The sequence below is a fragment of the Rhinopithecus roxellana genome, chromosome 1, assembly GCF_007565055.1.
Source record: "Rhinopithecus roxellana isolate Shanxi Qingling chromosome 1, ASM756505v1, whole genome shotgun sequence".
NCBI classification, from domain to species: Eukaryota; Metazoa; Chordata; class Mammalia; order Primates; family Cercopithecidae; genus Rhinopithecus; species Rhinopithecus roxellana.
This window is the reverse complement of record NC_044549.1, coordinates 56962410-57072374: the sequence shown is the minus strand read 5'-3', so window position 1 is coordinate 57072374 and position 109965 is coordinate 56962410. Positions and strand designations below refer to the sequence as shown.

The window sequence follows — 109965 nt, the reverse complement described above, 5'->3', positions numbered from 1 at the left end:
AAAAATTAAAAAAAATTAGCCGGGCGAGGTGGCGGGTGCCTGTAGTCCCAGCTACTCGGGAGGCTGAGGCAGGAGAATGGCTGGCGTAAACCCGGGAGGCGGAGCTTACACTGAGCCGAGATCTGGCCACTGCACTCCAGCCTGGGCGACAGAGCGAGACTCCGTCTCAAAAAAAAAAAAAAAAAAAAAAAAGTCTCGACTGGGCATGGTGGCCCACGCCTGTAATCCCAGCACTTTGGGATGCCAAGGCAGGTGGATCACTTGAGGCCGGGAATTCAAGACCAGCCTGGCCAACATAGAGAAACCCTGTCTCTACTAAAAATACAAAAAATTAGCCAGGCGTGGTGGTGGGTGCCTGTAGTCCCAGCTACTTGGGAGGCTGAGGCAGGAGAATCGCTTGAACCTGGGAGGCGGAGCTTGCAGTGAGCTGAGATCGCACCACTGCACTCCATCCAGCCTGAGGGACAGAACGAGACTCTGCCTCAAAAAAAAAAAAAAAAAAAAAAAAAAAATTATCCAGGTGTGGTGGTATTTGCTTGTAAATCCCAGCTACTTGGGAAGGCTGAGACATGAGAATCGATTGAACCTGGGAGGTGGAGGCTGCAGTGTGCCGTGATCATGCCACTAAACTCTAACCTGGGCAATGTAGTGAGGCCGGACACGGTGGCTCACTCCTGTAATCCCAGCACTTTGGCAGGCCGAGACGGGCGGATCACGAGGTCAGGAGATCGAGACCATCCTGGCTAACACGGTGAAACCCCGTCTCTACTAAAAACTACAAAATATATATATATATATATATGTGTGTGTGTGTGTGTGTTATTTTTTCCCTACGAAATCTTTGACATTGGTGTATATTTTATACTTACAGCACATCTCAATTTGAACTAGCCACATTTCTTTCTTTCTTTATTTTTTTAGATGGAATCTTGCTCTGTCGCCCAGGCTGGAGTGCAGTGGCAGGATCTCGGCTCACTGCAACCTCTGCCTTCTGGGTTCAAGTGATTCTCCAGCTTAGCCTCCCAAGTAGCTGGGACTACGGGCGCACGCGGCCATGGCCGGCGAATTTTTTGTATTTTAGTAGAGAGGGGGTTTCACCGTGTTGCCCAGGCTGGTCGCGAACTCCTGGGCTCAGGCAATCAGCCCGCCTTGGCCTCACAAAGTGCTGGGATTACAGGCGTGAGCCAACGCGCCCGCCCCCCCGCCTTTTTTTTTTTTTTTTTGAGACGGAGTCTGGCTCTGTCTCCCAGGCTGGAGTGCAGCGGCATCTCGGCTCACGGCAACCTCTGCCTCCCAGGTTCAAGCGATTCGCCTGCCTCCGCCTCCTGAGTAGCTGGGATTACAGGCACCCACCACCATGCCCGGCTACTTTTTGTATTTTTAGTAGAGACGGGGGTTTCACCATGTTGGTCAGGCTGGTCTTGAACTCCTGACCTCGTATTCGGCCCACCTTGGCCTCCCAAAATGCTGGGATTACAGGCATGAGCCACCGCGCCCCGCGGACTAGCCACATTTCAAGTGCTCTGTAGCCATGTGTAAGCTGGTGACTATCGTATTTGACAACCCATCTCTAAAATGCACCCCTTGTAAAAGTAGGACTTTGTCTTGTTCATGGCCAAATTCTCAGCGCCTAGAATAGGCCTTGGCACATAGGCGTTTAGTTGGTGTTTGTTTAATTAGTGAATGAACGACCTTCCGTTCCTTGGCACCATTTCCTGCGACCAGTCCCTATCTCAGGTCTCTGAGAACAGGCTAAGCTGGCAGCCCTCACATATAATAAGGACAGTTAGCGCCATCTGCTGGAAGATGGAGCATCACCTGCCTCTGAGAATCAAGCTCCTGTATCCAAGGCTGATGGGGCCTGGAATGATACTCCTTACCTTAGCCTTGAATCCCCAACTTTCCAAAGATTTTTCTCAGCTCTTATGTCCTAGTATTATCAAGGCAATGAAAAACAACAACACTGTGCCAGGTTTCCATTTGTATGGTCCACACCTGAATTCTGGAAATGGCTGGCTGAAAGAGTATTTTGCAAGCCCATTGATTCTCTGCCCAGCTTTTTTTCTCTCTCTCTCTCTTTCTTTCTTTCTTTCTCTCTCTCTCTCTCTCTTTCTTTCTTTCCTTCTTTCTCTCTCTCTCTCTTCCTTTCTTCCCTCCTTCTCTCTTTCTCTCCTTCCCTCTCTCCCTCCCTCCCTCTCTTCCTTCCTTCATTCCTTCCTTCTTTCCTTCCTTCCTTCTTTCCTTCCTTCCGTCCTTCTCTCTCTTTCTTTCCAGAGACCCATAAAGACTACCCACAGCCTTCAAGGTAAGAACTCCTGCCCTCAGAGGAAGTATGCATAAACTTGTAGTAAAAGGGCCAGGCGTGGCAGCTTACATTTGTTTTTTTTTTTTTTTTTTGTTTGTTTTGTTTTTTTTTTTTTTTTTTTTTTTTTTTTTTTGAGACGGAGTCTGGCTCTGTTGCCCAGGCTGGAGTGCAGTGGCCAGATCTCAGCTTACTGCAAGCTTCGCCTCCCGGGTTCACGCCATTCTCCTGCCTCAGCCTCCCAAGTAGCTGGGACGACAGGCGCCTGCCACCACGCCCGGCTAATTTTTTGTATTTTTAGTAGAGACGGGGTTTCACCATGTTGGCCAGGATGGTCTCGATCTCCTGACCTCGTGATCCACCCGTCTCGGCCTTCCAAAGTGCTGGGATTACAGGCGTGAGCCACCGCGCCCGGCCCAGCAGCTTACACTTGTAATCCCAGGACTTTGGGAGGCCGAGGCAGGCAGACCACAAGGTCAGGAGTTCAAGACCAGCCTGGCCAACATGGTTAAACCCTGTCTCTTTTATTTATTTATTTATTTTTGAGACGGAGTCTTGCTTTGTTGCCAGGCTGCAGCACAGTGATGCGATCTCGGCTCACTGCAAACTTCACTCCTAGGTTCAAGCGATTCTCTTGTCTTAGCCTCCTGAGTAGCTGGGATTACAGTTGCCTGCCACCACACTCAGCTAATTTTTATATTTTTAGTAGAGAAGGGGTTTCACCATGTTGGCCAGGATGGTCTCGATCTCTTGACGTCATGATCTACCCGCCTTGGCCTCCCAAAGTGCTGGGATTACAGGCACGAGCCACCGCGCCCAGCCAGGTGAAACCCTGTCTCTACTAAAAATACAAAAAGTAGCCGGGCGTAGTGGTGTGCGCTATAATCCCAGCTTCTCAGGAGGCTGAGGCAGGAGAATCCCTTGAACCCAGGAGGTGGAGGTTGCAGTGAGCCAAGATCGTGCACTCCAGCCTGGGCGACAAGAGCAAGACTCCGTCTCAAAAAAAAAAAAAAAATACAAAAATTAGCTGGGTGTGGTGGTGCATGCCTGTAATCCCAGCTACTCGGGAGGCTGAGGTGGGATAATTACTTGAACCCAGGAAGCGGAGGTTGCAGCGAGCTGAGATTGCGCCACGAGGCTACATCCTGGGCAATAGAGTGAGACTCCGTCTCAAAGAAAAACCAAACAACAACAAAAAAAAATTAGCTGGATGTGGTGGCTTCTACCTGTAATCTCAGCTACTAGGGAGGCTGAGGCAGGAGAGTCACTTGAAACCAGGAGGCGGAGGTTGCAGTGAGCTGAAATCACGCCACTGCACTGCAGTCCAGATGACAGAGTGAGATTCTGTCTCAAAAAAAGTATATATATATACACACACACACATATATACATACACACATACACATATACAAACAAACATACACACACACACACATATACAAATGTGGTCAGTGGCTGATACTGCCAATAAATAAAAGGAAAAACAGAAGGGTTGGTGATGGGTGTGTGTGTTTGTGGATGAGAGCTCAGAGCCTCAAAAGCCTCCAGGAGTCCATAAGCTGAACAGCCAGACCTATCTGGATGGGTAGAAGGTAAGGAAGCAATGTTGACGGTCTGGGCAAATCTGTTGTGCACGGACAGCTCTGTACTCACAAGTCCAGGCCTAGCTTCTCAACTGAGTTTGGAACTACCCTTTCTTTTTCTTTTTTCTTTTTCTTTTCTTTCTTTCTTTTTTTTTTTTTTTAAAGAAACAGGGTTGGCCAGGCACGGTGGCTCACGGCTGTAATCCCAGCATTTTGGGAGGCCAAGGCAGGTGGATTACCTGAGGTTAGGAGTTCGAGACTGTCCTGGCCAACATGGAGAAACCCCGTCCCTACTAAAAATACAGAAATTAACTGGGCACGGTATGGGGGTGTGGCGCCTGTAATCCCAGCTACTGGGGAGGCTGAGGTGGGAGAATTGCTTGAAGTCAGGACACGGAGGTTGCGGTGAGCCGAGATCATGCCATTGCACTCCAGCCTGGGTGACAAGAGCAAGACTCCGTCTCAAAAAAAAAAAAAGAAAAAAAAGAAAGAACTGGGTGTGGTGGCTCATGCCTGTAATCCCAGCACTTTGGGAGGCTGAGGCGGGTGGATCTCAAGGTCAGGAGTTCAAGATCAGCCTGGCCAAGATGGTGAAACCCTCTTTCTACTAAAAATACCAAAAAATTAGCCTGGCACAGTGGCAGGAGCCTGTAATACCAGCTACTCAGGAGGCTGAAGCAGGAGAATCGCTTGAACCTGGTGGGGCGGAGGTTGCAGTGAGCCAAGATCGCACCACTGCACTCCAGCCTGGGCAATAGAATGAGACTCCATCTCGAAAAAAAGAAGGAAAGAAAGAAAGAAAGGAAGGAAGAAAGGAAGAAAGGAAGAAATAGAGTCTTGGCCAGGCGAGATGACTCACGCATGAAATCTCAACACTTTGGGAGGCCAAGGCGGGCAGATTGCCTGAGCTCAGGAGTTAGAAACCAGCCTGGGCAACATAGCAAAACCCTATCTCTATAAAAATTACAAAAATTAGCAAGGGGAGTTTCGGAGTCTACTCTGGCTCAGAAGACTGCCTGTAAAAAAACAAAACAAACAAACAAAAAAATTAGCCGAGCGTGGTGGCATGTGCCTATAGTTCTAGCTGCTTGGGAGGGTAAGGTGGGAGGATTGCATAAGCCTGGGAGGTTGAGGCTACAGTGAGCCGTGATTGAGCCACTGCACTTCAGCCTAGGTGACAGAGTGACACTCTGTCTCAAAAATAAATAAATACATAAATAAGAAACTCAGTCTCTGTCACCCAGGCTTGAGTGCAGTGGCATGTTCACAGCTCACAGCAGCCTTGACCTCTTGGGCTCAAAGGGTCCTCTCAGCTAACCCTCTTGAGTAGCTGGGACTACAAATGCATGCCACCATATCTGGCTAATTTTTTTTCTTTCTTTCTTTCTTTCTTTCTTTTTTTTTTTTTTTTTTTTAGAGATAAGGTCTTGCTATGTTGCCCTGGCTGGTCCTGAACTCCTGGCTTCAAGCAAAGCAATTCTCCCGCCTAGATCTCCCCAAGCGCTGGAATTACTGGTGCAAGGCACCACACCCATCCAAAAGCTGCCATTTCTTTTCCACTGTCTTTTGTAGGATGATTTGAAGTAGCTCTAAGTAGGTGGCAGAGCAGGTGAGTCTCTCAAGGCTTTCCTAGCCCAACCCCTCAGGCTCTAGAGGGCAGTGCAAGTCAGAGTGGCCAAAGGTGGGCCCAGGGCTCACAGCCAGTTGAGACAGAACCACACTGAAATTTCTCTGACCTTAAGCACCCTGCAGGGGCTCCTAGTACTGCAGAACTTTCAGGGACTCTTTTAAATTACAAGATTGTGTGTGTAGAGGGTGTGTTTCTGGAAAAATTGTCTATAGCTTTTTCAGATAATGGAGATAAGGAAGGTTAGAGACCCTACCATAAGGTATGAAATCCAAGGTATCCCCTTCCCAGGCTTCGTTTCAAGACCAGGCTCCGCACTGCCTTCCTAAATGCAGTCTGGCAGCCCATGATCTCCCTGGGGCATGCCATGGAGTACTCAGCTGCCCCCATCCAGGACTCTGTGTGTCCAATTGGGGGGATGGCAGGAAACAAGATTTTCTCTGATCATTGGGGGCTGCTGGGGGAGCTGGCAGCTTGGAGCAGCTTCCTGCAGCTGTTGGGAACAGGGAGCCAAGGAATGCTTGTGCTTCCCTGGATTTCCTGGGACCCATCTCTTGCTGCTGAAGTCACTAGGCCCCACCAGGTCCTACCATGTCCTACCATGGGCCTCACTATGGGCACATTTTATTCCATTATGAAAGGAATCAGGAATGAGATGACTTTTGTGTGGGGCAATGCAAGGCCCAGCAGGAGGCTGCCCAGCTGCCTCTCTTGTCAGTTCCCCTATCTTGCTCCCTGGGCTACCCCTGCTTGACCCCTACTCCAGATAATTCTGCTCAGAGTCAGGCAAGTTCCAGCAAAGTCTAGGATGCTTGGTCAAGGCCTGCTGGGGCAATCACCTCTGTACCGTTCTTGTCCATCTGGCCAGGCTTGGACATGTCCTGCTACTGCTGAACTCTTCCTGGAAGTTAACCAAGCTAGCAGGAAATTCAGCTGCTCCCCTCTCCAAAAACTCCACTACAGTGACTCCTCCTCCATGTGGCCTTCTCAGACCAGGCCCTCACACCTCCTTGTTTGCTGGGTGCAGTTTTTGCTACCCAAGAGCAGAAACACATGCTTCTCAGCTGCCCTGCCTATGACTTCTATTTCTCTGCTTTTTGCCTTCTTGAATGTTTAGTAATGGAGTAGGTGCCCAGTAAAGGGCTTTATGATTTAATTTGGCTACTTCCCTGCCCTCCTCCCAATTCCTTACCCTGATTACAAATAACGACAGAAGTAGGCTTAGATTAAACCCCAGAATTGCAGAAGACCCTATAATCAGGCCACCCTGAGAATATCTTTGTTCATCCAATGACCTTTAGGCCTTTTTGCTGTTTTTTCTTTTTTTTTTCTTTTTTTTTTTGAGAGGAAGTCTCACCCTGTTTGTTGCCCAGGCTGGAATGCAGTGGTGCTATTTTGGCTCACTGCAACCTCCACCTCCCAGGTTCAAGCGATTCTCCTGTCTCATCCTCCCGAGTAGCTGGGATCACAGGTGCACGCCACCACGCCTGGCTAATTTTTGTATTTTTAGTAGAGACGGGGTTTCACCATGTTGTCCAGGCTGGTCTTGAATTCCTAACCTCAGGTGATCCAGCTGCCTCGGCATCCCAAAGTGCTGGGATTACAGGCATCAGCCACTGCACCCAGCCTTTTTGCTGCTTTTCTAAGGGGGTGAGCCAACCTGGAGGCCTCTGCCTTTTCTTCCTTACTGAGGTTGCCCTGCAGCCTCTTATCTCTGTCTCTGGATCCTGACTACTATCACAATTCTACAGTGTCAAGACTCCACCAAGGTAAATTCAAAGTAGCTGCTGGCCATGTGCCCAAGGTGGGAGAGGGACAGAAACCTAGCTTTGTTCTTCCAGGACTGGCCTGAAAGCCCCTTATATGGCTTCAAGGCCTCTGTGTTCTGGGCCCCAGGGTTGAATAGGTCCTGGTACCTGCAGTTTTGATGGAATTGTATCCATTCATTGACTCATTCAGCAAGCATTAGTGGAATTCCTATTCTGAGCCAGGCCCAGTAAAGGTTACAAAGATAAGCACAGATCCATAGCTTGGTCACTTACTGGCTATGCGACTTTTAGTAAGTGATTTAACCTTTGGGCCTCAGTTTTCTCATCTGTAATTTGGGGCCAATAATAACTGTGACAGAGGGTTGTTGGAAGTCATGGTGAGATATTGTGTGCCAAGGATATAGGACAGCTCTCAGTGATGGTAACTTATTATCAAGGGCAATCGTTGCCCTCTAGAAGCTTGAGGTTTCCTAGACAATGAGGAGTCAGATGTCAGGAAGGCTTGGGGGTATTGTTCTTGAGTGGAGTGGGCAAAACTTGGGTAGGTGGAAGAAGAGGAACCCTCACAAGTGAGAGTATCTACAGGGGGTCGAGGAGAGAGCAGGAGACTGGTAAGTCTTGACCAGCTCCTCCTCCATGTGGCATTCTCACATGGAGGTCCCTGTTGTTCAGGGTAGGGTGAGAGTGGGGCTTAATTTATTCTGCAGGTGGCTGGGCATCCTTGAACGTCCTTGAAAGTGTGTGGGTTTGTGGAATTTGGGCTCAAAAATGCCAATGTGGAAGATCTCTCCAGAAGGCTACAGGTCTCCAGCACAGACTAAAAGATCCAAGAGGCCTATTTTTCTTCTTCTTCTTCTTTTTTTTTTTGAGACAGAGTTTCGCTCTTATTGCCTAGCCTGGAGTGCAATGGCGCAATCTCAGCTCACTGCAACCTCCATCCCCCGGCCTCAAGCAATCCTATTCCCTCAGCCTACGGAGTAGCTGGGATTACAGGCACGTGCCACCATGCCTGGCTGATGTTTTGTATTTTTAATTAATTATTTGTTTTTTGAGACAAAGTTTCGCTCTTGTTGCCCAGGCTGGAGTGCAATGGTGAGATCGCAGCTCACTGCAACCTCCGCCTCCCGGATTCAAGCGATTCTTCTGCCTTAGCCTCCCGAGTAGCTGGGATTACAGACATGTGCTACCACGCCCGGGTAATTTTGTATTTTTCAGTAGAGACAAGGTTTCTCCATGTTGGTCACGCTGGTCTCGAACTCCCAACCTCAGGTGATCCACTAGCCTTGGCTTCCCAAGGTGCTGGGATTACAAGTGTGAGCCACCACACTTGGCCAATTTTTTGTATTTTTAGTAGATATGGGGCTTCACCATGTTGGCCAGGCTGGTGTCGAACTCCTGACCTCAGGTGATCCACCCGCCTCAGCCTCCCAAAGTGTTTGGGTTGCAGGGATGAGCCACCATGCCCGGCAATAGGCCTAATATTCTTTTTTTCTTTTCTTTTCTTTTTTTTTTTTTTTTTTTTGAGGCAGAGTCTCACTTTGTCACCTAGGCTGGAGTGCAGTGGTGTGATCTCAGCTCACTGCAACATCCACCTCCCAGGTTCAAGTGATTCTCCTGCCTCAGCCTCCTGAGTAGCTGGGACTACAGGCGCCCATCACCACACCCGGCTAATTTTTGCATTTTTAGTAGAGATGGGGTTTCACCTTGTTGGTCAGGCTGGTCTCAAACTACTGACCTCAGGTGACCCATCCACTGGGGCCTCCCAAAGTGCTGGGATTACAGGTTTAAGCCGCCGCGACTGGCTAGAGGCCTAATTTTCAATCAGAATTTCATTCATGGCCGGGCGCAGTGGCTCACGCCTGTAATCCCAGCACTTTGGGAGGCCGAGGCGGGCTGATCACAAGGTCAGAAGTTTGAGACCAGCCTGGCCAATATGATGAAACCCCGTCTCTACTAAAAATACAAAAATTAGCTGGGCGTGGTGGCAGGCGCCTATAGTCCCAGCTACGTGGGAAGCTGAGGCGGAGAACTGCTTGAACCTGGGAGGCGGATGCAGTTAGCCAAGATCGTGTCACTGCACTCCAGCCTGGGCGACATGGCGAGACTCCGTTTCAAAAAGAAAAAAAAAAAAGAAGGATGTGGAAGTGGAGAGGCATGGGGAGAAGTGGAGTGTGAAGAAGCAGGGAGAGGTGAGGTAAAGTGGAGAGGATAGGACCAGGAGGCTGGTCAGGGGGAAGTGAGGGATCCTTGTCCTCCAGCAGCTGGAAGATGGGAAGAATGCTAAGCAGGGCAGGATCACAGGTAGATCACAGGCTGCTGCCACAGTGGACTGGATTAGCAGTGTGCTGCACGCAGTCTCCAGCTGAGGACAGGGCCCTCTAGCCCCTCCTTCTGCAGGCTATTGTTCTTAGGAGGGAGAAGATATTCAGATGACCAAGGCCCAAGAAGATGAGATGGGTGCAGGGTAGAGGCTGGCACCTCAGGCCTATAGGAGGCAGGGGGACCTTGGCCCTAGAAGAGCCTGGGAACGGCAGCAGCTGCTGCTGCTGGCAAGGCAAGCGGGTAGGCAGCCCACTGCCTGTGGTGGCCAGTGGGTGCCAGGGTCTCCAGGATTTGAGGCCAAGGACATCTGAAAGGGTGGTCAGCAAAGCCATCAAAACAGGGGAGGAGGAGGTCCTGGCAGGTCAGCCAGGGACAGTGTCCCACCCTCATCCAGCTGTCTGGGAACAGCTGCAGGAAGAGGGAGGGAGGAGGCTTGGCAGTAGCAGGTGAGGAAGCTCTCTAGTTGCCTGGGCATGGGAAAGGAGAGCTGGTGCGGGTGGGAGGGAATTGAGGGAGGGTACCCAGGAAACGGGGACGGAAGCCTGTCCATGCCAAAGGGACTGCCTGGTTCTCATGCATGCAAATGCGGCTGGAATTCTTCAGGGAAAGAATGTGTGGGGGTGGGGGATTGGGAGTAGGGAGGGAACCAAGTGCTCTCCTCTTCCTTCCAGAGGTTCCCCCAAAGGCTATCCTCCTAGGCTGCTCTGTCCCACCTCAGAACTCCTCCCCTCTCCTCACTACTTGGTTGAATTTTCCTCTTTCCTCACCCTCCTCTTTCCTTATCCACTCCTGTGGCTTGATCCTATCCCTAGGATGAAAAGCAAACAGAAGGCCAGACACAGTGGCTCACGCCTGTAATCCCAGCACTTTGGGAGGCCGAGTTAGGCAGATCACCTGAGGTCAGGAGTTCGAGACCATCCTGTCCAACATGGCGAAAACCTTGTCCCTACACACCTGTAATCCCAGATGCTCGGGAGGCTGAGGGAGGAGAACTGCTTGAACCCAGGAGGTGGAGTTTGCAGTGAGCTGAGATTGCGCCGTTGCACTCCAACCTGGGCGACAGAGAGAGACTCCATCTAAAAAAAAGCAAACAGAACCTAGAATTCCTAAGGGCCCTTTGGAAAGCTCTGGTCCACAAGAGTCAGAAGGGGAAAGGATACAGAGAGAAGTCTTTGCCCAAGGCCCCAGTCAGTCAGAGGCAGGGACCAGGGCACCTGCTTGTGCATACCCAGCTCTTGGGGCCTTGACCCTGGGTAAGACCTTGACTGTGACAGCAAGTGGGCCTGGGCACCTCTGAGCTCTGCCTCCTGTGAGCTGAGGGGGGCTTACTAGAAACAAGTCTGTTCCCAGTGGTTGTAGGTGTCCTCAGGAGGCCTGAGATTTCCCACTTCTCTACTGGCCAGGGCCTCAGTGCTGCTGACCTTGAGCAAATCGCTGAGAGCCCCAGGCAGCAGGGTGAGTATAGGAGGGTTTTAGGCAGAGGGAGAGTAGGGGGTCAGCTGAGGCCAGGCTTTCTCCCTGGGATTTCCCCAAGGTAGGAGGAGCAGCTGCTGGACCTTGGAGCAACCTTCCTCACACCTACATGTCCTCACCTTTATATTGTATTAGCTGCTACGTTCTTTTAAGTATCCAGGAGTACAGAGATGATGAAATATTTCTTTTAACCTTTTATAGAAAAACCCTCCACACACCATGAATGGGTTTTTGTATGGCATTCGGGACATGTCACTGCCTCTGCAGACAGCCATGCTATAGCCAGTCATGCCCACCCCTGAAGGCCCACAGCCTGGACTTCAAGCTGGGGTCTCTTTCTTACCTTAGAGGCCAGTTCTGAGCTCCGCCCCTAATACTTCCCACTCCAGGCCTTCCTAGTCCCTGGGGTCCCCTGCCAGGTCCAGCACAGTTAACTCATCTGATGGGCATAGACCTTTTCCTGAGGGTCACACATATTCGTGGGCAACCCCAGCCAGGACTTCTGTCCAGCTTGGTTAAGTGACAGCTGCTGGGAGGGACATTTGAGGGTCACTGGCCCAGAGCATCCCAGAGATGGATGGGACAGCTGGCCGGGGCTTTGTGCCTACCAGGTGACCCTGCACCTGTCCTGAGGGCCTCCAGCATGCTTGTGTCAAGCAGTATCTCTGGGAGAGGTCGATGGGGGATTGCCCTGGAATCCATCTTAAGGCAGGACCTTCCCCAAGTGCTCCCTGCTCACTAGCTGCCCTCTCCTCTCCACTCTCTCCTTTCTCCCACATCTGCCATTGGCCCAGTCCATGGGTTTCCTTTCCCCAGGCAGTTGACGCTGGGCCCTCTCTGATGGGCCATGCTGGGTCTCCTCTGAAGTCCTTACATACAGAGTATAACAGGAGTTATCCAGCCCCAAGGTAGCCTTTCCTCCACCATGTCCCTTCCCCTTCCACCTTTCTCTCCTGGGGCTGGAAGGAGGGAAGTGGCCTCTCTGCATTCCAGGGAAGGTGGAGGCAGGAAAAGTGAGAAATTTTCTCTCTAAATGCTTGTTCTGACTTGACTTCCCCAGTGCCTGTTGCCCCTCCTCCACATGACCCTCATCTCTGCCTCCACTCTGCCTGCTCTCTCCTCCCCAACCCCTCCTCTGTGCTCCCACTTTTCTTTCCCCACCTAAAGGGGAAGGAAGGGCTGCAGGCCTGGAGCTCAGCTGCTGTCCCCTCACCCCTCACCCAACTGCATTCCTTCCCGGAGGCCTGAGGGCACTGCCTGCCCTGGCCCTCCCACCCTCCTTCTCCTCCTCCTCCTCCTTGCTCCCATCTTTCAGATTCCATGCCCCTTGCTCTTGGGATCCTACCTTTCTGGCAAAGTCCAGCCTGGTTAAATCTAGCGGTGATGTCTGCTCTCCCATCTGTTGCTTTCTCTCCTTTATCACCACTTCATTCGCTGCTCAGGCCTTGGGGATTTCCAAGGTCTTTCAGGCCTGCCCTGCCCAGTTTCTCCTAAGCCTTCACTGTGGCCCTTCTCTATGCTTATTCCATTCATTCTCTAGAAAACCGCAGGCTTTCCTCCTTCACCTCCTACAGGCTCTGCCTTCAAAGAGTGGATTTCCCTGACGTTCTGTACCACACAGTACACCCCGGTTCCCCGCTTCCCTCTCATCCCCTATCTGATAATTACATTTGTATCTACTTATTTTATTTACTGTCTTGTTTGTCTGGAATTTGGGCTCCACAAGGGAAGGCCTTATCCCTTTTATTTCTTGCAGTATTCCTAGCATACAATAGACTCAGTAAATCTATCTGTGGATTCAACAAGGCATGGATGGATATTTCATCCCTGGCCCTGACTCAGTCACATAATCTGGTCATCTGTCACATTTAGTGAGCAGACAGGGCCACAGCCCACATATGAAGTCACTTGATGAAGAGGTGACGAAGGGGCTTAGAGAGGGCAAGCAGCTTCGCAAAGTCATACAGTGAACTCGGCTCTGAGTCTCAGCAGGGGCTTATTCTTTATTCTTTTTTTTTTTTTTTTTTTTTTGAGGCGGAGTCTCGCTCTGTCGCCCGGACTGGAGTGCAGTGGCCGGATCTCAGCTCACTGCAAGCTCCGCCTCCCGGGTTTACGCCATTCTCCTGCCTCAGCCTCCCGAGTAGCTGGGACTACAGGCGCCCGCCACCTCGCCTGGCTAGTTTTTTTGTATTTTTAGTAGAGAGGGGGTTTCACTGTGTTAGCCAGGATGGTCTCGATCTCCTGACCTTGTGATCCGCCCGTCTCGGCCTCCCAAAGTGCTGGGATTACAGGCTTGAGCCACCGCGCCCGGCCTTTTTTTTTTTTTTTTGAGATGAAGTTTCACTTTTGTTGCCCAGGCTGGAGTGCAGTGGCGCGAACTCGATTCACTGAAACCCCTGCCTCCTGGGTTCAAGCGATTCTCCTGCCTCAGTCATCCAAGTAGCTGGGATTACAGGGATAGGCCACCACTCCCGGCTAATTTTGTATTTTTAGTAGAAATGGGGTTTCTCCATGTTGGTCAGGCTGGTGTCGAACTCCTGACCTCAGGTGATCAGCCCGCCTCGGCCTCCCAAAGTTCTGGATTACAGGCATGAGTCACCACACCCAGCCAAGAAACACCTTCCCTGTGGGTGGACATACATGTCCAATGCCCCTTCCCTTAGCTGCATTCCGCTCCCTGCTGGCTTTGGGATAAGATAGTCCCCCAAGGCTGACTTTGCATGCCTATTCCCAAAACACTGTGTCTGTGGCCTTGAGCACTGGACTAAACACTAGATTAGGTTTAGTCTAGCCAGGCAGTCAGTGGAAGTAAGCAAAACTGGGGTGTCTATTTGTTCATTCTCTTCAGTTACTGACCAGCTAGCCCCTAAATCCAGAGTCCTGGGGGACACCACCCATATTTGTCCAGTTTAGCAGAATTGTTCTGTTCTCCATCACATGTCAGTCCAAATCTGGCTCAGGGGTCAGCCAGGGCTTTTCTACGGCAGAAACACCTCTTCCTTTCAGAGCTGGCCAGATGTTATTTGGGCCTATCCTTCTCATTGGCCTGGGCACCCCTCAGTGGCCCTTTAGTCAGAGACATTGATGGGCCACCAAGCAAACACTGACTCTGACCCTGCTGTCATGGCTGATAAGTATGCCCCGGAAACACTGGAAAGTGTTGGATCCAGGTGAAAAGATAGCTTTTGCTTCTAAGCTGAGTGCTGACAGAGACAGGAAACGCCTCTGAGAGCCCTACCTCTAATGTAGGGAATCTTCGACATTTCTGGGATGAGAGTGGTCCTGTGGCCATCTTGAGGTGAACTAATAAAAGAATAAAAGGTGAATGTTAGCTAATCAGTCACGTTTCCCAGTGTGTCCATGTAAAGAATAAGCCCCTGCTGAGGCCAGGTGCAGTGGCTCACGCCTGTAATCCCAGCACTTTGGGAGGCCAAGGTGGACGGATCACTTGAGGTCAGGAGTTCAAGACCAGCCTGGCCAACACAGTGAAACCCCATCTCTAGTAACAATACAAAAATTAGAAGCTGGGCGCAGTGGATTATGCCTGTAATCCCAGCACTTTGGGAGGCCGAGACGGGCAGATCACAAGGTCAGGAGATTGAGACCATCCTGGCTAACATGGTGAAACCCTGTCTCTACTAAAAATACAAAAAAAAAAAAAAGAAAAATTAGCCAGGCGTAGTGGCAGGCGCCTATAGTTCCAGCTACTCAGGAGGCTGAGGCAGGAGAATGGCGTGAACCTGGGAGACGGAGCTTGCAGTGAGCCGAGATCACACCACTGCACTCCAGTCTGGGTGACTGAGCGAGACTCCGTCTCCAAAAAACAAAACAAAAATAAAAATAAAAATAAAATTAAAGGCCGGGCGCGGTGGCTCAAGCCTGTAATCCCAGCACTTTGGGAGGCCGAGACGGGCGGATCACAAGGTCAGGAGATCAAGACCATCCTGGCTAACACGGTGAAACCCCATCTCTACTAAAAAATACGAAAAAAAAAACTAGCTGGGCGAGGTGGCGGGCGCCTGTAGTCCCAGCTAATGTAGTCCCAGCTACTCGGGAGGCTGAGGCAGAAGAATGGCGTAAACCCGGGAGGCGGAGCTTGCAGTGAGCTGAGATACGGCCACTGCACTCCAGCCTGGGCAACAGAGCGAGACTCCGTCTCAAAAAAAAAAAAATAAATAAATAAATAAAAAATAAAAAATAAAAAATAAAAAAAATAAAAATAAAAATTAGCTGGGAGTGGTGGTGGGCGCCTGTAATCTCAGCTACTCAGGAGGCTGAGGCAGGAGAATTGCTTGAGCCTGGGAGGTGGAGGTTGCAGTGAACAGAGATGGAGCCACTGAACTCCAGCCTGGATGACAGAGTGAGATTTCGTCTTAAAAAAAAAAAAAAGATGGCCAGGCGTGGTGGCAGGCGCCGCGCCCTGTATTCCCAGCTATTCAGGAGGCTGAGGCAGGAGAATCACTTGAGCCCAGGAGGCAGAAGTTGCAGTGAGCCAAGATTGCACCACTGCATTCCAGCCTGGGTGACAGAGGGAGACTCTGTCTTAAAAAAACAAAAAAAAAGAATAAGGCCAGGCGTGGTGGCTCACACGTATAATCCCAGCACTTTGGGAGGCCGAGGCGGGTGGATCACCTGAGGTCAGGAGTTTGAGACCAGCCTGACCAACATGGTGAAACCCCATCCCAACTAAAAATACAAAAATTAGCTGGGCGTGGTGGCAGGCGCCTGTAATCCTAGCTACTCTGGGGGCCGAGGCAGGAGAATCGCTTGAACCCGGGAGGCGGAGGTTGCAGTGAGCCAAGATAGCACCATTACAAACCAGCCTGGGGGACAAGAGCGAGACTTCGTCTCAAAAACAAACAAACAAACAAACAAACAAAAAAAAAACAATAGGCCAGGCGCGGTGGCTCACACCTGCAATCCCAGCATTTTGGGAGGCTGAGGTGGGCGGATCACCCGAGGTTGAGAGTTTACAACAACAGCGAAACTCCATAAATAAAGTGTCTTTTATTTATTCAACCAACACTCCCTCTTGCTATGGGGTTCCTGCCCCATAGGACTCTTATGTTTCTAGAAAGACAGGTGTGGAAGCTGTGGCCCAGTTGACTGGAGGAATGCTCTTTGCCAGTCATATGTGGAGGGGTTTGGTGGAAGTGCTGGAGTGAAGGGCCCTGAAAGGGGAGAAACTGGCTTCTGGGAAGACTGGTGGTGACCCACAAACACGCCTACTGGCAGTTTCTCTCAGATGAACTTATCAGTCCTTTCTTTCTGCCAGAGCTGCCAAACAATCTGCCTTCTGTTAAATCCAGACAAAAGGGACTCCTCCCTTGCCCTGATTTGGCTGGCCCTGCTAGCTAGCCCTCTGCCTCAGGCAGCCCTGTGGGCCTGGCTTTTGGGTCAGGAGCCTCCACCCTTGACCAGCACCAGCCCCTGCCCCTTTCTGTCAGGCCTGGAGAGGAATCAGCAGCAAAGGCCTCCCTCCCCTGGGAAAAATTTGAGGATGAGCACTGGTCCTTGACCCTCAGCTTCTCAGAAACATGCCAGGGTAAAAAGCCCTGGAATCCTAGGACCATAGGAAAGTTTGGTCCAGGTAATGTCCCTTGGATTTGTTCTAACTAGAATCGAGGTCTTAATTTAAGTCACATGAGCCCCAAGCAAATACTAGGACATTTGCCTTGGGCCTTGCACAGGGCATGGATCCTTGGAGATAACTGTTGACCAGGAGGTTAAGCAGGTAGCAACTTGCTTCCTTCCTTCCCAGACCAAAATTGAGCCTCTGCTATATGCCACTTGCTGTTAAGTGGTGGTTGCTATGTGGGGCCAAGCAAATTGGTCTCTGGCATCAAGGGCTCATACTTCAGTGGAGGAGACAAACCTTAATCAGATAATATTCCTGAATCCTCAGGCTGAGGGTCTATGTGGAGGAAACACTGGGGGCTGAAGGCCCAAGAGAGTTGGGAACTGACAGTCAGGCCCGAAGATCCTCATTCTTTGCCTCCCGATCAGTCCTCCCCAGTCCATACCACATGGGTCCTTTGAGTAGCTGCTCCTGGGAGTAAACCAGACCTCATTTTTTTTTTCTTTCTGTCTTTTTTTTTTTTTTTTGAGATGGATTCTTACTCTGTCGCCTAGACTGGAGTGAAGTGGCGCGATCTTGGCTCACTACAACCTCTGCCTCCTGGGTTCAAGTGATTCTCCTGCCTCAGCTTCCTGAGTAGCTGGGATTACAGGTGTGCACCACCATGCCTGGCTAATTTTTGTATTTTTAGTAGAGACAGGATTTCACCATATTGCTCAGGCTGGTCTGGAACTCCTGACCTCATGATCCACCCGCCTCGGCTTCCCAAAGTGTTCGGATTACAGGCGTGAACCACCACGCCCAACCTTTTTTTTTTTTTTTTTTTTTTTTTTTGAGATAGAGTCTTGCTCTGTCACCCAGCTGGAGTGCTGGAGCTGGAGTGAGCTGATTGCAGCTCACTGCAACCTCCACCTCCCAGGCTCAAGTGATCCACCTCAGCCTCCTGAGTATCTGGGACCACAGGTGGGTGCCATCATGCCTCGCTAAGCTTTTACTTTTTTGTAGAGATGGGGGTCTTGCCAACATGTTGCCCAGTCTGGTTTCAAACTTCTCCCATCCAAGTACTAACCAGGCCCAACCCTGCTTAGCTTCTGAGATCAGACGAGCTTGGGTATATTCAGGGTGGTATGGCCATGGACAGCTCTTGAACTTCCGAGCTCAAACGATCCACCTGCCTTGGTCTCCCAAAGTGCTGGGATTACAGGTATGAGCCACCGAGCCTGGCCCAGACCTCACTTTTGGTTCTGCCCTCCAACTGATTGTGAGCACCAAGCCTGGCCTGGAGTGGCCTAGGCTGTGTTGAGGTTTGGAAGATGAGTTACTGAGGACCTTGTGCTGAGCTCTAGAGTGGGCTGTGCAGTTCCCACTGAGGGTAAAGGCTTTGACTCTTAGAACTAAAGGGAGTAACGAGGCCTTAACTTTACAGCCCCAAGCCAGTCTAGGGGACCATGAAGACAGCTATTTCTGTGTCAGCTTTGGTATTGACTCCAGTAGGGGCGGGTTTGGTTCTGGTGGGGGGTGGTTAGGCCCCCTAAGTGGCTTGTTCAGGTCTGGTCAGCCAAGCCTCCTGACTTTTTTTGGGGGGGACAGAGTTTCCCTCTTGTTGCCCAGGCTGGAGTGCAGTGGTATGACCTCGGCTCACTGCAACCTCTGCCTCCCTGGTTCAAGTGATTCTTCCGCCTCAGCCTCCCGAGTAGCTGGGATTACAGGTATATGACACAATGCCCTGACTAATTTTGTATTTTTAGTAGAGACAGGGTTTCTCCATGTTGGTCAGGCTGGTCTCGAACTTCCGACCTCAGGTGATCCGCCCTCCTCGTCCTCCCAAAGTGCTGGGATTACAGGCGTGAGCCATCACGCTCAGCCTAAGCCTCCTGACTTTTAAGGCCTAAAGAAAGAGTGGGTTGGGGGAACGCTTACTCCGAACAAACAGGAAGAAAGGGCACGGTGGCTCACGCCTGTAGTCCCAGCACCTTGCGAGGCTGAGGCAGGCGGATCACAAGGTCAAAAGATCAAAACCATCCTGGCTCACACGGTGAAGCCCTGTCTCTACTAAAAATACAAAAAAATTGACCGGTGGTGGCTCACGCCTGTAATCCCAGCACTTTGGGAGGCCGAGGCGGGCGGATCACGAGGTCAGGAGATCGAGACCATCCTAGCTAACATAGTGAAACCCCGTCTCTACTAAAAATACAAAAAATTGGCCAGGTGTGGTGGCGGGCTCCTGTAGTCCCAGCTACTCGGGAGGCTGAGGCAGGAGAATGGCGTGAACCCGGGAGGCGGAGCTTGCAGTGAGCCGAGATTGCGCCACTGTACTCCAGCCTGGGCAACAGAACGAGACTCTGTCTCGAAAAAAAGGAAGAAAGACAGCAATGAGGCCCAGAGTTTTGGCTATTCTGGCCTGGGATCTGCCAAGGTTAGACGGCTGGAGAAGAGGGAGGAGGAAAGCATTTCAGTCAGCCTGGGGCCTCAGCACCTTTAATTGAACCCCAAACCTGGGAAGGCAAGGACTGGAAAGGATTTGGCTATGAGGGCTTTAGGCAAGCTCTGGTTCTTTCTCTCTGTCCATAGTACTAGCAAGGGCCTATCCTATCCTTGAGCGCCAGATAATTAAAGTAGAGCCCCTCTCTCCAGTGGAGCTCTGGGGGTGGTTGGGCATGGGTGCTGGGACCCCATAGGCCACCATAATCAGTCCTTATATTTCATAGCAAGAGCAACCCCCAAAAAAGGAAGATGGGGAGATGGGGAGCTACTCTGGCATCTGTGAATGGTCAGTGAGGTCTGAAGAGTGATGCTGCTTCTTTGTTTTTTTTTTTTTTTTTTTTTTGAGACGCATTCTCGCTCTGTTGTTGCCCAGCCTGGAGTGCAGTGGCTTGATCTCGGCTCACTGTAAGCTCTGCCTCCCGGGTTCACGCCATTCTCCTGCCTCAGCCTCCTGAGTAGCTGGGACTACAGGCGCCCGCCACCACTCCCGGCTAATTTTTTTTTTTTTTGGTATTTTTAGTAGAGACGGGGTTTCACCGTGTTAGCCAGGATGGTCTCGATTTTCTGACCTTGTGATCCGCCCGCCTTGGCCTCCCAAAGTGCTGGGATTATAGGCGTGAACCACCGCGCCCAGCCTGTTTCTTTCTTTTTTTTTTTTGGAGACAGGGTCTCAGTCTGTTGCCTACGCTGGAGTGCAGTGGTGTGATCATGGCTCACTGTAGTCTTAACCTTCAAAGCTCAAGCACCTGGCTAATTTTTAAAATTTTTTTTGGAGAGATGGTTTCTCACTATACAGTCTAGACTGGTCTTGAATCATGGGCTCAAGAGATCCACCCACCTTAGCCTCCCAAAGTGCTGGAATTACAGGCCTGAGATATATAACTATATAGTCAGACACTAAAATATGCAGCAGAACGTATGGCTGCAAAGCAGTGCACGGTGGTGGGGTGGGTGGTACACTCTCTGAGCCAAAGGAGTGAATGAGAGAATAGAATACATTTTGCTTAGAAACCCAAATAAATAATTTTCTGCATAGTTAGCCCCCCACTTTTTTTCGGAGACAGGGTCTCCCTCTACTGCAAAGGCTGGAGTGCAGTGGTGTGAACACCCGCTCACTGCAGCCTCAACCTCCTGAGCTCAAGTAATCCTCCCACCTCAGCCTCCCAGGTAGCTGGGAGCACAGATCATGTGCCACCCCACTTGGGTAATTTAATTTTTAATTTTAATTTTTTGAGACAGAGGCTTGCTCTGTTGCCCAGGTGAAGTTCAGTGGCAAGATCTCAGCTCACTGCAACGTCTGCCTCCCGGTTTAAGTGATTCGCCTGTCTCAGCCTCCTGAGTAGCTGGGACTACAGGCGTCTGCCACTATGCCTGGCTAATTTTTGTATTTTTAGTAGAGACAGGGACGGAGTTTCACCTTGTTGGTCAGGCTTGTTTCAAACTCCTGACCTCAGGTGATCCACCCGCCTTGGCCTCCCAAAGTGCTGGCATTACAGGTGTGAGCCACCGCGGCTGGTCAAATTCCTTTTTCTTTTTCTTTTTTTTTTTGTATTTTTTGTAGAGGTGGAGTTTCGCCACGTTGCCCAGGCTGGTCTTGAACTCCTGAGCATAAGCTATCCATTCACCTGCCTCGGCCTCCCATAGTGCTGGGACTACAGGCGGGAGCACAGCACCTAGCCCCTTCCTTTTCTTGTCTCTGAATGAAGTTTGGAGCCTAGACACTGAAGTATAGAGAATTGCAAAAAGGTATGTTTTTGGGAGATGGGGCATTCCTTTCTTCTCTCTGTAACTTACTTCTTCCAGACACTCCTGAGGAGGGAGCGAAAGCAAGGGAGCCCCAGAGCTCTCTGGGATCCAGAGAGGAACCCATGGCTAGTGGCAGCCAGTTCTGCGTTCAGTATGTGCTTGCTGCCAAGAGTGCAGGCCTGGAATTCCAGGCTGGCCACAGGCCAAGGAGGTAATGGACCCATCCTGCCCATGGTGTGGGGATGAGAAGAAGCAGAGCCCACCACAGGTCTCATTCCCAGACCCATCCGGTAACTGTCAGGTTCAGTAACTGTAAAGTCTGGGGTTTGGGGGGCGGGGGGCTGCAGGTAAGTCCTGGGGAGAGCGAAAGCTACTTTAGGACCCTCCCCTTGAATGTTCCAGGCAGCAACCCCCGTCTCTTATTTCTTCCTCCACCCAAAGAATGCCGGCCACTAAGAGTGAGTGACCAGCGCCTGCGGGTTAGAGCTATTTTGGGCAGGAGAGCAGGCGTCGGATTCCAGCGTTCCAGGCAGGGGGAGGGGACGAGGGTTAGGCCTGAGGCGCTTTCCGACTCCCTAGCCTGCTGTGGGCGAGGCTTTAGGAGGTGAGCTAGCTTCCCGCTCCTCCCGTCCCTGGCCTCAGTCTCCCATCCGTGTAAGGGTCGGGCAGCAAGGCTTTCATCTTTTGCAAATGAGAGAACTGAGAGAACGCTTCCTGATTGTTCTCATGGCTTAGAAATACCCCTTGATTTGCATTCGAAGGAAATTAGGAGGGCTGAACGCAGTCGACGGGTGGCCAGTTGTCGGGCCAGTTCGCAGTCCTAACTATCTCCTGACTAGTCTTAGAGGACCAAAGGCCTGATGTTGGGCGGGGCGCCCCTCCCCCATAATCCTAGTCTTGAAGGCTCCGGACCACCCGGACTGGCCGCCGGGGTGTGTCCTGGGACGGGCTTGCCGGGCCGTGGGGGCGAGGCTTCCATGATGGGGCGTGACTTTTAGGGTGGGGGCGTGGTTAGCCAATGAGCAGAGAGGTGAGGGCCGGGGCGGGGCTTGCGCGCGGGTGCGGCGCGCTGCGGCGCCGCCGACGCAGGCAGAAGCGGGCGGTGCGCGGAGCTGGCCGCTGGATTGGCTGCAACACTCGCGTGTCAGGCGGTTGCTAGGCTCCGGCCGTGCGCCCCGCCCTCGCGCTCAGCGCCCTCTCACCGCCCGGTACGTGCTCGCGCGGAGGCTGCGGCGCGGCGCGGCGCTCTCGCTCCTTAGGCTTGGAGGCGGCGGCGGCGGCAGAGGCGGCAGCTTCGCGCCGAGTCCCCGGGGAGCGGCGGTGGCGGCGTCCTGGGGCCGGGAGGAGCGAACACCTGCCGCGGTCCTCCCGCCGGCGCTGGGTGAGTGCACCGCCCGCCCCAAACCGCTGTGCTTGACTGCTTGGTCCCCCATCCCTGCTGCTGGCTGAGCCTTCCGCGGAACACCTGCTGCTGCTCGCTGTTCGGCCCGGGGCGGGGACACGGCCGCGGACGTCCTTGTGGGTGAGGAGGCGGAGCCGCCCCTTTGCTCTCTGTCCCGCAGGCAAAGGCTCGGAGCGTTCGGCTGCGAGGCCCGGGCCGCGCGCCGCGGCGATGGGCCAGGCCTTAGCTCGGACCGCGCTCCCGGGAACGCGGAGCCTGCGCTTTGGCCGCGGTCGTGAGCCTCCTGCGGGCCGCCTCCCGGGCTTCCAGTAGGGGTTGTGGCCCAGTTGGGCCGGATTCCGACTGTGGGCGTCGAGCCCCGCCAGAGGCAGGGAAGGGCACCGCTGCCGGCACTGCTCGGTCAGAGCTGCTCAGAGCCTTGGTGGGTTCCCTCATCCTTACTTGAGCTCCTTTGGAAGCCTACTTACTTACTACCTTTTCATTTTGTATTTGGCAGACCAGGTTCACCTGCGAGTGTATTTGGATAGTGTCTCCGTAGCAAATGTCATCTCAGCTTGGAATCTTTTTGCCATAAATTCCAAGTTAATTTCCTACAGACTCAACTGGTAACTTAAAATGCATCCTTTAATCTCTATAACTTGAAAAGTTCTTATTTTTGTAAATCGAGTTACTTCAGAATTAGTTTTAATGGTGACGATGAAGTTTTGACTGGTTGGGGCAAGAGCCTGGGACAGCACCTTCGTAGCGCAGAGTTCTAACTTAAGATTCCATCCTGCTGCTTCCCTAAATAAGCGAGTAGAGGTGACTCCTGGCATAGGAGCCAGACTTCGTGAAGGGAGGGTGGTGTTTATAGGACATAATTCCAGATAAAGAATTGGATGTGCTTTCAGGTGTTTTGGAAAGTCTGGTCTAGATCGAGTATTGTAATTTTACCTGGTTCTATGCTTGGTATTCAGAGACATTTTGGAATGTTCCTGTTCTAAAAAAGAATTTCACCTTACTACATTTTGGAGGCATAAAAATCCATAGTTTGAGTATGGAGAAGTTTAATTGAACTTTTGTGCGTTTTTTTTTAGCTGTGAACTAAGAACTGTGTGCTTCAAAGAGGCTGAGGAGCCGTATTTTGGAGAAATCAGTTTCAGTAGGGAGTTGGATCCATCATGTAAAGATCCTATGGGATATAAAAACTTGTGTTGATATGTGCTTTTGGTAAAAGAAGCACAGTGCAAATCGTCACTGTTCTTAAAAATTGATTTGGCAAAAGCATTTATTCATTTTAACAAGTATTTTGATTCACTACCTGCCAAATTCTGTGGTAGATCCTAGGGACCCATGTAAAAGAGTCTGCTTCTGCCCTTAAGGAATTCAGTTTAGGGGGCAGTGGGGACCGGGGAAACCCATGATTCATAGTGTCTGCCCACTAAGCGTGCTCGCATAGTGGCCTGAGTGGAGAGGGAATTCCTGAGCTGTGGCTTTCAGGGCCAGCAGGAATTAGTGGGGGACATCAAGGCCTGGACACAGGGAGCCACATGTACATGAGCACCTAAAATAGTGCTTGGGAGTCCTCCAGCTTGGCAGGTGGGAGCTCTAGGCCTGCCTTGTTTACAGGAGTTCCAACTTTGTATGCGGGGTGCAGGAGTCTGGGGAGCCTTTTAATTAGTAGAGTGGTGTGACCCAGACCTGTGTTTAGAAAGATATTGCTGGTGGAGTGTCAGGGAGAGGGAGGGGGCCAGGACCTCTGGCAGTTAAGTCAGCCATCAGAGGAGAGATGGGGAGGGAGAAGGGGCCATCAGAAAAGAGAGACTGAAAAGATAGTACAGAGGGGATGTCCTGCCATGATGGGGGAGGAGGTACTTTCTGGAATGCCTGGGCCAGAAGACCAAGCATAACCAAGGATTTAAATTCCTTCTTGACTACCTGGTGTAGTGGCCCACAGAGTTGCTTGTGTCTGGTTACTGTTGAGGATGGTGGGATTTGGAGGGACCACTTAGACTGCAGTCGATTCATGGGAAAGGAGGCCTGGCATTTGATCATTAAAAACTTAATTAGTTTTTAATTAGTTTTAACTGGGTACGGTGGCTCACGCCTGTAATCCCAGCACTCTGGGAGGCCGAGGTGGGCGGATCACAAGGTCAGGAGACTATCCTGGCTGACACAGTGAAACCCCGTCTCTACTAAAAATACAAAAAATTAGCCGGGTGTGATGGTGGGCGCCTGTAGTCCCAGCTACTCGGGAGGCTGAGCCTGAGAGTGGCGTGAACCCGGGAGGCGGAACTTGCAGCGAGCTGAGATTGCGCCGCTGCACTCCGGCCTGGGTGACAGAGCAAGACTCCTTGTCTCAAAAAAAAAAAAAAAGCAGAAAACTTTATCTCCAGACCGGGCGTGGTGGCTCATGCCTGTAATCCCAGCACTTTGGGAGTCCGAGGCAGGTGGATTACCTGAGGTAAGGCGTTCAGGACCAGCCTGGCCAACATGGTGAAACCCCATCTCTACTAAAAAATATAAAAATTAGCCAGGCATGGTGGCGGACTCCTGTAATCGCAGCTACTTGGGAGGCTGAGACAGGAGAATCGCTTGAACCCGGCAGGCGGAGGTTGCAGTGAGCCGAAAGCCTGAGTGACGAGAGCGAAACTCAGTCTCAAGAAATAAAAATTTAAAAAAACCCAACTTTATCTCCTACTTGAACCTGGGGTATTGCATTTCCTCTTGGGCATAGCAGGCATCTTAACCCATGAGAGTCAATGTGTGTTCATCCTTGTGGAGGCAGATGAGAGCGTACTTGATTTCTTTTCTTTTTTTCTTTCTTCTTTTTTGATATGGAGTCTTGCTCTGTTGTCCAGGCTGGAGTACAGTGGTGTGATCTCAGCTCACTGCAACCTCTGCCCCCTGGGTTCAAGTGATTCTCCTGCCTCAGCCTCCCAAGTAGCTGGGATTACAGGCATATACCACCAGGCCTGACTAATTTTTGTATTTTTAGTAGAGAGGGGGTTTCGCCATGTTGGCCAGGCTGGTTTCAAACTCTTGACCTCAGGTGATCCACTCTCCTCGGCCTCCCAAAATGCTAGGATTACAGGCATGAGCCATTGCTCCCCGCCCCAATTTTTGTATTTTTTGTAGAGATGGGGTTGAACTTCTGAGCTCAAGTGATCTACCTTCCTCAGCCTCCGAAAGTGCTGTGATTACAAGCGTGAGCCACCATGCCGGGCCTTTTTATTTATTTATTTATTTAATTTTTTTTTTTTTTCGAGACGGAGAGTCTCGCTCCGTCGCCCAGGCTGGATGGAGTGCAGTGGTGCCATCTCAGCTCACTGTAAGCTCCGCCTCCTGGGTTCATGCCATTTTCCTGCCTCAACCTCCCGAGTAGCTGGGACTGCAGGCGCCCGCCACAACGCCCAATTTTTTTATATTTTTAGTACCGGCGGGGTTTCACCGTGTTAACCAAGATGGTCTTAATCTCCTGACCTTGTGATCTACCCGCCTCGGCCTCCCAAAGTGCTGGTATTAAACGCGTGAGCCACCGCGTCTGGCTTTTCTTTTTTTTTTTAGGATGGAGTTTCGCTCTTGTTGCCCAGATTGGCATGCAATGGTGCGATATTGGTTCACCGCAACCTCCGCCTCCCACGTTCAAGCGATTCTCCTGCCTCAGCCTCCCGAGTAGCTGGGATTACAGACATGCATCACCACGCCTGGTTAATTTTGTATTTTTAGTAGAGATAGGGTTTCTTTCTCCATGTTGGTCAAGCTGGTCTCAAACTCCCAACCTCAGGTGATCTGCCTACCTCGGCCTTCCAAAGTGCTGGGATTACAGGCGTGAGCCACCTTGCCCAGCCAGCTACCTTTTTTTTTTTTGAGATGGAGTCTCGCTCTTTCGCCCAGGCTGGAGTACAGTGGCGCAATCTTGGCTCACTGCAACCTCCACCTCCCGGGTTCAAGCGATTCTCCTGCTTCAGCCTCCCAAGTAGCTAGGATTACAGACATGTGCCACCACACCCAGCTAATTTTTGTATTTTTAGTAGAGGCGGAGTTTTACCATGTTGGTCAGGCTGGTCTTGAACTCTTGACTTTGTGATCTGCCTGCCTCAGCCTCCCAAAGTGTTGGGATTACAGGCGTGAGCCACCTCACCCAGCCAGCAATTTCTATATATAGGAATTTAGAGTAGCTTACAAAATTATACCAGCCAGAAGGCTTAATTTAGCCTTAATGAATAGGGTTCTCTATCTTCCAATTTTTTAGGTTTGATAGCTAAGCATTTTTTTTTTCTCCTTTTTTTTTTTTTTTGAGACAGAGTCTCGCTCAGTCACCCAGGCTGGAGTGCAGTGGTGCAGTCTCGGCTCACTGCAAGCTCTGCCTCCCGGTTCATACCATTCTCCTGCTTCAGGCTCCTGAGTAGCTGGGACTACAGGCGCCCACCACCATGCCTGGCTAATTTTTTTGTGTGTGTATTTAGTAGAGATGGGGTTTCACCATGTTAGGATGGTCTTGATCTCCTGACCTCATGATCTGCCCACCTCGGCCTCCCAAAGTGCTGGGATTACAGGTGTGAGCCACTGCGCCTAGCCATAGCTGAGCATTTTCTTAGTTTTACGGAGAATCTAGGGTAGAAAGGTGGATGAGATGCATTAGTAGAAGATCATAAACCGAGGGTGTCAAAGTTGGTGAAGCTGGTCTGTGTTCTGTGTTGGAGTGATTAAATCTGAACATACTTTAGCAGTATGTTGACTTAATTTATATTTATGTTTTAAAAGCAGGATTCTACTGGGAACAATCAGCTGCATATTTAAAAAATTACTTTTATAACCAAATGTCTTTATCTTGCTTGTCATGAGATACAGTTAATGGTGTTGAGGTTTTGGGCCTGGTGCAGTGGCTCACACCTGTAATCCCAGCACTTTGGGAGCTCAGGAGTTCGAGACCAACCTGTCCGACATGGTGAAACCCCTTCTCTACTAAAAAATACAAAAATTAGCTGGGCGTGGTGGCAGCGCACCTGTAATCCCAGCTGCTTGGTAGGCTGAGGCAAGAAAATAGCCTGAACCCAGCAGGTGGAGGTTGCAGTGAGCCAAGTTTGAGGTTTTGCAGTGTTGAGGTTTTGCTTCTTAGTTATACCTTTTTGAGCTAATCGTTTAAAAAAAAAACCGCTGTCTAAAATACACTGAAATTAATTTTATTATGTATAATTTTTGTTTCTGGATTGACTGTACAGAAAATGTTTCATTTTGTTACTGTGACCTTTGACAAAGAAGGGTGACTAATTGGTGGTGTGGGCAGGAGACTCAGTGACATTCCCCACTTCCTCTGGAGTTGGTCGGTGTGGTATAATTCTATTTCAGTTGTGGGCATTCACCAATATTGTTTCCTCCTTTTCCTGCAGGGCCTCTGCTCTCCAGGAAGATAAGGCTTTTAAAGCAGCCTAGCACTAGAAGGTGAGGTAAGGTACTTGAAAAGAGACATTTCTGCAAAAGAAAGTTGAGGGATAATCACATACTGGCCAAAATGATAACCACAGAATTATATTTATTTATATTTATTTGTTTTTTTGAGACAGAGTCTCGCTCTGTTGCCCAGGCTGGAGTGCAGTGGCGTGATCTTGTCTCACTGCATCCTCTGCCTCCTGGGTTCAAGCAATTCTCCTGCCTCAGCCTCCCAAGTAGCTGGGATTACAGGCATGCGCCATCACACCCAACTAATTTTGTATTTTTAGTAGAGATGGGGTTTCTCCATGTTGGTCAGGCTGGTTTTGAACTGCTGACCTCAGGTGATCCGCCCGCCTTGGCCTCCCAGAGTGCTGGGATTACAGGCATGAGACACTGTGCCCAGCTTATTTATTTGTTTTTGAGACAGGATCTCCGTCTGTCACCCATGCTGGAGTCCAGTGGCATGATTACAGCTCACTGCAGACCTTGACTTCCTAGGCTCAAGCTATCCTCCCACCTTGGCCTCTCAAGTAGCTGGGACTACGGGGGCGTGTCACCATGCCCGGCTAATTTTTTTAACTTTTTGTGGAGATGGGATCTCACTTTATTGTCCAGGCTGATCTCAAACCCCTGGGCTCAAACGATCCTCCCACCTCAGCCTCTCAAAGTGCTGGGATTAATAGACATGAGCCACGGCACCTTAGAATTTTAAAACATTAATAGCGGTGGAAACGCTCTATAATATATATAATTATAAAATATATAATACATATATTTAAGTAGTGTGGAAGATAAAAGTGGAAAGAGGCCGGGTGCGGTGGCTCATGCCTATAATCCCAGCACTTTGGGAGGCAGATGTGCACGGATCAACTGAGGTCAGGAGTTTTAGACCAGCCTGGCCAACACGGTGAAACCCTGTCTCTACTAAAAATACAAAAATTAGCTGGGCGTGGTGACAGGTACCTGTAATCCCAGCTACTTGGGAGGCTGAGAAAGGAGAGCCTCTTGAACATGGCAGGTGGAGGTTGCAGTGAGCCGAGATCCTACCATCCCACTACAGCCTGGGCAACAAGAGTGAAACACCATCTCAAAAAAAAAGTGGAAAGAAAAGGGCTGAGCGCAGTGGCTCACACCTGTACTCCCAGCACTTTGGGAGGCCGAGGCGGGTACATCATTTGAGGTCAGGAGTTCGAGACCAGCCTGGCCAACGTGGTAAAACCCTGTCTCTACTAAAAATACAAAAAGTAGCCAGGTGTGGTAGTGTGCACCTGTAATCCCAGCTACTTGGGAGGCTGAGGCAGGAGAATTGCTTGAATCTTGAATCTGGGAGGCAGAGGTTGCAGTGAGCCAAGATTGTGGTGCTGCGCTCCATCCTGGGCGATGGAGTGAGACTCTGTCTCAAAAAAAAAAAAAAGTGGAAAGAAAAAAGAAAAGGAGGCCGATCTCATGCCTATAATCCCAGCACTTTGGGAGGCCAAGGTGGGAGGATTACTTGAAGTCAGGAGTTTGAGACCAACTTGGGCAACAAAGAGAGACCCTGTCTCTACAAAAAATAAAATTAAAATTAGTTGAGTGTGGTGGCACACGCCTGTAGTCCTAGCTACTTGGGAAGCTGAGGTGGGGGGATCTTTTGAGCCCAAGAGTTTTTATTTTTATTTTTATTATTTTTTAAAATTTTTTGTAGAGACAGGATTTTGCCATGTTGCCCAGGCTGATCCGGAACTGCTGAGCTTAAGCGATCCACCTACCTCAGCCTCAAACTGCTGGATTACAGATGTGAGCCACTGGGCCTTAACCTAGGAGTTTGAGGCTGCAGTGAGCTTTTGTCACAGCAAATCATGCCACTGCACTCCAGCATCGGTGACAAAGTGAGACCCTGGCTCAAAAAGAAAAAAAAAAAGAAAAAGGAAAAATCCCTTGTTCCCCTTCCCTTTTTTTTTTTTTGAAATGGAATCTCGCACTGTTGCCTAGGCTGGAGTGCAGTGGCGTAATCTCAGCTCATTGCAACCTCTGCCTCCTGGGTTCAAGCGATTCTCCTGCATCAGCCTGTTTGAGTAGCTGGGATTACAGGTGCCCGCCACCACGCTGAGCTAAGTTTTTTTTTTTTTTTTTTTGAGACGGCAGTGTCGCTCTGTCGCCCAGGCTGGAGTGCAGTGGCCGGATCTCAGCTCACTGCAAGCTCCGCCTCCCGGGTTTACGCCATTCTCTTGCCTCAGCCTCCCGAGTAGCTGGGACTACAGGCGCCCGCCATCTCGCCCGGCTAATTTTTTGTATATTTTTTTTTAGTAGAGACGGGGTTTCACCGTGTTAGCCAGGATGGTCTCCATCTCCTGACCTCGTGATCCGCCCGTCTCGGCCTCCCAAAGTGCTGGGATTACAGGCTTGAGCCACTGCGCCCGGCCGGGCTAAGTTTTTGTGTTTTCAGTAGAGATGGGGTTTCGCTGTGTTAGCCAGGCTGATCTCCTGACCTCGTGGTCCTCCCACCTTGGCCTCCCAAAGTGCTGGGATTACAGGTGTGAGGCACTGCGCCCAGCCCCCATCCCGTTTTATTTTTTCTGTAAATAGGGAATACAACACATAGTACAAACTTAATTAAAAGTTCAAAAGGATTATACAAAGGAGGGAAAGAAACCTTCTTTCCATCTATCCCCTTAGCCTGTGGTTCGCCTTTCCAGAGGCATTTGTGATTCCCCCGATTCCTGGGTCTCCTCCAAAGATGGCCCTTGGCAATGTTTTTACCAAGGTTGAGTATAAATTTTTTTTTTTTTTTTTTTTGAGACAGAGTCTCTCTTGCCCAGACTGGAGTGCAGTAGCTTGATCTCTGCTCACTGCAACCTTCACCTCCTGGATTCAAGTGATTCTCCTATCTCAGCCTCCTGAGTAGCTGGAACTACAAGCACGTGCCGCCACACCCAGCTAATTTTTTTATGTTCAGTAGAGACTGGGTTTCACCATGTTGGCCAGGCTGGCCTCGAACTCCTAAACTCAGGTGATCCCACCCGTCTTGGTCTCCCAAAGTGCTGGGATTACAGGCGTGAGCCCCTGTGCTGGCCTGAATATAACATTTCTTTTTCTTTTTTTTTTTGAGATGGAGTTTTGCTCTTGTTGCCCAGGCTGGAGTGCAATGGTGCAATCTCAGCTCACTGCAACCTCTGCCTCCTGGGTTCAAGTGATTCTCCTGCCTTAGCCTCCCGAGTAGCTGGGATTACAGGCGTGTGCCACCACACCTGGCTAATTTTGTATTTTTAGTAGAGATGGGGTTTCTCCATGTTAGTCAGGCTGGTCTCGAACTCCCGACTTCAAGTGATCTGCCCACCTCAGCCTCCCAAAGTGCTGGGATTACAAGCGTGAGCCACCACGCCAAGCCCTGAATATAACATTTTTTTCTTTTTTTTTTTTTTTTGAGACGGAGTCTCGCTCTGTCGCCCAGGCCAGAGTACAGTCGCGTGATCTCGGCTCACTGCAAGCTCCACCTCCCGGGTTCATGCTATTCTCTTGCCTCAGCCTCCTGAGTAGCTAGGACTACAGGCGCCCACCACCACGTCAGGCTAATTTTTCGTATTTTTAGTAGAGATGGGGTTTCACCATGTAAGCCAGGATGGTCTCGATCTCCTGACCTTGTGGTCCGTCTGCCTTGGCCTCCCAAAGTGCTGGGGTTACAGGCGTGAGCCACCGTGCCCAGTGAATATAACATTTCTTTTTTTTTTTTTTTTTTTTGAGACGGAGTCTCGCTCTGTCGCCCGGGCTGGAGTGCAGTGGCCGGATCTCAGCTCACTGCAAGCTCCGCCTCCCGGGTTTACGCCATTCTCCTGCCTCAGCCTCCGAGTAGCTGGGACTACAGGTGCCCGCCACCTCACCCTGGCTAGTTTTTTGTATTTTTTAGTAGAGACAGGGGTTTCGCCGTGTTAGCCAGGATGGTCTCGATCTCCTGACCTCGCGATCCACCCGTCTCGGCCTCCCAAAGTGCTGGGATTACAGGCTTGAGCCACCGCGCCCGGCCCCGGCCAACATTTCTAATGGTTAATCTGTCCCTAGTTCTTAGACAGTTTGGTTATTTTTTTGTTATTTTTTTGTTATTATTTGTTTTAGCTATCTCCTACAGGAAGGAGGTTATTTCTTTCTTTGGTTGTAATAGATAATGTTGCAATTAACATCTCTGCATAAAGTTTTTTAAAAGAGGTTTTATTTTTATTTTTATTTTTTTTATTTTTTATTTTTTTTGAGACGGAGTCTGGCTCTGTCGCCCAGGCTGGAGTGCAATGGCCGGATCTCAGCTCACTGCAAGCTCCGCCTCCCGGGTTCACGCCGTTCTCCTGCCTCAACCTCCCGAGTAGCTGGGACTACAGGCGCCTGCCACCTTGCCCGGCTAGTTTTTTGTATTTTTTTTTAGTAGAGACAGGGTTTCACCATGTTAGCCAAGATGGTCTCGATCTCCTGACCTCGTATCCGCCCGTCTCGGCCTCCCAAAGTGCTGGGATTACAGGCTTGAGCCACCGCGCCCGGCCAAGAGGTTTTAGTATCATAAGAAGTGACTTGTGATTTACAATTTTGTAGAAACACATTTATCAATGTCAAGGACAGATTTGTAATGATTTTTATTTTTAAGTATTGTGCACTTTTTCTATAGTTCTTTTTCTGTGACTTGCATGGATTTGCGATATTTATAGCCACGTAGAGACCTAGTCTCAGTGTTCCCTGCCCTTGGGGGCGTGAGCAGCCACAGATTCATTCTTGCTGAGGCAGTCACGGCCCTAGGATACCCTAAGTATAGGGAAGTGTGCCAGTTGTGGGGAGCTCAAGGATGAATGAAGCACTTGGAAGGATATGTCGTATTCAGGGAAACAGTAGCCAGTGCCCAGCTTGGTTCCCTGTTTTGGCATTTAGTCTTCATTTCTGTGGATGTTGTTTTTGTATATTAAGTATGAGAATCTACAAACAAGCACCTCTTACAGAGTTCTTTCTCCTAATCGGTACACAGTTTTCTGTATCTGTGGGTTCCACATCTGTGGATTCATCCAATTGTGGATTGAAAATATTTGGGAAAAAAGGATGGCTGCATCCGTGTGAAACATGAATAAACTTTTTTCCTTGTCATCATTTCCTAAATGTTATAACAACTATTTTCATACCATTTACGTTAGATGTTCATACATTATTTGCAAATATTATACCATTTTATATAAGGGACTTGAACATCCGTGGATTTTGGTATCCTGGAACAAATGCCTCATGGATACTGAGGGAAGAGTTTGTAAATGTATTAAAACAGAGTAGTGGAATTGGAATTAAATTCTTTTGATTTTGCAGGTATCTCTGTTTAGCCTCTTCACTGTTCTGGGAACATTTCCCTGCAGGCATCCTAGGGGTTGATGGGAAATTTACTTAAGATTCCCGGGGCCGGGCGCGGTGGCTCAAGCCTGTAATCCCAGCACTTTGGGAGGCCGAGACGGGCGGATCACGAGGTCAGGAGATCGAGACCATCCTGGCTAATACGGTGAAACCCCGTCTCTACTAAAAAATACAAAAAACGGCCGGGCGCGGTGGCTCAAGCCTGTAATCCCAGCACTTTGGGAGGCCGAGACGGGCGGATCACGAGGTCAGGAGATCGAGACCATCCTGGCTAACATGGTGAAACCCCATCTCTACTAAAAAAAACTACAAAAAACTAGCCGGGCGACGTGGCGGCGCCTGTAGTCCCAGCTACCCGGGAGGCTGAGACAGGAGAATGGCGTGAACCCGGGAGGCGGAGCTTGCAGTGAGCTGAGATCCGGCCACAGCACTCCAGCCTGGGTGACAGAGCGAGACTCCGTCTCAAAAAAAAAAAAAAAAAAAAAAAAAAAAATACAAAAAACTAGCCGGGCGACGAGGCGGGCGCCTGTAGTCCCAGCTACTCGGGAGGCTGAGACAGGAGAATGGCGTGAACCCGGGAGGCGGAGCTTGCAGTGAGCTGAGAGCCGGCCACTGCACTCCAGCCTGGGCGGCAGAGCAAGACTCCGTCTCAAAAAAAAAAAAAAAAAGAAAAAAGATTCCCAAGGCTGTCTATGGCAGAAGTGAACCAGTTCTGCCTTGGTTGTCATAAACACCTCTGTTAATTAGCTCAGTTGTTCTCCAGGGGTGGATTGATTCTCTAGCCAGCTTTTGCCGAGAAAAATGATGTAGTCAATAATGGAATTCCAAATAAGATTTCCTTTTTATTTGGCTATTAATCAGAACCTGGGTACCATCCATTTTCTGGGCCCTAATTTTACTATGGAATGTTTCCATAAAACATGCATCTGATTACTGTAAATGTCCTGTAAACACTCCTGCTTGGGCTGGTGGGTCATCTTTTTTTTTTTTCTTTTGAGACAGAGTTTCAGTCTTGTTGCCCAGGCTGGAGTGCAATAGCGTGATCTCAGCTCACTGTAACCTTCCTCTCCTGGGTTCAAGTGATTTTCCTGCCATGGCCTCCCAAGTAACTGGAATGATACACCATGCGCCACCACGCCTGGCTAATTTTTATATTTTTAGTAGAGATGGGATTTCTTCATGTTGGTCAGGCAGGTCTCGAACTCCTGACCTCAGGTATTCTGCCCTCCTTGGCCTTCTAAAGTGCTGGGATTATAGGCGTGAGCCACTGCACCGCGCCTGTAGGTCATCTTTATGTCCAATCTGCCCTGACCTCTGGGGAGGTCAAGGATACTTTGCCTTCTAGGATTTTTTTATATTGGAGACCAGTCTGATGAGTAGCCCTTGAGCAGGGGGTGGATTCTAAATCTTAGAGAAAATGAGGAAGTTCTACCTCTTATGTGAGGTATGATTGAAGAAATTGTGTTTTGTTTTTTGAGAGGCAGGGTCTTGCCCTGTTGCCTAGGTTGGAGTGTGGTGGCATAATCATAGCTCACTGCAGTCTTGACCTCCTGGGGTCAAGCAGTCCTCCCACTTCAGTCTCCTGAGTAGCTGGGACTACTAGCATGTGCCACTATGCCCAGCTAATTTTTTAATTTTGTTGTAGCGATGAGGTCTTGGCTATGTTGCCCAGGCTGGATCCTCCTGCCTCAGCCTCCCAAAGTGTTGGAATTATAGGTATGAGCCACCACGCCCAGCCCAGAAATGTCTTATATTTTTAGACTTTTGAGCAGTGTTGGAATGATTGAATCGCCTGAGTGGAGAAATTTGGTAGGAAGAGACTAGAAGAGAGGCTCTTTATTAAAGACCTAAAAATAGAATTCATTAAAGTCACAAATAGATAACAGCAGGATTCCTGTCTCACTCTCTCCTGCTTTGGGTTTGTGCTACCAGCTGTTGCATCTGCTTACCTAGAAAATAGAGTAATATTTTGTCAGAAGGGTCAGCAGTATAGTCCTAAAACATTGTAAGTCTGAGGATGTACTTTTTCCAGTTTTAAAAGTAATTTAGAAAGTGACCAGCTTCTTTCATGTAGGGAGGAAATCTTAGCAGGAGACGTTGGTTCTTCTGCTCATAGTGCCAGTCCTAACCTGACAGGTCCTGTGGGGTCCCCCGTCTCTTCAGAGCCCTGAGTCTTTTTCCCTTCTAGTTGGACGTTGCTGACTAGAGAGGGATCTCCTATGTAGGTCATCTGATTATCTGATTTAATCATATGGTGCCTCTGTTATTTTGGAGGAGAGGGTCTCCTTTTGATTCTAATAGCTGGAGATGAAAATGGCTCTGTATGCTTTCTTCCTATGGAGGGCTCTGCTGCCCTGAGCTGCATGTGCCCTTTACATCTGTGTGAGGGGGTGGAGGAATGTCCTGGCCTCCCTGCTTCCATCCTGCTATGGGCTTCCAGGGAGAAAGGGGCCCATTGTGGGCTGTGCGCAAAGGCACAGTCCTCTGCCTCAGTGTCAGGCTTACTGTGGTCTCTGTGTCCAGTTTGCTGTGGTCACTGGGTGCCAAGGGGCTGGGAACTCAGGAAGCCATTGCTGCTTTTTTTTTTTTTTTTTTTTTTTTTTTTTTTGAGATGGAGTCTTGCTCTTGTCACCCAGCCTGGAGTGCAATGGCGCAATCTGTGCTCACTGCAACCTCCGCCTCCCAGATTCAGGCAATTCTCCTGCCTCAGCCTGCGGAGTAGTTGGGACTACAGGCACCCACCACCACGCCTGGCTAATTTTTTTTTTTTTTTTTTTTGAGAAGAAGTCTTGTGCTGTTGCCCAGGCTGGAGTGCAGTGGCGCGATCTCGGCTCACTGCAAGCTCTGCCTCCTGGGTTCATGCCATTCTTCTGCCTCAGCCTCCCGAGTAACTGGAATTATAGGCACCCGCCACCACGTCCAGCTAATTTTTAAATTTTTAGTAGTGACAGAGTTTCGCCATGTTGGCCAGGCTGGTCTCAATCTCCTGACCTCAAGTGATCTGCCTGCCTCAGCCTCTCAAAGAGCTGGGATTACAGGCGTGAGCCACCGTACCCAGCCCCACTCTTGATTTTTAAATGGTTGCCTCAAACTCTGTCCTATGATTTTTCGGTTTAAAAACTTTTTCTGTGTTTGAATGCTGTTTTAAAGGAGTTCCTTGTTTCTCCCTGTAGGGCATAGCCTAGAAATTGAGAAGTTAGCGCAGCTGGAATTGAGTCTTTTTCATATCTACGTTATCAAGCCGGGTGGGCTGGAGTGAATATGGAAGGCTCTGTGGGCTGTGGTCATGGCCTCACCTGCTGGTCTCAAGCTCTGGGTAGAGAGACTTGCCTTCCAGGATAGGAGGTGTGTTCACTGCTAGTGCTACTGCTATGCTGGCAGGTGGCTGAAGTTTTGAGCACTTGGAGGGGCAGAATGTTGATTAATTGTAGGGTGGTCTCAGACTCCATGCCCAGGAACTTGTCAGCTGGTCTTGTCTTTCTTGTGTGCAGACCCTACTCCACCTTACCCTGAAATTTGGTAGGCAGCCCAAGCCTGTGTCTTTTGTGAGGGTAACTCGGTGCTCACCTGAGAGACAGAGCCACTGCGTGATTGGCTGGCGCTGTGAGAACGGAGTCTTGTTCTGTCGCCCAGGCTGGAGTGCAGTTGTGCGATCTCGGCTCACTGCAACCTTTTGGAGACAAAAGGCCATGGTCGTGTCTGACCTTTATCTTTGTTGTAACAACCCTGAAACCCTGGCCTGAGTCTTTGAGGTGGAAGTTGCCCCAAGAGAAAGTGTCATGTAGTATACCAGAATTTATCAAGCCATTCCCTAGTACTAGGACACTTAACATGTGCCTGCAGTATTTTTGTTCGTTTTGCTGTTATTTCACATTTAACTTCATTTTTGTAAATACTTATATAATTTTGAAGCCAAATTCAGATTTTTTCATCTTTATGTCCACTTAGGTTGCTTAGACCTCAGGTGGTAGACCAGGTTTTGTTTTCTTTTTCTTTTTTTGAGACAAAGTCTCACTGTTGTCCCCCAGGCTGGAGTGCAGTGGCATGATCATGGCTTATTCCTGGGCTTAAGCAATCCTCCTGCCTCAGCCTTCTGCAAAGCTGGAACTACAGGCATGTGCCACCATGCCAGCCTATTTTTTTCTTTCTCTTTTGTAGAGACAGGGTCTTGTTATGTTGCCCAGGCTAGTCTCAAACTCCTAGCCTCAAGTGATCCTCTCGCCTCAGCCTTCCAAAGTGGTGGGATTACAGGTGTGAACCACCATGCCCAGTCTATTTTCTTGTTTTAAATTCAAGCTTTCTGAGGGTTGCCCTTTAGGAAGAGAATGTAAGGAATTCCAGAGTCAGGGAGGCATGGGCTGTGTTCTGGGAGAGGCCTAGGGAGGCACTGCTCTGGAACCGCCTGTAGGAGTGGGTGGGTGTCAGACTGCCAGCAGAAGCCAGGGTGGTGAGGGGAGGGACGAATGTTCTGCAAGGGAGATTTATACCACTGTATTTTTTTTCTTTTTTTTGAGACAGAGTCTCACTGTGGAGTGTAGTGGGACGATCTCTGCTCACTGCAACATCCACCTCCTGGGTTCAAGTGATTCTCCTAACTCAGCCTCCCAGGTAGCTGGGATTACAGGTGTGCATCACCATGCCTGGCTAATTTTTATATTTTATTTTATTTTTTTTTTTGAGGCGGAGTCTCGCTCTGTCGCCCGGTCTGGAGTGCAGTGGCCCGATCTCAGCTCACTGCAAGCTCCGCCTCCCGGGTTTGCGCCATTCTCCCGCCTCAGCCTCCCGAGTAGCTGGGACTACAGGCGCCCGCCACCTCGCCCGGCTAGTTTTTGTATTTTTAGTAGAGACGGGGTTTCACTGTGTTAGCCAGGATGGTCTCGATCTCCTGACCTCGTGATCCGCCCGTCTCGGCCTCCCAAAGTGCTGGGATTACAGGCTTGAGCCACCGCGCCCGGCCAATTTTTATATTTTTAGTAGAGACGGTTTCACCCTGTTGGCCAGGCTGGTCTCGAACTCCTGACCTCAGGTGATCTGCCCACCTCGGCCTTCCAAAGTGTTGGGTTTATAGGCGTGAGCCACTGTGCTCAGCTGGATATGAATATTCTTGACAGTGTCTTCTGGGTATGTACCTAAGAGTGAACTGTTAGATATATAGTATTTGATATATATATACACACACACACACACACACATATATATATATATATATATATTTTTTTTTTTGGAGATTCAGTCTCACTCCTACCCAGGCTGAAGTGCAGTGGTATGATCTTGGCTCTTGGCTCACTGGATCCTCTGCCTCCTGGGTTCAAGTGATTCTCCTGTCTCAGCTTAACCATTAGCTGGGATTACAGGCGCATGCCACCACGCCCAGCTAATTTTTGTATTTTTAGTAATAATGGGGTTTCTCTGTGTTGCTCAGACTGGTCTCGAACTCCTGGATTGCTCAAGCCATCCACCTGCCTTGGCCTCCCAAAGTGCTGGGATTTACAGGTGTGAGCCACCGTGCCTGGCCTGATGTTTTAATTATTGAGAATTTTGTATTTTTTTGTAGAGATGGGGTTCTTCCTCTCTGCCTAGGCACATGACTGTCTATCCCAGATGGCTGCACAGGCCTAGGACAGACGGTTCTACCCCCAGTACACCAAGGCCCTGGAGGGTGCAACCTATAGAACAGCTGGGCTCCTGCATTCTTCCCAGACCCTGCCTTCAGTAGTAAGACAAGTAACAAACTTAGATTTGGCAGTATAAATTTAGAAAAGGTTAATGTTTTCCAGAACAGTGAAACTACAGTATAAAGGTTAGACTTGGGAACCCAAAATTACTCCTTAGTTTCCCTCTCCTGCCCTTCGTGTGCTCAGCACTTGTATCTGTGTTCTCACTACCCTGAGCCCTGAGTTCTTCTGGGGTTGGCCCAGGAGTTGCCTTGGTCCAGAGAGATACCTGGGAGGAAACCACATGGAAGCAACAACAGTACTGCGTATGTGTTATTATTTGGAGTAATTAGCCCTATACATTTTTTTTTTTTTTTTTTTAGATGGAGTCTCAGTCTGTCACCCAGGCTGGAGTGCAGTGGCATAATCTCGGCTCACTGCAACCTCCGCCTCCTGGGTTCATGCAATTCTCCTGCCTCAGCCTCCTGAGTAGCTGGGACTACAGGTGCCTGCCACCATACACGGCTAATTTTTTGTATTTTTAGTAGAGACAGGGTTTCACCATGTTAGCCAGGATGGTCTTGATCTCCTGACCTCTTGATCTGCCCACCTTGGCCTCCCAAAGTGCTGGGATTACAGATGTGACCCACTGCGCCTGGCCAGCCCCATAAATTCTTGATAGCAATTTTCCTGAGGTACTCAAGTTTTACTAGAAAAACATAGCATCATGTTTTGATTCATTAGTTGTCTAGATGCTCATCCTCCTGTATTATACTGGCTATTAAGTACCATTACTCCCAGATTGAATTTATAACATCTGTTGCCCACCATGCCCATTAATCAAATCAATAAAGGCAGGGCAAACTCCTGTCTCATGTTATTTCAAACTGCCCCACCTCCTTCCTCTTCCGTCTTACGTTATTAATGAAATAGTTTGACAATACTTATATGTTAGTGAAAATAAGGGAAAAGTTGTTTGTATCTTTAGGTGAGGGTGTAAATTGAAGGACAGTTTTGCCAAATCTAACAATTCCAATGTACGTATCCTTTGACCCAGCAATTCCACATCTAGGATTGTATCCTTAGATATGTTCTAAGAAGAATGCAAGGATGAGTGTGAGAACACCCTGGTGAGCAGATATGCAGGATACTTAGACATTTAAATGTACCACACACAATAGGGGTGAATGAGGAGATGGATCTACCCACTGGGGCTAAGGTCTCTCAGTTCTACTAAATTAGAAAAAGGAACAGTTATTTATTTTTGATACGGAGTCTCGTTCTGTCGCCCATGCTGGAGTGTAGTGGCGCAGTCGTGGCTCACTGAAACCTTTGCTTCCCCAACAAGCGATTCTCCTGCCTCAGCCACCTGAGTAGTTGGGATTACAGGCGTGCACCACCATGACCGTCTAATTTTTTGTTTTTGTTTTTGTTTTTTTTTTGAGGCGGAGTCTCACTCTGTCGCCCGGGCTGGAGTGCAGTGGCCGGATCTCAGCTCACTGCAAGCTCCACCTCCCGGATTTACGCCATTCTCCTGCCTCAGCCTCCCGAGTAGCTGGGACTACAGGTGCCCGCCACCTCGCCCGGCTAGTTTTTTTGTATTTTTAGTAGAGACGAGGTTTCACCGTGTTAGCCAGGATGGTCTCGATTTCCTGACCTTGTGATCCGCCCGTCTCGGCCTCCCAAAGTGCTGGGATTACAGGCTTGAGCCACTGCGCCCGGCCTAATTTTTTGTATTTTTAATAGAGACAGTGTTTCATCATGTTGGCCAGGCTGGCCTTGAACTCCTGACCTTGTGATCCGCCCGCCAGGTGTGAGCCACTGCGCCCGGCAACAAAAAGGAACAGTTTTGAAGAATTTGGTTTCATTTGAACGTTAAGAATGAAATAAAAAGAGATGTGCTTGTTTATGTGTTTAGAGATACACATTCAGTGTGTCATTTGTGGAGACCTACTCAGGAAACTCAGTCTGCTCACCTGAGGACCTGGGAAGGAGACCTGCTTTTCACTTGTGTCCTAGTGTAGTGTTGGAATTTATTTTACCTCCCTGTGAATTACTTTTTTTTTTTTTTTTTTTTTTTTTTGAGACAGAGTTTCACTCTTGTTGCCCAGGCTCGAGTGCAATGGTGTGATCTTGGCTAACTGCAACCTCCACCTCCTGGGTTCAAGCGATTCTCCTGCCTCAGCCTCCCGAGTAGCTGGGATTACAGGCGCATGCCGCCACACTCCACTAATTTTTGTATTTTTAGTAGAGACAGGGTTTCGTTGGCAGGTGATCCGCCCGCCTTGGCCTCCTGAAGTACTGGGATTACAGGCGTGAGTCACCGCGCCTGGCCTTTTTTTCTTCTTGGAGACGCAGTTTTGCTCTTGTTGCCCAGGGTGGAGTGCAATGGCACGATCTTGGCTCACGGCAACCTCCGCCTCCCGGGTTCAGGCGATTCTCCTGCCTCAGCCTCCCGAATAGCTGGGATTACAGGCATGTGCCACCACACCTGGCTAATTTTGTATTTTCATTTGAGAAGGGGTTTGTCCATGTTGGTTGGGCTGGTCTCGAACTCCCAACCTCAAGTGATCCACCCACCTCTGCCTCCCATAGTTCTGGGGTTACAGGTGTGAGCCACCGTGCCTGGCCCGTGAATTACTTTTACTGCATTAAGTCAAAGGGGAGGACCAGACAGCTGATGACATCATTGTGAGATAGTGGGAACCAATAGTAGGGAATCGGATACTGGAAAACACTGGATGCAGCCTGCCTACATTTTGCCCTTAGCCCTGGGACCTCTGAACTTGGTAATGGTCTGATTTGGGTTTTTTTTCCTTTAGGAGGGAAGGTTCCTGGGAAGGGAAGATTGAGCTATATTAGAATCTATTTTTAATATTAAGTAAATATAGCTCAATGTAGTAATTTTGGGCCCTAGTGTGACATTTTCTTCCATTATAACCCAAATCACTTTTAAAACAAAATCCTTTTTTTGTATATTTTGTGTTTGTAATATTTCTAGAGGAAAATGCTTTTGAAATATCCTCACTTCCCTTCGTAAACTTGGGAAGGCTTGGGACCTGGTGGGGTATGTGTTTTGAATCATGCTGTCTGGGGGATTAGTGCCTGAAATCCAGATTCCTACTGGACAAAGCGCTGGGGTTTGAGGTAAGTGGGGTGGGGTGGGGCGAGGGTTATATAGCTATCACAGATAACAGCTTACCTGCTGACTTTGCTTCACAATTGTCAGTACATAGACCTGCTTTGGCACGGACGTCCTGAGAGGGGACTTGGACCATGACCCGTATTCCTTTCTCTTACCACCGTGGCCGGCTATTTTAGTAACTTCTAAAAATCTTGGGCGCCGTGGCTCACGCCTGTAATCTCAACACTTTGGGAGGCCGAGGCGGGCGGATCACGAGGTCAGGAGATAGAGACAATCCTGGCCAGCACGGTGAAACCCTGTCTCTACTAAAAATATTAAAAAAATTAGCTGGACTTGGTGGTGGGCGCTTGTAGTCCCAGCTATTCGGGAGGCTGAGGCAGGAGAATAATGTGAACCTGGGAGGTGGAGCTTGCAGTGAGCCGAGATCGCGCCACTGCCCTCCAGCCTGTGTGAAAGAGCGAGACTCTGTCTCAAAAAAAAAAAAATTTTTTTTATGTAACTTTAAATTTACAGAAAAATTGCAAGAATAATTCAAGAAACTCCCAAATACTCTAGAGTCACCATTTGTTTACATTTTGCTATGTTTGCTCTGTCATTCTCTTTTCTATCTATATCTTTTTTTCTGAACCATCTATGAGTAATTGACAGAGATCATATCTCTTTACTCCTACTTTTTTTCTTTTTTGAGATAAAGTCTTGCTCTGTCGCCTAGGCTGGAGTGTGGTGATGAGATTTCGGCTTATTGCCACCACCGCCTCCCAGGCTTGAGTGATCTTCCTGTCTTAGCCTCCCTCCGGAGTAGCTGAGACTACAGGTGCAGGTTACCATGCTGGCCTAATTTTGTATTTTTTTGTAGAGACGGGGTTTGAGACCAGCCTGTTGCCCAGGCTGGTCTCAAACTCCTCAGCTCAAGCTGTCTGCCCGCCTCAGCCTCCCAAAGTGCTGGGATTACAGACATGAGCCACAACACCTGGCCTACTCCTAAATTCTTTCTTTTTTTTTTTTTTGAGATGGAGTCTCACTCTGTTGTCCAGGTTGGAGTGCAGTGGCACGATCTTGGCTCACTGCAACCTCCACCTCCCAGGTTCAAGCGATTTTCCTGCTGCAGTCTTCCTGAGTAGCTGGGACTACAGGCACACACTACCACACCTAATTTTTGTATTTTTCGTAGAGATAGGTTTCACCATGTTGGCCAGGCTGGTCTCCAACTCCTGACCTCATGTGATCTGCCTGTCTTGGCCTCCCAAAGTGCTGGGGTTACAGGCGTGAGCCATCGTGCCCAGCTCTCCTAAATTCTTAACTGTGTATTTCCTAAGGATGAGAATATTATCTTACATAACCATAGTATAGCTATCAACATCAGGAAATTTAAGACTAGTAGAATACTGTTCTGTTATTTTTATTTTATTTTATTTATTTTATTTTTTGAGACAAGGTCTGGTTCTGTCGCCCAGGCTGGAGTGCAGTGGTGCAGTCTCGGCTCACTGCAGCCTTCACCTCTCAGGCTCAAGCCATCCTCCCTCCACCTCTTGAGTAGCTGGGACTATGGGTGCACACCACCATGCCTGGCTGATTTTTGTATGGACGGGGTTTTGCCATATTGCCCAGGCTGGTCTCAAACTCCTGAGCTCAAGTGATCTGCCCACCTTAGCCTCCCAAAGTGCTGGGGTTACAGGCATGAGCCACCATGTCTGGCCGAATACTGTTATCTAATCTACAGTCCATATTCACTTTGTCTCAGTTGACCCAGTACATCTTTGGTATTGCCATATGAGTAGGCATAAGGTGCAGGTTTGTTTTGATGATCAACTCTGATTAAAGAGACACTTGGCAGTTTTCTCCATGAAAAGTTGATATTTTCTCCTTTGTAATTAATAAGTCATTTATGGGGGGAACACTTGAGACTATGTAAATATCCTGTTGCTTTCCTCATCAAATTTTGACCCTCTTATCTTCAGCATCCAGTGATGCTTCTGAGTCCATTAGTCCTTCTGCATTTGTTGTCACCTTACTGTAAGGAAGAGCTTTTCTCATCTCCTATGTTTACTCATTAATTGGTTATTTATATTCGTATTAATAGCTTATTCAATGTGGTGTAATACATTCATCTCACTGTTCATTTCTTTCTTTCTTTTTTTTGTTTTTGAGACAGTCTTGCTCTCCCAGGTTCAAGTGATTCTCCTGCTTCAGCCTCCTAAGTAGCTGGGATTACAAGTGTGTACCACCATGCCTGGGTAATTTTTGTACTTTTAGTAGAGACAGGGTTTCTCTGTGTTGGTCAGCCTTGTCTCAAACTCCTGACCTCAAGTGATCTGCCCACCTCAGCCTCCCAAAATGCTGGGATTACAGGTGTGAGCCACTGTGCCCGGCCTTTTTTTTTTCCTCTTTTTTTAAAGACAGGATCTCACTCTGTTGCCCAGGCTGGTGTACAGTGGCATGATCATAGCTCACTACAGCCTTGATCTCCTGGGCTTAAGCAATCCTCCTGCCTCAGCCTCCTGAGTAGCTGTGACTACTGGCACACACCACCATGGCCAGCTAATTTTTTTCTATTTTTATTTTTTATTTATTTTTTTGAGACAGAATCTCATTCTGTTGCCCAGGGTGGAGTGCAGTGGCGTGATCTCGGCTCACTGCAACCTCCACCTCCCCGGCTCAAGCGATTCTCCTGCCTCAGCCTCCTGAGTACCTGAGATTACAGGTGCCTGCCATCATGCTCAGCTAATTTCTGTATTTTTTTTTTTAGTAGAGACGGGGTTTCACCCATCTGGCTAGGTTGGTCTCGAACTCTTGACCCAGGTGGTACCCCTGCCTCGGCTTCCCAAAGTCAAGGATTACAGGCGTAAGCGACGGCACCTGGCATTTTCTTCTGTTTTTTTTGTTTTGTTTTGTTTTGTTTTTTCGTTTTTTTTTTTTTGAGGCGGAGTCTCGCTCTGTCGCCCGGACTGGAGTGCAGTGGCCAGATCTCAGCTCACTGCAAGCTCCGCCTCCCGGGTTTACGCCATTCTCCTGCCTCAGCCTCCCGAGTAGCTGGGACTACAGGCGCCCGCCACCTCGCCCGGCTAGTTTTTGTATTTTTAGTAGAGACGGGGTTTCACCATGTTAGCCAGGATGGTCTCGATCTCCTGACCTAGTGATCCGCCCGTCTCGGCCTCCCAAAGTGCTGGGATTACAGGCTTGAGCCACCGTGCCCGGCCTTTTTTCTGTTTTTAATAGAGATGGGGTCCCACTATGTTGCCGGGACTGGTTTCAAACTCCTGGGCTTAAGTGATCGTCCTGCCTCAGCCACCCGAAACGTTGGGATTACAGGTATGAGCCACCGCTCCCACCCAAGTTTGTTTTTTGTTTCTTTTTTTTTTTTTTTTGGGACAGAGTCTCATTCTTTTGCCCAGGTTGGAATGCAGTGGTGTGTTCTCAGCTCACTGCAACCTCTGCCTCCTGGGTTCAAGCAATTCTGCTTGAGCCTTCCAAGTAGCAGGGATTATAGGCACCTGCCACGATGCTCGGCTATTTTTGTAGTTTTAGTAGATACGGGATTTTGCCATGTTGACCACGCTGGTCTCAAACTCCTGACCTCAATTGGTCCTCCCGCCTTGGACTCCTAAAGTGCTGGGATTACAGGTATGAGCCACTGCACCTGGCCCCAAGTCTATTCTTTCTTTTTTTTTTTTTTTTTTTGAGATGGAGTCTCACTTTGTCGCCCAGGCTGGAGTGCAGTGGTGAGATCTCGGCTCCCTGCAATCTCTGCCTCCCGGGTTCAAGCAATTCTGCCTCAGCCTCCTGAGTAACTGGGTTTACAGGCATGGGCCTCCTAGCCCAGCTAATTTTTGTATTTTTAGTAGAGATGGGGTTTCACCATATTGGTCAGGCTGGTCTTGAACTCCTGACCTTGTGATCTGCCCCACCTCAACCTCCTAAATTGCTGGGATTACAGGCATGAGCCACCATACCCGGCCTGGCCCCAAGTCTATTCTTAAGACCACAGAACTTTTGATGTAAGATTTACTGGACAGATACACAACAACAAGACATAAAATAAATCTTTTATTTACAAAATAAGACCTTTAAGTAGTTAGCTCCCAGTTGAAATAATGATTTGGACTGAATGTGGTGGCTTATGCCTGTAATCCCAGCATTTTAGGAGGCCGAGGTGGGAGAATTGCTTGAGCCCAGGAATTTGAGACCAGCCTGGGCAACATGGTGAGGCCCCATCTCTACAAAAGATAAAAAATTAGCGAAGTGTGGTGGTGCTATGCTTGTAATCCCAGCTATGTGGGAGGTTGAGGTGGGAGCATCACTTGAGCCTGGGAAGGCGAGGCTGCAGTGAGCCATCATTGTGTCACTGCACTCCAGCCCACGTGACAGAATGAGACCCTGTATCTTTAAAGGAAAATTTAGAAAGGGATAAATGCAGGAGATCTTCATCTTATCAAAAGGGTGCTGTTGTAATTTTTATATATATATATATATATATATATATTTTTTTTTTTTTTGAGACGGAGTTTTGCTCTGTCGCCCAGGCTGGAGTGCAGTGGCCGGATCTCAGCTCACTATAAGCTCCGACTCCCAGGTTTATGCCGTTCTCCTGCCTCAGCCTCCTGAGTAGCTGGGACTACAGGTGCCCGCCACGTCGCCCGGCTAGTTTTTTATATTTTTTAGTAGAGACGGGGTTTCACCGTGTTCGCCAGGATGGTCTCGATCTCCAGACCTCGAGATCCGCCCGTCTCGGCCTCCCAAAATGCTGGGATTACAGGCTTGAGCCACCGCGCCCGGCCTAATTTATATATTTCTAAGTACTGGATGGGGAGGGTGAGTAGCAGCTCCAAGGTACTTTTCAGTGGTGGCCTTAATCTGCTGATGCGTGGAAGGTGTTTTCTTCTTCCAAATAGCCCTGGAATCTCCTGAATTTCTAGGTTGGGCAACTCAGGCATGGATTGACTCCTACAGTTCAGGTGGATGGAGATCCCACCAGCCCACAGCTTAATTCTTCAGATGCTTTATCTTCGTTTCTCATGTATCTTCAGTTGGCTTCTAATGTGAGCACATAAATACCCTGCAGAATTCCTTTCCAGTCTTTATGTAAATCATTATTTTTGTTTTCTTTTTTTTTTCGAGACGACAGGGTCTTGCTGTGTCACACTGGCTGGAGTGCAGTGGCATGATCACGGCTCACTGCAACCTCAACCTCCCAGGCTCAAGCGATCCTCCCACTTCAGCCTCCTGAGTAGCTGAGATTATAGGCATGCGTCACCACACTCAGCTAATTTTTTAAAATATTTTGTAGAGACGGGGTCTCTCTGTGTTGCCCAGCCTGGTCTCAAACTCCTGGGCTCAAGCAGTCCATCCACCTTAGCCTCCCAAAGTGCTGGGATTACAGGCATGAACCACTGCCTTGCCTGCTTTTCTTTTTTTTTTTTTTTTTTTGAGACGGAGTCACGCTCTGTCGCCCAAGCTGGAGTGCAGTGGCCAGATCTCAGCTCACTGCAGTCTCCGCCTCCCAGGTTCACGCCATTCTCCTGCCTCAGCCTCCCGAGTAGCTGGGACTACAGGCGCCCGCCACCTCGCCTGGCTAGTTTTTTGTACTTTTTAGTAGAGACGGGGTTTCACCGTGTTAGCCAGGATGGTCTCGATCTCCTGACCTTGTGATCCGCCCGCCTCAGCCTCCCAAAGTGCTGGGATTACAGGCTTGAGCCACCGCGCCCGGCCTGCTTTTCATTTTTAATCCTTGGGTTCTAAAATGCAGGAATTAATTTCCAAATAATTAGTATGGAATGGAATCCCGCTTTTTCCTGTGTGCTGAGAGAATGATCAAAGACCACAAAAAGGAATGGAGACAGAAGAAGGTGAGAGCGAGGGCATCTTTAAGGATTTCTTCGGTCTTGTTAATCTGGGTGTAAATTCTGTGTGGCAAATAGCAGCTGAGGATCCCCTGAAGTTTTGAGGAGGAGGAAAGCACTTGAGAATAATGGATTTTCTTGGTCTAACTTTGTATAAGAAGGGCCCGAACTGGACATACCTCCAGTTATGTGCTGTGGTCTTTTTTTTTTTTTTTTTTTTTGAGACGGAGTCTCCCTCTGTCACCCAGGCTGGAGTGCAGTGGCCGGATCTCAGCTCACTGCAAGCTCCGTCTCCCGGATTCACGCCATTCTCCTGCCTCAGCCTCCCGAGTAGCTGGGACTACAGGCGCCCGCCACCTCGCCCGGCTAGTTTTTGGTATTTTTTAGTAGAGACGGGGTTTCACCGTGTTAGCCAGGATGGTTTCGATCTCCTGACCTCGTGATCCGCCCGTCTCGGCCTCCCAAAGTGCTGGGATTACAGGCTTGAGCCACCGCGCCCGGCCTGTGCTGTGGTCTTTAACAAGCAGCCCAACATCCTTTGCTGGGGAAGGCCAGCAATGTGGGAGCTAGTGGGGCCTGGCCCAGGAGCCTTGTGTTCACCAGGTCACTGGGAGCTGGTGCTCTCTGGTGTCCCTCTATGCAAGCCTGGTTCTGAAATCACGTGTGGTGGGCATCCCTGTCCATAGTGTTGGCCTGGCCTGCCATTTCACTGATCATAGAATGGCTGTAGCTTTGCAGAACAGGGATTGTGAGAATTGAAGAATGTCTTTTGGCTCTAGTTTTTGGAAGCACGTCAGAGAAGTTTGTGATTTTTTAGAATTTGTAGCTGTGGTAACACTGAAGCAGGTAAAACGGCCAATTAGAACCATCTGTGGGAGGGAAGGAATTCTGTTAGCAGGAAGGAAAACCTGAGCAAAGGGAGTGGGTGCTAGTTTTGTCTTGTTCTTTTATAAACAAAGTGTGTTGATATGGCAGTTTCTGGCATGGGTGAAATGTTTTTGATGGTTGAACATGAAGAATGTAGCCAAAAACAAGAATGTGGCTAAAAGCAAGTCACAACTTCAAACAATGAAGATTGAAGCATTTGCCTAGATAAATATTCTATAGTGAATATGCAAGAACTCCCACATACCCGTTTGACTCCTGAGGCATTGTGCTTAGGACCCCAGGCCTTTATTACAGAGCTGCTGGCAGGGTCAAGGGCTGGGTTGCCTGGAGTTTCCCTGACATTTCACCTCACTTCTCTGTTTTTGGAGTCTAATTAGCCAATTAGGTCAGAAAGGCCAGCAGCCAGCACACTTTTTCTAAATTTAATTCATCATTGCTAGATTAGCATATTAATTTTGAGCTGTGGCACTTACTTTTAATCTTTTGTAGTGTAATGGAAAAACCAGAAAGCTCAGCATTGAACTTCAAAGTGTGAAATCAGGTGATCATTGCCATTATGCTTGGTGAATTATTATTATTATTATTATTATTATTATTATTGAAGACAGAGCCTCGCACTGTCATCCAGGCGGGAGCACAGTGGCGCCATCTTGGCTCATTGCAACCTCTGCCTTGCAGGTTCCAGTGATTTTCCTGCCTCAGCCTCCCAAGTAGCTGGGACTACAGGTGCGTGCCACCACACCCAGCTAGTTTTTGTATTTTTAGTAGAGACGGGGTTTCACTGTGTTAGCCAGGATGGTCTTGATCTCTTGACCCTCTGATTCGCCTGCCTCGGCCTCCCAAAGTGCTGGGATTACAGGTGTGAGCCACTGGCGCCTGGCCACTTGGTGAATTATTTAGGGGATTTAGTGGAAGTTCCTTTCCTGTACTCTGCGGACATCTGCTGAGTACCTGCTTGGTGCCAGGCATCTACTTCGAGAGAAAGCAGCAGAGTAAGTGCTATCAAGACCCCTGCAGTGGACCTCTTCTCCCCCTTTTCTCTCAAGGGAACCATTGGCATCCAGCCATGACCCCCAGTAGACACTGATCATCCTGCCCCCCCAGCGTAGCCCCACTGTGCCTTTTGTACTGAGTTGGGGAGGGGATAGGATGGCCAGGGAGAGTTTGGGGAAGTCAGAAGGCAACTTTTAGTTTCTGTTACAGTAAGCACTTGGAAAATGACTGTTTATAATGTATCAGTATAAATACTTGGTTTGTTACCACTTGTGTTTCCTGATTTAGTAATGTATATAAACCTTAATTGAATATTTTTGTGTGAAACTTGGAAAGACTGCATCTGTAGCAAATAAAGCCTCACACCTAGCACAGGGTAGGTAGTTGGTAAACATGTGCTGAAGTGTTAATTGTTGGGCTGTCTTCAGAGAATTGTAATTTGCTTTAATTGCATTTTTGGATGCCACATGGGTACAAGGATGTGGTAATTCATTCCCACTTGAATTCTGCTGAGTCTGGCCACCCACCTCTCATACTTATTCCCCCACCACTACTCCACCTCCCATTCTAGCTGCTGCAGCCAAATGGACAGTTAGGGCCAGGCGCAGTGGCTCATGCCTGTAATCCCAGGACTTTGGGAGCCTGAGGTGGGCGGATCACAATGTCAGGAGTTCGAGAACAGCTTGGCCAATATGGTAAAACCCTGTCTCTACTAAAAATACAAAAATTAGCTGGGCATGGTGGCAGGCACCTGTAGCCCCCGCTACTCAGGAGGCTGAGGCAGGAGAATCCCTAGAACCCGGAAGGCAGAGGTTGCAGTGAGCCGAGATGTCGCCACTGCACTCCAACCTGGGCGACAGAGTGAGACTCCGTCTCAAAAAACAAACAAAAAAAACAGAAACTGAAGTGGATGGTTAGGCCTGGTTCTTGTCCTTGGCCTCAGTTTATCCTTTTCTGTCTTCAGTGTCTTACCTGGGCACTGGTAATTAAAGGACTGGAGCATGTCATCACGGGGATATGCCCCTAAAAGCCTCCTAAATTATTTTCTTCTGAAGTCTAATTGAGGTAACTCTAAGTGATGTTTTCTAAAATATTGTGGCAAAATATACATAACAAAGATGGTGTATTTATTTATTTATCTATTTTGAGACAAGGTCTTGCTTTGTCACCCAGGCTGGAGCACAGTGGTGGAATCATGGCTTACTTCAGCCTCGACCTCCTGGGCCAAGCAGTCCTCCCACCTCAGGCCGAGTAGCTGGGACTACAGGTGCATGCCCATATACTTCGCTAATTTTAAAATTTTATTTTATTTTATTTATTTTATTTATTTATTTATTTATTTATTTATTTTTTTGAGACGGAGTCTCGCTCTGTCACCCGGGCTGGAGTGCTGTGGCCGGATCTCAGCTCACTGCAAGCTCCGCCTCCCAGGTTCACGCCATTCTCCTGCCTCAGCCTCCCGGGTAGCTGGGACTACAGGCGCCCGCCACCTCGTCCGGCTAGTTTTTTGTATTTTTTAGTAGAGATGGGGTTTCACCGGGTTAGCCGGGATGGTCTCGATCTCCTGACCTCGTGATCCGCCTGTCTCGGCCTCCCAAAGTGCTGGGATTACAGGCTTGAGCCACCGCGCCTGGCCTAAAATTTTTTTTTAAAGTTTTATTTTACTTATTTATTTTTTTTGAGATGGAGTCTCACTCTGTCACCCAGACTGGAGTGCAGTGGTGCAATCTTGACTCACCGCAACCTCCGCCTCCCAGGTTCAAGCAATTCTCCTGCCTCAGCCTCCTGAGTAGCTGGGATTACAGGCGTGCGCCTACCATGCTGGGCTAATTTTTTTTGTATTTTTAGTAGAGACAGGGTTTCACCATATTGGCCAGGCTGGTCTCAAACTCCTGACCTTGTGATCCGCCTGTCTCAGCCTCCCAGAGTGTTGGGATGACAGGCGTGAGCCACTGCACCCAGCCTAAATTTTTTTTTCTTTTTTTGGCACAATCTTGGCTCACTGAAACCTCCACCTCCTGGGTTCAAGTGATCCTCCTGCATCAGCCTCCTGAGTAGCTAGGACTACAGGCGTGCACCACAACACCCAGCTAATTTTTGTATTTTTAGTAGAGATGGGGTTTTACCATGTTGGCCGGGATGGTCTCCATCTCTTGACCTTGTGATCTGCCTTCCTCGGCCTCCCAGAGTGTTGGGATTACATGTGTGAGCCACTACGCCTGGCCTAAATTTTTTTTTTTGTAGAGATGGGGGTGTCACTGTGTTGCCCAGGCTTACATTTTAATATACTATCTTAACCATTAAAAATGGTTTTTTTGGCCGGGCGCGGTGGCTCAAGCCTGTAATCCCAGCACTTTGGGAGGCCGAGACGGGTGGATCACGAGGTCAGGAGATCGAGACCATCCTGGCTAACACGGTGAAACCCCGTCTCTACTAAAAAAATACAAAAAACTAGCCGGGCGAGGTGGCGGCGCCTGTAGTCCCAGCTACTTGGGAGGCTGAGGCACGAGAATGGCGTGAACCTGGGAGGCGGAGCTTGCAGTGAGCTGAGATCCGGCCACTGCACTCCAGCCTGGGCAACAGAGCGAGACTCCGTCTCAAAAAAAAAAAAAAAAAAAAAAAAAAATGGTTTCTTTTAGGGGCTGGGTGTAGTGGCTTGTCCCTATAATCCCAGTGCTTGGGGAGGCTGAGGCGGGAGGATTGTTTGAGCCAGGAGTTTGAGACTAGCCTGGGCAACATAGTGAGACCTTGTCTCTACAACATAAAAACCAAAAAATGGCCCAGCCTGATGACTCACACCTACAATCCCAGCACTTTGGGAGGCCGAGGTGGGCAGATCACCTGAGATCAGGAGTTCAAGACCATCGTGGCCAACATGGTGAAACCCTATCTCTACTAAAAATACAAAAATTAGCCAGGCGTCGTAGTGGGCACCTATAATCCCAGCTACTCGAGAGGCTGAGGCGAGAGAATCGCTTGAACCCAGGAATCGGAGGTTGCAGTGAGCTGAGATTGTGCCGCTACACTCTAGCCTGGGTGACAGAGCAAGATTCCATCTCAAAAAAAAAAAAAAAAAAATTAAAAAATGAGCCACACATGGTGGTGTGAACCAGTAGTCTCAGCTGTGGGAGGCTGAGGCAGAAAGGATCACTTGAGCCCAGGAGTTCGAGGTTACAGTGAACTATTCATTGTACCACTACTCCACCCTGGGTGATAGATTGAGACACTGTCTCTCAAAACAAAACAAAACAAAAAAACAAACCCCAAACTCACCTTTTTAAATTGTAAAAAGCACAATATAAAACTTACCATCTTCAAAGTCAAGTATACTGTTCGGTAATGAATAATGTTTAACGCAGTGTATGGACTTCAGTGGAATGTAGAAGGAATTCTTTCAGTGAGCCCCAACACATACCATGTTAAAATCTTCTCAGATTAAAAGCCATGGTTTAGTGGAGAATGACTGTTCAGCTCTGGGTTTTGAACCTTGCCTTTCTTCCCTTTCCCTAGAACATGTCTACACCTGGGTGGATTTATACCCAGGTTTAAACCTTTGCTTCCTGTCTTTGTTGTAAAAAACCAAACCTCCGCTAGCAGAAGCCACTGCCCTTGGTTTATCTGTGATAAGTGAGAATTTGCAAGAATTTTCCAAGTGAGAAAAGTGTTCAAAGTAGCTTTTCTGTTTGATAGAATGTTGTGTAATGCTTGCCTCTCAGGGGTGGTATTTTTTCTCCCACATATTTTTACCTTTAAATCTCTTGCTGTATATATGACCCTGACTTCCTTTGGTTGGTCCTCTAGCTCCCTGATGGTCCTGGGGCTGCCTCCATATCGCTGGTGGTATTTCCACATTGCCTGCAGTTTAGGTGGGAACCTGTCCCATGTCAGGGAAACCTTATCTACCCCCTGAACTGAGCAATTTTAGGGTGATACCTTGAATCTTCACCAGTCACTTGGCTTTAGACCTTTCTCATCTGATGCCAAGGAGTCAAAAAGGCCTGTTTTTAACTAGAAGCAGAGAAATCTGATGGTTTTTTTTTTTTTTGATATTTGGAGCTCAAATAAACAATGACTTCACACCATTGTTTTCCATTGTGTTGAGTACATCCTGTTGGCCATGATATTGAGAAGTTTTAAACAGGTTAACCTTTCAGAAACTACATTAATGTTGGACTGACAGTTAATATTTAACTTCTGAGTATCAAAGTGTTTTTTGCTAGATTGAACCTGAAGTGGTTAATATTTCTGCTTTTTGTGTTTTCCAAAACCATTTAAAATAGGAACATGGAATTGTATTATTTTAATCTGGTTTTAAAATGAATATCCCATTTTCTTTATTTTTCTTTCTTTCTTTATTTTTTTGAGATAGGGTCTTTGCTGTGTCATCCAGGCTGGAGTGCAGTGTTGTAATCTCACTGCAGTCTCACCATCCTGGGTTCAAGCAATTCACTCACCTCAGCCTCCCAAGTAACTGTGATTACAGGCATGCGCCACCATGCCTGGCTAATTTTTGTACTTTTTTGCAGAAACAGAGTTTCGCCATGTTGCCCAGGCTGCTCTTGAACTCCTGGGCTCAAGCATTCTGCCCACCTCAGCCTGCCAAAGTATGGGATTCTAGGTGTGTGCCACTGTACCTGACTATTCTTTAAATGTTTTAATTACTGTGGCAAATTATAGCAATTTAACAGTTTATCTACTGTTTTTAGGTGACGTAGCTATTTGGGAGTAGGGGCTCCTAGGAGTGGTGGGATGGGCTATCTCTGCCAAATTTTGTGTGGTTAATAATGGGTTGAGTCTCCAACTTTTCCTTTATTCTTGGGAAGCAAAAACTAATAGCGAGCTGTTCTTTCAGAGTTTTTAGGTTAAAATGTCTGAAAGTTTCAGAGCCAGGTGCAGTGTCCTGTGCCTGTAGTCTCCTATTTGGGAGGCTGAGGCAGGAGGATCACTGGGGAGTTCAAGGCTGGTGAGGTATAATTGTTTCTGTGAATAGCCACTGCACTGTAGCCTGGTCAACATAGTGAGACCCTGTCTTAAAACTAAACAAAGGTACTTAAAAAAAAAATCTATCTATCTATCTATCTATCTATCTATCTATCTATCTATCTATCTATCTATCTATCTAAGGACTGGGTGCGGTGGCTCACACCTGTAATCCCAGCACTTTGGGAGGCCGAGGCAGGCGGATCATGAGGTCAGGAGATTGAGACCATCCTGGCTAACACGGTGAAACCCTGTCTCTACTAAAAATACAAAAAATTAGCCGGGCGTGGTGGCAGGTGCCTGTAGTCCCAGCTACTCGGGAGGCTGAGGCAGGAGAATGGCGTGAACCCAGGAGGCGGAGCTGGCAGTGAGCCGAGATCGTGCCACTGCACTCCAGCCTGGGCAACAGAGCGAGACTCCGTCTCAAAAAACAAAACAAAACAAACAAACAAAAAATATATATGTATCTGAAAGTTTCTTTCACTGAGTTTTTCTGTGGATGAGGAAACATTAAGTTTATTGCAAATTGAGTTGGTGCCACATGTGCATTTGTTCCTCACATCTATTGAGTGGAGAGCATTTATTAACTGAGCTCCCTGTGTGCGTGGGGCACTCATAGCTCTGGGGAGGCAGTCTGAGTGGAACAGAGCTGTCTGTTCCATAAGGCTGTCTGGACAGGATGGGGTCATAAGGGCCTGGCTCTTCATGGGCATCTCCCGTTTCCTTCCACCAAGCAACATCCTTGGGTTTGCATCTTCCTTGGGGAGGGATGGTATTGGTGATGGTGACGGGAGGGGCCAGTGGGATCCTTACCTGCTGAACCTTACCCTTGGATGCCTGGTGTCCTTGCCAGTTACTGTATAATGTTTTGATTTCCTAGTTATATCCCTGACGACTGATCTGATATATACTTTAAATATACCTGCCTCTAGGGCAGCTTTAATATACTTTGGCTACAAAAGTCACTACCTTTTAGGTACCATTGATAACTTGACATTTTACTTTACTTTTTTTTTTTTGGGACAGAGTCTTCCTCTGTCACCCAGACTGGAGTGCAGCAGTGTGATCTTGGCTCACTGCAGCCTCCATCTCCCAGGTTCAAGCAGTTTTCCTGCTTCAGCCTCCCCAGTAGCTGGGATTATAGGTGCCCGCCACCATGCCTGGCTAATTTTTGTATTTTTAGTAGAGACAGGGTTTCACCATGTTGGCCAGGCTGGTCTTGAACTCCTGACCTTGTGATCCACCCACCTCAGCCTCCCAAAGTGCTGGGATTACAGGCGTGAGTCACTGTGCCTGGCCTGACATTTTACTTCTGCCCATCACTTGAGAGTCCCACATGTCACAGCTGGGAGGAAGGGAGCGCCTGGTCATTGGCAGATGCGAGCCACTTACTGGGCCTACCCCAACTAGCTCTGGTTCTTCTGGCTGAGGGTGTTTATCTGCAGTGAGTCTCAGGGTCTGGGGCCTGGGGCCGTGCTGAGAGCTTAGACTCAGTTGTGGGTACTGCACTGGGTGCTGGCATAGAGGAATAAGGCTCCCATTTCCACTACTCAAAAAGGAGAGCTTCGGTAGCTCCTCTCAGGCAGTGGTGAATCCAGCTAAGACATGTTCTTGGGCTGCCTTGAGCACTTCCTACTCTTTTAGAGGATATAATGTGAATGAGTGTGAGGTGTTACAGTGGGTAGCTGTGTCAGGAAGACTAGGTGGCTGTGGCCAGAATCTTTCTGTGGTTCCCACAGTATTTTCTCCCACATTTTCTGGCCACCAAGCTGTAGGCGACCATGATTGAGTGTTTACCTCTGTTTGAACCTTGGTCTCTGAACCACGAGGTGGAGAATCTCTGTAGTGCCTCTATCTGAAAGACCAAGTTTTTGAGTATGAAACTGTGTAAAAAAAAAACTTCCGGAGGTACATTCTGATACAAGTATACGGATGCTACCTATCAGATTCCTAGCACAGGCAGACATGACCCTTGCTTATAGGAAGCCAGCATCAGAAGGACAAAAGGGTGTTTTATTACCAAGTTGCAAAATAATTTTTCTCCTTAGAGCATGGAAAACCAATACATAGTAGATGGAGTTGTGCCCTGAACATCGCCCGCCTGCTAAATGCAGAGCACTTAGTCATGCCCATGAAACAGACACCCCATGTCGTCATGTGTCCACAGATAGCAGACAGCTTAAGTTCCTGGTAGGGCAGGGTGTGTCTTATAACTGACTCTGTTTTCAAATAAGCTGAGAATTTTAAAATTCACAATGAGCTGAGAATAGTGAAAGATCAGCTGGATCTAATAAGTGAAGTAAAGACTAAAGATGATGGGAAGAAGCTAAAAGAAAGGTCCTGTGTCTCCCCATTCATTTATTAGGTGTATGGTATTATGTGTGGCACTGGAAGAGTGCTGGGCACATATTAGTGATTGCAACAGATGTATCCCTGCTCTCCCACAACTTACAGTCTTGTGAGGTGTTGGTTGAACTGAGCCATTTACTAAATTAGAATTAAAATGCGGCTGGGCACAGTGGTTCATGCCTGTAATTCCGGCACTTTGGGAGGCCTAGGTGGGCGGATCACCTGAGGTCAGGAGTTCAAGACCAGCCTGGCCAACACGGTGAAACTCTGTCTCTACTAAAAAATGCAAAAATTAGCCAGGTGTGGTGGTAGGTGCTTGTAGTCTGAGCTACTCGGGAGGCTGAGGCAGGGAGAATTGCTTGAACTCGGGAGGCAGAGGTTGCAGTGAGCCGAGGTTACGCCACTGCACTCCAGCCTGGGTGACAGAGCGAGACTCCCTCTCCAGAAAAAAAAAAAAAAAGGATTAAAATGCATAAGAAAGGAAAAGGCCAGTAAAGAAAACACACTATGCAGCAGTAAAGAAAACTGTAGGCCAGGCACGGTGGCTCAAGCCTGTAATCCCAGCACTTTGGGAGGCCGAGACGGGCGGATCACAAGGTCAGGAGATCAAGACCATCCTGGCTAACACGGTGAAACCCCGTCTCTACTAAAAAAATACAAAAATCTAGCCGGGCGAGGTGGCGGGTGCCTGTAGTCCCAGCTACTCCGGAGGCTGAGGCAGGAGAATGGCGTAAACCCGGGAGGCGGAGCTTACAGTGAGCCGAGATCCGGCCACTGCACTCCAGGCCACTGGACTCCAGCCCGGGCGACAGAGCGAGACTCCGTCTCAAAAAAAAAAAAAAAAAAGAATAGTCCAAGCACAGTGACTCACGCCTGTAATCCCAACACTTTGGGAGGCCAAGGCAGGAGAATTGCTTGAGCCCATGAGTTTGAAACCAGCCTGGTTAATATAGTCTGTATCTCTTCAAAAAAAATTTAAAAATTAGCCTGGTGTGGCGGCATACACCTGTAGTTCCAGCTACTTGAGAGGCTGATAGGAGGTTTGCTTGAGACCAGAGGTTGAGGCTGCAGTGAGCTGTGATTATACCATTTCCAGCCTGGGCGACCAAAAAATCAAAACAAAACTACACAGAAAAGAGTTGAAGAAAAACCTTCAATTTGGAGCACTTTATAGAGACCTGAGGAGAACATCCTCACCAGAGTACTGGGAACGCTGGTTGTTAAGAAGGAGTTCCTGGTGGAGGACCCCTCAGACATCACTGGAAGTTAAATTGTTCTTGGAAATTATGCCCGTAGGGCTTCTCCCTCTATGTACATGGTCATTTGGTCCCTTTTGGTGAGTGTGGCACTTAACATTGCTGGTGAGCCTGTGGTGGGCAAAAGTGACCCAGCCATCTACTGTTGGCAGCGGGGAAAGGTTCCTGCTGAGGAATGGGTCTGAAATCCTGTGAGAGCTACCTGGTCCCATGGGCCTTGGAGTGTGGGACAAGGTAGTAGAGAGGAAAGAGGACAATGTTTTACCTATTGCTTATCTCACATTGATGAGAGGAATCAATCAAATTATATCGTGCTAAATTGTAAGACATCTAACTTTCTATGGCAGGTGAATTTCATTTGCTTTCTTATACCTTTGTAGAGCAGCTCAGTGTGTTTTTTTGAGACTTTAAGGGGCAAGTAGCGTCTTAGGAACTAAGGATGTATGCAGACGTTGCTTTTGGGGTCAGGGTTTATGTAAACCTGTGTGACACGGACACTAAGAGATAGAGGTGGACAGAGATGGGGTGATGGGCAGGGCAGAAGCCCAGGGGCTGAGATAGGGCTTTTTGTTGTTGTTCAGAATTTGCTGAACATGTACATGAAGACAGGGCTTTCTAGTCCTAAGAAGATAGTGAAATAAAGCAAGAGTTGCTGGCTGTTTTAGGATTCTTTTTAAAATTTTGAGATCACAGGATTCAGTCAAGCTCTGTACCTTCATGTGTTTCAAGTACTCAGTAGAGAACATAGCCTAACATCATATACCCCTAAGTATCTGCCACCCAACTGCTTTGTCACACCTTAATGTTGTTTCCTTCTTTCTTTCTTTTTTTTTTTTTTTTGAGACGGAGTCTCGCTCTGTCGCCCGGGCTAGAGTGCAGTGGCCGGATCTCAGCTCACTGCAAGCTCCGCCTCCCGGGTTTACGCCATTCTCTTGCCTCAGCCTCCTGAGTAGCTGGGACTACAGGCGCCCGCCACCTCGCCTGGCTAGTTTTTTATATTTTTTTTAGTAGAGACGGGGTTTCACCGTGTTAGCCAGGATGGTCTCAATCTCCTGACCTCGTGATCCGCCCGTCTCGGCCTCCCAAAGTGCTGGGATTACAGGCTTGAGCCACCGCACCCGGCCTGTTTCTTTCTTTCTTTCTTTTTTTTTTTTTTTTTTGAGAGTTTTGCTCTTGTTGCCCAGGCTGGAGTGCAGTGGTGCAATCTCAGCTCACTGCAACCTCCGCCTCCTGGGCTCAAGCGATTCTCCTGCCTCAGCCTCCCATAAACATTTTACCTTAATGGTATTCTATGTTCTGCAGTGGGCACTTTTCACTAAGCATTTTTTTTTTTTTTTGAGACGGAGTCTTGCTCTGTCTCCCCACGCTGGAATGCAGTGGCGTGATCTCGGCTCACTGCAACCTCTGTCCCGGGTTCAAGCGATTCTCCTGCCTCAGCCTCCAAGTAGCTGGGATTACAGGCGCCTACCACCACGCCTGGCTAATTTTTGTAGTTTTAGTAGAGACGGGGTTTCACCATGTTGGCCAGGCTTATCTCGGGCTCCTGACCTCGTGATCCGCCCGCCTAGGCCTCCCAAAGTGCTGGGATTACAGGTATGAGCCACCGCGCCCGGCCTACCGACTTTAGGATTATTTTTAACTTTCCAGTGTTGCAGTGAACATGCTTGTGCCATCTCTCCATATATGTTTGCAGGTTCCTCTGTCTGTGTGCCTAGGAGTGGAAGGGCCCAGCTGGATGGTGAGTCTTCTCCAAGGTGTTGGGGCAGCTCACACTCCCACCAACAGCCATATGGTCCAGTCTCCTCAGTGGTGTCACATTGGAACATTTTGGCCCATCTGATTGGTGTGGAAAGGTTTTTGCTGTTACTTTAATTTTCTTTTCCCTGATTATTGGTAAGGTTGAGCATCCTTTTTGTAAGTTTACTGCTATTCAGGTTTTCTTCTATGTGAATTACTTGTGGGTTCGTTCGTCCTATCTTCAGCCTATTTTTACTGTTTTGGGTTGCTTGATGTTTTTTGATAAGGATTCATTATCTATCACATGCATTGACCAGGCTGTGGTTAGCCATTTTTTTCTTTCTTTATGATGTCCTTTAGGCATTAAAAATTCTTGGCCAGGCCTGGTGGCACACGCCTGTAATCCCAGAAGTTTGAGAGGCCGTGGTGGGTGGATTGCTTTAGCCCAGGATTTTGAGACCAGGCTGGGCAGCATGGTGAAACTATCTCTACAGATACAAAAACATTAGCCAGGTGTGGTGGCACATGCCTGTGGTCCCAGCTACTTCGGAAGCTGAGGTGGGAGGATCACTTGAGCCTGGGAGGTTGAGGCTGCAGTGAGCTGTGATTGTGCCATTGCACTCCAGCCTGGGCCACAGAGTGAGACCCTGTCGCAAAAAAAAAGAAATTTAAAGCTTTTTTTTTTGAGACAGTCTCACTGTCAGATTTAAAATTCAAATTCAAATTTATCTTTTTTTTTTTTTTTTTTTTTTGAGGTGGAGTCTCGCTCTGTTGCCTGGGCTGGAGTGCAGTGGCCGGATCTCAGCTCACTGCAAGCTCCGCTTTCCGGGTTCATGCCATTCTCCTGCCTCAGCCTCCTGAGTAGCTGGGACTACAGGCGCCCGCCATCTCGCCCGGCTAGTTTTTTGTATTTTTTTAGTAGAGACGAGGTTTCACCGTGTTAGCCAGGATGGTCTCGATCTGCTGACCTCGTGATCCGCTCGTCTCGGCCTTCCAAAGTGCTGGGATTACAGGCTTGAGCCACCGCGCCCCCAAATTTATCTTAAGATTTAAAAGATTTTTTGAGATAATTGTGGATTCACATTCAGTTGTTAGAAGAGGGATCCTATGTACAGTTCCCCAGTTCCCCCCATGGTAACATCTTGCAAAACTGTAGTATAGTATATCACAGGCAGGATATTGAAAATGGTATAGTCAGGGTACAGAACATTTTCATTATCACAGGATATTTTATGTTGTCCTTTTATAGCCACATCTACCTCCCTCACACTCTGACCCCCTTCTGTAACTCCTGGCACTCACTAATCTGTTCTCTGTTTCTATAATTTTGTCATTTCAAGAATGTTATAAAAATGAAATCATACAGTATGTAACCTTTTGGGGTTGGCTTTTTTTTTTCCACTTAGCAAGATTGCTTGGAAATTCATCCAAGTTGTTGAGCGTATCCATAGTTCATTCATTTTTATTGTTCATTAGTATTCCATGGTATGCGTGTACCGTAGTTTGTTTAATCATTCACCCATTGAAGGACATCTGGGTTGTACCATTTGTTGAAAAGGCAATTTTTTTCCCCATTGAATTGTTTTTGCATTGTTGTCAAAAATCACTTGGGTATATTTGTGTAGGTCTATTTCTGGATTCCCTATTATATTCCATTGGTCTATGTATCTGTCCCTCCACCAATATAGCCTTTTTTGTTTTTTTGAGAAGGAGTCTCGCTCTGTCGCTCAGGCTGGAGTACAGTGGTGCGATCTCGGCTCACTGCAAGCTCCGGCTCCCGGGTTCACGCTATTCTTCTGCCTCAGCCTCCTGAGTAGCTGGGACTACAGGCACCTGCCACCATGCCCAGCTACTTTTTTGTATTTTTAGTAGAGACAGGGTTTCACCGTGTTAGCCAGGATGGTCTCAATCTCCTGACCTTGCCTCGGCCTCCCAAAGTGCTAGGGTTACAGGCGTGAGCCACCGCGCCCTGCTTTTTTTTTTTTTAATTTTAAAATTATTACCCTTATTTTCGAGACAGGGTCTTGCTCTGTTGCCCAGGCTGGAGTGCAGTGGTGTGAATGTGACTCACTGAGCCTTGACTTGCCAGGCTCAAGTGATCCTCCCACCTCAGCCTTCCAAGTAACTGAGGCCACAGGTGCATGCCTCCACACTTGGCTAATTTAAAAAATTTTTGTAGAGATGAGGTCTTACTATGTTGCCCAGGTTGGTTTCTCACTCCTGGGCTCAAGTGATCCTTCTGCCTCAGCCTCCCAGAGTGTTGAGATTATAGGTATGAGCTGCTGCACCCCGCCCTTAATTGTTTTTTTTAATTACTATGTCACCACGGCTGGTGTCAAACTCCTGGATTCCTCCGTCAGCCTGTTGCGTAGCTGGGATCACAGGTGTATGCCTAGTTTTTAGCATACACACACATTCTGTACATGTTTTGTTAGATTTACACCTAAGTGGGCTGGGCGCGGTGGCTCATGCCTGTAATCCCAGCACTTTGGGAGGCCGAGGTGGGTGGATCACGAGGTCAGGAGATCGAGACCATCCTGGCTAACACAGTGAAACCCCGTCTCTACTAAAAATACAAAAAAAAGTAGCCGGGCATGGTGGTGGGTGCCTGTAGTCCCAGCTACTCGGGAGGCTGAGGCAGGAGAATGGCGTGAACCCAGGAGTTGGAGCTTGCAGTGAGCCAAGATCACGCCACTGCACTCCAGACTGGGTGACAGAGCGAGACTCCGTCTCAAAAAAAAAAAAAAAAGATTTACACGTAAGTAATTTTTTTGAATAGTTTAAATGATACTGTATTTTTAATTTTGGTGTCCACATGGGTATTGCAGTATATAGAAATACAATTGATTTTTTAATGTTTTTGTGTTCTGTGACCTTGTTGAACTCACTTATTATAGAACTAATATAGGACTGTAAGGAGTTTTCTTACAGATTCCTTGGCATTTTCTACATAGATAATTATGTCATCTGCAAATAAGGGCAGTTTTTTTTTTCTTTTCAGTCTGTATGCCATACTTTTTTTTTTTTTTTTTTTTTTTTTTGAGACAGAGTTTCACTCTTGTTGCCCAGGCTGGTGTGCAATGGCTTGATCTCGGCTCACTACAACCACCGCCTCCCGGGTTCAAGCAATTCTCCTCCCTCAGCCTCCTGAGTAGGTGGGATTACAGGTGCCTGCAACCATGCCCGGCTAATTTTTTGTATTTAGTAGAGATGGGGTTTCACCATGTTAGTCAGGCTGGTGTTGAACTCCTGACCCAGGTGATACACCGGCCTCAGCCTCCCAAAGTGCTGGGATTACAGGCATGGCCCACTGTGCCCGGCCACTATACTTTTTTCTCACTTTATTGCACTAGCTGTGATTTCTAGCATTATGTTGTGTACGAATGGTGATAGTAGACATTCTTTGCCTTGTTTCTGTTCTTAAGGATAAAACACTCAGTTTGTCACCAGTAAATGTTAGCTGTGGGGTTTTTTGGTAGATGCTCTTTACAAGTTGAAGAAGTTCCCCTCCATTTCTATCTTTCTGAGAGTTTTTTTGTTATGAATTAAGGTGTTGAATTTTGTCAGATACTTTCTCTGCATCAATTGGTATGATCATGTGATTTTTGTTCTGTAGCCTGTTAATATGGTTAATTTTCAAATATTGACCTGATTGATTTTCAGATATTGAGCTCTCCTTGCATCTGTGGAATAAGTACCACTTGGTCATGGTATATGTTTCTTTTAATATAATTTGCTGAATTCTGTTTGATCATGTTTTGTTAAAGACTTCTGTGTCTGTTTTCATGATAGATACTGGTCTATAGTTTTGTTGTAATATCTTGGTTTGATTTTGGTATCAGGATAATGCTACCTTAATAAAATGAATTAGAGGCAAGTGTGGTGGCAAATGCCTATAGTCAGTTACTCAGGAGGCTGAGGTGGGGGGATTGCTTGAGCCCAAGAGTTCAAATCCAGCTTGGGCAACATAGCAAGACCCCATTTCTAAAAAAGAAAAATGAAAAAAAAAAAAAAGCCAAGAAAAATAGGTAAAACATGAAATAAAGAAAATTCAGTGTATTAAAACAAAATGAATCGGGATGTGTTTCCTCCTCGTCTGCTTTCTGGAAGAGTTTGTGCCTGGTGGTGGCTCATACCTGTAATCCCAGAACTGTGGGAGGCCAAGGCGGGTGGATCACTTGAGGTCAGGAGTTCAGGACCAGCCTGGCCAACTCCTTCTGCAAAAAAAAAAAAAAAAAAAAAAAAAAAAGATTGGTAGAACTCACCACTCATGTCATTCGGCCTGTAGATTTCTTTTTGTGGGAGTTTTAAAATTACAAATTCAGAGTCGGGCACCGTGGCTCACACCTGTAATCCCAGCACTTTGGGAGGCTGAGGTGGGTGGATCACCTGAGGTCAGGAGTTCAAGACCAGCCTGGCCAACATAGCGAAACCCCGTCTCTACTAAAAATACAAAATTAGGCATGGTAGCGCATGCCTGTAATCCCAGCTACTCGGGAGGCTGAGGCAGGAGAATCACTTGAACCCGGGAGGCGGAGGTTGCGGTGAGCCGAGATCACGCTATTGCACTCCAGCCTGGGCAAAAAGAGCGAAACTCCGTCTCAAAAAAAAAAAAAAAAACCAAAAGTTAGCTGGGCGTGGTGCCGGGAGCCTGTAATCCCAGCTACCTGGGAGGCTGATGCAGGAGAATTGTTTGAACCTGGGAGGCGGAGGTTATAGTGAGCCGAGATTGTGCCACTACATTCCAGTCTAGGCAATAGAGCAAGGCTCCATCTCAAAAAAAAAAAAAAAAATTACATATTCAATTTCCTTAATAATTTTCTTCCTTTTCTTTTTTTCTTTCTTTATTTTTCTTTTTCTTTTCCTTGTTCTTTTTCTTTTTCTTTTCTTTTGAGACAGAGTCTCACTCTGCCACCCAGGCTAGAGTACAGTGGTGTGATCATGGCTTATTATAGCCTTGAACTGCTGGGCCCAAGCCAACCTCCTGCCTTAGCCTCCTGAGTAGCTGGGACTTCTGTCTTTAAAAACATTTTATCCCTCTCTGCGTCTGTAAAATAATTGTCTTAATAGAAATTATATCATATTGGATGAGTTGTAGTAGTTTGTTTGTTTGTTTTGAGACGGAGTCTGACACTGACGCCCAGGCTGGAGTATAGTGGCCCTGCCTCGGCTCACTGCAAGCTCCGCCTCCCGGGTTCACGCCATTCTCCTGCCTCAGCCTCCCGAGTAGCTGGGACTACAGGCGCCCGCCACCATACCTGGCTAATTTTTTGTGTTTTTAGTAGAGACAGGGTTTCACCGTGTTAGCCAGGATGGTCTTAATCTCCTGACCTCATGATCCGTCTGCCTCGGCCTCCCAAAGTGCTGGGATTACAGGCGCGAGCCACTGCGTGCCTGGCCGTAGTTTGTATTTTTTGAGAGGAATCTGTTCGTTTAGTTTGATTCATATTTGTCTGTGTAGAGTTGTTTATAGTGTTTCCTTATTTTTCTTTTGATGCCTGCAGTATCTAGTGATATCTCCTGCTTCATTGTTGATGTTGGTAATTGCCTTCTCTTTTTTCCTCTATCATTCTTGCTTGAGATTGATCAATTTTATTAATCTTTTCTTTTTTTTTTTTTTTTTTTTGAGATGGAGTCTCGCTCTGCCGCCCAGGCTGGAGTGCAGTGGCCAGATCTCAGCTCACTGCGAGCTCCGCCTCCTGGGTTTACGCCATTCTCCTGCCTCAGCCTCCCGAGTAGCTGGGACTACAGGCGCCCGCCACCTAGCCCGGCTAGTTTTTTGTATTTTTTTAGTAGAGACGGGGTTTCACCGTATTAGCCAGGATGGTCTCGATCTCCTGACCTCGTGATCCGCCCGTCTCGGCCTCCCAAAGTGCTGGGATTACAGGCTTGAGCCACCGCGCCTGGCCAATCTTTTCAAATAACTAGTTATTTGTTTCATTGGTTTTTCTCTGTTTTTGTTTTCAGTTTAATTGGGATTTTTTTGCTTTTTATTATTTCCTTCTGCTTGCTTTTGGTTTATTTTGCCTTTTTTTTTTTTAATGAGATGGAGTTTTGCTCTTGTTGCCCAGGCTGGAGTGCAATGGTGCATTCTCAGCTCACTTCAACCACTGCCTCCTGGGTTCCAGCAATTCTCCAGCCTCAGCCTCCCGAGTACCTGAGATTACAGGCGTCTGCCACCACACCCGTATATTTTTTGTATTTGTTTGTGTGTATGTATGTATTGTTTTTGAGACAGGGTCTTGCTCTGTTGCCCAGGCTGGAGTGCAGTGGTGTAATCTCCACTCACTGCAAACTCTGCCTAGCAGGTTCCAGTGATTCTCCTGCCTTAGCCTTCTAAGTAGCTGGGATTACAGGCACCTGCCACCACACCTGGCTAAATTTTGTATTTGTATTTGTTTGTATGTATGTATGTATGTATGTATGTATGTAGGTATGTATGTATGTATTGTTTTTGAGACAGGGTCTCGCTCTGTCGCTCAGGCTGGAGTGCAGTGGTGCAGTCTCTGCTCACTGCAGCCTCTGCCTCCCGGGTTCAAGCGATTCTCCTGCCTCGGCCTCCTGAGTAGCTGGGACTACAGGCGTGCACCACCACACCCGGCTAATTTTTGTATTTGTAGTAGAGATGGGGTTTCACCATGTTGGCCAGGCTGGTCTCAAACTCCTGACATCAAGTGATCTACCCACCTAGGCCTCCGAAAGTGCTGGGATTGCAGGTGTGAGCCACTGCACCTGGGCGTAGTGGTTTTTTTTTCTTTAGACATTTTGGATTTATTTACTTTGCATTACTCAGGTCAGAAAATGTCACTTGACCTCTTAACAGCATGGGCTCAGGGCAGAGTTTAATCTTTTTCCAGAATGGAAATTGCTCATGATGGCTGTTGTCACCTGTGGGCCAGTAAGTTCTGAAAGGCATCTGTGTGCCTGCCAGCCTAGAGTAAGTGTCATGAACTACCTGAAACTGATGGGGCCCAGAGTACAATGTGCAGATTTCTAGTCACTTTCTTGGGGGTGTGGGGCTTGTTTACTGGAGTGGAGTTTGCAAATATGTGTTTAATAAATGGGTCCTGTAATTAATGCTTAGGATGGGTGTGAGGAGTGGACAGGTGCAGCATTTCTCTATGCAGGTACTTTTTTTTTTAAAGGTCTTTTCAAAGTTTTTATTTTTATTTTTACTTTTTAGACGGAGTTTTTCTCTTGTTGCCCAGGCTGGAGTGCAATGGTGCGATCTCAGCTCCCTGCAGCCTCTGCCTCCTGGGTTCAAGTGATTCTCCTGCCTCAGCCTCCCAAGTAGCAGGTGGCATGCGCCACCACGTCCAGCTAATTTTGTATTTTTTGTAGATACTGTGTTTCACCATTTTGGTAGGGCTGGTCTCGAACTTCTGACCTTGTGATCCTCTCACCTCAGCCTCCCAAAGTGCTGGGATTACAGGCATGAGCCACCACGCACGGCCCAAAGTTCTTTTTTTGTTGTGTTTTTTTTTTTTTTTGTGATGAAGTCTTGCTCTGTCACCCAGGCTGGAGTGCAGTGGCATGATCTCAGCTCACTGCAGCCTCCACCTCCTAGGTTCAAGCAATTCTTCTGCCTCAGCCTCCCGAGTAACTGGGATTACAGCCACGTGCCACCACACCTGGCTAATTTTTGTATTTGTATTTGTAGGTATGTATGTATATCTATGTTTATTTATTTATTGCTTTTGAGACAGGGTCTCGCTCTGTCACCCAGGCTGGAGTACAGTGGTATAATCTCCGCTCACTGTAACTTCTGCCTCCCAGGTTCAAGGGATTCTCTTGCCTCAGCCTTCTAAGTAGCTGGGACTACAGGCACACACCACCACGTCCAGCTAATTTTTGTATCTGTAGTAGAGACGAGGTTTCATCATATTGGTCAGGCTGGTCTTGAACTCCTGACTTCAGGTGATCCGCCTGCCTTGGCCTCCCAAAGTGCTAGGGTTACAGGCGTGAGCCACCATGCCTGGCATGTATTTTTAGTAGAGACAGGGTTTCACCATACCATGTTGGCCAGGATGGTCTTGAACTCCTGACCTCAAGTGAACTGGCTGTCTCAGCCTCCCAAAGTGCTGGGATTACAAGCATGAGCCACTGTGCCTGCCCGGCCTCAAAAGTATTTTTCTAGGCCTCATTGTTACGTTTGCCACATGGCTGTATCTCTATACATACATGTATATATTTTTTTCTTTGAATCATTTTGAAGTGAGTTACAAAGTGTTTGACACTTCATCCCTAAGTACTTCAAAATACAATTCTTAAGATTGAGGATGATTCCCTATAGAGTCATACTACCATCAGATCACCTAAGAAAATTAACAGTAAATTCCATTTCCAGTTTACATGCAAAATTCCTGAATTACCCCTTTGGGAGCTGGCATCATGTGTTTAAAAAGTAAATCCAGGCCGGGCGCGGTGGCTCACGCCTGTAATCCCAGCACTTTGGGGAGGCCGAGGCGGGCAGATCACAAGGTCAGGAGATCGAGACCATCCTGGTGAACACGGTGAAACCCTGTCTCTACTGAAAATACAAAAAAATTAGCCGGGTGTGGTGGCGGGTGCCTGTAGTCCCAGCTTGTAGGGAGGCTGAGGCAGGAGAATAGTGTGAACCCGGGAGGCGGCAGAGCTTGCAGTGAGTGGACATCACGCCACTGCACTCCAGCCTGGGCGACAGAGCAAAACTCCATCTCAAAAAAAAAAAAAAAGTAAATCCAGAATCCAGTCAAGATGTACACATTGTCTGGACAAGATTGCTCACCTTTCTAATTCTAGGAGACTGAGGTAGGAGAATCGCTTGAGGCCAGGAATTTGAGGCCAGCCTGGGCAGCATAGTGGGACACTGTACAGAAAATTTTTAAAAACTAGCTGAGTGGAGTGGTGTATACCTGAAGCCCCATCTAATCACTTGAGCCTAGGAGTTCAAGGTTACGTTGAGCTGTGAACACAATACTGTACTCTATCCTGGGCCACAGAGCAAGAGCCTGCTCTGTCCCCACTCCTCCACCCCCAAAAAGGTGCACACATCAAGTCTGGTTGCTGTCTCTAAATTGAGAACAGTCATCTTATGTTTAGGAATGTCAGCATTTGGAGATACCAGGCCAGTTGTTTTGCAGAAGATCCCACATTCTAGTTTGTGTGATTTTTCTTTGCATGACTCCCTTATTTCCTGTAAATTGGAAGTTAGGTCTAAAGCAGTGCCACCCAACAGAAATATAACATGAGCCACATATGTCACTTAAATTTTCCTGGTAGCCACATGAAGAAAAGCAGATGAAATTAATTTCAATCATATATTTTGTTTAATACTTTTTTTTTTTTTTTTTTTGAGGTGGAGTCTTGCTCTGTCACCCAGGCTGGAGTGCAGTGGCTCAATCTCGGCTCATTGCAACCTCCACCTCCTGGATTCAAGTGATTCTCCTGCATCAGCCCCCTGAGTAGCTGGGATTACAGGTACCCACCACCATGCCCGGCTAATTTTCATATTTTTAGTGGAGATGGGATTTCACCATGTTGGCCAGGCTGGTTTTGAACTCCTTATCTCAAGTGATCCGCCTGCCCTAGTCTCCCAAGGTGCCAGAATTACAGGTGTGAGCCACCACTCCCATCCTATCGAATACATTTCTTTATTATTTATTCTTTGTTAATACTTATTGTTTACTTAATATATTTTACTGAATATATCTGACTATATTCAAAATATTACTAAAATACATATCATTTCAGTTTGCAATCAGTATTTTAAAAGTATTAATGAGGCATTTTACATTCCTTTTTTATGAAGCTTTCAAAATCCAGTGTATATTTTACATTTAATGGACCAGCCACATTTCCAGTGCTAAGGAGTTGCACGAAACTGGTGGCTTCTGTATAAGAGAGCATGAGGGTAAGAGCCTTGATCCAACTCAGGGTAGATGTTTTTGGCAGTAACTCCTGGAGGATAGTATATGACTTTGAACCACTGGAATTGCTCAAGTCTGAATCTGCTTTTCTTTTTTTTTTCAGGCTCTGTGTCCTCCGGGATGGAGCAGGTGTGCAGAGGGTGAGGACCCAGCTCTGGGACCAAGTCACTTGCTTCCTTACTTAGCAAGACTATCGACTTGAGCAAACTTGGGCCGCGGATGAGAATGTCTGTGGGCCTCTCGCTGCTGCTCCCCCTCTGGGGGATGGCACAAATCCTGCTCTCTGTGGCTATGGCTCAGTCCCACTGGCCCAGTGAACCCTCAGAGGCTGTCAGGGACTGGGATAACCAGCTTGAGGCATCCATGCACTCAGTGCTCTCAGACCTCCACGAGGCTGTTCCCACAGTGGTTGGCATTCCTGATGGCACGGCTGTCGTCGGGCGCTCATTTCGAGTGACCATTCCAACAGATTTGATTGCCTCCAGTGGAGACATCATCAAGGTGAGACTGGATATAGAGCGTAAATGAGGAAGAGTTCTCATCTTCCATTTTAGTTTGGTGCCTTTTCCTTCTCAAGTCTAAGCTCCACCAGTTCTGAGCTCAGTTCTTCCAGTATCCCCTTAGATGAGGGACAGTCACTGATGTTCATGAGAGGATCCCTGTATACTCAGAGTAGCATCCTAATCTTTATTCTTGTTCCCATTCTGAGGGCATCACCATGTCACCTTTACTCTGGAAGTTCTACTGAAAACTGATTTAGGGATTTGTTGGAAGGGTCTGTCACACGTATAGGGAAAAGGTCACCTTTCATAAATCACAGGGTTAAACCCAAAAAATATAGGACTTTTATGCTTTGAACTTACTTTTTAAAATAAGATATAAATAAATATAGGAGTTCTGCTCTAATTTGCTGATGTGTGCTTGCTAATGTAATTGATCACTTAAGAACCAAAATTAGTACCCAAACTTCAGCCTTGCCCCCTATCCTTTAGAGAAGCCATCCAGAGAACAATGGAATCTGAGGCCCGTGTAGAGAAGAGTATCTTGGTTGACCCAGGATAGAAATCAGGTGAAATAGGAAGCTTTTATGTGATGAAGCACCATCTCTCTCTCTGACTTTGTGGAACCGTGGAATTTCCCCTAGATTCTGAGTGAGTTTGTTTCACGGACAGGTGGGTGGCATGTACACCTCAAGTTATGAACATCTTCTAGAGCAGAAGTCAGCACACTTCACCCAAGCTGGAGTGCACTGGCGTGATCATGGCTCACTGTAGCCTCGACCTCCCAGGCTGAAGTGCTGCTCCCACCTCAGCCTTCCAAGTAGCTGGGACTATAAGCGCATGCCAGCACACCTGGCTAATTTTTGTACTTTTTGTAGAGATGGGGTTTTGCTATGTTGCTCAAGCTAGTCTCGAACTCCTGAGCTCAAACCATCTTCCTGCCTTGGCCTCCCAAATTGCTGGGATTGCAGACGTGCACCACTGCACCAAGTGCCACGCAGTAAATATTTTAGACTTTGCAGGCCATATGGTTTCTGTCAGAACTCTTCGACTCTGCCTGTGTAGTGTGAAAGTAGCCTTTACGATATGTAAATGAATGGGCAATAAAACTGTACTGTGGATACTTTTTCTTTTTTAATTTTTTACACTTGTAGTCCCATTCTGACTTGAAACAGATTTTTGAATTTCATATGTCAAGAAAGAAATATTCTTTTACAGTTTTTTTTTGAGACAGGGTCTTGCTCTGTTGTCCAGGCTGGAGTGCAGTGGTACAGCCATGGCTCACTGCAGCCTCAACCTTCCAGGCTTAAGCCTTCTTTCCTCTTCAGCTTCCCAAGTAGCTGGGACTACAGGTGTGCATCATCACACCCAGCTAATTTATTTATTTGTTTTTGAGACGGAGTTTCACTCTTGTTGCCCAGGCTGGAGTGCAATGGCACAATCTTGGCTCACTACAACCTCTGCCTCCTGGATTCAAGCGATTCTCCTGCCTCAGCCTCCTCAGTAACTAGGATTACAGGTGCACATCACCATGCCCAGCTAATTTTTAAATTTTAATTTATTTTAATTAGTCAATTTTGAGATGGAGTCTCTCTCTGTCACCCAAGCTGGAGTGCAGTGATGCAATCTCAGCTCACTGCAACCTCCACCTCTTGGATTCAAGTGATTCTCCTGCCTCAGCCTCCCGAGTAGCTGGGATTACAGGCATGCACCACCATGCCCGACTAATTTTTGTATTTTTAGTAGAGACAAGGTTTTATCATGTTGTCCAGGCTGGTCTCAAACTCCTTACCTTGGGTGGTCTGCCCACCTCAGCCTCCCAACACCCAACTGATAAAAAAATATTTTTTTTTAGTTTGGGCTTGATGACTTACACCTATAATCCTAGCACTTTGGGAGGCTGAGGGAGGCAGATTGCTTGAGCCCGGGAGTTTGAGACCAGCCTGGGCAACATGGTGAAACCCCAGCTCTACAAAAAATACAAAAATTTGTTCTAAAAAAAAATTTTTTTTTTTTTTTTTTTGAGACGGAGTCTGGCTCTGTTGCCCAGGCTGGAGTGCGGTGGCCGGATCTCAGCTCACTGCAAGCTCCGCCTCCCGGGTTTACGCCATTCTCCTGCCTCCACCTCCCAAGTAGCTGGGACTACAGGCGCCCGCCTCGTCGCCCGGCTAGTTTTTTGTATTCTTTTTTTTTTTTTGAGATGGAGTCTCGCTCTGTCGCCCAGGCTGGAGTGCAGTGGCCGGATCTCAGCTCACTGCAAGCTCCGCCTCCCGGGTTTACGCCATTCTCCTGCCTCAGCCTCCCGAGTAGCTGGGACTACAGGCGCCCGCCACCTCGCCCGGCTAGTTTTTTGTATTTTTTTTTTAGTAGAGACGGGGTTTCACGGTGTTAGCCAGGATGGTCTCGATCTCCTGACCTCGTGATCCACCCGTCTCGGCCTCCCAAAGTGCTGGGATTACAGGCTTGAGCCACCGCGCCCGGCCCGTTTTTTGTATTCTTTAGTAGAGACGGGGTTTCACCGTATTAGCCAGGATGGTCTCGATCTCCTGACCTTGTGATCCGCCCGTCTCGGCCTCCCAAAGTGCTGGGATTACAGGCTTGAGCCACCGCGCCCGGCCAAAAATTTTTTTTAGACAGAGTCTTACTCTGTCCCCCAGGCTGGTCTAGAAAACTTCTGGTTCCTGCCCTGCAGCATTCCTTCTCTAGAGGTGTGGCCTACATGTGAACTAAAAGTATTCTAAGACCTATACTTTGTTGGGTATTTTCTGTATCTTCTCTGCATTCAGATTTCTACATACATTTAATGTTCTGGCTTTCTGTTGGTGTGTTTAAACCACCAAAACAGTGGTTTAAGCCAACCAGCTTGTTTCACTCAACCAGGAATTTTTGACCAGGAATTCAGAGGTAAGAAACTTTATCTCTGTTTCACGTGGTACTAGGTAGAGTGGCTCATCTGGGGCTGGGGAATCCACTTCTAAGTTGGCTAATACATGGCTGGCAAGTTGATGCTGCCTGTTAGGGAGCTTAGCTGGGGCTGTTGGTCAGTATCCTTGTTTCCTCTTCATGTAGACCTCTCCGTGGGCTGCTTAGGTGTCCTCAAAGCACGATAGCTGGATTTTAACATTAGATATTTCAAGAAATAGGAAAGGAAGCTGCCAGTCTTTTAAGGCCCAGACTTGGGAACTTGCACAGCAACACTTCCATTTTACTTCATTGGTCAAAGCACATACAGGCTCTGATGGGTGTTTACCAGCTTGCCCCCTCTGATCCACAAGCCCCAGGCTTCTAGATTAGAAATGGCCACAAGTTCTATGGCACTCTTTCCTTGGAGAGGTGAGTCTGTGCCCTTTTCCCTGAATCTGGGTAGACCTCCCCTTCAGCCTGCTTTTGTGCTCACCTCCTTTGCCCTGTTGGTCCCCTTCTTTTTAAGCCGTGACTTGTTCTCAGAGTGACCTTGAGGTCTCTGAGGCAACCGTATTTCTGAAGATCTTGGCCCACGTAGCAGCTCACATGTAGCAGTTTATAGAGCTCTTTCTAGTTTGCAGAGTGTTTGCATAAAGTTTCCTTGTAATCTTTGTAGTATCCCGGCAAGCCAGATGCTAATCTGACCATTAGATACAGAGTGGTAGTTCTGGAGGGTACATTTCTTGCCCAGCTTCAGATTTAATCCTGAATATCCATACCCTGCACTGGGTTGCCTTTGTTCCAGTAGCCATTGGAATGTTTTACATGGATTAATCTTGGCCAGAAGTGCCTTGAACTGATACAGCAAACTAGAGATTTGCTGTATTTGGCAGATAGATGTTTAACAGGCTTATTTACCAGGGGGGTAAAGAGATTTTACTGAGAAAACAGGATTTTATCTGAGCCTATTTATCTGTGGAAAGCAGACCATTTAACAGCTGATGAGCTTGTAGAAAAACAGATGAAGATGTGTGACTCTTCATTCCAGTCTTAACCACTAGGATTATATGGGTTCAGGAGTCAGAAGGTCAGAAAGCCTGAGCTTGTTCCTAGAGCTTTGGTTTCTGCATCTGTAAAGCAGGATTTAGAAAGTCTTTATATTAAAGGAATTTTTTTTCTTATAATAATGATGCATAAATGTACATTGTGGAAAATATAAAAAGGGAAAAAGAAAATCTGTGGTTTCTACCATTCGGAGTGAAGTCTACCATTTTCTATGCTCATCAGGAGATGTTCATGTCACATACACGCACACAGACATCTTAACATACTAGACAGACCTAGGATCACAGTGGATATATTTTTTAATCTTTTTTTTTTTTTTTTTTTTTTGAGGCAGAGTCTCACTCTGTTGCCCAGGCTGGAGTGCAGTGACACAACCTCAGCTCACTGCAACCTCCACCTCCCAGGTTCAAACAATTCTCCTGCCTCAGTCTCCCGAGTAGCTGGGACTACAGGCATGCGCTACCACACCCGTCATATATATATGTGTGTGTGTGTATATGTGTGTATACATATATAAATACATTAAAAAATATAAAAATGTGTGTGTATAAAAATATAAAAATGTGTATATATATATATATATATATATTTTTTTTTTTTTTTTTGAGATGGAATCTTGCTCTGTCACCCAGGCTGGAATGCAATGGCATGATCTCAGCTCAGTGCAACCTCCGCCTGCTGGGTTCAAGCTATTCTTCTGCCTCAGCCTCCTGAATAGCTGGGACTACAGGCACACACTACCATGCCTGGCTAGGGTTTCACCATATTGGCCAGACTGGTCTCGAACTCCTGACCTCATAATCTGCCCACCTCAGCCTCCCAAAGTCCTGGGATTACAAGTGTGAGCCACCTTGCCCAGCCCAAGTTTTGTATTTTTAGTAAAAAGAAACGGTTTCACCATGTTGGCCAGGCTGGTATCAAACTCCTGAACTCAGGTGCTGGGATTATAGGCATGAGCCACTGCACCGGGCCTTTTTTTTTTTTAAACATTTTTCATTCACTGTAGCTTGAGTTCTTTTTACCTGTAGTCATTAAATGTTATTTGGGAATGTAACTTTTTTTTTTTTTTTTTTTTTGAGACGGAGTCTCGCTCTGTCGCCCGGGCTGGAGTGCAGTGGCTGGATCTCCGCTCACTGCAAACTCCGCCTCCCGGGTTCACGCCATTCTCCTGCCTCAGCCTCCCGAGTAGCTGGGACTACAGGCACCCGCCACCTCGCCCGGCTAGCTTTTCGTATTTTTTAGTAGAGATGGGGTTTCACCGTGTTAGCCAGGGTGGTCTCGATCTCCTGACCTCGTGATCCGCCTGTCTCGGCCTCCCAAAGTGCTGGGATTACAGGCTTGAGCCACCGTGCCCGGCCATGGGAATGTAACTTTTAATGGCTGCCTAATATTCCTTTTTTTGGGGGGGGAGACAGCTCTGTTGCCCAGGCTGGAGTGCAGTGGCACTATTGTGGCTCACTGCAGCCTCCACCTCCTAGCTCAAGCAATCCTCTCACCTCAGCCTTCCAAGTAACTGGGACTATAGGTGTATGCCACCACACCCAGGTAATCTTTAAATTTTTTTGTAGAGATGGGTCTCACTTTGTTGCCTAGACTGGTCTTGAACTCCTAGGCTCAAGTGATCCTACTGCCTCAGGCTCCCAAAGTGCTAGGATTACAGACATGAGCCATCAGACCCAGCCTGCCCACTATTCTTGAGTGTGTAAGGAGCATTTCATATATGGGTCCTAAGGATGCTTGTTGAGGTGACCCCAGTCATATCTTGGGCCCACTGGTACTGCCCTTCATCCAAGCTACTGCTTGCTTACCTCTTCCTAGGCTCCCCCTGCCTTTGTTCTTGACCTCTCGATTTGTTCTCCATATTGAGTCAAGAGATGTCTTTATCTTTCTAAAGCTTACATCTATTCAAAATCCCTTTTTATTGAGCTGCATCCAGAATTGAACCCCATATGATCTGGCCTATGACCTTCTCTCCCCCATCTTTTTCTTTGTATACTTTGTCCCAGCCACACTGGTCCTTTTCTGCCCAGTGAACACACCTAGCTTAGGGTCCACCCCAAGGTTTTGATTCTGTCTTCTTTTGTCATGGGTACAGCCACATCTTTCAGGCTCAACTTGGACATCATCTATTGGAGCCCTTTCCTTCCACCCTGGCAAAAGCAGCTTTCCCACAAAACTCTATGTCATCTTCTTCTCAAAAGATTTCTGTACTTGAAATTCTTGGTTTTTTGTTAGTCATGTTTGCCTTCCATCACATAGTAGCCCTCAAATGTTTGTAGACTGGCAAAGGGGATGAGGACCCATTCAGCACCTGCACACCCGTTTTGGATCGTCAAAGCCTGCCTTGCTGTATGCAGGGAGAAATGCTAGCCTGTGCTGAGGCAGCAAGAGACTAAGCTCACCTGCTGCCCCACAGTGTACTATGGTCTTACTGTGTTTTGAGGCCTCAGGCCCTGTGACACACACACTTTCAAATGACTTCTTGTTATATTTTTGCATTGGAAAGGGGCCCCGCCCTGTCCCTCTAACTCTTTTTTTTTTTTTTTTTTTTTGAGACGGAGTCTTGCTCTGTCGCCCAGGCTGGAGTGCAGTGGCCAGATCTCAGCTCACTGCAAGCTCCGCCTCCCAGGTTTACGCCATTCTCCTGCTTCAGCCTCCTGTGTAGCTGGAACTACAGGCGCCCGCCACCTCGCCCAGCTAGTTTTTTGTATTTTTTAGTAGAGACGGGGTTTCACCGTGTTAGCCAGGATGGTCTCGATCTCCTGACCTCGTGATCCGCCCGTCTCGGCCTCCCAAAGTGCTGGGATTACAGGCTTGAGCCACCGCGCCTGGCCCCTCTAACTCTTGACTGTGTGTTTATTGATCCATTATTAGTACAAACTCAGTGTTTCCTAATATTCAATAGTTTATTGCTCATCTTGATTATTGTGGTGTTCAAATTGTCCCAGATTTGACCATTGGGAGCCCCTTTAAGTTGGTTCCTGTGTTCTTGTGATATGCCCCTATCAGTCATTTGAGTGCTTCCTTACTTTCTGGGATAAGATATTCCAGGCCCGTCTTGTATTCACCCTCCCTCAGCCATTTCTTCAAGGAGCCTGATTTCTTTTTGTGGTGAATGTTTTTGGGGGTCCAGATCTGGGTGCCAGGTGAGTTCATTGCCACTGGGATTTCCTTGCTTCTGTGAGCCTTTCAGCAGATAATGTGGCTCCAGTTTTAGATGACAGAGTGACTTATCCCAGAACACATAGCACATAGCTTGTAGGGACAGAGTTAGTTTATAGGGAGCACCCAAGAGGGTTGTTTTTTTTTTTTTTTTAAGATGGAGTCTCGCTCTGTCGCCCAGGCTGGAGTGCAGTGGCGCGATCTCGGCTCACTGCAACCTCCATCTCCCAGGTTCACGCCATTTTCCTGCCTCAGCCTCCTGAGCAGCTGGGACTACAGGTGCCTATTACCATGTCTGGCTAATTTCTTTGTATTTTTAGTAGAGATGGGGTTTCACTGTATTAGCCAGGATGGTCTCGATCTCCTGACCTTGTGATCCGCCTGCCTTGGTCTCCCAAAGTGCTGGGATTACAGGCGTGAGCCACCGCGCCTGGCCCCCAAGAGGCTTCTTGAGCCTGTAGTATATAAGGTCTTATCTTCAGGTAACTGACCCTCTATTTTGTGTGGCAGCGTGCTTTGGAATTATAATTTAATGCTTTGTTCTAGTCAGTTTTAGAAGACTTCCCTCGTAGTTGTCTGTTACCCTGCCTCTCACCTCCGACACTGCAGGGCTATGGAAGAGAGAGACACACTGAGTGTGCCTTGACATGGATGGTGTCACATGTGATGAGAGAGGTTTGCACAACCTGCCATGCATGAGGGCATTTTTGAGCCAGAGCAGAAGCTGACCTATCTTGGGGTGGGGCCCGAAACTTTTTGCTAAGTATATGGCTGGTTTACAGTTCTGGCTTTTGAAGGTTGCAGGACCACAGGTTTGGAAGATCAGGGCCAACCTTGGTGAAAGTGAAAGGAGAGTCTGAGTGAAAGGTGATGTCTCGCTGGTAAGCTATCATTGTTCCCTGTGTAGGGTTCTAGATACTTGGTATAGGACCTGTTTCAAATTAGATGCCTAATTGAAGGCTTGCTATGTGATAAAGCATTAACAGAGGTGGAGCAACAATGGGAAGACATGTGGGGCAGTGGTGGGTTGCAGAGCTCCATGTGGGGAATTTGAGAAGTTGTTGGGAGCACATGGAGTTGGGCTCCTCAGCAGAGAAAGGCCAGTGCCCACATGTGGCAGGGTTGTCAATTTGAGTGAAAGTAAACGGAGAGAGAAGTGGGTCCGTAAGGGGCTTTTCAAAGGTGTTCTTCCTCAAGTATCAGAGGAAGAAGAAGCTGGTGAAGAACTGAGGTAGGAGGTACTGAGCCTGGCCTGCTTCCTCTAGCCTAAGCCCCATGTGGGATGTCACGATGAGGGTTGGTCTGTTTGGACAGGGCTGAGTTGCCAAATGAAGACTCAGGTGGAACATGATCTGCATGGTCTGTCCCAGGACCTGGTGAGATTAGATGGCATAGTTGTCATACCTGCTGACTAGTTAGGGGATATGCATGGGGGTTGATGGTAGAATAATCCCGTATTTGTAGCACACCTAGATGCTGGTCTGCTGAAGGGTTAGAAAATTAGGTTCTCATTCTAAGTGAGCTGTGTTGACTGCCTGCAAAGCCTAGCCTGACCTGTGTGGGCTGCTGGTTACTTTATTTTTTTTATTTTTTATTTTTTTGAGACAGAGTCTTGATCTGTCACCCAGGCTGGAGTACAGTGGCCGGATCTCTGCTCACTGCAAGCTCCGCCTCCTGGGTTTACGCCATTCTCCTGGCTCAGCCTCCCGAGTAGCTGGGACTATAGGCGCCCGCCACCTCGCCCGGCTAGTTTTTTGTATTTTTTAGTAGAGACGGGGTTTCACCGTGTTAGCCAGGATGGTCTCGATTTCCTGACCTAGTGATCCGCCCGTCTTGGCCTCCCAAAGTGCTGGGATTACAGGCTTGAGCCACCGTGCCCGGCCTGCTGGTTACTTTATTTCAGGAGGTTGTGCTTCTTGGTGTCAGTCTGTTGATAATACCCAACAATGCGCCTGAAGCAAGTGCTTTGCTACATTTTTTATTGGTGTATACTTTACACATCAGTCTGCAGGGTCAGGACAATAAAGAAGGGACCTACCTCCCTGGAGGGTATAGCCCCAAGATCCTGTTTCTTCTGCTCTGCCCCACACCTGACACTCCTTCATGTTCTGACAGCCCTTGTCCAGTCTCACCCTGGCCGGCACTTGTTGATTAACCTGCTGTTCTCCAGTTCTGCCTTGAGAATTGATGTTCTGTTATTGACCCCAGCTTAACTCAAACATGGACTGCTTTGACCAGATGTATGAGAAGGGGCTGTGGGCTACCTCGAGGGCCTCATGGCCAGCATAGCTTTTTTGAGAGACCTGTGCCATGGGGCTCATGTCTCCTCTCTTGTGGCCTTAGGATACCCTAAAGCAGATAGTCTTGATGTTTGCTCCCTTGAATCAGACTGGATGCCTGTATACAAAGCTCAACCCAGCTCTTGACTCTCCTTGGCTCTCACAGCTACTTTTGGAGCCGAGAGGACCCTTTCTCCTTGTCAGGGTCTGTGGGGATGAGTCCCACAGAAGCCAGCCTGGCCTTTGCTCAGTGGATCCTGGCCTGTCCTGGGCTGACCACAGTATGAGCCACTCTTGTCTCCCTTGGGTCTGGTGCTGGATCCCTGCAGGTACCTCTCCTCTGACTTGAGTGTGGGACTGGCTGAGAAATGTGATTATATGCTAGGAGATGTTCTAACCTCTCCTTGAAGGCAGTTAGGGAGAGACATCTTTACATCTCATGAAATGCCCAGGCTACCCCTCAGATGTCTAATTTTGGTAGAGCCTGCAAGGATGGCTTTTCATCCCTGCTTCCCTTTAGCCTTCTTGCCTGCAGACAATGTGGACCTTCCCTCAGCCCAAGATGTCGGCAGGCTGGGAGCAGCCCTTCCTGGGACTGTGCTCTTAGCTGCTGGCATGGGCCCCCAATTGTTCCCCTGAGAACAATGGGCACTCTCTTTGACTAGGAAGGGAAGTTCATGAAAGGAGCATTTCTTTGGATGCTTGAGAGCTTTGTGGCAAACCCGCCTGTGTGAGATGAACTGCAATTTCTTCCTGCCTCGAGTGGGTGTTCCCCATTTCTGAATGGACCTCTTGTGAACAAAGCACACCGGGAAATGCTGGTTGGGGATGGAAGGCATCCTTGGGGGTGGGCTGTCAGAATGGCATTTGCCCAGACTCATCAACTCAAATGCTGAGTGAAAATATAGGCTTCTGTGTTTAAAAAAATCACTGATAAAGACTGAAAGAGAACACGACAAAGTAAAATAGATGATGTCAGGGCTTCAGATTGAAGGACTGATTCTGAGGATTTTTTTTTTTTTTTTTTTTTTTTTTTTTTTTTTTTGAGGCAGAGTCTCGCTCTGTTGCCCGGACTGGAGTGCAGTGGCCAGATCTCAGCTCACTGCAAGCTCCGCCTCCCGGGTTTACGCCATTCTCCTGCCTCAGCCTCCCGAGTAGCTGGGACTACAGGCGCCCGCCACCTCGCCCGGCTAGTTTTTGTATTTTTAGTAGAGACGGGGTTTCACCGTGTTAGCCAGGATGGTCTCGATCTCCTGACCTCGTGATCCGCCCGTCTCGGCCTCCCAAAGTGCTGGGATTACAGGCTTGAGCCACCGCGCCCGGCCAGATTCTGAGGATTTTATTAGTGGCTCTAACTATGTTAAGCTGCCCTTTACTTTTTTGGGGAAGAAGATTAATTTTTGCTTTTAGATGAGAACCGTGAACATGAGATGAAAATGCTTCATAGCTCAGACCACAAGGGCATTGACTGGGCCCAACAGTGTGTTCAGTATTGATCCTGTGGCCTTGGTGTTTGTGGCAGGGGCCAGGTTCTGCTTTGAGTTTTGCATGTCTAACAGCAGGACCAATGATAATCTCTTGTGGGCGTGGCTCTGCTAAGGCCACATGTGCTTAACTTCCCTCATGATTTTTTACCTCCGGTGGGGACAAAGGCCTGGCCCTCTGACCTTAAGCTAGAGGCTCTTCCTGTTGGCCTGTGCCATCTCTCTGCAGCACAGCCATGTGACTGCCCATGTTCCTCATTAGCAGAAGGCCACAGAGCAGATTTATCTCATTGTCTTAGTCCATGGCACAGACACAGAATAACCCTGAGTGTGAGTCAGCACCAAGGCTTATATACTCCATCAGTATAAGCAGGGTCCATCTCCTGCTTCCTGAGCAGAGGACACACAGTCAGCTTGCAGTGAGGAGGCCTTGACGGCCTTATGTGGGAGTGCCTCCAGGGTGTTGTCTATGGTACCCAGCCATAGATGGCTGCAGGTTGACCCACCTCTGCAGCCTGACTAGGGATGAGGGAGCTGAGGGGTCGGGAATTGATGACCACGTCTGAAGGAAGGCAGGGACTTTGCCAAGGCAGGCCTCTACAGGTCCAGCATTGGGATGTCACAAGGCAGCAGTCTGTATCACTTTGAAATGGATCACTAAAAAGACCCCTAGGCACATCTGTTGGGGGACACGGCGAAGAGCCCAGCCCGCACCTTAGGGACTGACATGTCCAGAGGTATTGGTGGGAGGTGCCACCACAAAGACCCAGCGTTCCCTCCAAAAGATTTGTAGTGAGAAGGAGTGCTCACCAAATCAGTTTCTCGATTATATGTTGTTATTAGGATCCTTCTTTACTGGCCATCATCAGCTGTGAAAGTGCTTGTCCATCTGTCTAGAGTCTTTGCTTGCCATTTCTAAATCCTGCGACTCCTGCATGGATAAGACGTCATCTTGTGGGCCCTGAATGATAAAGCTTGTGTTTTCTTGGTTTCATAAGCCAATTATAGTTATTTGGCCCTAGAGACAGCCTAATTTTTCAGTTTTGTTTTTCAGCTATGCATAACTGACTCAGACTGTGGGTGGAAACCTGCTTTTATGAGAACTAAGTAATAGAAGCTCCTCCACCCATTTGCTCTTTCTTCAGGTGTGGAGTGGTACTGGCTTGGGGTGAGAGACTTTGCTTGTGTTTCGTGGTGTTTTTTTTTTTTTTTTTTTTTGACAGAGTCTTGCTCTGTCACCCACGCTGGAGTGCAGTGGTGCGATCTTGGCTCACTTCAAGCTCCACCTCCTGGTTCATGCCATTCTCCTGCCTCAGCCTCCCAAGTAGCTGGGACTACAGGCAACCACCACCACGCCTGGCTAATTTTTTTTGTATTTTTAGTAGAGATGAGGTTTCACTGTGTTAGCCAGGATGGGCTTGGTCTTCTGACCTCGTGATCCACCTGCCTTGGCCTCCCAAAGTGCTGGGATTACAGGCACGAGCCACTGCGCTCCCAGCCGTTTTTTTGAGACAGGTCTTGCTCTGTCACTCAGGCCAAGGTGCAGTGGCGCAATCATAGCTCACTGCAGCCTTGAGTTCCCCAGGCTCAAGCAGTCTTCCCACCTAAGCCTCCTGAGTAGCTGGGACCACCACAACCAGCTAATTTTTGTGTTTTTTGTAAAGATGGTGTTACCCGGTGTTGCCCAGGCTGATGGTTTTTAGTGCCTACAGGTGCTGTATCTTTATCAGTCAGTGTTTGATGGTCTATTGTGTGCAGGAGGGCACCAGTAAAGCAGCTGGAGGGAGTGTCCCAGAGACTGAGGAGTGACCAAAATGTTCAAGTTTGGCAGTTCCCTGGTCGTTGGTCATGGTGATTTATTGTGGGCATCACAGTTTTAGAACTTTGCTTTTGTTTTTTTTTTCAGACGGAGTCTCACTCTGTCGCCCAGGCTGGAGTACAGTGGCACGATCTTGGCTCGCTGCAACCTCCCCTTCCTGGGTTCAAGCAATTCTTCTGCCTCAGCCTCCTAAGTAGCTGGGATTACAGGCATGCACCAACGTGCCCGGCTAATTTTTTGTTTGTTTTAAATTTAATTTTTTTGTTTTTGAGACAAAGTCTCACTCTTGTCCCCCAGGCTGGAGTGCAGTGGCGCGATCTCGGCTCACTGCAGCTTCCGCCTCCCGGATTCAAGCAGTTCTGCCTCAGCCTCCCAAGTAGCTGGGATTACAGGCACCTGCCACCATGCCCAACTAATTTTTTTTGTATTTTTAGTAGAGATGGGGTTTCACCATGTTGGCCAGGCTGGTCTCGACCTCCTGACCTCAGGTGATCCGTCCACTTCAGCCTCCCAAAGTGCTGGGATTACAGGCGTGAGCCACCGCACCTGGCCTTTTTTTGTATTTTTAGTAGAGGTGGGGTTTCATCATGTTGGCCAGGCTGATCTTGAACTCCTGACTTCATGATCCACGCACCTCGGCCTCCCAAAGTGCTGGGATTGCAGGCTTGAGCCACTACGCCTGCCCCCCCCACCCTCCTTTTTAAAGACTGTGTCATGCTATGTTGCCCAGGCTGAGCTCAACTCCTGGCCTCAAGTGATCCTCCCGCCTCAGCCTCCTGAGTAGCTGGGATTATAGGTGTGAGCCACCATGCCCAGCTCAGTCTTTGGATCTTTTTGTGGATCTGCCCAGGTTTTGTGGTTTTGATTCTTAATGTTTTGGGATGCACTTTGTGGGTCAGGATTTCAGAAGCTGGTTATATGGCTTTTCAAGATCTTTTTTTCCTTAATGCTAGACTCACTTTCTATCTCAGAAGCACATTGTCTCTAAGGGTTGCTGAAACCAGAAGGTTTCCTGGCCTTTTGGGTGGCCTGTGAGCTAGAGCCTGTGATCTCATTAAATCACCCTTTCTTGTACAGTTTCTGCCTCCTGCAGATGTGCCTAGTAACTGTCTGAAGGCTTCTTTCAAGATAGCCTCTCCCAGCTCCAAGGCAGTGTTGGTGTTTAGTGTTGGCTGGTAGAGTGACCTGAAATGCTGGAGGAGTTCCATGGTGGGACCAGCTGGTCACCCCAAACTCATGTGCCTCTGTGCTTCTGCTGCTAAGGACCTCACAGCCCCAGTTCCTGCCTCTTTTCTGCCCTTCCTGGCCTGGCAGCCCTTAGAGAATTAGTTGTGGGTGACTATGGTACAGTAGGCAGAAATCTTTTTTTTTTTTTTTTTTTTGAGACGGAGTTTCACTCTTGTTGCCCAGGCTGGAGTGCAATGGCAAGATCTCGGCTCACCGCAACCTCCGCCTCCTAGGTTCAAGCGATTCTTCTGCCTCAGCCTCCCTAGTAGCTGGGACTATAGGCATGTGCCACCACGCCCGGCTAATTTTGTATTTTTAGTAGAGATGGAGTTTCTCCATGTTGGTCAGGCTGGTCTCGAACTCCTGACCTCAGGTGATCCTCCCACCTCGGCCTCCCAAAGTACTGGGATTACAAGCATGAGCCACTGTGCCCGGTGGCAGAAATCTTTATACCAGGCAAACAAGGACTCTAAGGATAGTCAAAATCCCATGTGTAAATGTGCCAAGATTTAGGGTACGTATTATTAATTATAGAGACAAAGTCTCACTATGTTGCCCAGGTTGGTCTTAAACTCCTGGCCTCAAACAATCCTCTCGCCTTGGCCTCCTAGAGTGCTGGGATTATAGGTATGAGCCACTGTGCCTGGCCTAGTCCACCTGTTTTAGATTGAAGAGGTGAAAGCAGGTCTTTGGGTTCTCACCTGCAGCAGGTCCCCCACTTCCGCCATGCCCCTTAGTGTTTTCATCTACTTCTGGCAGACAAGTGTTGACAGGCAACTCCCTGAGCTTCCCCAGCCTCAGCTTTGTTTCTGTGTATGATTTTGGCTCCCCCATTGCCTGTTGCCTCCCCACTTACCTTAGATACTTTGAGCTTCTGTTTTGTGGTATGAACAGGGAAACAGGACCCCACTGTGCACTGGGTCCAAGGTCAGTTGGGAAGGAGAACTAGGGAGAGGAGCCTGGACATGCCCTGGGCTCCTTTATGCAGCAGCCTCAAATTACTGTTCTCAGAGCCCATGGGAGACATAGGAACCATTATTGGCAGAGTCCATCATGTGCCTGGCACTATAATCATATGAGGTTGGGATTGTTTCCCTGATTTTACAGATGAGGACACTGGGGCCAAGGTTGGGTCAAGCGCCAGCCAGCCTGGAGCTGGGATTTGCAGTGAAAGATGGGCCTTCTCATGGAGTGGGAGAATGAGGATTGTTATCCCCATTGTTACGGGGATGAGTCCTGGCTTGTCTTTGGACTGCATCTGTGAGAAGGAACTTTCATACCCTGTTTCACCCTTAGGCCCTGAGAGGAAGAGAAGTGATCCAGAGCCTGTAAGTTTTGAAAGCTGAGGAGGTATCCAGAGTTCCCATGGACTGAGGGGCTCCTGCTTTGTTAGGGTAGAGCAGGTGCTTTATCCCCAAGCACCTCCAGGATGAGCTAAGCCCTGAGCTGAGTCCTTTTGGGAGGGTGGGGCTCCTAGTGGAATCCTCTGGGGACTGTGGATGCTGCCAAACCTTTAGGCATAATCAGACTTTCCAGGTAGGGGCTTTCCCCAAATGGCCTTGAAAATGCAGAGGTGCCAGTGTGCCTGTGACTTGGCCAGGTTCCTTGTGGAAATTAGGTTTGTTTTGCTTCCTGTAGCCCTTCTATTAAAGTGAATCATGACTGGGCATGGTGGCTCACACCTGTAATCCCAACACTTTGGCAGGCTGAGGCAGGAGGATCACTGAGGCCCAGGAGTTCAAGACCAATCTGGACAACATAGCAAGACCCCATCTCTACAAAAAACTTTTTAAATATTGGCCAGGCCTGGTGGCACACACCTGGCTCAAGTAGTCCCAGCTATTCAAGAGGCTGAAGTGGGATGATCACTTCAGCCCAGGAGTTTGAGATTGCAGTGAGCTGTGATTACACCACTGCACTCCAGTCTGGTGACAGTGAGTGAGACCCTGGCTCAAAAAATGTATATTTAAGGGCTGGGCATGGTGGCCCACACCTGTAATCCTGGGATTTTGGGACGCTGAGGCAGGAGGATTGCTTGAGCCCAGAAGTTTAAAGCCAGTCTGGGCAATATAATGAGACCCTGTCTCTACAAAAAAAAAATAATAATAATAACCCAGGCATGGGCCTATGTCCCAGCTACTTGGGAGGCTGAGGTGAGAGGACTACTTGAGCCTGGGAGGTTGAGGCTGCAATGTACCATGATCACACTACTGAACTCCAGCCTAGGCAACAGAGTGAGACCCTTATATATATATATGTATATAAAGAATCATTGCCACTGAAAGTACTGCTTGGGCCTGATGTCACCAGTACCAAGACTGCTGGAGATGCAGGGGTTTTAGAACATTCAGGTTAATACTTTCTCTTCCTGAGTAGTACCCATGACCGTGGAGTGACTGCCTGCTTCTGGGCTGTAGATCTAGACACCTGTCCTGCAGCCAGATAACGGCTGGGACTTCAGGACCCTGGGGAGCCAAAATTGCAGAGGGAAAAGCAGGTGACTAGGTTGGAAAGGCTTGGCTCTTGTATTAGTCTGTTCTCGTGGTGCTATAAAGAAATACCTGAGACTAGTAATTTATAGAGAAAAGAGGTTTAATTGGCCCATGGTTCTGCAGGCTTTACAGGGAACATAGTGGCTTCTGCTTCTGGGGATGCCTCAGGAAGCTTCCAATCATAGCAGAAAGCAAAGGGACAGCTGGCACTTCACATGGCCGGCCAGAACAGGAGGAAGGCTGGAGGAGGTGCTACACACTTTTTTTTTTTTTTTTTTTTTGAGATGGAGTTTCGCTCTTTTGCCCAGGCTGGAGTGAAGTGGCACGATCTTGGCTCACTGCAACCTCCGCTTTCTGGGTTCATGCGACTCTCTTGCCTCAGCCTCTCGAGCAGCTGGGATTATAGGTGCCTGCCATCATGCCTGGCTAATTTTCGTATTTTTAATAGAGACAGGGTTTCACCATGTTGACCAGGCTGGTCTTGAACTCCTGAACTCATTGATACACCCACCTCAGCTTCCCAAAGTACTAGCATTACAGGCATGAGCCTCTGCTCCCAGCCTACACTCTTTTAAACAACCAGATCTTGTGAGAACTCTATCATGAGAACAGCACTAGGGGGATGGTGCTAAACAATCCATGAGAAATTGCCCCCAAGATCCAGTCACCTCCCCCCAGGCCCCACCTCCAACACTGGGGGTAACAATTTGACATGAGATTTGGGCGGTATGTGAACCATATCAGCTCTGTTTTTCTGACATGACTTGCCCCAAAGACATGAGTAAACTTTACATGGCTGCAAAAGCCATGGGTAGACAATAGTGAAATAATTTGGTCATGTGCAGTGGCTCATAACTGTAATCCCAGCACTTTGGGAGGCCGAGGCAGCCAGATCACTGGAGGCCAGGAGTTTGAGACCAGCCTGGGCAACATGGCGAAATCCCATCTCTAAAAAAAGAAAAAGAAAAAAAAAGCTGGGCATGGTGTCACTCACCTGTGGTCCCAGCTATTCAGGAGGCTGAAACTGGAGAATCATTTGAACCCAGGAAGCAGAGGTTACAGTGAACTGAGATCGTGCCACTGCACTCCAGCCCAGGTGACAGAGTGAGACTCTGTTTCAATAAATAAATAAATAAAATAGTGAAATAATTTGTTCTCAGTAGTCAAAATAAAGCTCATTTCTCATCTCCCATCTCCCAATTTGAAATTGAGCATTATAACTTGCTTTGGTGAAACCTGAGGTTTCCTTTAGTGTTTGTTGTTTGTTACATGATATTAACATTTTTTAAAGTTACTTGGCGTAGTTAAAATAAGTGTATGACTTCCAAGGATGGCTTCGCTGTGGGAGCCTTCCTATAGAATGGCCTGAGTTTGTTCTATAGGAACTGCCTGATAGCAGAACTTTGGCTGTTGGGGTCAGCAGAATAGGAAGTGAGCCAGGCTGGGAAGCCCTTCTCTGTTTTCTCTGTTAAAAAGTGCACTTGTGGCTGAGTGCGATGGCTCACGCCTGTAATCCCAGCACTTTGGGAGCCCGAGGTGGGCGGATCACGAGGTCAGGAGATGCAGACCATCCTGGCTAACACGGTGAAACCCCGTCTCTACTAAAAATACAAAAAATTAGCCAGGCGTGGTGACGGGCACCTGTAGTCCCAGCTACTTGGGAGGCTGAGGCAGGAGAATGGCGTGATCCTGGGAGGCGGAACCTGCAGTGAGCCCAGATCGCACCACTGCACTCCAGCCTGGACGACAGAGCGAGACTCTGTCTGAAACAAAACAAAACAAACAAAACAAAAGTGCCCTGTGTAGTTGAAGACAGACTTGCAGAGGCACCAGGCTGCTGACTTATCAACACTGATGGAGCACCTAGCCACTCAGGAATGTCCCGTGGTTCTAGCCAGCCATTTGGCTCCCACTTCTAGAGCTTCTTCTAGTCCCTCTCATCCTTGTTCAGTCTCCTCTGCAGGTGGCTTCTCCTTGGTTGACTTTACCCAGACCTCTATCCCAGGCCTTCCCTGTCACCTTTCTTCATCCTCCCTCTGCCATGTGAGCTCCTGTCCTACTGGTGGCCACTGGGATGGAGTAGAGTTAGGAAATAACCCTTAGGTGACCAAAAACCGGGGTCCACACCCTAATTCACCTACTCGCCACCTCTCAGGACCCTACTCCTGTCACACTCCTGTAAAGTCTCATGGGCTTTACTTATTTGCTTCATGGGTGGGTTTTTTTTGTTTGTTTTGCAAAACAAGAGCATTCAACCTTTATTTTACGTGTTTACATACGGATGTGGCAGTTTTCTTATTTAACATAAATGAAAATGTAAAGCTTAGGTTTTTCAGCCAAAAGATTTGAAATAAGTGTGATTTTTTTTTTTTTTTTTTTTTTTTGAGACGGAGTCTTGCTCTGCCACCAAGGCTGGAGTGCAGTGGCCGGCTCTCAGCTCACTGCAAGCTCCGCCTCCCGGGTTCACGCCATTCTCCTGTCTCAGCCTCCCGAGTAGTTGGGACTACAGGCGCCCGCCTCGTCGCCCGGCTAGTTTTTTGTATTTTTTAGTAGAGACGGGGTTTCACCGTGTTAGCCAGGATGGTCTCGATCTCCTGACCTCGTGATCCGCCCGTCTCGGCCTCCCAAAGTGCTGGGATTACAGGCTTGAGCCACCGCGCCCGGCCTTTTTTTTTTTTTTAAACAGAGTCTCGCTCTGTCATCCAAGCTGGAGTACAGTGGTGTGGTCTCTCCTCACTGCAGCCTCCGCCTCCCAGGTTCAAGCAATTCTTGTGCATCAGCCTCCCAACTAGCTGGGACTAGACGTGTGCACCACCGTGCCTGGCTAATTTTTGTGTTTTTAGTAGAGATGGGATTTTGCCATGTTGGCCAGACTGGTCTCAAACTCCTGACTTCAAGTGATCTACCTGCTTCAACCTCCCGAAGTGCTGGGATTACAGGCGTGAGCCACCACGCCCAGCCAATAGGTGTGATTTTTATAGTTAAAAAAGATTTTAAAAGAAAAATATATTTAGTGTTTTTCATGAGTTTGAAGACACCCATGTTTACAGATATTTTAACATTTCTGATGTTTGATGGTGAGTGACAGGGTGAGAGATTCTTAATTAGATGATGGCACATCTTATAGTTGATGGAATGTGATATCACAAAGGAAACACAGTTTGCTGACCCTTAATGAGTGGCTCAGAGAGCAATTAGGAAATGATAACCCCGATAATAATAATTCCTTTTTTTTTTTTTTTTTTTTTTTGAGATGGAGTCTCACTCTGTCACCCAGGATGGAGTGCAGTGGCGTGATCTCAGTTCACTGCAACCTCCGCATCCCAGGTTCAAGCAATTCTTCTGCCTCAGCCTCCTGAATAGCTGGGACTACAGGCACACGCCACCACACCTGACTAATTTTTATATTTTTAGTAGAGATGGGGTTTCACCATGTTGGCCAGGCTGGTCTCGAACTCCTGACCTCAGGTGATCTGCCCACCTTGGCCTCCCAAAGTGCTGGTATTACAGGGGTGAGCCACCATGCCTGGCCCAATAATAATAACTCATAACAATGTCAGTCATCTCATGGTTTAAAAAAAATTTTTTTTTTTTTGAAATAAATACAGATGGGGTCTTGCTGTGTTGGCCAGGGTGGTCTCTAATGCCTCCTGGCCTCAAGCAATCCTCCCGAGCCTTGGCCTCCCAAAGTACTGGGATTATAGGTATGAGCTACCATGCACAGCTTTCCAATACGTTTTTGCTGGGTGTAGGAAACCTGTTTAAATTAGTTTAAAGGGGGGAAATTATCTAGTTTCTGATAAGGCTGCTGCTGCCTGACACCTGGGGACAAGCCTGGGGACAAGCCTGATTCCTGGGGACAACACCTGGGGACAAGCCTGATTCCTTTCGAAATCACTCAAGTACCTTGTCTTTTGGCAGGAGGAAGCTCAGGGAACCAGAGCCACTGGGAACCCAGCAGTCATGGCTTTAGCTTTCCTGCCACAGGATGAGGATCCCAATGTGCCTCCCTACGAGCCCCCACCGCCCTTCACAGCACCCATGGAGGGCAAGGGCTCCCGTCCCAAGAACATGACCCCACACCGGTCACCTCCTCCCTATGTCCCTCCTTAACCCACAAGCGCCTCGGGTGGAGGCAGGGTAGGGCAGGGGCCTGGAGACAACATGGTGTTGTCTGTGGAGACCGGTGGCCTGCAGACCATCGCCCACCGGGAGCCGACACCTAACCTAGCACACACTGACACAGGGGCCTGGACAAGCCCGCCCTCTCTGGTCCTCCCAAACCCCAGAGCAGCTAGAGAGACTTTGGGGACTTTTTTATTTTTGTTTTTTGCCTAACAGCTTTTGGTTTGTTCATAGAGAATTCTTCGCTTCGGTTTTGATGGCTGGCTCTGAGAGCCCCATGTGGAGTGGAGATGGAGGGAGCGAGGAACCATGAATGAACCCTATTGACAAGCAGTGGCTATGAAGGGCAGTCCTGGGCTGAGGCTGGCAGTGAGATGTACTATGTGTTGGCCAGTTTGTCTCTGGACTTGTTATAGGACAATGGAGAAGAGAGTGCCTTCAGGCCAACCAGAGAATGGGGGGTGTCACCTTTCTTGCATTGGGGCAGGAGTAGGTGTTTACCAAAAGTGAGAGGAGCCACACACGGGGCCAGGGCAAGAGCCAAGTCATATTTTCCTCTTGTCAGCTGATGGTGGAGGTTTCTATGGTGGCACTTCCTTGGGTGCTCTGAGTATGACCAGTTATATCTCTGTGGAAAGGGACTTCCACACTGAAAGAAGTCTGGGAGATGCTGTTGAGTTGGAATAAGGTGATGAGCTCCTTAGGCCTGCTTCTGTGCTTGGTCTCTCCAAGGGCAGAATAGGGCTCTGTATATTCCTGTACTTGATTGACTATAGAGCCTCTCTCTTTTAGAGAGACCAGAGCTCCTTGGGATTCCTTTAATAAGCACTATTCTAGAATAGTTGATTCTAGTCCCCGCTCCCTGGGCACCACAGTTTGTCTTAAGATTTGAGAAGCAGGGTAAATGAAAACATTAGATACAACTAACTTTATTTTTTATTTTATTTTATTTTTTTTTGTGAGGTGGAGTCTCGCTCTGTCGCCCAGGCTGGAGTGCAGTGGCGCCATCTCCGCTCGCTGTAACCTCCGCCTCCTGGGTTCACGCCATTCTCCTGCCTCAGCCTCCCAATTAGCTGGGACTACAGGCGCCCGCCACTACGCCCAGCTAATTTTTTTTATTTTTTAGTAGAGACGGGGTTTCACTGTGTTTGCCAGGATGGTCTCGATCTCCTGACCTCATGATCCGCCTGCCTCGGCCTCCCAGAGTGCTGGAATTACAGGCGTGAGTCACCGCCCCCGGCCAGATACAGCTAACTTTCTTTGCTACACAAATGCGCCCCACTACACTTGAATGTAACATGATGATGTAAAGTGAGTCCTTCAGGGCATTGAACCCTCCCTTGTACCCAGACCTGTGTGCATCTCTACTTTGGGGCAGGAGGCGTCCTCCAGGCCAGGCATGTGACCTGAGCAAAGATGTGGTGTCTGCAGAGGGTCGGGGAGAAGTCTGAGGCAAGGGTGGAAAGGATTGCTGAGGGCTGGGATGTGACTTGATTCTGCAGGTAGAATAGGCAAGTAGGTGGCAAGGGTGTGTCACTGTTATAAAATCCACAACAGTCATGAGCTCCATGGCATCAGTTCTCGGGAATGAGACATGTGCTTGAGTGCCAGCACTGCTGTCTCCCCACTGTGTGGCCTTGGGTGAGATATTTGCCTCCCAAGCTAGCCCATCTCATAGCCCTAGTCTTGTGACAGGTAAATAAACTCAGTTGTGTCTCTCTAGGGGAGAGGAATTAGCTTCCCCAGCAGGCATTCTGAATTAACACCCTAAACCTGTCATACAATTCAGGTTAACTGTTGCGATCATATTCAGGTTATGCAGTGACAATAGTACTTTTAATTTATGCTTGTGTCTCTTCTAGGTATCAGCAGCAGGGAAGGAGGCTTTGCCATCTTGGCTGCACTGGGACCCGCAGAGCCACACCCTGGAGGGCCTCCCCCTTGACACTGATAAGGGTGTGCATTACATTTCGGTGAGCGCTGCACGGCTGGGTGCCAACGGGAGCCACATCCCCCAGACCTCCTGTGTGTTCTCCATTGAGGTCTACCCTGAAGACCACAGTGAGCTGCAGTCAGTGAGGACAGCCTTCCCAGACCCTGGTGAGGTGGTATCATCTGCCTGTGCTGTGGATGAACCTGTGACTGTTTTGACGGTGATTTTGGATGCCGACCTCACCAAGATGACCCCAAAGCAAAGGATTGACCTCCTGCACAGGATGCGGAGCTTCTCAGAAGTAGAGCTTCACAACATGAAATTAGTGCCGGTGGTGAATAACAGACTATTTGACATGTCGGCCTTCATGGCTGGCCCGGGAAATGCAAAAAAGGTGGTGGAGAATGGGGCCCTTCTCTCCTGGAAGCTGGGCTGCTCCCTGAACCAGAACAGTGTGCCTGACATTCGTGGTGTGGAGGCTCCTGCGAGGGAGGGTGCTATGTCTGCTCAGCTTGGCTACCCTGTGGTGGGTTGGCACATCGCCAATAAGAAACCCCCTCTTCCCAAACGCATCCGGAGGCAGATCCATGCCACACCCACACCTGTCACTGCCATTGGGCCCCCAACCACGGCTATCCAGGAGCCCCCATCCAGGATCGTGCCAACACCCACATCTCCAGCCATTGCTCCTCCGACAGAGACCATGGCTCCTCCAGTCAGGGATCCTGTTCCTGGGAAACCCACAGTCACCATCCGGACTCGAGGCGCCATTATTCAGACCCCAACCCTAGGCCCCATCCAGCCTACTCGGGTGTCAGAAGCTGGCACCACAGTTCCTGGCCAGATTCGCCCAACAATGACCATTCCTGGCTATGTGGAGCCTACTGCAGTTGCTACCCCTCCCACAACCACCACCAAGAAGCCACGAGTATCCACACCAAAACCAGCAACGCCTTCAACTGACTCTTCCACCACCACGACTCGCAGGCCAACCAAGAAACCACGGACACCCCGGCCAGTGCCCCGGGTCACCACCAAAGTTCCTATCACCAGATTAGAAACTGCCTCACCGCCTACTCGTATTCGCACCACCACCAGTGGAGTGCCCCGTGGCGGAGAACCCAACCAGCGCCCAGAGCTCAAGAACCATATTGACAGGGTAGATGCCTGGGTTGGCACCTATTTTGAGGTGAAGATCCCGTCAGACACTTTCTACGACCATGAGGACACCACCACTGACAAGCTGAAGCTGACCCTGAAACTGCGGGAGCAGCAGCTGGTGGGTGAGAAGTCCTGGGTACAGTTCAACAGCAACAGCCAGCTCATGTATGGCCTTCCCGACAGCAGCCACGTGGGCAAACACGAGTATTTCATGCATGCCACAGACAAGGGGGGCCTGTCGGCTGTGGATGCCTTCGAGATCCACGTCCACAGGCGCCCCCAAGGGGATAGGGCTCCTGCAAGGTTCAAGGCCAAGTTTGTGGGTGACCCGGCACTGGTGTTAAATGACATCCACAAGAAGATTGCCTTGGTAAAGAAACTGGCCTTCGCCTTTGGAGACCGAAACTGTAGCACCGTCACCCTGCAGAATATCACCCGGGGCTCCATCGTGGTGGAATGGACCAACAACACACTGCCCTTGGAGCCCTGCCCCAAGGAGCAGATCGCTGGGCTGAGCCGCCGGATCGCTGAGGATGATGGAAAACCTCGGCCTGCCTTCTCCAACGCCTTAGAGCCTGACTTTAAGGCCACAAGCATCGCTGTGATGGGCTCTGGCAGTTGTCGGCACCTACAGTTTATCCCTGTGGCACCACCCAGGAGAGTGCCCTCAGAGGCGCCGCCCACAGAGGTGCCTGACAGGGACCCTGAGAAGAGCAGTGAGGATGATGTCTACCTGCACACAGTCATTCCGGCCGTGGTGGTCGCAGCCATCCTACTCATTGCTGGCATCATTGCCATGATCTGCTACCGCAAGAAGCGTAAGGGCAAGCTTACCCTTGAGGACCAGGCCACCTTCATCAAGAAGGGGGTGCCTATCATCTTTGCGGACGAACTGGACGACTCCAAGCCCCCGCCCTCCTCCAGCATGCCACTCATTCTGCAGGAGGAGAAGGCTCCCCTACCCCCTCCCGAGTACCCCAACCAGAGTGTGCCCGAGACCACTCCTCTGAACCAGGACACTGTGGGAGAGTACACGCCCCTGCGGGATGAGGATCCCAATGCGCCTCCCTACCAGCCCCCACCGCCCTTCACAGCACCCATGGAGGGCAAGGGCTCCCGTCCTAAGAACATGACCCCATACCGGTCACCTCCTCCCTATGTCCCTCCTTAACCTGCAAGCGCCTGGGTGGAGGCAGGGTAGGGCAGGGGCCTGGAGACAACATGGTGTTGTCTGTGGAGACCGGTGGCCTGCAGACCATCACCCACCGGGAGCCGACACCTGACCTAGCACACACTGACACAGGGGCCTGGACAAGCCCGCCCTCTCTGGTCCTCCCAAACCCCAAAGCAGCTGGAGAGACTTTGGGGACTTTTTTATTTTTATTTTTTGCCTAACAGCTTTTGGTTTGTTCATAGAGAATTCTTCGCTTCGTTTTTGATGGCTGGCTCTGAAAGCACCATGTGGAGTGGAGGTGGAGGGAGCGAGGAACCATGAATGAACTCGCAGGCAGTGCCGGGCGGCCCCCTGGCTCTCTGCGTTTTGCCTTTAACACTAACTGTACTGTTTTTTCTATTCACGTGTGTCTAGCTGCAGGATGTAACATGGAAAACAGTAACTAAAGATTAAATTCAAAGGACTTTCAGAAGTTAAGGTTAAGTTTTTACATTTAATCTGCTGTTTACCTAAACTTGTATGTATAATTTTTGGGTGGGTATGGGGAATTGCTTTGCTAAAAATAAGCTTCCAGGGTGTTTCAAACTTAGAGAAGACCAAGGGACAGTATTTTTTATCAAAGGAATCCTATTTTTTCACACTACGTCAACTTGGTTGCTCTGATACTCCAGAGCCTGACTGGGGGCCTCCCGGCCCTGGCTCATGCCAGGTCCTTGGTGCTGGGTTTGCTCTCCCGCTGTTGCCAGGGGCTGGAAGCTGGAGGGGTCTCTTGGGCCATGGACATCCCCACTTCCAGCCCATGTACACTAGTGGCCCACCTCCAAGGGGTCTTCATTTCCATGAAAAAGGGACTCCAAGAGGCAGCGGTGGCTGTGGCCCCCAACTTTGGTGCTCCAGGATGGGCCAGCTGCTTGTGGGGGCACCTGGGAGGTCGAAGGTCTCGACCACATCAACCTATTTTGTTTTACCCTTCTGTGCGTGCGTTGTTGGTTTTTTTTTTTTCCTTCCTAAAAGGAACACCACAGTTTTTTGAAACACTCAGTGGGGGACATTTTGGTGAAGATGCAATATTTTTATGTCACGTGATGCTCTTTCCTCACTTGACCTTGGCCTCTTTGTCCTAACAGTCCACAATCCTACCCGGACCCACCCCATCCCTTTTCTCTGGCACTCCAGTCCCAGGCCTTGGGCCTGAACTACTGGAAAAGGTCTGGTGACTGGGGAGGAGTGCCAGCAATAGTTCATAATAAAAAATCTGTGAGCTCTCAAAGCTAATTTTTTACTGAAGTTTTTATACAGCCTCAAATTGTTTTATTAAAAAGATTAAAAATGGTGATGCTTACAGCAGTTTGTACGAGCTCTTAGTGTTGATTCCATGGAACTGACGGCTTTGCTTATTTTGATTTTTTCCCCCTACTTTTCCTAATGTTTAAATTCTGGAATTACACTGGAGTTCTTTTGCCTTTTTTAGCAGAACATTCGTCCGTCCATCTGCATCTCTGTCCCATGACTCAGGGGCGCCCACTCTGCTTTGATTCTACTGTGGAAGAAACCATTTTGAGCATGACTTTTCTTGATGTCTGAGAGTTATTTTGGGTACCTTTTAGGGAGGAATGCCTTTTGCAATAATGTATCCCTTCCCTGATTGAGGTTGGGTGGGTGGACCCAGGCTCCCTTTGCACACGGAGCAGCTACTTCTAAGCCATATCGACTGTTTTGCAGAGGATTGGTGTGTGCTGCCTCAGGAGGGGAGGGCTGATAGGAGGGTAGGGGTCTCTGTCCTACTGTTCTCCAGAGGGCATTTCCCCTTGCGCCTTCTCCCACAGGGCCCAGCCCCTCTCCCCTGCCCTAGTCCCCAGGGGTACTCTGGATTGAGCAGTGCTTCTGTGGGGGAGCCTGTAAATGCAGGCTCAGTGGACCACTGGTGACTGGGCTCATGCCTCCAAGTCAGAGTTTCCTTGGTGCCCCAGAGACAGGAGCCCAAGTGGGATCTGACCTGGTCAGATTATTTCTGATGACCTCATCAAAAAATAAACAATTCCCAATGTTCCAGGTGAGGGCTTTGAAAGGCCTTCCAAACAGCTCCGTTGCCCCTAGCAACTCCACCATTGGGCACTGCCATGCAAGAGACGTGGCTGGCCCAGAATGGCCCGTTGCCATAGCAACTGGAGGCGATGGGGCAGTGAACAGAATAACAACAGCAACAATGCCTTTGCAGGCAGCCTGCGCCCCTGAGTGCTGGGCTGGTGATGGCCACTGGACTCTGAGATGGAGAGCCAATCTCACATTCAAGTGTTCACCAACCACTGATGTGTTTTTATTTCCTTCTATATGATTTTAAGATGTATTTTCTGCATTCTGTAAAGAAACATATCAAACTAAATAAAAGCAGTGTCTTTATTACAACGCTGTTGCCTCTGGGCATCTTGTTTCCCTGGCATCTGGAGAGGTTCCTGGACATGAGGGGTTGGGGGCTCATGTGACAGGGGGAAGAGGAGACTCAGCCAGGTCCACTTGGGGTTGGCCCAGTGGCCTCCACGTAAGCCTTACCATCTCTGTGCTGGGAGGGCTGAGTGTGCACTCCAGAAACTCTGCCAACATGTAATGCCCCCTTCGCCCCTCTTCTGCCTGTGAGCCAGCTAAGACAAGTCTCCTTCATCCTCAGTCCCTCATCTGTAAGGGGTGGGGGATAGCAGAGAACCCAGTGAGACTGGCTGGGAAGGAGGATGGTGGGAAAGATGTCACAGGTTTTCTGCCCCAGAGTGGGTCAGCCCCTGTACCTCCTGGGTAGGGGTCCTTCAGGCCAGGTCTCTGAAGATGGGGACCTAGGGATGCCTCTGGCTGCACCTTTGCCTCAGCTCCTGCCCACATTGTCTTGTGGGCTTGGGACTGGCTAGTCTCCCAGGTAGTCTCAAGGCAGATTTGTGTTGGCCTCGGGGTGGGAACAACGGTTTCTGGCCAGGCTGCTCTGCCTTGGTTGACCTGTAGGTTCTGGGGTTGGGGGTGACCTTCAGTGTCTGGCTTGGGATGGACAGGCCAGCTGGGTAGGCTGATCATGACTCAGTGCCCAGGAAGGGGCAGATGGGTTGTCCTAGGACACTGCCTGGAGTGTGGGCGGCAGGAGATGTAGCAGCTGTATTTCAAGGAGCAAATGGGCAGAATCGAGTGGTCACAGAACAACTGGTGCCTCTTCTGGGCTCAACTCTGCCATCACTAGCTCCTTACCATGCCTCCTGCTCCTCTGTTCAAAGCTTTCAAGACCCAGAGAGGCAGATAAGAGCTGAGTCCCAGGGTCGGGGGTTGTTGAAGGTCCAACAACTACTTGGAGTTAAGACCTGAATGTGCACCACGCTAAGTGCTGGGAAAGGCTGTCCCCAGCACACTTCACTCCTTAGGCCTAGCAGCAGGGGCCCAGGAAATTACCCCATCCTTACTCTCTTGACCTCAGGAGATTTTGCTTAACATCTAACCTGAAGCCACTGGGTAATGAGTGGACTCACTGTTCTGAACTCAAGTAAGGGAATACTTGGTCTTGGCAGAGAACATTAAGGCCAGAAGGACCTCTGGCCTCTGCCCTGCCTTGCCTCCTTTGGGGGATGGGGGAATATACGCTCTTTAGCCCAGCAGACCCTTGACCCCTGGCACTCCTGCCAGATCCCTGTTCCTTGATTTAGATGAGGACTGCTCAGGTCTTTTAAGCTGGGGTTAGAGGGTCATAGACAGGAGGGCAGGAAAGAAGGAACATCAGACCTGCAGGAATCTGCCTTCCCACATTCCTCTGACCTGGAATAACTGGTCTGGCTTGGAGACAGTGCTGGTCTCTAGAAAATTCTAGAGGAATCTGCATTTTCTCTTGGCGTAAAGGCACTGCCTTGGGCCTATATCTTTGAGCTAGTCTTGGGATCAGGGCTGTTAGCTGGAAAATCTTGTGGTGTGTTTAGGCTAACCTGGCCTCTAGAATACCACCAGTTTGGGACCGGGCACGGTGGCTCACAGCTGTAATCCCAGCACTTTGGGAGGCCAAGGCAGGCGGATCATGAGGTCAGGAGATAAGACCATCCTGGCCAACATGGTGAAACCCCGTTTGTACTAAAAAATACAAAAAAATTAGCCAGGCATGGTGGCAGGCGCCTGTAGTCTGGCCTACTCGGGAGGCTGAGGCAGGAGAATGGCATGAACCATGGAGGCGGAGCTTGCAGTGAACTGAGATGGCACCATTGCACTGCACTCTAGCCTGGGTGACAAGAGCAAGACTCTGTCTAAAAAAAAAAAAAGCCACCAGTCTTGGGGGGACTGGAGGCTCCAGACTACTTACCTCATTGCAGCCCACAGCCTCGCCTCCCCTTGTTGCCAACAGGTTGAACAAGCTCCTAGGAGAGACCCTTTCCGAGCTCCCCTAGAGCATAGAAGGCCCAATTCAAGCATCAGTCTTTCGAGAGTGAGCTTCTCTATTTCTTTTCTTTTCTCTCTCTCTCTTTTTTTTTTTTTTTTTAAGGGACTGAGTCTTGCTCTGTCGCCCAGGCTGGAGTGCAGTGGCATGATCTCAGTTCACTGCAACCTCCGCCTCCTGGGTTCTAGCAATTCTCCTGCCTCAGCCTCCTCAGTACCTGGGACTACAGGTGCAAGCTGCCATGCCTGGCTAGTTTTTTGTATTTTAGTAGAGATGGGGTTTCACCATGTGGCCCAGGCTGGTCTCGAACTCCCGAACTCAGGCAATCCACCTGCCTCGGCCTCCCAAAGTGCTAGGATTATAGGCATGAGCCACCGCACCAGGCCTATTTCCCTGCCCTCCCCTCCCCTCCCCTCCCTTCCTTTCCTTTCCTTCTTTTCTTTTCTTTTTTTTTATTTTATTTTCGAGACAGTCTCGCTCTGTGGCTAAGGCTAGAGTGCAGTGGCGTGATCTTGGCTCACTGCAACCTCTGCCTCCCGGGTTAAAGCGATTCTCATGTCTCAGCCTCCCAAGTTGCTAGGACTAAAGGCATGTGCTACCACACCCGGCTAATTTTTGTATTGTTTTTTGTAGAAATGGGGTTTCGCCATTTTGGCTAGGCTGGTTTCAAACTCCTGACCTCAAGTAAGTGATCGTTCCACCTCGGCCTCCCAAAGTGCTGGGATTTTCTTTTTTTTTTTTTGAGACAGGAGTCTTGTTCTGTTGCCCAGGCTGGAGTTCAGTGGCGCCATCTTGGCTCACTGCAACCTCCGCCTCCCAGGTTCAAGGGATTCACCTGCCTCAGCCTCCCAAGTAGCTGGGACTAAGGCGCGTGCCACCACGCCTGGCTCATTTTTTGTACTATTATTATTATTATTATTTTGAGACGGAGTCTTGCTTGCTCTGTCGCCCAGGCTGGTGCAGTGGTGCAGTTTCGGCTCACTGCAAGCTCTGCCTCCCGGGTTTACGCCATTCTCCTGCCTCAGCCTCCCGAGTAGCTAGGACTACAGGTGCCCGCCACCACGCCTGGCTAATTTTTTTGTATTTTTAGTAGAGACGGGGTTTCACCATTTTAGCCAGGATGCCCTCGATCTCCTGACCTTGTGATCCGCCCGCCTCGGCCTCCCAAAGTGCTAGGATGACAGGCGTGAGCCACCGCGCCTGGCCTGGGATTTCAATATCTTAAAAATCCAAATCCATTGGTGACTCTTTCCCTGTTTTGCTCACTTTCTTGACAACTACCTTGAGGCAAAGTGACAGAGGCCCAGAGAGGGCAAGGGAGTTAGTTGGTCCGGGTCTTGTGGCTAGTGTGAGGCGTGTTCAGTTCTAAGTGTGACCCAAACACTTTAGGTTTTATTATTATTATTATTATTATTTTGAGACAGCGTCTTGCTCTGTCGGCCAGGCTGGAGTGCAGTGACGCCATCTGGGCTCACTGTAACCTCCACTTCCCGGGTTCAAGTGATTCTCCTTCCTCAACCTCAGGAGTAGCTGGGATTACAGGCATCCGCCACCACAGCCGCCTAATTTATTTATATATAAATATATGTGTGTGTGTGTGTGTGTGTGTGTGTGTATATATATATATATATATATTTTTTTTTTTTTTTTTTTTAGGCGGAGTCTCTGTCACCCAGGCTGGAGTGCCGTGGCGCAATCTTGGCTCACTGCAAGCTCCGCCTCCCGGGTTCACGCCATTCTCCTGCCTCAGCCTCCTGAGTAGCTGGGACTACAGGCGCCCGCCACCAAGCCCGGCTAATGTTTTGTATTTTTAGTAGAGACGGGGTTTCACCATGTTGGCCAGGCTGGTCTTGAAGTCCTGACCTCAGGTGATCCACTCACCTCGGCCTCCCAAAGTGCTGGGATTACAGGCGTGAGCTACCGTGCCCGGCCAGGTTTAATTCTGATCATAAAATTTTGTTCCTGTTGTAGAGCAGCAAAGAATTATTTGAAGCACCTATGGAGAAATGCTGGGTACCATTTCCCTGTGGGGACCCTAGAAGATCTAGAGGAGGTTCGGCAAGAGGTTCAAAGCGGGAGCTCCCATCAGCTGGAGTTCGGGTGCTCCTGCAGGAGGGGCCCTCCCAAGGACAGCCTAGGGCATGGGCAGCATGGAGACCCGGTTGCTGGGGCCCTGGTTAGTAGCTCCACTACCCCTTTGGTGGCAATTATCCTAGAGTCTCAGTTCGGATAGGAGGAATTATTCTGTCCATGTCCCGGTGAAGGCTCCGTGTGGCGAGACACATGGCCTTGAGCAGGTTCGGGCTGGGGACAAGAAGAGCTCCCAACCTTGGTAGTGGCTCCAGATGCACCCCAGGTGAGCCCAGCAGAGTGGACTGCCAGCAGCAGCTCTGTGCCGAAGAGGGAAACAGTGTCCGCTGCCTCCCAGGAGGTGGCGCCAGAGGATTAAGCCGCCAACGGTGGGCGGGGCTGAAGAGTAGGGCTGTGGGCGGGGCCAAGAACGCCGCCAGCTCCCCGAAAGCGCTAGCCGCAGGAGGCCGGTCATGGGTCGAGCTGAGACGGCTCGGGAGTGGACGAAAGTCTCGGGCAGTGCGGGGCGGAGCGGGGCTGTGGGCAGGGCGAAGGCCGTGGGGCGGGCGGGGCGGAGCCCGCGAGTAGCCCAACCGCTGGCAGCCTGTCTGAGCGCGGCAGCGGGCTGGTGGTGTAACTAGATTTGTCTTCTGTCCACCACTGCCGCCCAGCCCCTGAGGGCATCGGGGCGAGTGTAGCTGCAACCCGGGGAACCTGTGATTCGCCAGTGCCCTTCTCCCTGGGCAAGGGAAGCCGGCAGGCAATAAGAGGGGCGAGTCTGGGGCCCAGGCTTCCGCTCCCGAGACCCAAGTCAGCAAACCTTGAATTCAGAGGTTGGGAACCAATAAGGAGCCCTCCTGTGTGCAGTCCCTCGCCTTAGCGTTTGCCTGCCTCCAGGCCCCGTGCCCCGCGGAGCCCAGCGAGTGACCTGCACATGGTATAGATAGAGCTCAGAGCTTACAGGAGGCTCTCTGTCTCTCCTTCCTCCAGCCAAAGAGCTCCTGAGGGCACCACCTAAGGGGGGTAGCCTGATAGGGTACTGTGAGATCTGGGAGGGTACTGGATGGAGATGAGGTGCCTCCACTTGTGTGATTGGGTCCCCCTACTTGGCACTAGAAGCAGACGGGGGATGAGGCTGCTGTCGACTTACTCTTTCCCTGAGTGGGGGTACCCTGAAGCCCCAGGAAACACCTTTCCAAAAGCTGTCTTCACAGCTCCAGGCACGCATTGGGACAGCAGGGAACATGCAGTTGGGAGCTGGCCAGGGCCAGGGCTGAGGGTGCTGTAGTCTTCTGTCCGCATGGTGTCGCATCCTCAGGCTATAGAGGGCAAAATCAGGTTTGGGGCCTGCCAAAATGGTCCAGAGCTCACGCCAGACCAGCTCCCTTTCTAGGGAATTGGAACCAGTAGTCCAGGATCACTTCCCACTTCCATTGCAAAAGGTCTTGAGAGAGGCCGGGTGTAGTGGCTCATGTCTGTAATCCCAGCACTTTGGGAGGCCAAGGCAGGTGGATCACCTGAGGTTAGGAGTTCAAGACCAGCCTGGCCAACGTGGTGAAACCCCGTCTCTACTAAAAATGCAAAAGCTAGCCAGGTGTGGTGGCGCACGCCTGCAGTGCCAGCTACTTGGGAGGCTGATGCAGAAGAACTGCTTGAACCTGGGAAGTGGAGGTTGCCGTGAGCCGAGATCTCACCACTGCATTCCAGCCTGGGCGAAACTGTCAAAAAAAACCAAAACCAAAAACAACAAAATCAACATTCAACTGGGACTTACTGACAATATAAAACCTAAACAGTTAATTTTCTTCTGCACTGTGGCCTGGCCACAGTACAAACTGAATAATGGCAGTTACTGGCCGGAAAGTGGCACTTTCAATCTCCAAATTCAGTGCAATCTTTTTTTTTTTTGAGGTGGAGTCTCGCTCTGTCTTCCAGTCTGGAGTGCAGTGGTACAATCTCAGCTCACTGCAACCTCTGCCTTCCACGTTCAAGAGATTCTCTTGCCTCAGCCTCCTTAGTAGCTGGGATTACAGGCGTGCACCACCACACCCGGCTAATTTTTTGTATTTTTAGTAGAGATGGGGTTTCACCATGTTGGCCAGGCTGGTCGCAAACTCCTGACCACAGGTGATCTGCCTGCCTCGGCCTCCCAAAGTGCTGAGATTACAGGTGTGAGCCACAACGCCCAGCCCAAGCAATCTCTTTTTTTTATTTCTTTTCTTTTCTTTTTTTTTTTTTTTTGAGATGGAGTCTTGCTCTGTCACCAGGCTAGAGTGCAGTGGCACAATTTTGGCTCACTGCAACCTCTGCCTCCCGGGTTCAAGTGATTCTCTTGCCTCAGCCTCCTGAGTAGCTGGGGCTATAGGCACATGCCACCATGCCCAGCTAATTTTTGTATTTTTAGTAGAGGTGGGGTTTCACCGTGTTGGCCATGATGGTCTTGATCTCTTGACCTCATGATCTGCCCACCTCAGCCTCCCAAAGTGCTGAGATAACAGGCATGAGCCACCGCACCCGGCCCAGCCCAAGCAATTTTAACAATTTCTTACAATGAAATGGCAACCGGTCTGAGGTCCCCTATATCCAAGATTTCATGTATTTACACTCAAAACCTTCCCTCTATCAGTCTTGCTCCCTTCATCAAGTTTTATTGCTAAATGAAAACTCCCAGTCCCCTTTTCACCCCTCCCCTTCAGCCCCTGAAAGGAATTTTTACCCTGCTGAGGAATGTCCACCATATCTCCAGCCCCAGGCTCCCCAAGAGCCACCAGCATTATCGCCACCACCCTCATTCCCCTATCCCGCTGTCACTCGTTCAAAAAACAATCAGGGCTGGGTGTGGTGGCTCATGCCTGTAATCCCAGCACTTTGGGAGGCCGAGGCAGACGGATCACCTGAGATCAGGAGTTCAAGACCAGCCTGACCAACATGGAGAAACCTGGTCTCTACTAAAAATACAAAATTAGCCGGGCGTGGTGGCACATGCCTGTAATCCCAGCTACTTGGGAGGCTGAGGCAGAAGAATCTCTTGAACCCAGGAAGCAGAGGTTGTGGTGAGCCGAGACTGCACCATTGCACTCCAGCCTGGGCAACAAGAGTAAAACTCTGTCTCAAAAAAAAAAAAAAAAAAAAAAAAAAAAAAAAAAAATTCAGACCCTGGCCACCCTTTCCCTCTGCGAAGTAGCCGGGGCAGAAGGCATAGTCAGGGTTCATGTTCCCTTTTCAATCTCAGACATGTTGGCGATTAAGAGGCTCCTTGACTCCTTTTCCACTGGCCCATCCCACTTCCAGAAGGAATTTCTTTATATTACTCAGTCATATAATCTTACTTGGCATGACATTTATTTATCCACTCTCACCCCAGATGAGAAAGACCACATTTGGCTAGCTGCTCAAGCCCATGCTGACACACTTAATCAGCAGAATACAGTCCATAATTCTGTTGTGGCCATTGCTGTTCCCCTAGCCGATCCCGAGTGAACTTACCAACAGGGGGACCCTGGCATCCAATGCCATAACCATATGGTCACTTGTCTCCTGGCTGGCATGGAAAAATGTGCCCATAAGGCAGTAAATTATGAAAAAATTAGAGAAATAACCCAAGGCCCAAATGAAAATCCAGTTCTTTTCCTATCAAGGTTATTAGAGACTATGCCCAAATACACAAAACTAGACCCTGAATCACAAGAGGGTCAAACCTATTTTCACTTACATTTCATTTCACAGTCAGCGTCAGATATCAGGAAACAGCTGCAAAAACTAGAGGAGGAACCCCAAACCCCACAAAGGGACCTTTTAAATCTGGCCTTCAAGGTCTTCAGCAACAGGGAGAAAAAAAATAAAATGCAAGGCCGGGCGCGGTGGCTCAAGCCTGTAATCCCAGCACTTTGGGAGGCCGAGGCGGGCGGATCACGAGGTCAGGAGATCGAGACCATCCTGGCTAACACGGTGAAACCCCATCTCTACTAAAAAAATACAAAAAACTAGCCGGGCGAGGTGGCGGGCGCCTGTAGTCCCAGCTACTCGGGAGGCTGAGGCAGGAGAATGGCGTAAACCCGGGAGGCGGAGTTTGCAGTGAGCTGAGATCTGGCCACTGCACTCCAGCCTGGGTGACAGAGTGAGACTCCTTCTCAAAAAAAAAAAAAAAATGCAAAAGGAGAAACAGGCTAAGATTAAATACCAGATGCTGGCCATTGCCCTCCAGAAGGAAAAATCACCTTCTCAGGGCCCTGGCACCTGTTTTTGATGTGGCAATCTGGGACATTGGGCAAAGGCCTGCCCAAACCCATGACCTCCAACAAAGTCTTGCCCTATATGTGGCATATGGGGACATTGGAAAATGGACCGCTGTCAGCAAGAATGCCCTTCCCATTCAACAGCACCCTCCAGTCAGTCCCCAAACCCAACGCAGGGACACCTCTCCTCTTTGTTGGCACTAGCGGCCGAAGACTGATGGTGCCTGGGATTGCTTGTACCCACGCCATGTGAGTCTCTAGAACCCGGAGTAATTAGGATGGCATCTGGTAAGCCAATCTCCTTCTTATTGGATACTGGGGCAAGTTTCTCAGTTCTTCCAGAGTATGATGGACCCCTAAATTGTTCCCCCATTTCTGTTGTTGGGGTTGATGGCCACCCTACCACTCACTCTCGAACACCTCCATTATACTACACCTTATTCAGTACTGCCTTTACTCACTCATTTGTAGTAATTCCACAGTGTCCTACATCTCTTATTAGAAGAGATATACTCAATAAATCTGGGGCCACATTACAGTTGAATGCCTTACCGCAGGTGCCTGCATACTTGCTCCTTTGCCAGCCAGAAAACAATGAAGCCCAAACTCAGTCCTCAACAATTTCAGTCCAAGGGGTTAACCCAATGGTATGGGACACTTCTCAGCCCACTGTTGCCATATACCACCAGCCATTTCTAATAAAACTTAAGGACCCCTCCCAAATTGTTTCACAACCCCAATATCCCCTCAGTCAGGCTGGACTTAAGGGAATAAAACCCATCATCACCAGGTTACTAAAAGCTGGCATTTTAACAACCACCAATTCCCCCCACTGCAGCAAAATTAAATGGTATAGCTCCCTGGATACATTTCTCAAAACTTAAAAGGGCTCCTCCTCTTAAACCCAACATGTCTCAATTTTCTTGTTTTCTTACAGGACCCAACAAACTCAAGATCACTTGACTCCCCACAATTCTTTAACCAACAACTCTTTCAGTAATTTTATTTGCTGCCTTGTAGAAGACCTTTCCTGGTATCCAGGCTCCCCCCACCCCTCATAATTTATTTCTCCTCCTTTCATGAGGTATGGCTGCAGGAAACTTTTGCAGACTACACCCCATCTCAAATATCCTTTTTTTTCTTTTGTACTTTGTCTCCTTCTAGTACCACTCTTCCCTTTTACTTAAACCATACCTTGCAGCTATCTTACAACTTACTAAAATAGGCCAACTTAGGCTCCACAGACCTCTGTTGGGTCTGCATGCCGGCCTTGTCTCCCATATACCATTATCTCCCTGGACCTTTAGAAGCCTGGGCCAATTCCTTGGCAACCCTCACCATTACTAAAACTACCTTAGGATCTGCATTCTGGGAACCAAGTACAAATCCTGTCACAGTCATAGCCAAAAAGGCGCGTCTGGTCGTTCTCAAACAACTAACAACTTTATCCCCTATCCAAAGTCACGTGGTTACAGGACCTATGGGAACCACCACTCTACTCACTACTCGGGCTCCTATATGTTTCACCTGCTTCTTAAACGGAGTTCCAGTAGGGTCTTTAAAATGCTCGGACTGTAACCTCCCTCTTTCTTTCTCTCTCTCACACAACAAGTCTAGTTATTCCTCTATAACAGGAGGAAGTGACCCATTCTCATCAGTGACCCAACTCATCAGCCATAGCCACTCCCTCTTACCCCTTCAGATTTTCTCTCCCTACAGGTAGTAACGCTTATGAATGTAACCAAGGGTCAGTTTTTTTTTTTTTTTTTTTTTTTTTTTTTTTTTTTTTTTTTGAGACAGAGACTTTCTCTGTTGCCCAGACTGGAGTGCAGTGGCGTAATCTTGGCTCACTGCAACCTCCGCCTCCCAGGTTCAAGCAATTCTCCTGCCTCAGCCTCCCAAGTAACCAGGATTACAGGCACCCACTACCACTCCTGGCTAATTTTTGTATTTTTAGTAGAGATGGGGTTTCACCATGTTGGCTAGGCTGGTTTTGAACTCCTGACCTCAAGTGATCCACCCACCTCAGTCTCCCAAATTGCTGGGATTACAGGCGCAAGCCACTGCACTCAGCTTCAAGGGTCAGATTTTTGCAGTGGGTGAGGGCCAGCTAATACACTGCCTTTTTTTTTTTTTTTTTTTTTTTTTTTTTTTTTTTTTGAGACGGAGTCTCGCTCTGTTGCCTGGGCTGGAGTGCAGTGGCCGGATCTCAGCTCACTGCAAGCTCCGCCTCCCAGGTTTATGCCATTCTCCTGCCTCAGCCTCCCGAGTAGCTGGGACTACAGGTGCCTGCCACCTCGCCCGGCTAGTTTTTTGTATTTTTTAGTAGAGACGGGGTTTCACAGTGTTAGCCAGGATGGTCTCGATCTCCTGACCTCGTGATCCACCCGCCTCGGCCTCCCAAAGTGCTGGGATTACAGGCTTGAGCCACCGCGCCCGGCCTACATTGCCTTTATTCAATATCTATGGTAGACATGAAAAATCCAAATGCCAACTTCTTCCTCTTCCGGGTCCAACCCGATTCTTTCTCGATTCATCTGAACACAGACTATTCTCAGAAATACCTTTGGTAACTCATTACCCGCTTCTCCAACTATTAACCGATGCCCACCTAGCTTCCTCCTTTGTGTCATTTGAACGGGAAGGAGGATCAGGTCGGGATGCCTCAAACTACCACCTGCTATTTTAAGCAGATGTTGCTGCCTGTCTAGCCCCCTCCAGCCCTTATTTTTTCTTATGTTGACATAATTTCTACAGCTGCCTGTCTGCTAATTGGACTGGAACTTGCACTTTAGCTTAGTTTCGCCTCCCTCGTCTGTTGCCACAAAGGACCAAGAATTTCTCCTCCCATCACACACACACACACACACACACACACACACACACACACACACATGTGTGCACACAAAAATAAAAAGGGCAATCCAGCTAATTCCAATCCTTGCTGCTCTTGGAATCTCTTCTGCAATAGGCTTTAGTTCCGCAAGTTTAGAGCTTTTTCAGTTCCCCTGTCTACCCAACTAAAGGAGGGACTAATGGAAATAGCAACTCAACTGGATCATATATAAGATCAAATAGGCCGGGTGCGGTGGCTCAAGCCTGTAATCCCAGCACTTTGGGAGGCCGAGACGGGTGGATCACGAGGTCAGGAGATCGAGACCACCCTGGTCTACACGGTGAAACCCCGTCTCTACTAAAAAATACAAAAATCTAGCCAGGCGAGATGGCGGGCGCCTGTAGTCCCAGCTACTCGGGAGGCTGAGGCAGGAGAATGGCGGGAACCCGGGAGGTGGAGCTTGCAGTGAGCTGAGATCGCGCCACTGCACTCCAGCCTGGGCTACAGAGCGAGACTCCGTCTCAAAAAAAAAAAAAAAAAAAAAAAAAAGATCAAATAAACTCCCTTGCAGCAGTAGAACTAAAGAAAGTTCTTAGACGAACTTTCGCTCTTGTTGCCCAGGCTGGAGTGCAATAGCATGATCTTGGCTCACCACAACCTCTGCCTCCTGGGTTCAAGCGATTCTCCTGCCTCAGCCTCCCAAAGTGCTGGGATCACAGGCGTGAGCCACCATGCCCAGCCGCTAAATTGTTTTCAAAAGTTCATTTTAGAAACAGTTACTTCAATTGCTCTGGCCACCACAATGGGACATATAAAAGTGGCATTCCTGGCACACCAATGAGGAATGACTTCATCACCAGAGGAAGGCTACCTCCCCCGACACCATCACCCCTAAACCAGCAGGAAGCAGTCAGAACGAGTAGCTGCCCCTCTGCTAAAAACCCTATCCAAAGAGATAATTAAAACAAAGAGGGGGAGAATATGAAGACTAACAATAGTTATGCCATTTTACAACCTTGGCTACTGGGTTCTCAGAAACAAAGCAAATGTCAACCCTGCCTATAGCTTCAACAGAGCATAAGGGCCCTAACTACATCTACCCCTGGCTGGAAAAGTCCACAACAGTCCCAGCCAGCCAGCACTTCCCCAACCCCTCCCCAATAGAAACTTTATTATAAAAGCCTCAGCTTGTCATCGATCAGAGCCAGATGCTGACTGCCAGGCAGACTCCTGACTGGGACCCCTTGCAGGCTTATTTCTGTAAATAAACATGTTTGGCTGTTGAGTTGCCTCCTGTCTTTTGCTCTCTTCC

The 109965-nt window shown here is 48.7% G+C and overlaps 1 protein-coding gene across 4 annotated transcripts; it reads left to right on the top strand.

Annotated features, from left to right (window-relative positions):
* Positions 1–21956: 21956 nt before the first annotated feature.
* On the top strand, positions 21957–97531 carry DAG1 (dystroglycan 1). 4 transcript variants are annotated; one of them, XM_010369690.2, is made up of 4 exons: positions 21984–22265; positions 27659–27710; positions 69901–70298; positions 92717–97531. In XM_010369690.2, the coding sequence occupies exons 3-4, from the start codon at positions 70017–70019 to the stop codon at positions 95117–95119; spliced, it is 2685 nt and encodes an 894-aa protein (XP_010367992.1). In that variant the 5' UTR covers positions 21984–22265; positions 27659–27710; positions 69901–70016; the 3' UTR covers positions 95120–97531. The 4 variants fall into 4 exon arrangements, with proteins under 4 accessions (XP_010367983.1, XP_010367992.1, XP_030797336.1 ...); XM_030941476.1 differs by lacking the exon at positions 27659–27710 and adding an exon at positions 47593–47692 and having other exon boundaries at positions 22021–22265; positions 92717–97528; XM_010369681.2 differs by lacking the exon at positions 27659–27710 and having other exon boundaries at positions 21957–22265; positions 92717–97528.
* The last annotated feature ends 12434 nt before the right edge of the window (positions 97532–109965 follow it).

What these genes read in the sequence shown, in the direction of transcription:
- DAG1 (XM_010369690.2), top strand. Translation starts at nt 70,017, where the DNA reads ATGAGAATGTCTGTGGGCCTCTCGCTGCTGCTCCCCCTCTGGGGGATG. An exon ending in CCAGTGGAGACATCATCAAG is followed by an intron (nt 70,299 to 92,716) that starts GTGAGACTGGAT and finishes TGTCTCTTCTAG; the next exon opens with GTATCAGCAGCAGGGAAGGA.